Below are 144,179 nucleotides of genomic sequence, written 5' to 3'. Positions count from 1 at the left end.
TACCATAACACACAAGTTCATTTTTAGTCTTTCCTCAGAATCAAAGCGTAAAGGAAATGCAGGATTAAATAGTCCTTGGGGTACTTTTGTTAAATGTGCAGGTCAGTTTTTTTTTATTTTTTTATTAAAAAACAAAACAATGGCTGGACAACACCCACCACCTTAAATGGCACTGTGACATATCTTAAAAAAGAAAAGAAAAGTTTTTTAATACAGTTGAACTCATGTCCTGTGGAGCTTGTTGGCTCAGTCAACTGTACAGTTAATTAATATATTCCCTTCAGTCACAGTGTGTATAACTGTACCATGTTAAGTTTTCATATCAGGGCAACTTCTCGAACTTCACACAAACTGTTTTAAAATTTCTAAAAATGAAATACAAAATCTGTGACCTACAAAGAAAGGGTAATACTTTCAGCAAGCATATTGGCAAAGTAAATAATTGTGCGCACTGGAAAGAAAAACCTCCCTCTGCTGCAGAACGGTGGAATCATCTGATAGAAATGTTAAGATTAGAAGCAATAGGATATGGGAGAAATGTATATCAAAACTAATCCAAATGTGCTGAAACTTGCTCAGGACCATAATAATGTAGCACAGTCTCGGGGTATATGGAGTCTGTTTGTCTGTCCGTCTGTCTATATATATAGGGAACGGCAAGTACAGTTGTGATGACACATTGGTTGACTTTCACCCCTTGAAAGTCTGTGACAAAATACCAGGCAGCTTAGTGAGAAAAAGACTTAATTAGTGAAATTGGAGCTCAGGTGTACTGTGAACCGGTACACATTCCCGTAGTGTGATATTCTGAGCGACGGTGTGAACCGGTACACATTCCCGTAGTGTGATATTCTGAGCGACGGTGTGAACCGGTACACATTCCCGTAGTGTGATATTCTGAACGACGGTGTGGCTTTCTCTTGTTTCAGATGCGCTGAAGCCCTTCTTGGAGCTGCACAGTAACATCCCGGAGGTTGTCTACCTGACAGAAGGAAGCAAGCTTATCATCCCTTGCAGAGTGACTGCGCCTGACATCCCCGTCACGCTAAAGAAGGTAGGTCCCTTATCAACAGCATGTCCTGGAGCTGGAGAACTAAAACCAGTCATCAACTTTACCTGCATCTAGGAATGCAGTTCCAGCTCCTGAGTTTGTGTATGTGTGTGATCTTTATGAGGCTTTGTGATCAGGGGTATTTTATTATTTAATTGTAGTGCATACTGATTCAGAATGCGTACTGTATATTCGTAGTAATGAAGGATTCTAAATAGCATGCTTTCGTTTTGGGGAACATTAGTTTTCGTTTAACTGAACCTGCAGAAATAGGAAAAAATGTTATGATTGAGTGAAGGTACTGTGCTGTAAAAACAACTCATTTTACCAAAGGATTCGAAGTTCGGTAACACTTTTCATTAAGAGCCTCTAATTACTGTGTATTTACATAGTATTTACTTAGTAAAAACATGTGTACTTACACATAATCACAGTGTTATTATGCATAGTTACAATGTACTTAATGTGAACATTGTTTTGCATGATATAATCCTAACCCTAACATTTTGCACAATGGTTAATCTGACCTAAATTATAAAAATGTCATTGGAAATCAACATTGGTTCATTTAAAATGATACAATTTGCAACTTGAATTAAGAACCCATCAATGGATGGAGTGTACAGTACATGCAATCATATGTTGGGAAGGACAAACTTCAGTTGCTTATTCACACTCTAGTCTTGTGCTGCACTGAGGCTGGAAATCAAATGTTTCAGACACGTTTTATTTTGCGGATTGTACAGTGAGTGTTTTATTGTCAGCTTGCGGGTCTGGCCCGTGAATCGCGGGTCACTTTGGTGGTCTGGGATACCATTGAGCAGGATTCAGTCATCATTCCCTAAGTAGTTTGGCTGTTGTTTCAGTTCCGATCTAAGTGAAGAAGGACCTTCCTCTAACAGCACGCCATGGCGCTACTGTCTTCCTGTACCGCCAAGGGAGAAATAATAATAATAACACTTGTGACTGTTCATGAAGTCTTATCAGAGCTGTCTCTCCCCTGGAGCGCCGCAGCGACCTCGAGACTCTGGTAATGGCTTTACTTTTCCTCAGTCTCAAGTACCTTCTGGACTGCCTCCTGGAAAGGTCAGGAAATCTTCGCCTGATCATTTATTTAGCAGACGCCTTCACAAATGGAAGAATGCCAGACTGTCCTTGACACCTTAATGTTCCACAGGAGAAACAATATGTACTGCTGGATAAAACCACTGCTATATAAGAGAATGTGTTGTGTGTAGGGTGTCTCTTATTGTATTAGTGATGTCATCTTGTTGGGTGAGAGGCCCGTGAAGTGAAGCTGTCTGCTCACAATGTGCGAAATTATCTTTCTTAATCTCTGATACAATAAGAGATGCCCTAATTATAAATTATTATACACCATAAAAAAAGAAGATTGTGTTCAGGAACTACTATTGAATAGAAAAGTGTTGCAGTTTTTTTTTTTTGCTTTACAATTGTTCTGTAAGATCTGTGCACAGGATGACAGTAAGGTTAGGCTTAGGGTTAGGGCTAGGGTTAGAGGTAAGGTTAGGCTTAGAGGACCAGCAGAAGAAAATACACATACAAAAAAAGCAGGCAACACCCCAGACAGTCCTTGCATTTGCTTTCTCACACACATTGATTAGCCTAAATCCAAATTGTAATCCAACCATCTACCGAGCTACCAAATGGGTGCTGCTGCTCAGTTAATTGCAGATTATAAAAGAGCAATGTGTGATTAAAATGCAGTTATTACATATACAGTAGAATAAGATTTCTAACTAGGCTGTGACTCAGATTAGTTCAGGATCTCCTGGTTCCACTAGCCCAAATCGCCGTTTCCCGTCCAGTGTGTGCTGCGTTTAATATCTCACTGCAGTCAGGGCAGCTCATTCAGCATCCCTGATTGCTTTTTCATTGTCTTCGTTGAACAGAGGAGGAAAGTAATATAGATGAAGCTGGTAGGAAGCTCTGTTGCCACCGGGGTAAAGCTGGGAATACGCCTCGGTGCGCTTTCTTTCCGAGGTTTGCATGATTGCTCCCGTTTTCCTTCCTTAATTAGACTCAGAGGCTACAGAGGAAGTTTGTTTTAATGAGAGGTGGTGGGGGTGTTTTCAAAGGCCCTGGCTTGCATGTGAGCTGCTGGCTCTGATATCGCTCTTTTGAACAGGGAGCTTTTGGGTCTTTGCTGATGTGTATTCAACAGCAGATGACAGATTTTCCACAAGTCTAAGGCCTTACTGGAACTATACCAGTGGATTGTTTTTAGCTTGGCTTTGCAACAAAATATAGGCTGACAAACATGAATATATCTCAATGTATCTCATCTGAGATGCAACATTCAGCATTTGGCTAGATTCTCAAAGTTCTTTATCCCAAATCATCTGAATCTTTTTCAGAAAGGAAAAACTCATCAATAAAGTTCTCAGAAATATATATATAAATTTAGAATTGTAATCTGTGATTTTTGCCTTTGAAAAGAAAATTATGCTTGTCATGATTTACAACCAGATTCCTTTTTATTTGTAATGAGCCGTCGGTTACATTTATTTGTGAGGGGTCACCAAGTGGCTCACCTGGTAAAAGCACAGCCAGGTGGTGTGCAGGGTGAGTCATACAGCACAGGTTTGCGTCCTGGCTGTGCAGAGTCACCAATCTTCACTGGGGAATCCGAAGGAATCATCTTATTGGCTCTGGCGCTCCCGTGGGTTACAGAGGCAAAACCGACGGACTGTTTCTCCTCCTCACGCTACAGCGAACCCTGCTGGCCAGGCGCCCTGTGAGCTCAGAACGGACACTTGCAGGGCTGGCCTTTGTCCTCCAGAGGCAGGTCGCTCGCTAACATCTGCTCTCGAGCTCCTGGGTGTAGAAGAGGAAGCTGGCTTGGTCATGTGATAGCTAGTGCTATCTACTAGGAGCGAAGATATGTTTATATGTGGGATTCACACAATGAGGTTGAAATGTACTCATTAGACTGTACCTATCGCTAAACTTAGTGCTCCTGTATACCTGGTCATTCAATGATGCATGCTGTACCTTACTTGAATCATTGTTTCCTATTGAGAATACAATGGACCCACCTGTTTCCTCGCATCTCTGTGTTTTGTGTATCTTCAACCATGCCAAGTTCAGAGTACAATCAACAGATCTTATGTCATAATACTGGTGTTACATTAGCTGATCCGCTGTTATGATTATTGGGTACATTTTCCCGTACACACCCCCTTCCCGTAGATCTGCTTAAAGCATTGTTCCACAGGACTGCCTCTTTGATCCTCAGAGAGCTTTGGACACGCGACAGACTATGTGATTCATAGTTACATATAATGCTTAAACCACCCGTTACAGTTCAAACACATTCATAAATTCATAAATTCATAACAAGCTGTTTTCTTCAGTGTCTTAACCGTTTATTCTTAGGTTTGATCCCTTATAAAAGTTTACCATAATAAAATCCTATCAAAGTGTAATAAAGTATGGTGAAAGCATGGCAAGACATAGATAAGCATTGCAAAGACCAGCGAGGTATGGTAAAGTATAATAATGAGCATGGCAAACCAGGGTAAACTCTGGGAAATGCAGAGTATAACTTTTATAAGTGCTGGCGATGGTAATTCATTCATATTAATAGACTTTTAATCAGACACAGAATGCATTCGTTTATAAGTGTTGAGATATCTTGTATATCTTGAATGTACTGTATCTTGCATTCATTCAAATCCAACGACAGAATAACGGGTCAAATGGCACTGTTTAAATTTTGTCACATTGCTAAGCAGATGCAGAGTTTAATATAAGGAGGGTAATTCTCCAGATTCAGCTGTTCGGGTTTAAACATACTTTCTTTTCAATCCAATGTACTTGTTGCATAAACAGAACACCCCATGGATGTCTGTGGAGTGCTGTGGTTATTTCACTCATGAGGCTGGCTGTCCTCCTTCATGGAATAACTACAGTGCTCATTGAATGCTCACGGTGCTTCCTTTGTTCATTGTCAGCTTTCTGTTACGTTGAACCCCTTATTCTTTACTCAGAGGGTGGGGGACACACAGAAATTACAATAATATGATCCAGTGTTGTTTTACAGAACTGAGGATCTGACAAACCTTTTCATTCGTTGTTGCTTCAGTTCCCAGAAGAAAGATTGATCCCCGATGGCAAAAACCTTATCTGGAACAGCAAACACGGATTCATCATCCCTGATCCCACGTACCAGTTTATAGGACTTCTGTCATGCGAGGCCACCTCCAACGGGGTTCTCTACAGCACCAAATATTTAACACACAGACAAGGTTGGTCCATTTGCACGAGAAAGTAATAAATGTAAAGCAGGGGTGGCTAAAGCTGTCCCTTCCACTCCTGGTCTTTATTCCAACCCTGTTCTAAATTGTTTAATAGAACCAACTAAACCTGCATCCAGACCCTGAAGTAGATCATGATGTCATTTTACCTGTTAAACCTGGAGTGGAATTGCCCTCCAGGACCGGGATTGTTAAATGTGTTGTGATTGTTAAATTGTAAATGTGTGGCGGGGGCTCTCATGGTTCTTCATGCTTCTTTAACTTAGCAAATACAATCTTTGACGTGTACCTCAACGCCACTAACCCACTCAAGATGCTGAGGGGAGAGACGCTAGCAATTAACTGCACTGTTACTGCGGAGTGGAATGCCAGGGTCCAGATCACCTGGGACTATCCAGGCAAGGTGAGCATTACACTGGCTTGTTTAATTAGAACCCCAATCCCTCTATTTTAACTAACTGCTATCGGTTTCTGATTTGGAGTAGATCAATTTGAAAATCCATATGTTCTATGCACATAGCCGGATTATAATTTACTTTCCACCTCACGAAGCAACCTTCAGACATACAGGACATTTTTACAGATTCAGCATTTAAATTGCTTTGTTTAGCTCTTAAAATGTCCATGTCACAAAGCAGCCTGCAAATTCATGCATTTATGCATAAATTGATAGCGCTCCACGCCAGTCTTCCCCGAGTAGTATTTAGAAATGTATTGATCACATTACCATTACCCTTCACTCTTGTAACAGTCCCTCCTTGTTTTCTTTAAAGGGAAACAGTTCTGCTCTCATCACCAATAGAATTGATCAGAGCAGCTCCAACATCTTCCACAGTGTCCTGGTCATCAAGCAGCTGAAGGACACTGACAGGGGCGTGTACTCCTGCAATGTGCAGAGCGGCCCTTCCACCAGAGACACAAACACCACCCTCGTTATTTATGGTGCGGGAATAAACTGATATGCTTGTCTTGAAACAGACCTGTTTTTATCTTTCCATTTTTTACCCATGAAAATTAGTTAAACTTAGAAAAAAACATGTAGGAAGGAATTAATTAGATTAGAAAGACGCCAGGATAAAATCTTCTCAGTGTTCTTTCAGAATCATGAGCAAGCCTTCAGTGAAATCTCGCTGTGCTTTATGGGTTACCCGCAGACCAATGTACAGTATGTGTCTTTATTTACTGACGAGTTTAGTGGAAAGCTGTGTGATAAATGTGCAGGGAATCTGACACGCTGTGGTGCACACTGTATACATATCTATTACATGGGGTTGCATAACATCTATAAACATGTTATTAAGTATGCTAAGAACTATTATAGATTATGGTTAGAAAAAATAACAATGTAACTTTTTTGATTTTTTTTTGCGAGAATGTATTATAAGAACAGACATAACAACGGCCTCTAAATGAAAGTGATTCCCATATTATTATGAAAGTGTTTCTCATATTGTAATGAAAGTGTTTCTCATATTGTAATGAAAGTGTTTCTCATATTGTAATGAAAGTGTTTCTCATATTGTAATGAATGTGTTTCTCATATTGTAATGAAAGTGTTTCTCATATTGTAATGAATGTGTTTCTCATATTGTAAAGTGTTTCCCATATTGTAACGTATCCAACATGTTTTGTTTCCTTACTCAGACAAACCCTTCATCAGTGTGAAATACAGACACAGGCCTACAGTGGAGGTGGCTGCTGGTCAGGACTCCTTCAGGCTCTCCATGAAAGTGAAAGCATTCCCCTCCCCGGAGGTTGTGTGGTATGAGACTCGTTTACTGTACACACCACATGGGAGTCACTGTCATTAACCATGTGCTGTACACACCACATGGGAGTCACTGTCATTAACCATGTACTGTACAAACCACATGGGAGACACTGTCATTAACCATGTACTGTACTAACCACATGGGAGTCACTGTCATTAACCATGTACTGTACAAACCACATGGGAGTCACTGTCATTAACCATGTACTGTACTAACCACATGGGAGTCACTGTCATTAATGAACCATGCTCAATCATGTACTGTACAAACCACATGGGAGTCACTGTCATTAACCATGTACTGTACAGACCACATGGGAGTCACTGTCATTAACCATGTACTGTACAGACCACACTGTCGTTAATGAACCATGCTCATGTATTATCTGTGTTATAGTATCTGTATGTAGAACCAGCCTATCAAGATAACTTAAAGCCACAGATTTTATTCAATATTTATTACCATCCATGTGAAGTTGTAATAGGAGTAAATTACATTTACAGATACATAGTGCTGTGGTACCAAAAAAAAAACCATTTATACAGATCAACTACAGTGTTACAGATACAACTCTACTAGTATAGATATATTTTATGCTATGATGTATAAAATATTGAAAGATGTTCTAGCTGAAACATTTCTCTACATCTCTGAGCACCACGCTGTAGGAAGAGTTTTAAAGCGGCTGTTGTTTCCTACAGGCTTAAAGATGGAATGATTGCTGCTGAGAAGTGCGCTCGCTACAAGATTGACGGATACACCTTAATCATCAGAGACGTGTCTGAAGAAGACGCTGGGAGTTACACCCTAAAGCTGGGGATCCAGCAGCACAATCTGTACAGGAACCTGACTGTCTCCCTGGTTGTTAATGGTAAGTAGAGCCTCTGCCCAGCCTAAGCCTTACAGTGATGAACTGTATTGTGATGTTCGTCATTCAAAATGAATGCCACATTCCCACCTTCCACTGGTACTGACTTGAAAGCGGTTTCAAATCAGACTTGTGCGTTTCCATCGGATTGGGATCGAATCGATTTCCATTGGGACTCAAGTCAGCCCAAGTTAGGTTCGCAGGCTGAAAGAACTTGATCTCTTCAACTCATGGAAGCTACTCAATGAGAGTCTGATGTGAAAGGACGCAGGAGCTGCAGAACAAATAATATGTAGACTGTGAATCTATCATACTGTCAGGGAAGAATTGGAGGCTGGCAAATTAATTTGTTAATAGCAACCACACACAAAAAAAGAGACACAAACAGGTTTCTTGGATTGTGGATTGCAGACTGCAGATGAAGCTGGCTGCAGTCCCACTTGGATATTGGAGTGTGATTGGATTAATGGTGCAGGTGGAAATGGGGCATAATTGTAGTGACTGCTCTTTGGACTGTTGCATGCAGAATGTGTTGTACCAGGCTCCACTGCGCTCCTACTGGTTCGCTTTGTGGATGTAATGCAGAGTCATCACTTCAGTGACTGCTAGAAAGAGGAAGGTGCCTTTAAATGACCTGCCACCAGAGTTTGTTGTAGTAGGAGGCAGTTTGTCTCGGATGCAAATGATTAATACCTTGTTTCCGTGCCCCACTCAACACGGGTTGAAACCCTGCTGCCCCTGATACTGCGTTTCCATGTTCACTTAGCTGACGTGCACTGGCTGCCAATCCCAGCTGCCCTGATTTTCTTTTGGACCCTTTCCCAAGGTGGGATGGGTGGAAGTACGTCACAACACTGACCTATCAAGTGATGAGTGGCCGTAAACATTTAATCTAAATCCAGGGTGAGCATGTTTCTCCATGCTTCAATATTCTCGTGGGGTTTTTTATAACAAAAAGTATTGTTAGAAATGTCAGAAGCAGGGGGCTCCGGAGTGGCACAGCCAGTAGAGGCACTCCGCCCGGAGTGCAGTATGCACCCTATAGCTTGGAGATTGCCGAATCGAATCCAGGCTATTCCACTACTGACCGTGGAGTTCCCAGGGGGTGACGCTCAATTGGCCAAGCACTGCCCGGGCGGGGAGGGCTTAGGTCATCTGGGGAATCCTTGGCTCACCGTACGTCAGCGACCTCTGTGGCTGGCCGGGCGCCTGCAGGCCTGCCTGAGTTCAATTCAGAACTGCGTGGGCCTCCGATGCTGCAGTTCTGTAATGGCTTCATGGCGGGCTTGCAGTGCGGAAAAAAGCAAATGGCTGACGGCACACGTTTTGGAGGATGCGGGGGTTGCAGAGGTGAGCCGGGTTGAATAATTGGGTATTCCAAATTTGGAGAAAATCGAGGGTAAAATAATTGGAGATTCCAAATTTAAAAAGAAAAAAAAGAAGAAATCTCGGAAGCAAAGCAATGGCATCTATCCTTTCAGTTTTGTAAACAAATTAATGTTAGCCGCAAGGCTTGCTGGGAAAGAACCGCCAACATCTGTCGAAAACTCGCAATGCATGGAAACTAAGTCGTATCACTCAACTCGGGTAGGCTAGCAATGGGGGTTCAGTAGTAATGCGGGAGAACCCAGATTAGCTCGGATTGGCGGTCAATTGGCGGAAACGAGATATAAGAGACAGGATATCCTGGATTCAAATGTAAGCTCAGCCAATGACTCCCAACCCACTCCTCCACAGCTAGGTAGAAGCAGGACCTCGCTGCTCTAGAATCCATATGAACCCACTTAATTACTATGTCAGCAGTGCTGGTTTTTTATATTGTATGGTATGTGTGCTTCACATTGCAGTGAAGCCCCAGATTGGTGAAAAGGCCGTGTCCTATCAAGACCCTGGCACCTACCCTGTGGGCAGCAAGCAAGCACTGATCTGCACTTCCCATGGCTTTCCACTGCCCAGAATCCAGTGGCTGTGGCACCCGTGCGCTCGGAATAACACGAAGGGACTGTAAGTGCTCTAACTTTGCTGCTCATGTTCCTATTGTTGCCTGGGGTTTTACCACATGACGGCTTTGATGATGCCGTGACTTTGCTGTTCAGAAGAATCCAGTTCAAGTGTAATATTTTTGGCGTCTGTTCTTTTGCTGCTGTCCACGGCGCTTTTGCTAGTGCAGTTGCGAATACGCCCCAGCAAAGAAGTTCCTAAATTGGCAAATCTGAATATCTCTGTGTTTCTACAACAAGAATCCGGGTGTAGAAGAAGAATGCAGAAAAGACGAAACTAAACTGGGAGCTGGACTCTTACAATGCTAGTGTTTTTTTTTTCTCTCCGCAATCTGAAGACAAATATGAGAGCTGGATTTCTTACATGTTTCAGCGAATAGCATTTCTATTACTTTCGGACGCATGTGTACGTGTGTGTACGTGTGGGTACGTGTGTGTGTATGTGTGTGTATGAGCGTATGTGTGTTGCAGTGGCTGGGGAATTTATCAGCATTTCTTATGGATCGCTAGAAGTCCATTCTTGTTCCAGATTTTGTAGAATGTGCTTTTAGCTATGACACTGTGGAGTTATTCATTGTGGTAACAGCTTTCAACCTCACAGACTCATACGAAAAAGCATTCCATTGCACACAGCTCAAAACACTGGCCTCTGTTGTGCAGATGGGGGAAATACTACAGTAGCATTACATTTTAGACATATCTAAGCACTGTAGGGCTCTGAGTCCTCTCATAAACTTGAAACAAGGGTTTCTGGATGAGTGTTATCCAAAATCTAAATATATGTACTCCAAATCATTATTATTATTATTTCTGAAAGGAAATTAAGAAACAGTTTACAAGACCCTAAATTAAATATTCTAGTTGTTCATTGTAGTAACTTTCTTCAAAAAGGAAAACGTGCGACTGATGAATCAGAGTAAAGAGCTTCCAGCCCCTAAATTTAGGGGGAAACAATTGCATACTCATGGTGTTGTTACAGTAAATCACGTGCCAAATGTTTATTTTCTCATGGGAAATAACCCACTGTGTTCATTTAAAAAATGCAAAACTCTGACTCATAGCTGACACAGCGCAGCAGGCTTTTAGAAACTTTTAATGAAGCCGGAAAGCAAGTCATTGAAATACGGTCTGTATACTAGTTACTTTAATGGCTGCACACGCTCATGCAGCCAGACACACACACACACACACACGTACAGTACAATGATATAAAGACAAAAAGATGTGACAGAACACTGGTGCGGCTCCACACTCCTAGACTCATTACTGGGAGAGCCATCAATAAATAGCCTTCTTGAATGAATTCCGCTACGACAGCGGAAACCCATTGCCTAAGTACAACCGTAGCACCTGTCATGTTGCTGTCCCCCTGACTTAAACAAACAGCTACAGTAACCCAAACGAAAGACAACGAATGGGCCATCCAGCACTTGAACACTAAAGCCATGTAATCTCATTCACATTGCCGTCCAACAGGGGACCCAGCTGTCCTAGCAGCACAGTTAACACTAGCCTGCATTTCTCAATTGCGCATGCAACCTTAAGGCTTCTTTTAGCGCCGTTGTTTGTAGCGCTCAAGCTGCTGTAGCCTGACAGTGTGCTGAGGAGCAGGGGAGAGAGCTGCTGGATAGATTGAGGACAGTCAAAAGCAATGGCTGATGATGATGGCCTTGTAGCGAGCAGGCCATGGGAGTTTTCTTATCTCACTCAGGCAGGAGGTGCTGGGAGCTTCCTGTGCGAAATCAGAGCATATGCCGCTTTCCTCTTGTTGTTTGACTTCCTCCCCCACATAAGAAAGTTCCCAGCGCTACGATTGTCTGCTGGTCTTCAAACGTGGCACAATCTACTTCCTTGAGTGCTTGATCTATTCTTGAGACCCCAGCTCTACCCCCTCCTCAGAATCAACGATGCTCGCTCACAGGCACAGCGTATTATTATTCATATTATTTCAAGGCTGAACTTTGTGTGACAGCCATGGCCTTTCGGATGACCCTGCAGAAGCGAGTATTCTGAGTGCTGTACCAGCCACAGCGGGTTAACAGTCAGCCCGGATTTCTCAAGAGGGGGAAGCAGTCCTGAGGCGAGCCTGATTTTCTAATCGTTATACAAATTCCACGGTGTCAGCGAGGATGAAGACAAATTAGATCCCTCGCTCCTGAGCGCTGAAATCAGAAGGAGGATGCTCAGACTTGGACATGTCATTTCCATCTTATCTTTAAGCCAGTGTTTTTTTTCTCCATCCTTTTATGAATTAAAGTGATGTTGACCTGCATGTTTAGGTGAATAGATGAGACACACCGGGCTTTATTCTCCAAGCTACATACTCTAGCAGTGTTTCTGAAGGAAAAAAAGCAATTGTAAAACTAGTAAAGAATAACTAGCTAGAAGCCCCTAAAACTAAATTTGGATTGGTTTATTTTTTATTGGGTGTGTATTTCCTTTCTGAAAATATTGCACTAATGAAGATTTGGAGTAAACAGCTTTGGGAATCTCACCCACAGTTACAATACAGCAGTTATTTGAATATGTATTTTGTGTAGTTTTATTCTGCTTGTTTCTTGGTACTCCTTGTTCATTTTGTCAAATTACATTTATTTTTTAAGATGCTTTACAGACCCTCATTTTGAATGTTGGTGCTTTGATTTCCAATTAACTTGTTTAATATGATCGACCAGTTGTACTTTTACCAAGTGTGGATAATTGTGAAAACAATAACTTCATTTCTAGTGGATGTAAACACTTAGACCAACAAATAAAACGTATTACAGTTAAAGAACATCGGACACAATTTATCTTCACTCCAAAATGCACTTTGCACCATTTTTTCTATATGCTCTATATAACAAACTGACATTTAATTGAGGGACTCAAAACAATGCCTAAGTAGATTGTGATGATTTCTATAACATCAGCAGTTTGATTTTCTGCATTTGGTGTCCAGACCTTGATAAATCTGGCCCAGTGTGTGTTTTTTCCAAATGACTCATTGCTTGCTGTTAATTCATTGTGCAGTCTGTTTTCTCATTGCCAGGCTGTTTAACTTAATGCTTTATATCTCAGATAAGAAGATGCTGTGTATCAGTAGCTAGCACAGCTATTGATTAGGGGTGGAGCGATACATTATGTATCATGAGAAGCAGGCCAAGATACGATATGAATCACGATGCATGCAATTATCCTCATGGGCTAATGCATAATAAGATCAAATGATCATTTGAAGATGGGCTATTTTATTAAAAGACAAACAATGAATGAGATGGAGAGAATAAGTATTCATATCAACTATAAAACACACTTATTCTTCATTCAAAAACCGCTCGGTGAACTACAGTGAGCAATGCTGGGCTTTCAGTCTTGTATCCCAACACAAACGATACATATCTCTATTACAATCCGATATGTCATGTAAAGAAAGGATCACGATTCGTCGATACACAATGAATCGTTACACCCCGAGTATTGATTTCACTGTGTATTGTTTAAGCTGTTTGCTATACGTCATTGTCAGTGTTGCCTTCATGAAGGCATGCTTTGAGCTGTCTCTGAGCTGCTTACAGAAATCCTCAGCGATACCTGCATTAGCGTATTCTTTTTCTCTAATTTAATACCGCTCTGAAACACTCTTTGGTCTTTGCCTACAGTTTGAGGAATGCACTCTTTAAAATATTGTTTGCATTGTAGTGTAATTCTAATGTATTGTTTTTGCCTGTTTGAATGATTGAGTGTGTATACAGTATGTTGCCAACCCTTGGACCTCCTTAAACAAAAAAAAGAAAAAAGATGTAGCAAGTATAAGGGTCAAAGCCAGTCATTTTTTAATATATTAATTTTATAAAGATGTCTTAATTGATAATATATGAGTCCGGTATTTAATACGAATTGTCATACTTATTGACTAAAGTTTATGTAGGAATTGGTTTATTGTCAATTCTGATTCTGATTATTTAGTTTTGTATTTAAGATGAACAGTTGTGTTACTGTGTAGTCTAATCATGTCTTACTGTTTCTAACGATGGCGTTCTGAAATTGAACTATTAAAAAAACAAACTTTTGCACTGATTCTCACCGTGTTGTTTCTTTTTTCTGGTGCTCTTTCAGAAGTGAACCTGCAGGGCATGCATTTCTTGATTGCTGGTAACACTTCACACAAAGCCTCTCTTAATCACACAGTAAAAACACTGTGGTGTGCCCTTACAGCACTATTACAACATGAAGATAGGCAGTGTGGATTTCACAGGAATGCTAAACCCATTTATATCCATGTCATAACTCTGAGTAGCTTAATTAACTCATTTTAAGTCAAGAAGATTAGGTAGCAGGAAGTGACAACATTTGAGGCCTTCCTAAGTGTAAACGGTAACATTTTACATGTCTCTAATTACTATGTATTTACATAGTAGTTACTTAGTTAATACACGTGCACATACACTAGCGGGGTCCCACAAAGCTCTTGTGCTAAATCTTAATTAACACAGGTTAGGAAAGGAAAAACCCAAGTGAAATGACCTAACCACAAAATACATCATTTAACTTAGCGGCTTGGCTAAAAGCTGAGGGAACACAAAGCCACCTTTTCAGGAACAGTGGCTTGAAACCTGGTTCCAGGAGACCTAGTTTGAGACAACTTTGCTGTCAAACCCCAAGTCTCCCCTGGTGTGCCATGCAGTGGCCTGAAACCTAGTCTCCTGAAACCTGAAAAGTTCCAAGCCACAAGGAATGGTGCCAATGATGATTTGGACTAACTGTCTTTGAGAATCTAGCCCTCTGTCATTCTGTATTCTGTATTCTGCATCACAGCAAAACACTGTTTAGCACAATTACACAAATCATGACTCATGAATGAATTTTTCAACTCAACTCAAAAGCTTTCGCCCAGAGAAAGAGAATATAATATCTCTTCTTAGCATGACAGTGGATCCAGATACTCCCTCCTGCAGCACTGGTTGTGTCTCCTGTCCCCACGGTGCACCACTCATTTCAATCAGAGAGATGGCATTGTTGCAGGAGGGAGCATGAACAGGATACACTGCGATGCTCAGAAGAGAAATGAAATGCTTTTCCAACTCTGAAGGTTCCTTTATAACCAACTGAGTGGTCTAGATAGCTGAATATCCACCACAATGTCAAACCTTTGTAACGTTTCTGTAAAGCAAAAAGTAATATCAACTTAACCAGCATATTACAGAATCTAAATCTATAACAGAGCTTCCACAGTCAAAGATTGGACAAACACAGAGAGAGAGAGAGAGAGGGAGAGAGAGAGAGAGAGAGAGAGAGAGAGAGAGAGAGAGAGAGAGAGAGAGAGAGAGAGAGAGAGAGAGAGAGAGCACGATGTGAGGTTTATAGGAGGGTTTTGTCTGCACCCTTACGGTAAACACGGATGACTCAATACAAATCCCAGCGTTTCAAAGCTCTCCCATCCCCAGCTTCACACAGCATTGCATGTCCTGTCGAGAAGGATTTCCCTGCTCTCACCAGAGGTGTAACCAAAATACATGAGCTTTTCCTGGGCTGCGGCTGAGAACCGACTGAACACAGTTGTTTAGGCTGTGAGCCTGTGCTTCTCTAAATAAGCCAGCCGCAGTGTAAATAAGCAATGAGTATCACTGTGAACTTAGAGAGTCCCAACAAGAAGCGCCGTGCATTAAATAACCAGTGGTGTCAGGGCATGGGTCTTGTGATAATAACCAGTGTGGTAGACTGCAGTGTCAGGACAAGGGTCTTGTGATAATAACCAGCGTGGTAGACTGCAGTGTCAGGGCATGGGTCTTGTGATAATAACCAGCATGGTAGACTGCAGTGTCAGGGCAAGGGTCTTGTGATAATAACCAGCGTGGTAGACTGCAGTGTCAGGGCATGGGTCTTGTGATAATAACCAGCATGGTAGACTGCAGTGTCAGGGCAAGGGTCTTGTGATAATAACCAGCGTGGTAGACTGCAGTGTCAGGGCATGGGTCTTGTGATAATAACCAGCGTGGTAGACTGCAGTGTCAGGGCATGGGTCTTGTGATAATAACCAGCGTGGTAGACTGCAGTGTCAGGGCAAGGGTCTTGTGATAATAACCAGCGTGGTAGACTGCAGTGTCAGGGCAAGGGTCTTGTGATAATAACCAGCGTGGTAGACTGCAGTGTCAGGGCATGGGTCTTGTGATAATAACCAGCATGGTAGACTGCAGTGTCAGGGCAAGGGTCTTGTGATAATAACCAGCGTGGTAGACTGCAGTGTCAGGGCAAGGGTCTTGTGATAATAACCAGCGTGGTAGACTGCAGTTTCAGGGCAAGGGTCTTGTGATAATAACCAGCATGGTAGACTGCAGTTTCAGGGCAAGGGTCTTGTGATAATAACCAGCGTGGTAGACTGCAGTGTCAGGGCAAGGGTCTTGTGATAATAACCAGCATGGTAGACTGCAGTGTCAGGGCAAGGGTCTTGTGATAATAACCAGCATGGTAGACTGCAGTGTCAGGGCAAGGGTCTTGTCTAAACTAGAGTCTACTATTCAGCACCTTGGGCAGCATTGCTCATAAAGCCCAGGGATGTAACGTGCACAGTTTGCAATGCAAGCATCACTCAGCTGCCTTCTGATACACTCAAAACTTACACTTGTAATGAACACGGTAAAAGAACGACAAAGAGAATGACAGCGTTTGGAAAGTTATGGGCTGTATCCAATTGTTGCCAATAAAAAAAAAATACAAAAAAATAACATACATAGATCCTGTATAAATTAGATTGAATCCACCTTTAAAAGCAATTGGTACTAGTGGGAGTGTGCTTATTACATTGAAGGGAGCCATTTTGCCACACGGTCCCCACTAAGTTGAAAGTAGAGTGTTAAATTCTTGAACTGTATTCTTTAAAAAAACAAACAAAACAAAACAAAAAAAAACAGCTGGGGCTTGCTTTTGGAATGCGATTCCTCAAGTGTTAGAGATGCAGATTCAGTGAGTGTTTTCAAATCTATAGATAGGGATAACTTTATTTCAGGATGTTTCTGACCTTTCTTTCTTTTTACACAGCTGAAGAAGGGCTGTTATTTGAAACGTCGTGAAATGCATTCTTTAATCATTTAAACCTTTTGTGTACAGCATTCCCCCTTCCCCCAAAAAATGTGCATGTGTGTGTATGTATGTATATATATAGATAGATAGATAGATAGATAGATAGATAGATAGATAGATAGATAGATAGATAGATAGATAGATTATGTATATATATAGATAGATAGATAGATAGAGAGATAGATAGATAGATAGATAGATAGATAGATAGATAGATTATATATATATATATATATATTCTTTTTATATAAAGTGCTCTGTGGTGCCTACATGAAGGGCACTATATAAATGTTAAATTGAATTGTATTGTATTGTATTGTGTTGTATTGCATCATGTTTCTTTCTTGACACTCTCAGGAACCAGCTGTATGTTTCATATTGTTCCATGTGTTTTTCACTACGTGACCACATCTGCATTAAAACAATTTAATTATGTTTCTTTTCTTTTTTCTTTTTCGCATCCTCTATTCTCCAAAGCTGCAAACTGCCACCTTCCACCAAGAGAACCCTTCTGCCAGTGCCTCCGAACTACAACCACACCGGCAACAGGATTCTGAGCATCACTGAGAGGACAGAGGTGTTTGAAGGGAAGAACAAGGTGCGTGTGACACACAACCAACACACCTACCCGTCCTCACTCCTTTAGTGTGCTCAGCCAGTGAGAGGTTCCAACATCACTGTGTCAACCAATCTGAGCGAGCGTCTTAACCACTGTGCAAAAGAGCCGGACTCGTCTGCATTCGTGGTTTTAAGAGCTTTTAATCTCATCTCACCGACAGGGGACAGAATCCGCATCACACAACACTGCCCTTTACACATGCAACCTTTATGTAATGTGTATTTTCACAAAAAAAGGATAACAGGATTTGATTGGTTTTTCTGTTACAATTAGAATGTAGCTGCCACTACTGCAATAAGTTGGCCTGTTGGTCGGCTATAGTCAAAGCAAGGCAGCCAATGAGCAGCCCCCCCTCGAGGCAAAACCTGGAAGGGGCGGAGACACAGAACGAGGTGACATAGAGCAGAGTGTCAGGTACGAATAATTAGCATGTGGTGTTCTCTGATTGGCTGCAAGATCTCTGAGTTCCCTTCCAGAAACAGCAATAAGCCATCATTTGCTATGAATTGAGATTTGTGAAAGAGTGCACGTCGTGCCCCGGCAATGACAGTATTTGCGCAAACCTGATCTTATGATCAAGGCAACAAGGAAACGAGCGTTCATTTATTTCTTTGATGATAAACTGATTAATCAAGTGTTGCAACAACACTTCCTTAAACGTCTGTCTGAATCAGCAATGATCTGTGATTGATCTGATTAGAATACATATCTAAAATCAAGATATTATTATTATTATTATTATTATGATATGAAGCTTTCCCAGAGAATTAGGTGCCCACACCCCCCCAGGAACGTTGCTGTCGTCACCTTTGATTCAGCTGGTCTAAAGAAAGGCGTTGTTCAACACAAGCGCTGCTCAAGAGTTCTGTTTATACCAAAGTTATGAAAACCAACAGCATATTTGTATCTAAATAATGTCAAATGCCAGGGCAGGGCTGTTTGTATTACTGGAATTGAATCACTGACTAATCTCCTTGCTGCATTTCAAGCAGTATACCGGTAAAACAATGTGCTTATCCAGACTACATTTGAATTGAGATCAAGTATTTAAAATGTTGCTAGTGTAACGCGCTGTGTGACACACTGCTGTTACACATTCTGTCCTGGCTCATTTGCACTGTGGTTAAGATGCTCCCTTGCTGTGCGTGGGGTCGCCGGGTCATGCCCAGCCTCCGCTCTGTTACACTAGTAAGAGCTTGAATACTGTTCATGCTTATTTACTTATGTAGCGTTTTTCTTTATAAAACATAAAGAGGCTGTGTGGTCCAGTGGTTAAAGAAAAGGGTTTATAACCAGGAGTTCCCCAGTTCAAATCCCACCTCAGCCACTGACTCATTGTGTGACTCTAAGCAAGTCATTTAACCTCCTTGTGCTCCGTCTTTCGGGTGAGACGTAATTGTAAGTGACTCTGCAACTGATGCATAGTTCACACACCCTAGTCTCTGCAAGTCGCCTTGGATAAATCGTCTGCTAAATAAACAAAAAATAGTTATTTAATAATCCCTTACATGAAGTGCTCTAATTACTGTGTGTTTATAGAGTAGTTACTGAGTCAATACTGTGTACTTACACATAATTACAATGTTATTATGCATAGTTATAAGGTACTTAATGTGTAAATCTTTTTGTAGGATATATGTAAGTACACAATTGTATCAGAAAATGGTTATGGTTAAGGTTATATCATGCAAAAAGATTTACACATTGAGTACACTGTAACTATGCACAATAACATTGTAATTATGTGTAAGGACACATGTATTTATAAGTAACTACTATATAAATACACAGTATTTACAGTACCCATTATTTCTTAAAGAAAAGCCCTGGATAGGATTATTTGGGGATTTTACTAGTTTTGGTGAGGTGTGTTGTTTTAGTTTTGAAGTACACAACACAGGAGTATCAATCCATTTCATTCGGTACAGTAGCCATGACATCTCACCCTTATTTTTCTTGGACCGTATATTCAATAGCTATCTGAACATGGGTGTTGAGCTCCAGCTTTTTTGACACTCATTCAAGGCTTCAGAATGCATGAGGTATCGATTTGTGTTGTTTGGCACAGGAGACTGCTGGTCAATGTGACGGTGAACTGTTATATATATATATATATATATATATATATATATATATATATATATATAGTATCATTTCTCATTTCTGTCATTAATTAAATATTATTAAATGATTAAAGATTTGTCAAAATCCCAGTACATCTCATCCTGTGTACAGCTGTCATTCCGTGCATGGAACACACAGCACAATTCCAAAGTAAAAGAAATAAATGAAATAACACTTTTGCATGTAATAGTACTTCCTGAGTGCAATCTTCATTGTCGCGGGTTACAGTAAGTTAACACGTTATGTGTGGGTGTCTCTTGTTATAGAGGACATCGTTCTGCACGGTATCAAGAAGACATCTTATAAAATAAGAGACACTGTGTGCGCGACGAACCCGTTTCTGATCTTCCTGCTCCCTTGCACTGACCCCATACTACCCTGCTGAGTGCTCTGAGGTAGCGCAGCATGCTTTTTATGGAAGCAGTTCAGCACTATTGTATTGAGAAGTCTTGTTTTTCTGCTGGTGTATTATTGTACCGAGGAGTGATCGGTTCAGTAATACGCTACTCAGCATCATTATGCCAAACAGGAAGTCATCTGTGCACCAGCTAAATGGGCTCACACTGAAATGACTGTTTTCACTGAGTTTCCGGCACAGATGTACTGCATGCAGGATTGTAACTAAAGAAATACAAATAAAACCAAAATAAAACGAGGTAATGGGGACTAATGAGCAGTCCCGTGCTGTAAATACTAACGGGATTACTGCGGTAATTGACCTTGGTTCTAACCACTTTGCTGTGGCTTTTTTTAGCGTGAGTGATATTATCAATGGTCATACTTTTCTTCTGCTGCTCCTTCTGTGATCTGGAGCAGATATTTGAATAGATATTTCAAAGACCGTGTTATAGAAGAAAAAGTTGCTTCCTGGTCCCAAATGACTCAGATTCTGATTGGCTAGTTGCATAGGAAATGATTTGCGACCAGGAAGAAACAGTTCAATTTTTTATTTATATTGTTGTACTTCAAAAAAACTGTTAATCCTGAAAGTGGAAAAAATAAGCAAAAAAAAAAAAAACTAGAGCTCTAGTAAAAGAGCAAAGAAAGTTGATTTTAAAAACAAACTCTAACACAACATATTAGTAAATCTAAAGATGCAAAGTAGAAAATAAAATACAAGATAGAACCCCATCCAATCTAGCAGGTCACCAAGTCACCACTAGCAGTGTGTTTTCAGTACAGAATATTGTATATGCACATGGACCCCCTACAGTTCATACAGAATACTGTATATGCACACGGACCCCCTACAGTTCATACAGAATACTGTATATGCACACGGACCCCCTACAGTTCATACAGAATACTGTATATGCACACAGACCCCCTACAGTTCATACAGAATACTGTATATGCACACGGACCCCCTACAGTTCATACAGAATACTGTATATGCACATGGACCCCCTACAGTTCATACAGAATACTGTATATGCACATGGACCCCCTACAGTTCATACAGAATACTGTATATGCACATGGACCCCCTACAGTTCATAAAGAATACTGTATATGCACACGGACCCCCTACAGTTAATTTAAAACAGCTTTATTAAAATACATAAATGTTTTAGAATGGCACTGGAACTAGGATGCAGATCAAATTATTAGTATACATGCAATGTGTTCTAACAGATCTGGACAGTAATACAGTTAATGATAGTATAATATAGTGGAGCCCTGGGAGTGTTCTTCCTGTGATTTATTCCCCAGTTCACGCCTCTGTTGTGGTAAAGGTGATTCTCTGTTGGCAGTCAGCATTGCAGTTTTGTTTCCCTGCAGTCATGGAAACTCTGAGTCCCGCACGACGTGACTGTTTAGACAGATGGGTGGTGCTCAGCGGCCCGCGTCATGTCCCTGTTGTTTTTTCCACAGACGGTGGGGGTCCTGGTGCTGGCTGAGGCACAGGTTTCTGGGGTCTATCGCTGCTTGGCTACCAACAAGGTGGGGAAGGACAGAAGAAACATCCACTTTATCGTCACAGGTATATGGGTCTGTGTATTCAACTGATCCCTACTGCCCAGATACGAAGCAGCAGTATCCATTTAACTACTCATTCCTGCATTGTTAATATTTGCAGTAACACTTTACATTAAGTATCTCTAATTGCTGTGTATTTACATATGAGTTACTTAGTAAATACATGTGTACTTATACATAATTACAATGTTAATCCCGCCTGTGCTACCACCTATACCTTCAACACCAGTTTTTAGAGAGGCGATTAAAAACCTTTACTGTACTGTTGTACCATACCAGTCTTATTACATTTTGTTCCGAATTAGGAGTGGGACTGATTGGAAAAGCACCTACTGTGAGGCTCAGGGCTGATACAGCACCACTAGGCCGAACGTTCCCATAGCAACAGCTGTTTGCGGTGGAATGATCAGTGCTGGCACGCAGCGCTGCGGAGGGAGGGCGGGTGTGTTAGCTGCTACTCAGGGTGAGACAGGAACCCAACAAGCTTATCTTGCTGGTTTCCCAATGTCGCTAAATGCATTTTATTTTGAGATTCCAAGTGGTGCTTGGCAAAGATAAACACTATCTTCCATCAGGAAGCCAGGCAGCTATTTCCACAGGAAGTTTCAAATAGCTAAAGTAAATAAGACTTACATAATTCTTCCAGTCATGCATCGAACGTTGTCACTATAGGTGAAAACAAAGGCTTTAATAGTGAGGTTACTGTAGTTGTTAACAGTCTGACGTGCTAGGTGAGCCCAGTGTGCAGTTTGTGGACTTTTCTGTTTATTGTTCTTGACCTTTCATGAGATTATAAGCTTTCCTTATAAAAGGTGATGAACATTTTATAATTAAGAAACAATATGTATTTGTTTAGTATTATTTTAACAATGGCAAACTTTGTTGGAGAGAATATAGCAGGGCAATCAGATTGTTGGCTAGGCTTGCCCACTAGACCCTAGCGATCAATAATCAATGCATTGAGAAGACTAGCACAGTATTCAAAACCTATGCACTAAAAAACATGTGCAGAAACGAAATCCTTCAAAAACAATTGAAAACATGAATATAATATATTAGAAAAGGGAGTCTCAAAACTGGACACCAGGGCGAATGATCCATCAATGGATTTTAAATCGAGTCATGGCGAACAATAATCTATAAATCAATGAATTGCTGCATCTCACATTCCTTCCCTTCTGTACTTCTTCACAGAGGTGCCCAATGGGTTCAGCATTGAACTGGAGAGGGTCCCCACTGAAGGGGAAGACCTGAGACTAGCCTGCAAAGCCAACAGGTTCTTATACACCGACCTTGCCTGGACCATGGAGAGTGGGGCTGACAGCGGAGCTAGCCTGGCCCTTCCTAACAGCAGAGAGGAGGTGCAGGGGGAGTACTCAGACACCGTGCTCTTGAAGATGAGGAACGTCTCCCAAGAGCACTCTACCACCTACGTCTGCACAGCGAGACACGGGCGCACTGGGAAAGAGGTGCGCTTGGAGAAGAGGATTGACATTATAGGTGAGGACCTTCTTCACACAGAGTGCTATACATGCATGGAATAGCCTACCAGGTTACCTAGCAGGATCTAAAACAGGTTTAGCAAGCATATTCTTAAACACTGGGGTGTTATGTGTTATGAATGGATATTAACGTTATATCATCTAAATAGAATTTCAGTAGAACATCTTTTAGTTAAATTGCTGGCATTTACTGTGTAACATAGATACAAATCTAATGAGAGGGTTTGCATGCTGTACTGTACAGTACAAGAGGGGCACATCATACATGAGGTGGACGTTATATAAACAATGTACCCCAAGACTGCTCAGCCATGCATTATAGTCCAGTAATTACGGGAGACTTTACATTTCTTTAGCTGCAGTTTTTGAGGTTTATTTAAGCTTGTATACAGTATAGTGCTTATTGACTGTCCACATGTGTACAGTAGCTGTCCCAAGCATGACTTACGACTGATCTTTATAAATGAATACAAGCAAGGGAATGCCAGGAAATGGGACACAGAGGGAATTGTTAGCATATACTACAGCATCGCGGCAGACAAAAATAGCCTGGCTGTTACAGGAATGAGACTGCAGGAGTCTGGTGAACATCCCTGCACTGGGGTGCTGCGCAGACCAGCCTCCTGTTCCTGGGAAAGCAGTGCTGAGGACTTCCTGTCCTGGACCCAGAGCCTGGACCAGCTTTCACATGGGAATGGCTTTTGTGGAGCAGGGAAGAGTGAACAATGGCATTTCCATGCCATGCCAATTTTACAGAGCACTTAAAACGCTGCAAAAACAGTCCGCAAATTAGATACTGTCAGGCCGAATCAATTGTGTGAGAAGGGTTTTTGTTTTGTATTGTTTGTTTCGAACAACAATTGATTTGCAAGCGACGTATTCTTTATCTTACTACCAAGGCAGAGGCTGGATGTGATGCACCTGTTCCCCGACGGAAGAACTCCCTTTGTGGAGAATAATTCTAGCATAACGACACCTTCTCGTGCGAGAGTGTAAGGGTTTATAACCGCTGATCTCCCAGGAGGGTCCAAGCAGGCTTAAGCTATTCAATATCAGACATGCGGGCAGGCTGGTTGGGTGTTAATCCAGGCCAGAAGGCGGCAGATAGAGAGACCAGACACGGATTGCAGGCTCAAACACAGAGCACATTGATTTTAGTAGTCAAATTCTTCAGCCCATGCATAGCCTAGTTCCGTGGTAGTTCCATTTTATAACATACATGTCAGTCAGGTACTTCTATTTTTTAGTCCACTAATTAACTCACATTACGTCTCTGTATGCATCCGAGGCACATCATCTACACAGCTCTCCGCCCTCCTCGGAACCGAGAAATATTACACAGAGTGCAAGCCAGTGAAAGAGTGATATACGTTTCTTAAAGGAACAGCAACCAATTAGTTAAGGATCTTTACACAGTCTCATAACAACAGGAGATGTGAGCCACTTTATTTCACTAACTTCAGCTTTGCTGCTTCACTTGTGTTAACATTTGTATTCCTCGTTTTAAACTCTAAAATATGGAGAATTTTTTTTTAAATTAAGAACCAGTATATTCTACCAAAAATGAACAATAATAATTTAAGATATTAATGAATGCATTTGTTTTATATAGGGATGTATATACTGTAATACAGCAAGTCAATTGTTAGCAGCTGGTCACAGTTTTATAATCCCTGATGCCTGAAGAGGGCAGTCATGACACATTTACACATCGATTCAAATAAAATAAAAAGGGCACTGCCCAGATAAGCACAGGTCATGTCTGAAAGCAATTCATATCCCAGAAAACAAAAACAGAAAGCGAGGAAATGTGGGGCCATATTCACAAACCATTCACCCCCATGCTTATTGAATTGAAAACAAAGCACTGATGTTCCAGAGCTTCAGATCAATAACCCGGCTCTTCATCTGACAGCTCCTACACTATGTGCTCCTTAGTTGTTACTAAAGTTTTGTATGATTTAGCAGTTTTATTTCCGCTTCACAAACATGTTGCACAGTGGCAGATGCTTGATGAATATCTCCCGTAGTGTGCAGTGTAAATAGACAGACACGGACTCTGCACATAGCTGATGCTGACTGTTCCACGTGATGTCATTCCTTTAGCCCAGGAAGCCCCTCTCCTGCTACGGAACCTGAGTGCCCAGCAGGTGAATGTCAGCAGCTCCATCACTCTGACCTGCCTGGCTGAGGGGGTCCCAAACCCACACATCACCTGGTATAAAGACAGCCTGAAACTACAGCAGGGATCAGGTGAGGAGGACGCTCTCTCCAGCTTTCACTGAGACCATGTGGGGAAACCTCAAGTTTCTGATTGTCTGCGTCATGCGGCAGTCTTGATTATGCTGTCATTGAAGGTGAGGGATTATGCTGTCATTGAAGGTGACACTGGCTGCAGTCAGGGGGGAGTCCTCACCAATGGACCTCACTCACTCCTGACCCAGTCCTGTTTTTAAGTCCTGGGGATACTGGCAGCTATAAATAGACCAAGTTAGACTGCATATGAGTTCTACTGTACTGTAATGCATTCCATTAGAATGAGAATAGGAATAAGAAAAAGAAAAAACAGCAGCTAGATCAGCATTTATGATTTGCAGCATTAACTTTAAATGAATCATTGCCTCGATCACTTAGAAACCAGTAACAGTGCAAGTAAACCCAATCCTTGTTTTTCACCACCTTTCATATAGACTAGGGGCCAAGACCTGGGTGTGAATAAGCAATTCATATAGACAATTCAATGTGTTATAGCTAAGATTGCCTTCCACCTATCACAATGCACAGTGATTCCCAGCTACTCCTTATCACCTGTTATATAATTAAAATATCCACAAGGCACCTACTCACAATCCCAAACCGGCAGGCATGCTGTGCTGGGGCAAGGCGTGATTTGAAACTGAAATGCTTTTTCTGCTCAGGCATCATCCTGGCACCGGGTGGCAACCTGACCATCGAGCGGGTCAAAGAGGAGGACGAGGGCGTGTACAAGTGCGAGGCGACCAATCAGAAAGGGTCTGTGGAGAGCTCCGCCTACATCGCCGTCCAAGGTAACCACTGCATGCCAAGGAACAAGACCAGTTTGGCTCTGGATTAATGTTTTTTTTTCTCTTTGTGATTTACTTCTTTTTCCTTTTTACCCTGCTCCTCTCTGACTAAGCTGCTAACCAAAGTGGAGTTCTTGCTCTGGCTGGGAGAGCAGGTAAGTGTCTCATTGACTAATGCATGATTACTGTGCCTAAACCAACGTAGTGTTGTGTAATCCCAGCCTCAGCTGTGGGGCTGAGACCATGAAACAAGTTCCTTTGGTATTGTTTGATTTCTTATGGTTTTAATGGCATGGCACCAGAGTACTGTGCCTAATTTTTTTGGTCATATCATATTATTGAATTGTGGTTTGTCACACTTGAGAATTATTGTATTTCTTGTTCTTATTGTATGACTTATATTGTAACACTTGAATGTATTTGTATTTGCTTGCGATTGTAAGTCGCCCTGGATAAGGGCGTCTGCTAAGAAATAAATAATAATAATAATGAGTAGAGGAAGTCTAAATCTGCAAGAAAATATACAAAGAAACTGCAGACATTTTAATTAGGTATCTGCGGAGTGTTCTGCGAAGCATCTTATGTGTTTAGGATTTGTATTAATAATGGCTTCTAAAAATTTTAATCAAGTAAACATAATCATATCAAACAATGTATGGGTTAAGTTCTTCCAGTTTAATATAGCAAGCATGTTTGACAGTGAAATCTTTAGAAACTGTCAAACCAAAACCTCACATCACATCACATGAGACTTCTTATTGGGCCACATTCTCAAAGCCTCAACTCCAGTCATTAATTAACTCCTACTTTTTGAAGGAGACAAAACATCTGTTGATTTATAAACTGTGAAATGGATACAGCAAAGATAAAGTCATGTGTTTCTTGTTTCTGCTTAGAGCGGTATTTTACCAGGTTTGCTAACAAATGTACTTTTGTCAACCATGCTTCTGAAAAGACTCCTAACGCTTTAAACTGTGCGTCCCACAATTATGTTCAGTTCACTCAAAGATAACGCCTGTAGCTCATGTTGACATTGAGATGTCACAGGCCAGGCTGGTATTAGAGATAAGGCAGGTCTGCTGGGGGCTTCACACTGAGGTGTTGTGGTGTAATCCCTGGCTAGGGTTGTCTCAAGGTTGTCTGGTCTAGAGGCCAGCCCGACCTGTGTGGTGAGGATGAATTATCACGAGACCCACTGTCTGCTGTGAATCCAGCTGCTCAGGAAACAGGTCCCACCAGCAGACCACGTCTGACTGTAAATCTCAAAGACCAGTTCTGTGGTTATTATACCACAGGTAGAGCAGATGAACGCTAAGCGTACCATCTTGAAACTCTCGTTAGCTCGGTTAACAAACAAACAGCATTGAAATTGCTGGAGGACAGTAACCTGCAGATATGGCCAAGAGTTTTGCATCACCTAGAATTTTAGGATTGAGACAAATATGAAAATGCATACAAATCTTTTATTTAACATCATGTAATTAAAGAAACTACTAAATGATATCGCAAAAGTCTGCTGGAAGCCATAATTGTAGTACAGTATTCCATGTTGGATTTCGAAATGTCACATTTTTCAATTTTTGTAAGTATATGTAAAACTACAAAGCGGTATGTAATTCAATATGTTAACGTATCATTATTCAGCAGGTTTCATCCGAATTTATGAAGCAGAATGTGTTCTTTCTATATAGAGGGTGATGCAAAACTTTGGATACACTGTGATTTTAATCCGAGAATGTTATACAGATGCTAATCCGTGAATGTGATTTCAAATAGGTATGGATTACTGGATACAAATGCAAGAGGCTGCCCGTTTGTGCAGTACACTGGTGTGAGTGACCATGGATCAAACATGGGGTGATTGCACAGCACAGCCCCTTTCCAAAAGCAACAAACTAGACACGGGAGCGCTGCCCTTCTTGTTTAACTTAACTTTAACTTAACTTTTTTTTGTTAGGAAGGAAACTGTCTCCCGTTTTTTATTTCCCTCGGAAAAGCGCTGAAACGTTTTCGACAGATAAAAACGCTGGGTTATTTTTGCACCAGCAACGCATGAATGAAAAGAGGGGCTGCTGTTTGTATTCCAACACGTTTGTTATGCTTTGCTGAAGTGTGTTTACACTGCATTGCCAGTGATAATACGAGGGATTGTTTTTGTACTAAACATAGATGTGTAATTGCAGAGCGCTTTGGAGAGTGCAGGAGTTCTGTGTGCAGAGTGTTGCCTTTAGCAAGGCTTCACTTGCAGCTGTCAGCACCTCTATAATGCTAGCCTGCATTGGCTTTCCTTACCAAATGAAATGGCAATGCTGCTGTAAAAAATGGGAATGAATGGGTCTGTTCAGGGGGTCATTGATGGGGCAGCCATTGTGCAAGCTATTGGTAGACTCTTACTACATTTCCGTATTTAGACCACAATGCTATGAAACAATACACACTGCTTCTGGTAACCCATTGCAGTCCAGTGGGGCTATATGTATGTCAGTGTGTAGGACCGCTGTTATTCAAACTCAGTTGCATTGCCATGTCTGCTGTTAATGCTCGGTTCTGCTTATGTGTTTTGCTCATGGTTTCTTCCAGGTGATGCTTTGAGATTCTGTAATGTTAGAGTTATTGCTCGGTGGTCGTGTTTTTCTGAGAGGGTTGGCAACAGTGCATAAACCACTTGAATGAAATGCACAGCATTTCTATAACTCATAAGATGTGTATGAGAACTCCTGAGATATATGAATAGTGTGTTTGTAACCAATGGGTCTTCTGTGTCAGAAACAGCTGTGTGTCAAATGTGTTTTTAAAATGGTCATGAATAAATCCATGCAGTAAATACAGTGTGTGTATAATTAAATAAGTGATGAATACAATCCAATGGGGACTGTTGAATTAGTCTGAACAGTGGCAGCTCGAAATCCCACACCCTTGAAACATTACATTTGAACCAAATCTGTAGTTTTACTTACTTTTCAAGACAAACAACAGAACACTGAACAGACTAGATCATTTTGGTCCGAATCCCCTTTTTATGATTTACAGCTGCACACTGTTTCAGCTCAGTAGACCCCAATGGACTATTTACTCCAAATAGTCGCTGGTGCAATTTTGTTATGAAAGGAAAAACAGCTCACATTACAATCCTCATGCAAATCCGAAACCACTTAAGTAAATACTCTGAGGTGTTTATTATGTCTAGTTTGATCACTTTCTTGGGCAGGTTTTTCCATTTGAATCATGCCGATCTGGAGTATAGAGCTGTGAGAATCTTGCTCATTACCATATAAACACTCCAGTGCTGAGTGGAGGCGTGCATGTTCTTGTTATCATGTTTTAAGCTGTGTTCCTCTGTCTCTCCTGGTGTTCCTCAGACTCTGCAGAGAAGTCCAATATGGAGCTGATAGCGCTGAGCTGCTCCTGTGTGGTCGCCACACTCTTCTGGCTGTTCCTGACTCTCTTTATCCGCAAGCTGAAACGGGTGAGCGCCGCTCAGGGCTGTTATTATTATTATTATTATTATTATTATTATTATTATTATTATTATTATTATTATTATTATTATTATCATCATTATTATTATTATTATTATTATTATTATTATTATTAACAATCATTTATAATGTATTCATTTATTATTATTACTATCATTATGATTATTTATTAATTTATTAATGTATAATTTATTTATTAATGTATTTAATAATAAAGTATTTTATTTATTTATTTACAATTAATGATGATATTAATAATAACTAATTTAGTTTAGGTTAAACCAGACATCGTCGGCACTTTGCACCAACAATAACCCAATAACCGACAGAAGTGGTAAAAATGCCATTGCTGTCATGTCTGAGGTGCAGTTGAGAAGTGATTGAAGTCCTCCTCATGCTGAACACCAGCATTAGGCGTTTGGATATTGGACCATATTTGAACACCCAGTGGTGCGTTACTGCTTTCTTAAGACTACTTTATAGAGATACAACTTAATATGCTTAACTTAAAGTTAACCTTATCCATTTCTCCAGAGTTAACTATACAAAATATTTCAGCTATTCGTTATCATATATAGTAAAAAGCAAGCTGGACCAGTATGTGTGGATATGTAAACCAGCGACCCCACACACCACAAGCGAGCATCTTAACCACTATGCAAAAGAGCCGGGCTCGTCTGCATTCGTGGTGTTAGAGCTTTTAACCTCCTCTCATCTCACCGAGAGAGGAGAGAGAATCTGTAACGGCACTGCATCACACAGCACTGCCCGTTACACATGTAGCAAGGAGGTACTGTTCAGTGTGATATCTCCTTTAGTTATTTTAATACTGACCACAGCAGATCTTTGTGTTCCAAGGCCATGGAAGCAATCGCCCATGTAAGGGTTTTGTCGTGGGAAGGCCATTTTAAAAAGGCTGTGCACTTCAGTACTGTATGCAGTGCCATCAGCCCTTACTGTAGATAAACAACTACGTCTTGAATCGCTGCTGATTCTTTTAAAACCTTGATGTGACCCAAGGGATTATTCAATGGAATACAACACTTATTTGAATTTATTTATAACGCAGAGTAAGAGAAAGAGAACGCTGCCAAGTTTAGTTGAGTGACCTTCCTGAGGGCGGACCAGAGCGGTGCTTGTGCGTGTCAACAAGAATCTGAAAGAACTTTAAAAAAAAACAAAAAAAACACATTTAATTGATAGCTCTTCTTGATAAACAAACCTGAAAGCGAAAGTGTCGAGACTAGTGTAAACACAAGTCTGGCAGGCTAAGCAAGGGGCCGCTGATGAAGGATGCAACTCATCATACAAAGACAACACCCTGGGAATTTGGTGAGCCCCCAGTGAACCCAGAGGTTTACTTCAGGGGCAATGGCTGATGTCCTATTTGCACTGGACATTGATTGAAAGAATACCTGATCTTCTTAACATAGCTGAATGGTGTTTTTGTTCTCCAGCCCAGTTCTGCGGAGGTGAAGCTGGACTACCTGTCGATCATCATGGATCCAGGTGAGGTGCCCCTGGACGAGCAGTGTGAGAGGCTGCCCTACGACGCCAGCAAGTGGGAGTTCCCACGAGACAGACTCAAGCTAGGTACCATGCGTGACCCCTCCCACTCCCCCACTGCTCAATGCAGAGACAACGGCTGAGGCGACTTCCCATAAGAGGCACTGCTGTGATACCAGCGATTTGTGTTTTTTAAAACATCCTCCCCACCACCACCAAACTGAATATAACCAACTGCCTTTATCTCTGCTCCACCTGGGGGCTTTAAATAGCAAGCTGAGGAGTTTAAAAAGACTGCAGAATCTCAGAAAATGTATCCAATCACAGCAGTGCCTCAGTTGAAACCACACCCTCGTCCCTCCCCCAGGTCCATTCCTCTGATGGGAACTTACCTCAACCTAGAGCTTTCCTGCAATCTCTCAAAAGAGAAAAAAAGTTAGACGCCTAATTGAAATTGTTTTATGTGCTGTTATTTCATGTATTTATTTATTTATTCATGTAATTTAAAAGGGTCACTTTGGGGGTTATAAATGATTATGATTATGATTATTTTAAACAGTAGATTGTAGATTTTATATAACCATGTATAGCAGAGCCCTAAACTACAGCGTTGACTTTTTTTTTAAATGACCCTCAATCTCCCTCTTCCTTCTAGGATTATAAAAAGATTTCCTATAAGCATCCACTCTGCCCCCAACCTGACATGTGATCTGCAATATAAAGGGTTGTAAAAATTCTCAAAGCAAAGCCAGTCTCAGTTTGGACATCTCAACACTTGTTTTTGATTCTTTTTCCAGACTGTCTTGTAAGAGCAGGTCTGCGGTGTCTCTTTGTGTCGCCTCTTCGGTTTCTTTTCTTCTTTTCATCAGGGCAGCTGCCTGAGCAGTGCAGCAAACAGCACACAGGTGCAGCAAGCAGACCAGTCTTACAAGTGTGTGCATGACAAGCTGGAGTTTCAACAAGTTTCAATAGATAGCTTCTTCACTTAACCCTTTCATGTATGGGGACAGATACAAAAAAAAACCTCTAGTCCTTATATGGGGATGTGTGGAAGATGCAAACGTACGATGACCTCATATGAGGATGCCATTTTTTCCCCATATAAAGCAATGGAAAAAATGGGGGTGGGGGGGGGGGAATCAATTAAAAATGTAATTAATAAGGGCCTAAAACAACAATAGCGGTTCACATTTCTATAGTGCTTACAAACACATTTTCCTCTATTTTCAATATTTCGTGCATGAAAGGGTTAATCAGATTATATTAACGTGGGATGGATTCGTACTGTAGTAGCGCCGCATCGTGCAGTTCAAATATAAGACAGTATCACAGTTACCTGAACCAATGTCTTCTTCTTCTTTAGATTCACTTTGCATAATATTTTCTGTTTCAGTCATGTCACATCCTGGTGACATTTGAACAGAGAGGCCTCAATCTGTGTACGAGAAACCCCATTTAAAAAGAGGAAAAGCAGCTACAGTACGTGTGGTTACAGAACCCTCAGTTCCGTGCACAAGGTTGTAGGTTGTCCGTATCGCAGAGATACTTCCTGATTGTTTTGGCTTGAGTTTTGTATTTATATACAGTCATGTGACAAATGCATTAGAACACCTCCCCATCGCTTATGTATTTTGGATTTGTTGTGTATATGAAAGCATACCACTGGAACTGAAAATCTGGGAAAATTGTCAACATGGGCAAATTAGTGTCTAATTTATGATGACTTTAATAAGCCATTGATCTCCCTCTCCAGGAAAGTCCCTGGGCCGCGGTGCTTTTGGGAAGGTGGTGCAGGCAGCAGCGTTCGGCATCAAGAAATCATCTACCTGCAGGACTGTGGCTGTCAAAATGCTCAAAGGTACCCCATGCTGCTCTGCAGTCAGACTGCACTCCCCACAGAGCTGCGGATCGATGGTATAACGCCTCTCCCCTCCACTGCATCACGCTGCTCTGCACTCTCCCCTCCACTGCATCACGCTGCTCTGCACTCTCTCCTCCACTGCATCACGCTGCTCTGCACTCTCCCCTCCACTGCATCATGCTGCTCTGCACTCTCCCCTCCACTGCATCACGCTGCTCTGCACTCTCCCCTCCACTGCATCGCGCTGCTCTGCACTCTGCCCTCCACTGCATCACGCTGCTCTGCACTCTCCCCTCCACTGCATCACGCTGCTCTGCACTCTCCCCTCCACTGCATCACGCTGCTCTGCACTCTCCCCTCCACTGCATCACGCTGCTCTGCACTCTCCCCTCCACTGCATCGCGCTGCTCTGCACTCTCCCCTCCACTGCATCACGCTGCTCTCCACTCTCCCCTCCACTGCATCACGCTGCTCTGCACTCTCCCCTCCACTGCATCACGCTGCTCTGCACTCTCCCATCCACTGCATCACGCTGCTCTGCACTCTCCCCTCCACTGCATCACGCTGCTCTCCACTCTCCCCTCCACTGCATCACGCTGCTCTCCACTCTCCCCTCCACTGCATCACGCTGCTCTGCTCTCGCCCGCTTCTCTGTCCGCTATGGTTTGGCAGCTGTCCTCCTACTCCTTTTTCTTTGGTAGTGTCTGATTTCCTCCTACAGTTCAAGGAAATAGCCGTCTTACCAGCAGAGGTTGATAAAGCAATTCCAAAGTGTGATACAGGGTGTATCATACCCAGATTCCACTCATCAACGGAAGCGATTCTGACATTTCTGAATTATTATTATTATTATTATTATTATTATTATTATTATTATTATTATTATTATTATTATTATTATTATTCACCCCATCCTCTCTGCTTTGCTAATCGCATGTTGTTGTTATTTTCCACCAGAGGGCGCTACAGCCAGCGAGTACAAAGCCTTGATGACAGAGCTGAAGATCCTGAGCCACATTGGACACCACCTCAATGTGGTGAATCTGCTGGGAGCCTGCACCAAGTATGGAGGTGAGGGACCAGCGCTCCACACAGAAAGCAAGGGCACTTGAACATGTTAACACAATGAAGCATTGGTTTAATTGTGCTATAGTATACATATGGACCTCCCCTAATAAACACATACATATATACATACCTACATACATACATACACACAAAGCTAATGGAGGCATGTCACACTGCACTACACTTTGCTCCCTTTAAGACTGCTAGTGCTTCTGTCTTTACCCCGTCCAGAATTCGACGCAGTAACATGCGGGTTGGTGCCTGTTTATTCTAGATGGTTGGTTCTGGTCCGACAACTATGTAAAAAATGATTGGCAGTCAAGGGGTTAAAATACAGTCATTTCTGTCTCCCCCACAAGGCCCTCTGATGGTGATCGTGGAGTACTGCAAGTACGGAAACCTCTCCAACTACCTCAAGAGCAAGAGAGACGTGTTTGTGCAGCACAAGGTAATGAGCAGTGTAGCACCTCCACTGTGCAAAGCAAGCCTGCCTGTGTTCCGTTACAGTGTCTGATAGCGGCTCTCGTTTCATTAGGGACTGCTCCCTGTCACACAGACCCCTCCCGGAGCCTTTTCATGATTCCCTTACAAAATGCAATAAACAGCAGTACAGCTGTAGCTAACTGCAGTATAATGCAGTGGACACAGAAACCTTCCAATGCAATACAATGTACTGGTTTGCAAGTTTGGTTTATAAAAAAATATGTATTTGCTCTATATATGACAACACATATAGTCTGGGCCAGCATTCCAGGTGATGAAACCTGGGACCTGAAGGCTAAATGAGATATCAGATCACGTCTTGAGCTCTGTGAATGGACATGTGAATGTGGCTCTGACTGCTACGGCCCCTGGAGTTCTCGATGTGTTTCTCCTTGCAGGACTGGGCCCTGCAGACCGAGCCGATGAAGGAAGATGCACCGGCAGCAGGAGCTCAGAAGCAGCGCCTGGCCAGCATGACAAGCAGCGAGAGCTTGGCCAGCTCGGGCTTTGAGGAAGACAAAACCCTGAGCGACATCGGAGAGGAAGAGGAGGGTAGGTATGGGTTCCTTCCTGCCGCTTCAGAGCTGGAGGTATTTTTAATCCATCTCGTGGATCTCTGCACTCCTTCCTGATTATCAATCTTACAAACATCCGTGGGAGACTATAATGGGAAAAATATGCAGCGTGGCGGAGCACGTATGTAGACATAGCACCGATAGTGGTACGTGATATCACTGGGTTTGCATTGCTATGGTATGATCAAAATCTCACGTACAGGAACTTTGTGAGCTATTTAAAGAAGCGCTTTCTTTTATATATATATATAAAATAAAATATACTTTTGATATCCGTGAATTTGTTAAAGCCTGCTTTGGTTCCTATGAAAGTTTGATGAACTTCTGTATTTATTTTTATTCTAAAAACAAACTTTTTAAGTAAGTCTTTAAATGAGTTAAATGTTCTTTAAGCAGCCTAAGTGAAAAGATAAGGTTTTGTGAATCAGGCCAGCTATCCTGCTGGTAGAGTTCCTCTGCATTGCAAGCATGCTGGTATTATTATTTAACATGGTGTTACTGTGTATAACTTATACACATGGATAATTAGTGTGTGGGAACCACAAACAACAGTCATGTCTTGGAATCTGAGATAGCAATGCAAAACACAACACTGGAAAAGAGCTTCATTTTAAAATCCTATTCAAAAAACCATCCACACTGGACTGGAGCCACACTACAAGAAAATGATAGGATTGAGGAAAACCGCGTTTTAAATACAGTACATGACTCACACAGAATTGTGTGCTAAGTACCTGCAGTGAATATTACTGCACTGCAGCATAATGTGCGGTTAATTAACCTGTATTGTGAAGTGTATCGCCTCTTATTTATTTGATTTTTGTATTATTTTGTTTTTTTTTTGCAGATGCTGATTCCTTCTACAATAAAGCGATTGCGATGGAGGATCTCATTTCCTACAGCTTCCAAGTAGCGCGGGGCATGGAGTTCCTGGCATCCCGAAAGGTCAGGGTGCGGACTGTAGAGAAGTAGATGTGCTAAGCACTGTGAAGACCAGTATGCTGTGTGGCAGTACAGTCTGCAAATACAGATACAAAGCACAGGAGTTTACTTCTATTGGTCATTGAAAAAACATGTCACTTTTGCACAGAGCACAATATGTCACCATCTGAAAGAATAACGAGGTATGGTAAAGAATATTAATAAACATGGCAAACCAGGGTAAACTATGAGAAATGCAGAGTAGAACCATGGAAAAGCATGGGGGTGAACTGCACAAACACTGTAGCAAACTTTTATAAGGGTTACCCACTATAATCCTGGATGACTCACAGACATTTTTTGCTGGAACAGTTAGTAAGCATTGAAAATAATGATCTTTGCAGAAACAACTAGAAAGAATCATTCAGATCACGTAAGGGATATGAAACCGGAGAGTTATGAAATGGTAAGAACATCAGGTGGCTGGGTGGAGTGTGTTTCAGTCTGCTCAGAGTCGCACAGCGAAGCCCTGTCTACTAATGCCCTGGCCGGGATGTTTAGGCTACACCTTCGGATTCCAGAGGACATCTTCTCTGTTGTTTTCAAAGGCTGGGCCTGAGGAACTAGCACAGACTTCCTATACTCCTCAGCACACTTCCCTCACTGAAATTCACAATGAGCTTTTTCTTTGTTTCACATTGTCAGACAAACTGTGTAAATAGTGATATCAGGAATTAAAAGAGCTCCATTCTGATTGAGCCGTGATGCGTGTGTGTGTTTCTACAGTGCATCCACAGAGACTTGGCAGCAAGGAACATCCTTTTATCTGAGAACAATGTGGTCAAGATCTGCGACTTTGGCCTGGCTAGAGACATTTATAAGGATCCTGATTATGTCAGAAAAGGAGATGTAAGTCCAGGTTTGGTGTTTCATATCTTTTTTTGTTTGTTTTACTTCGTGCCAGAACTGGACATCAAAAGGTCTGGGATGCTCATAATTACAGAGAAGTGTACCAGGTTTGGACAGGCTGCATAGATAATGGAGGCTGATTTCCAAAACTTGAAGTACAAATGTCGGAAGCTTAGCTGAAAATGGAAAGCTAACATAATCGTATTAATGATGCCACTGACCACTAGGGGTGTGCAGAAACTCGGAATTGCCTTTTATCGGCAGGTATTCAATAAATCCATTCATTAATGTGTTGATTTCAAAACAAGAAGAGCTGTCCTTCCCTCACCTTTACAATTGAGTACCAATCAATGGTAATTACCCTCTGCAGTGAGTGTTGTAAAAGCCGACTGGAAGCGAATTCTCCTCTCATCCGGGGCGCTGACATGTTTACTGGTGTGCAGAGGCCGTAAACTGACTTTTCATTGGATGAGAGGAACTTATTCTTCTAATCTGCTTTTAAAACACTCAATAATACACATTTATTTGCTCAGTGGCTGGATGAAAAACAGATACAAAATCACTTTAAAGCGAGCTTAACCTGGAGCTGTGCTCGAAGTCTGCTAGTTGCTACAGACACAATCAAAGAACAAAGGTTCTTAGAGAAAATAAATAGATGCCTAATTACTGCACAGTAACGCTGTTGTTTGTGCTGCCAGCTATTCTGATAAGTGAAATTAGCTCTGATAATAATATGAAGGGCCTGTGTACCAGATTAGCGAGGGCTCTTTGTGGTCTGTCACCATCTCTGATGCACTATACATTTTTAGCTTATTTACTAGATATGAATCATTCAACTGTGCCTGCTATTTTCAGCAGTGCAGCACGGAAATCGTGCTTTTAAAAATATCTGTCAAGCTATGAATCATACTGATCCATTATTGCTACTAAACCCTCCATGATTGTTGAACTGGACAGCAAACTATTTTCTGATTGAGGGTTTAAGAGTACGTAGCGAGGTTCTGAAAAATATAGTGTTGCGTGTCCCCAAGTGTTGCTACAACTGTTTACTGTACAGACATTTTTTAAAAGAGCTTCGAAACAGACTTTAAAGTTCCAAGTGTAAAAAGTTGTCAGGATGCTAACAATGAAAAAAGCAATGACAGGTACGTTATTTAAACAGTTGTATGAACATTTGGGGACGTGGAACGCTGTATTTGAACAGTTGTATGAACACATGGGGACGTGGAACACAGTTGTATGAACACATGGGGACGTGGAACAAAGTTGTATGAACACATGGGGACGTGGAACACAGTTGTATGAATACATGGGGACGTGGAACACAGTTGTATGAACAAATGGGGACGTGGAACACAGTTGTATGAACACAAGGGGATGTGGAACACAGTTGTATGAACACATGGGGACGTGGAACGTCTTTAATTTGCAGTCCATTTATTAAGTGCGCTGTTTAAAATGTATTTTTTTCCACAGTCAAACGGGTTTAAATTTGAGCACATTCTAAGTGGCACAGTCAATGAAAGTCATTGCAAAGCCAGTGGGTTTGATTTGGGCACATTCTAAGTGGCACAGTCAATGAAAGTCATTGCAAAGCCAGTGGGTTTGATTTGGGCACATTCTAAGTGGCACAGTCAATGAAAGTCATTGCAAAGCCAGTAGGTTTGATTTGGGCACATTCTAAGTGGCACAGTCAATGAAAGTCATTGCAAAGCCAGTAGGTTTGATTTGGGCACATTCTAAGTGGCACAGTCAATGAAAGTCATTGCAAAGCCAGTGGGTTTGATTTGGGCACATTCTAAGTGGCACAGTCAATGAAAGTCATTGCAAAGCCAGTGGGTTTGATTTGGGCACATTCTAAGTGGCACAGTCAATGAAAGTCATTGCAAAGCCAGTGGGTTTGATTTGGGCACATTCTAAGTGGCACAGTCAATGAAAGTCATTGCAAAGCCAGTGGGTTTGATTTGGGCACATTCTAAGTGGCACAGTCAGAAAGTCGTTGCTAAAGCCAGTGGGTTTCTTCTACTCTCTACAGGCCAGGCTTCCTCTGAAGTGGATGGCCCTGGAATCCGTTTTTGACAAGCTCTACACGACTCAGAGTGATGTGTGGTCCTATGGAGTGCTGCTGTGGGAGATCTTCTCTTTAGGTCAGTACAGAACGTTTGAGAGCAGCAGCGGGAGGTCGCTGGGTGTGCAGCATGACCGTTCCTCTTATCAGATTGACCTCTGACTGGCCGCTGCTGCTTGTGCACTGACCCATCCATGTTATTGTGTTTAGGAGCTTCTCCGTATCCTGGCGTCCAGATCGATGAAGATTTCTGCCGCAGACTCAAAGAAGGGACAAGAATGCGAGCTCCGGAGTATGCAACACCAGAAATGTAAGCCCAGCACAGTACACATAGCATACTGGGACACTGCTGATGTGAAGTGATTGTGATCTAATCTGACGGCTCCCGGTGATTGGTATTAGTGATATCTGTGAGTGCATGTGACCCAGTCTGGGTTTCCTCTCCGGGGTCAGGGGTCTGTGTAACAAGCTGAGTTTCACCGCACTCCAGAAAGACCAGCTTCTAACCTCGTTGGGTGGATCTTGAGTGTCCTTGGATGCAGAGCTGTTTGCTGTTTTTTAATTCTCTGTACTCTCTCTCTCTCTCCCTATCTATCTATCTATCTATCTACCTATCTATCTATCTATCTATCTATCTATCTATATATATATATATATATATATATATATATATAGAGAGAGAGAGAGAGAGAGAGAGAGAGAGAGAGAGAGAGAGAGAGAGAGAGAGAGAGAGAGAGAGAGAGAGATGTGAGGTTTATAGGAGGGTTTTGTCTGCACCCTTACGGTAAACACTGTATAGCACAGGTTTGAAGTCTGTATATCTGTATATAAGTCAATTTTCCTTGAGACTGTATATATATATATACAAATAGTGGTACATCAATTGTTATCAATTTACTACCAATGCAGAATGACTGTGTGTGTGGCACAAACGTTTTTCATGTGGATTGCAAAAACTTGCTCTGGGGTAAACCCCCAGACATGCTGTTCCACAGCCAGCGTATAAAAACAATATTTATATATACAGGTAGATATAATAATGCCTCAAACAAAACAGAATACAAAATAAGAAACACAAGAAGTAAGTGATGAGATAGTAATGTTTACAATGTGTTTGGCCGCTGTGCTGAAACCGGCTGAAACACAGGTGGGAGGCTAGCTGTGGGGATGTGTGAAAAACAAACAAATAAGATGTCATTCATTTCCCTATTTTTAGCTTGGGCAGCTGATGCTGTGGTAACATGCTGCCCATGAAACTTCATGCAAAGGAAGCTAGCTGCTGTAGCTGTGAAAGGGGAAGTCACAATAGCTGCATGGCTAATTGGACCTTGAATATGTAGAATGTGTGTTTAATCGGCAAAACCTTTTCTTACAAATGGCAGTTCCACCCTACTGTCTGTGTTTAGAAAACTGATATACCTTACTGTACAGGCACTCCTGTAGTCCCTGAAGGTTTTAGGTGAAATCCTGTGTATTGGACAATGCGAGTCCCTGTTCACATTGTAAATTGCGTAATTTTATTTAAATATAGATGCTCAGAAACCCTATCCTGTGAAGGAGTAAATTACAAAAAAAAGAACAATAAAACCTTGCACAATGGAGGTTTGAGAGAGTAGCTCATACCCAAACGACAGTGAACAGTGGTAACCCTACCTCCATATTGACTCCGATTATCAAATTCAGACTAACTAACGTCAAGAAACACAGAGTAACACTATTTAATCTCATTAGTAAGAAGGTACCTTACTGGTCCTGGTTTCTTTGCTCTCCTGGTTGTTTGAATGTGTGAGTTCTTTAACGTCGCACTGCCTTTCTCTCCCTGTAGTCTGCACACTGAACACACAAGTTATTTCCCACCAGCAAAAAAAAAAAAAAAGGATCTGCCCAAGACTCTCTGGACAGCCAGCTTGTTATCCTTTTGATCAGCTTAGTGTGCTTTCCTATAGCTTTCAAAAACATGATATCATCACCCGAATAGATGAGTCCCCTGTACCAAATATCAGGGTAATGCATTTTAACAAGACCAATATTTATTTACATATTTGTTCTTATCCAGTTTTTTTGGTCTGAGAAAGATGACTGTACATTGAATTTTATTTCGTGAAATTTAGCAAAGACATACCTCATTGGTTTTTGCATACAAACCTTAGAATTATTATTTTTTTTAAATATATAAATTTGTCTGCTTTCTTTAGCCTTCTATGGCATACAGGGAAAAAAAGTAATATGGTGACCTTTCAAATTTATAGCTTTAAAACATTTCTTTACATCTATTCTTTGAAACAAATGCATGTCTTCTGGAAAAATATGAAGATATAATTAATTACATACAGTAAAAAGCCGGACCCACATCAGATCTGGATTGCAGGGCAGGGTGAAAGCACACTGGCAGAGGGGTAGAATGGGGTAGCTGTCCCTCTCCCTCTCCCCTTCCCCTCTCTGTCACCTCCCCCCTCCCCTCCCCTCCCCTCCCCTCTCCCTCTCCCCCTCCCTCTCATCTCCCCTCTCCCTCTCCCTCTCCTCTACCCTACTGTTCTATGAGTTAACTTGTCACAATAAAACCACTTCCATCTATATTGACTGTTTTGTTTGAAATCATACTTCTGCTACTGATGTTGCGCTGTGACACTGTTGTGCCTGTTGAACGATACATGAAACAAAGTTACTATTGAAAACAAAAGAAAACACTTAGTAGAAACTGATATACCTTGGACAGTATGGCACAGCGCAGGGCTTCGGTCTCTCAGATTGTCCCTGAATGTTACAGAAATGTGTCGTGTGTTTGGGAATTTTGTGTTAAATAGGATAACAAGCTGAGAAACCAGCCATCCACCACAACTAACATGGAATACATGATTACAGATTGCAGATGATTACAGCCTGTTGCTTTTGGTCCCTGCAGTTATGGACCATGCTGTCGTGCTGGGAGAGTGACCCTGATTACAGCCTGTTGCTTTTGCTTCCTGCAGTTATAAGACCATGCTGTCGTGCTGGGAGAGTGACCCGAAGGAACGGCCGACCTTTTCTGAGCTTGTGGAGCGGCTGGGGGATCTGCTTCAAGCCAATGTGCAGCAGGTATGCCAGCTCTGATGACACAGTCCGCAGCAACACTTTTCATGAAGCACTTGCTGAGCTCCAGAGTGCACACAGTTTGGAGCAGTTGTGTGAGATATGAGAAGCAGAACGGAAACACACCCTTCGAAAATAACATCTTCTTAATGCCACTAGCGCTCTTAACAAAGTTGTGAACTAGTCATTCTTAAAATGAGTATTTTTCTTTTTTAAGGTTGGTGTTTTTTTTGTTTCTAATCTATCTCTCAGCATGTACGATTGCACATGAAAAAAAAAGATTTGTAACCTGAATTTCCATTTACCTGGGTTAATAACGAATAAACACGTAAACTTTGTACCCGGTGCATGCTCTTTATAATTCAATCCCACTGCATGTGTTAGTGTAGCATGTCAAATTCCCTTTGCTATACTTTATAATGCATAGAAGTCTTTGCAAGGTAAATTCTCATACCCCATTAGAGTTCACATAAACAGTTAAAATGTCTAAAGATTCAATTTAAACAGTTTAGATCTTAAAACTCATACTCATCAGTTTCCCATTAATACACGGCAGGTATATCAACGCAGGGAGGCCACAAGTTTTATAAAAGTGTGATACTGAATCTGGAGTTTGACAAACTCTTTTAACGATTCCATTAACACAAGACTGTGTCCTCCTTGCAGGATGGAAAAGACTACATTCCCCTAAATACCCTCCTGACATCGAGCAGCCCCGCTGCCTGCTCCAGCTCCTCATCCTCACACTGCTCTGTGGAGGAAGAGGCTCAGGACTCGGGCTCCACGTTCAGCTATGAGTGCTCAGGGGGCTTTGGGTATGTGCTGAGAGGCATTACAGCTCAAAGGCAATGGGATAGATAAGGGAAGGGATGCATTAGCTACACTAGACCTCCTGGCTTGCTAGTTGAAGTCCCAGTCTGAGTCATTCTCCGAGAGTTAAAGAAAACCCCAGAAAGCATGTCAAATGAATGTGAAGCATTAGCGCTAAAGGAATGCAGGTATGTTCTGTATTTATCTAATGATAGCAAGCTTCAGTGTGAATAAGAAGACACTGAACTGGCAGCTGTTTGAATACTCCTTGCTTATCTTACATTGTTTTTAGCATTAGTAAAATAATTGTGAACCGTTGCAGGTCCTGGCTTTCTTTGGTGTGTTTTTCTTTTTTCTACAGTAGATATTAAAAGACGTACTCATCAGGTTCCCATTAATACATTCCAGATACATGAACACACGGAGGGCACAGGAGTTTAACACATTCGAAGAGCTCTCGCTGAGGGACAGAGCGCTCCCTCATGTAAGTACAGTACAGGGCTGTATCCAGCGAGCTCAAGCAGGACTATATCAAGGGGATTCATTAAAGATACTGTCATAGAGCTTCATACCGCAGTTTGATGTTATCAGGAGCCTATCTGATAAATCAGTTTTTTCCAATCAACTCCTATTTGTTGAAAGAGGTCAAAACTTGAACCAGACAACTAAGTGATATATTTCAAGTTCTCTTCAGTGTGTTTTGTATCTCATTTTGTAACATGTTTTTTTGGAGGCAATGCTTTGAGAATATGGCCCGTAATGCTACAAACCAATCTGCACCCGTTTAATCACTATGCATGGAGAACGTAGCGCTCTGAGTCAGCACAGTTCAGTTAAATCTAAACCAATCTGCACCTGTTTAATCACTATGCATGGAGAATGGAGCTCTGTGTGTCAGCTCAGTTCAGTTAAACCTCTCTTGTTTGTGTTGCCCGTCTCTTCATGTTCCCCTGCAGCACTGACCCGCTGTTCCTCTTGTCTTTTAAAAGCAGGATTACCAGACGGACAGTGGGATGGTCCTGGCCTCTGAAGAGTTCAAGTGCCTGATGTGGAGCAGAGGCAAACCAAGACACTCCTCCTCCCATTCCTTTGGGTAGGTGTGTGTGGCCAAACACACCCTCTGTGCTAAACACCTGCCCTGAGTGCTGTGCAGGAGAGACCAGAGTGCCAGAGTGGCACAGTCTGGAATATACAGTACTGCTATATTGGCATAATCTGGACTATACTGCATTGCTGACGTAGTAGCAGGGAGGTTAAAGCCATTGCAGTCTATTACTATACATTGAGAGAGAAATACATCACATCAAAACAAACCATAATCCATTCCAATAGTCAGACTATAATAAAAACAGCAATGAATTGATTTTAAATTTGCATCCCCAGATTTGATCTATTGTTCTTCAACTGGGGTCCAAATAGCTACCAACTGATCTTCTTTGTTACTAATTCAGAGAGTCAATCTTTGTGTAATTGGATATTTCAGCTGATGTATCCCCCAGTTCGGAGGTAGGCTTGTCTGACAGTTTCTGATCTGTGTTCTAATGCAATGTGGAAAGCTATCCTGCCTGGACCTTGTGAAAGCACACACACACGCTGTCCTGTACGTGCCAGGGGTCCTGAGACCTCTGCGCCCGTGTTGTTTGGTTGCTCGTTGATATCACTTGGCACACTTGGATTGCATTCACAGGAAGCTCCTTAGAGTGCACATTGAGATCCTTCCAAGCTGCTGGCCTGTGTAAACACAGTTCAATTGATAAACACGTTACCCTGCTATCAGAACGACACTCAACCTGTTCCATTAACCCTGACCCATTTGAGCTTGTCAGAGCAGCACATTGTTCAGGGTGTTTAATGACGGCGGGACGTGAGCATAATTACAAATCCTTCCTGCCCCCCCCCCCCCCCCCTCCTGAGATGGGATGATTCGGTTAGAAAATCTAAAATAACTAGCCTTCATCACTGGCAGAGTTCATTTTAATGCATACGCTGATTAACAGGGTAAAAAAAAAAAAGCTTTCAGGGAAGCCTTTACTCCAGCTTATCAGCAGCATGTTTTCATAAAGGCATGCTGTGAAACTGCAGCCCCTCTGAAAGAGTTACAGTAGTGTGCAAATGTATTTGAAAACCTCAAGATTTGTCATTGATATCCTTAATATACCTACCTGCATAAAAACCTCTGGGTGTGACAATTTCAGTTTCCGGTCAGTAATCGATGATATAGAAGCAATAGGCACTCGTATGAAAATGTTAGACAACTTTGTGCTTTAATTAGGCATCTTCAACAACTTCTAAAAAGTTTCGTGACTTTTAACATGTGTGGCTCTGTGTTCTTTTTCTATTTTAAATGAACTGCATGTGTGGCTTCTTAAAGCCATCAATTAAATTAGGCAATCACTCATTTGACAATTTTGACAATTTTCCGGGAGTTTCAGTTCCAGTGGTTTCAATTCCTATGCACAACAAATCAAAACCACAGAAGCAATGGGGTGTTGTAACACATGTGCACACTGCTGAACTGCAGAAGCAATGGGGTGTTATTATTATTATTATTATTATTTTTTATGACGCCCTTATCCAGGGCGACTTACAATTGTTACAAGATATCACATTATTTTTACATACAATTACCCATTTATACAGTTGGGTTATTACTGGAGCAATCTAGGTAAAGTACCTTGCTCAAGGGTACAGCAGCAGTGTCCCCACCGGGGATTGAACCCACGACCCTCCGGTCAAGAGTCCAGAGCCCTAACCACTACTCCACACTGCTGTGTTGTAATACATGTGCACACTGCTGAACTGCAGAAGCAATGGGGTGTTGTAATACATGTGCACACTGCTGAACTGCAGAAGCAATGGGGTGTTGTAATACATGTGCACACTGCTGAACTACAGTAGCAATGGGGTGTTGTAATACATGTGCACACTGCTGAACTGCAGAAGCAATGGGGTGTTGTAATACATGTGCACACTGCTGAACTGCAGAAGCAATGGGGTGTTGTAATACATGTGCACACTGCTGAACTGCAGAAGCAATGGGGTGTTGTAATGAATGTGATGTATCTGGGTGTAGCACTTCATTAATAAGCAGTGCTTTTAGAACATCTCTCAGCCATGCTTTATTTGCTGTTCCATTATTGAGTAATAACAGAATGGCTGGCCTCCCTAGGAAACTGCAGCGTGTGTCTGTTGTACTAAAGGGATTGCATCATTTTGTTTTGCAGATTGAAAGCCGCAAGCAAACGCAAGGAGCCCGTTCAGTCAAACACGTACATCAGCAGCTGTGCTCTCAGGGAGCAGGACTGTGGAGCAGCCTCCTGCAGCAGCTCCATGCAGGAACCCTGCTGCTCCCCACCCCCCGATTACAACGCAGCAGTCTCCTTCTTCCCACCACTATAAGACCTTTTTTATTTCCCTTTTTATAAACATGTATTTCTAAGGTATGTGTTTTACTAACGCCGGCTTCCGGGACCACTTACTGACTGGAGCAGCTCCTTTTCATACTGCACTTTCTTTAAGGGTTAGAGAACATCGCCTCGCTCTCCTGGTGTTGTTGCTTTGCTGTGCAGTCTTGCATTCTTGTTGGCACAGTATTCTCTAGTCAAAGCCAGCGCAGTTCTGGATTTCTCTGCTGATTTCTTTATGTCATTTCAGCTTAGCAGTGACTTAGGGGTCACAGCATGTTACTGGGGAATCAGCGAGTTGATTAATGACAGTAAAGGAGCTGTTGAAGGACAGATTCTCTGAGCAGCTTTTTTTATAACATAATATCTCCAGCTGTGGGTTCTAAACTGGGTCTTTGTGAACACTGAGCAGGCAGTGCTGGCAGAGTTGAAAGGTCACATTGTCATATGTTTTTTAATGGAATGAGGGAAGGGTGTTCATTAACCCGTAAACTAGTAAAGGAAATTAAAAATGTTATTTGATTTGAAGCTACTTACTCATTATTACTGGCCTCCCTTTTTAATGTGTTGAAAATCTGTTAGTTCTTTGGCTTAAAAAAAAAAAAAATCAATTAGTCTTTGCAAAGAACCAAGTGTGTTCAAAACAAGGTAAGGGGAGGATAAGGGGCAGTGGATGTGAACCCCTTTGGTACACGAGGAATTAAGCAGTGGTTCAAACGCTTTCTTAAAGTACAGGGTGATTAGAAAGTAAGTTTACCACATCAATGCACCATATCATTGAGTGGTAAGCTTACTTTCTAATCACCCTGTCCATTGTCAATGAAACTGGTTTGTAGGTTTGCTGTTTAGTAGGCATGGCTCAGCCTTGACTAATTTATATATATATATATATATATATATATATATTCAAATTACAACTGCAGTACAGCTACTAAGTATTCAATTATCTGCGCTTAATAATTTTTTATATTTTTATACAAGAAATAAAAGTGATGTGCTGTTAGGGCAGATTATAACTCAATAGCTATTTTACCTTTAAGTTGATAATATCAGTATTATTGTGTATAGGAACAAGATTATTTAATTTTTTTAAACTGTATTTAATAATAAAACTTGTACAGAGACTTTGGAACTCACCCATGTGTTACCTCTATTCTCGCATGTATATACGAGTAACGGCTGCATACTTAGTTGCCCACGGAAGTAATGTCACTGCAGCAAAAACGGCATGTGCAAAAATAAACTGAGGACAGAGGCACATCCGTGCCACAGCTCTGAATATATCAATAGAGCTGATCAGTAAATACCATGAAGTGGGCGCATCATACATGGGATCAGTCAACTACCTTTAGCAGATGCTGGGTATGTAACATCAATGCGCCACATCGGTCACTTTTGTTTGTAATGGTAACTGTTTTGTAGAAGAAATATTCATGGAAGCAGTAACAAACTACAGGGCGTCCAGTCACGCTGTAAAGCCCAGAGTGTATTTCATTATAAATCACTTGAGAAATCATCCTCCGGTAAGGGGCTGTCAGAACTCCAGAACCTCTTTTCTGTGTAGATGTTATCACGTGCACAGAGCGACATGTTTCACTCATAGAATTCCAGGACCTCTATTTTTCTGTATAGAGTTATCACGCTCACAGAACATGTTTCATTCATAGAATTCCAGAACCTTTTTTCTGTGTAGAGATGTTCACGCCCACAGAACATGTTTCATTCATAGAATTCCAGAACCTTTTTTCTGTGTAGAGATGTTCACGCCCACAGAACATGTTTCATTCATAGAATTCCATAACCTTTTTTCTGTGTAGAGATGTTCACGCCCACAGAACATGTTTCATTCATAGCAGTTCCCGAGCACACTCTTCATTTTTGTGATTGATGAGGAGTTATTACATCATGTGTACAGGGTGTCTTTATATGTTTTATAGCAGAAATCATTTTGAATGATTTGAACAGCCAGACACCGCACAAGTGATGTATTAATTATAGTATGACCGGACACCATGGAGTGTGCTATTGATCTTATAATATGGCAGAAGAAACACTAGGGGCTCAATCCTATTGCACGGTCATATAAGGAATATGCGATGGGATGTTGCTTGCCACTCCACGCCGTTTTATAAATAGACATTACATACACACACAAACTGTTTTAATTGTTTTCTGGAAAACAAAAACGGATCCATTGCCAGATATAATCTAAGATGACGGTATAACAAAATTATGTTTTGACAAAAGTCTAAATGGGGAATCTTTCACCTCACTAAAACAGGGAATAAGGAATTGTTATTTTAAAGCTGGGACTCAAAAAAGGAAAAAGTGGAACTTGCAAGTATGTTATTGCTGTATTGCACTCAATATTCATTTGTACATAAAATATTTACATATTGAGAACTGGAAACTTTTTAAAATGTATTAGTATTTTTTATCCTTGTAAACAGGAATATGCTAAAAATAAAATTGTATAATTCATAAATGTACTACCAATTAAATGTATATAATAAAATATTTCCATATACCAAGTGCATTGTGTGCCGCATTAATTCATATTTATCTGTCAATTAGTAATGCTGATAATGCAAACCCCCTACACTCCTAACATGCAATGTGATTCCTCTCATTTACCGAAGCATGGCAAGCAGTACCTGAGACAGGTGTTTCTGCTAATTCCTCTGCTGTTGAAAATGTACCCGTTCCTGCCGGGTCATGCTGAGATATGTGGATGTCCTGTGTGTGGGTGTGTGGGCTGGGAGGCATGTCATGAATCTGAGTGGACCGAGATGTCTTGAAATCACTCGTGCTATGAAATGTCCCTAATTTAAACAATAGAACTGCGGGAAACATCTGGGAAATATGGTGCAAGACCAACAGCACACTTAATAAGAATTGCAGTTGTAAAGGAATAAAAGCTGTGCCACAAATCACATTAACGTACACCTTTCAAGGCATAGTGGCTCTTCCCAAAATAAAAAGATCCTTAAGACAGCCAGAATGAGAGCAGAGACTGTACCAATAATATCTGAGGAAGAAATACACACATATGGACACCACAGTGATAGCCAGAGTAAAAGTGTTGGTATTCTTTATTAAAATACTGCTGTACACACAAATATTGCAAAGGTGGAGACGTCAAAACATGGGGGGGGGGGGGGGGGGGTGTAGGTCATGATAGAAATTGAACAGCCTGGTAGTTTTGGGGAGACTGTTTGCCATCGACTTCTTTAGTCAGTGAAACAAAGGCAAGGCAAGGATGAACACACTTGGGTTTCTTAAACAATTATTTACAAGAAAGGTGGGCATTCAGCGACTTTAGGTTGTAGCAAAAGAATACGGAGACAAAATATTTTACAGGAGACAAAACCTATCCATTTTTTTTTTTTTTTTTTGAAATCCTCAACACATTCAAGAATAAAATAACACTAATGTGTATCAATGTACACTGCTTAACTTTACCTGGACTAAGTTAGAGGTGCCCTGTACGATCAGTTGTATAATGTTTATTTTCTATGCAGGACTTTAAAAGGATGGATTTCTTTCTTTTCTCTCTCTCTCCATTACCCCAACCATCAAAAGTTAGGAGCTTACCGATCTTCATGAGGTGACTAACAAAGATGGGATCTGGTTATATCAGGAGACTAGCTTTCCAACTAGAGATCTCAGAATTACAAGGAGATTCCCAACTCTCACCATAAGCTAAACCTGGCCTGCAACATGTTTAAAAAGGAGAAGAACCACCAAACAAAAATAATACTACCCATTATACTGGAACATGAAGAAATAGCTGCACATGTAAAAACACAACCTGAGCTTTCCACATTAAGTTAGCAGATTTTCACAGCCCAAAAAATGACAACTTGACATGACTCCAGTTGTCATTTGCTAACGTTTTACCTTTAGCATTTGATTTGTATAGAGTAAAAAATAAATTAAACCCAGAGTGGTGTTTAATGTGATGTGAGAATACCAAGATACATCAGACTGCTCTAATGAGGAATTCTGCTCACCAAACATCCTTCTGCAATAGACATCTAAATGTGCATCAGAACCTCAATCAGTATACAAGAGCATTAGAGTATTGAGGGTGTGTAATTCGGAAATGTTTATTCCCTATTTTTACCTCTGTCCTTGCTTCTGTGAAAAATAATAATGATGCTTCTGAAAATATTGGTCCACAAAGCTATTTGTCTGAACAGGCTTGATGCCCAAATACAATGATCCCCGTTAATGTTTTTTAAAAATGAAAATATGAAAATGAACCTCTTGTCTGCATATAAAATAAGCATATCTTGCTTTTTTGAGAATACCACTTTTTTTTTGTTTTGTTTTCTTTTTATATAAAATAATAACAATGTGATTTGTCAAAAACATACAAAAAGACAGCTGCTCTTCTGCCAAATAAAAGGAGCTAGTGATACAAATCTGGTTTGCTTGTTTTACTTTTTAAAAACACTTTCTCTCTCCCTCTCCTCAAAGTCCAAAATAAAAAAAAGTGATTAAGTTTAGTCCCAAATAAAAATCTGTCTTTTATTCCAAACAGCAAAGTTCCACATTTTTTAATATTCAAGAACCAGTGCTACCAAAAGCAAACCTGACCACAGCTTCTCAAATGCAAAGTACAGAAAAAAAACAAAAAACTACATGTCAAAGTCATTTTAAAGCTTATTAAAAAAAACAAATAGCACAGAAACTTTAAAAACCTGTTTGAAAATAGATTAAAACGCCAACGTTTTAACATCGATCGAAGTGCTGTACGGCAGCCTGTCCTCCTCTCAATTTCCGTTCTTTTGAGTTCTATAGTAAAGCACACAGTGCCGTGAAAAACATTCAGTGCTGGGAAAAAAAAGTTACAACCTAAAAGATGTCTGTCTCCTTCCCCCCCCCCCCCCCCCCGCCCCGCCCCGCATATCTTGTTTCATCCTTGTAAAATCTGGCAGTCTTAATTCCTGGGAACATTGTTTTGTGTCCATTTTATTTAGCAGAATTTCCGAATTTCATAGGAAAGCCACATAATGCACACAATTCTACACATGATCAACATAGCTCAAGCAAAACTGATTGCCAGAACTGTGTTTCAGGTGGGACCCCTTAGCTATGAAGTCAGCGAAGAGACATTTGGGGTAAAAGCAGTTACTGCGAAGGCACAACAGACCTTAATATCTTTCCAAATCCAGACGATGTCAATTCAAAAACCTTGGTGATGCCAGGTGGCTGCTTTGTGTTGTGCATCCCCTTGCCAGCGTACTTGTCTTTGAATCCAGTGTAAAATACCCTAATAAAGCTGCGGTTTCAAACAATAAAAAAAAAAAAAACATTGTCTCGATTTATGGGAATACTCACATATACCGGACAAAATATTTAAAAAGGCGTTGGTGCTTATATTCAACTAATAATAATAATTATACAGGGTCAGCCTGTTGTCCCATGTACAACTTCGATGCAAAGGAAAAAAAAGATCCAACCTCTAGTTCATTCATAGCACACACACCACATGATTTCACTGAAGATACTGGTTCGGTTTCCAACCTGGCTGCGTACGAAATTAAGCATCTATGTCCAGCCAAACGTGAGTCCTACATTTGTCTTTTTTGTTTTTGTTTTTTTTAAATGTTTTGCCAAAACAGTACATCCTTGGAATTAAATGCCTGGTCCTTGATGTACTTTTGGGTGGAAATAATGTAGCTGTTAAGTTACCTCTCCAGTTCAAAATATTTTTATACAAATTGGCAGAAATGATCCTCCTCCCTTGAAGGATAAAGATTTTCTGTAATTGTGAAAAAAAAGGAGCATCATTCATCAGATTTTGTTCCCCCAATCTAAAAGAGTCTTCACAGCTAGAATGTTCATAATTGCAGCTGCGGGTTCTAGTTATGTACGGGGGGTGGGGGGGGGGGGGTTGAATAAAATAAAAAAATAAAGTCAATCTTCCTTCACAAAACAGTGTACCTGACTGAAGTGCAAGCAGCATTGCTCATCCCCAACCCTGTTTGCGTTTTGTTGTTTTTTTTAAATGAAAGGAGATGACTTGTTCAGTTGTAGTGCAATTTGCTATGTTTGTTTCTTTTTTTTTTTTTTTTTTAGTTTCTTGGTGTGTTCCAGCACGATTCCAGCAAATACTACAACTGACCGTTCGCGGCTGCCTGGAGTTCTTGAAAGGTACTCTCAAAGCACCGCTTCAAATCGGCATATGTTACCACTAGGATGCTTTTCTCATCTCGGGAAACCAGGCTGATTTTTTCTGGCACGCCAGAATCTAACTGCAACAGGAAAAAAAAAAAAAGAGTAAAAAAACTAAGACGAAAAAAACCTTTAGGTTATAAATGCAAAGCGACAAAATAGTATCACAAAATCAAAGGCACATTTTCACCCCCCTCCCCCCCCCCCCTCCCAGCCTAGACGCAAACAAATTGACAGCATTTTCATCCTTCAACCACAGGTAGGCCAAAATAAAAATCTTACACGTCTGAGAAAAGACAGTGTGCAGTATTGCAAACCCTTCAAGTTCAGGAGTCATTACAGACCTGTCACTGAACAGTTTTTAGCTTGCTGTGTGAAAACTCGCCTTGGTGTGAACTGCAGCTCTGAAGCCGTAACGTTCATAGCGATGGCATTGTTCTGACCACGGGTCAGTCTGGATTGCCAGGGTCTGGATTATCAAGTCCAATGCATTTCCCTTTCTTCCTGCTCCCCAAACAGGTATGTGTCAGTCCAGCTGGAACCGGCTCCCACTCCCCCATTCCAAATATGAAAGCATTGCCGAGATGCATTTTAAAAATCTGTACCCAATGCAACTCTATCAGGAGCATTTTACAAACGCCGAGTCTGACCAATTACTGTTTAAGAGGAACACTATTACTCTGGACTTCAAGGAACGGCAAACTGCTGCTTTAGCTTCACACATCTCCCTCACCCCCAAACTCACCCACCATAAAACTCAGATTCCCCATTGCTAATGTGTGTGTGTGTGCGTTACCTTGTTCAGACAGGACACAATGTGACTGAGGTCAATCCAGGGCGTTCCAGCTTCTGTCACCTGATGGAACAGGTGATCTCTGAAGAGTTTGAGCAGGTATCGGTCTCCTGTCTCAGACCACGTTGGATCTTTTTGGAACCTGCCCAAACCAAGCATGTTGTATAAAAATCTGTAGTTCCGGCACCACATTTGCTATTACAGACTACATAAATTCTACCATTTCACCAGTGCACTGAGCTACTGAAGTAACACTGATCAATATTTAATAATTAACTGGTGCAAGTCCTGTCTAAGATCCATTCCTCCATTAAGATTGCATGGTTCTAAGCAACAGTGGTATCACAATGTAATGCAATGAAAATCAAGTGGGATAAGCCATGTCATATAGTTTGTTCAATATAAGCTGAACTAAGCCTTCGAACCGTCCACTTTAAATTTACTATCAGGGGTAAATATGGGGGGGATTTTAAATAGTTGTTTATTAACATTCTTAGATTAACACATGAACATTAGACTCTTGTCCCTTTAAGCAAGAAAGAACCTGCTGAATGTAAACATATTCAGGCTTTTTAAAGTCTTACTCTGGCCTCTCATTGATTGTTCCCAATTTAGCCAGCAGCCTAAAAAGCCTCCCATTCTGCACCTCCTGTAAAAACACACAGAGAGAAACAGTTTACTACAGGCAGACCGCTTTGCAGGAACACTAAACGCTTGCCCCGAGCGCCATGCATCAGAAGAGGAGTTTAAAAACAAAACAAAAAACAGAAGCAAACCTTTTTTTGTGTGTGTGTGTGTGTGTGTGTGTGTGTGTGAAATTCCCACTGCAACAGTAATTGTACAAATGAAATAGCAGGATCAGGCGTGTGCTTTCAAGCAGAGTTAGAAAATGCACAAAGCAATCCTCAGTGATCACAAAGCAACATAAAAAGCTTGTTTTCTTTTTAATCTTGATTCACACCTCTGCAGTGTGTTTATTCATTTCTGGCTCTGCTGAAGTCTTAAACTTCACTGTTAGGAGCTTGCGATATAAAAACAGAACTTAGATTCACCTACACGGTGTTTTCACTTCCCTCTCCAGATGTTTACTACATGTTGAACAGTAAAACACCACAGTACTTCTCACAGGTAGTATTATTGTGAACCCCCGTGCTGTTTGGGGTCCCAGAAACATATTTGTTTTTCAAAAAACTGATTTACCATTTACTTATTGTTAGGACTGTAGTCCTCAAGGCTGTGCTTTTGGGCAAATTTGTGTCTGTAAAAACTGGAGTGCTGTGCCCGCAATGTCAGTTGATAATATCTGGTATACTGCAATAGCGATGTACTGGTAGGGGGCCCAAGGTCATTACAATCTACAGTACTGCTCGGTGCTTTCAACCTCTAGTTTTGTGCAATTTGTTAAATCTGTATTTGTATGTTCGTTCAATATATCCCATTTTGGAATAAGTAGCAAGTCAAATTAAAAAATAACTTCATAAAAAAATGATCATGCCCTCAATACAAATTGCCAGTGGTTAAAAAAAACACCTTTGAAAACCACTGTGTTAGAATGTGACAATGTTTGATTTAAAGAGTTTTGACTTCCTAAAGAATGTGTTAAATATTAAAGGTTTCCACCCATACTGGCAAACCAGTGCAAGAGTTATTTAGAAACGTTACCTTTGCGAGATCTTCTTCGATAACGTCATTTCGCATCTGTGAAGCATCCAGCTGGGTATAAAATCTTGCGCCAATCATTGGCATGATGTCATTTACACTGCGCAATCGGTTCTGTTCGGTCAGCAGATACCTTGCGGGTAAAAACACATGCCAGTTCAACACTACAGGCTACAATCTCAAAGCTAAAAAAACAAAAACACCTTGAGACTATTTACGAGCCTCTGCATCAAAACGTCACAATATGTACTTGTGGTCTGTCAGCTGGTTTGGGTCTGTTTCTCATGCGTTGCTGCCATGCTATAGCAGGGCACCTATAAAGGATCGCCCCTCTCAATACAACAAGAACTGCAGGGCTGCCACAGCTGATTATTGGTATGCTAACCGTATTGACCAACTCAATAAAAAAAAAAACATAATTCTGTTAATTGCAAACAGTGCGACTTCGCACTGGAAATAACTACACCACAGCACATGCCACACTATCAGTGTGCATACTACTACAGTGTCACATTTCTCAGCTCTGTCACCTCCTCCACTAAAGTTCTTTTTAAAATTCCTGGAATTAAGAACGGTATTGGTACCAAGAATCTCAATAAGAATCTGTAGTTGAACATTTTCTTACAGGGGTGTGCATTACACCAGTGGCATGATTGGGTTTGTTTTTGTCAACTTTCACTTGAACTTCTTTTTTTTATTATTACAAAAATGACATGACTGAGCAACCTTTATATATTCAATTTGATATTGAATACATATATTTATAAAACTTAAATGTCGTGCATAATTGCTATTTTTTATCAAAGCATACGCGTATTGACCAACTCAGTAAAAAAAAAAAACATAATTCCATTAAATGCAAACAGTGCGACTTGGCACTGGAAGGTTAGTAGTATAAACAACAAGTCTATAAACACTCAGTCCCCTAAACTACAGTAACAGACCCCTATAGTTCTAGTAGAATAAGCAAGTCCACTTACAGAATAAGGTTCTTTAGGTCTGAAGAATAGTTTATTGACACCAGCTCCATGGCCTTCTGTAAATTCTCTCTTTGGATTCCTGCCAAAGAGTTACAAGCTAAAGCCAAAACAACCTTTCCTAAGGAGATCAGATCTGCTTGCTGATAGGACAGGGAAAAAGAGAAATTAATACATCAATATATAAATACAATCATTTAAAATAATGTTTTAGTACTAGCCAAATCTCTTTTCATGTTATTCCAATTACTAACCTTCTAGATAGCTAGATAGATATATATATCTAGGAGATCGACAGTTAGATACATACATATACACACACACACACAGTACTATGTTACCTTCAGTGGATGGACATCTCATTTTAATGATCAGTGTGTTACCCAGATTACACACAGTAAATGTAACTGAAAGACATTCTATTTTCCCACTTGGGGTACCAACAGATTAGATAATACAATTTCTCGTGTTTCAGAAGAGCTCTCAAGGAATACATCTCTATTATAAACCCTCTATGTATGTACGCACGCATGCACACACTTTCACACAAGGTTTACTTTAAGACACGTAATACAGTACATTTACAAAGTAAAAACAAAAGAGGCCACTTTCATTAAAAGAGAAGTTTCAAGCAACATGCTTCCATCTAAACAGTTTCCATATTAAGCACACATTGGAAAGATTTTTTCTTTTTGTTTTGTTTCACATTTAAATAATCAATTTGATGGAATGAGATTTACCTGGTATTGAGCCATCAAAGCCAATGGATTGGTTTGGCTGTTGTCAAATGTTAAGACATCAAATATTCCAACACAATTTACACGTAACCTTGCAGGGGAAAAGCAGATTAAGAAAAGCATCATTGATTAAGAAAAAAATTGTCTCGTATCTTTAAAATTACCAGGAAATTTTTTTAGAAATGTGTGTATATATATATATATATATATATATATATATATATATATATATATATATATATATATATTTTTTTTAAACAAATTGTAATTAAGGACTTGCCACTAGAGGGAATCTGTATTGCAAGGATTACAATAACCAAGCCCAGTGCAGTTAAACTTCACCGTTGACTTTCCTTAGGAACTTCATCTCACATAATTAAATTTTAATTAAGCTAAAATCTGCCACTCAAGTATTTTGCTTGCAAGTCACATTAATACAAGAAATAAAACAAATCCTTCTAAAAGGTGCATCTGTCATTACTCAACAGGTTCCAACAAAGAACCCCAGTTTATGCACTAGAAGATGATGGACGTATTCACTTTTGTTTGTACTCTCCTGAAAAACACTGAATACAAAAGAATCCTACTTCTTATCGGGGACGTCCACTTCCGGCAGAATGAGGGATTCGCTCTGTCGGCAGGTCTCAAAAGACCCAGGTTTTCATTAACCACGATGTACCTTGTTCAAGACTAGAGCAACGTTCAGAGAAAGGCACCGGCCGAAACATCTGCTGTGCACTTGACATCAATTCCAACGGTTTTGCATTAGAATTCCGACAGATCGTTTTGAAGTTATGGAAGATCAGTGTTTGATCGGGGAGGGATGGAAATAAGACTCCTATTGCACAGCAGTTTCACTATGAGCTCGTTTAGCCAGAGTGTACAGGTAACAAGCTGACATGTAAGTTATTAAACTCATAGTAAAACCAGGAAAGGATCAAACTGCTATGCAATGCAATGCACGTTTCCATCCCCGTTGGGGGTCTGTGAAGCCGGCCTCACCTGGTTTTCCCTGTGATGAGAATCTTGGTGGGGTCCATGACCCGGCAGGCCAGGCCAGCGGTGTGAATGCTCCGAAGTGCTGAGCTGAGCTGGACAATGTACGCCCAGATAAGAGACTCGGGAAGCAGCCCCGCATGCTGACGAGGAAGAGGCCCATCATGCTGACCTGCTGGTTAGAAAACACAACGCCTTCGTTATAACAGGGCATTTCATTGCAGTGCAGGGGACATCAAGTCACTGTTATTTATTTATCAAACATGCAAAACCAGTTAAGGATAAAAAGATGCACAGCAGCCACACTGCTGAAAAGAAACTTACCAGACGAGAAGTAGACAAACCTTTGTGAAAGTCTGACACAGAAACACAAGTGTATTACATTGTTTATTTATATAGTATTTTTTTTTTATATAGTTATGGATGAACAAAACAACCAGTGGAGGAATACTTAGTAAAACTAAAACCAACACATACCATTTTTGGACAAACTTTATTACTTTCTCAATGTCTTTAATGAAACACTCAGGAAAGATTGTTTTTCTTATTACTACATATTGTATTTCTGTAATATTACCTTATCTCCTATGATAGCGTGTCTAAACAGTTGTGGATAACCGCCCTCTAATATAACAATGAAAAGAACCAGGAAATGTGCTATACTAAGAAACAATAGGAGGGCATTCAAACAGGTGTTTGACACAAACACAGACACTTTGGCTTTCTGGTCGTCTGGTGAAACCTTACCACATCCCCCTTCACACAGAATACTGGGAGCATGAGCTCCCAACGATGTAGCAAATGAAAACCAAAACGCAACCACATGTGTCAGAGAGGGGTGAGGGGTCCTGAGCGCCCAGCCACAGAATCTCATCTCACTCATTTACAAACCCCCTGGCACCACCTGGATGCTCAAGTTTTGTTTCCCCTTTTCTTTTCCACATTGTGTTATCGGCCCCCCATCACATTTTCCCACTATACCATCACCATGTTTAGTTTCAACCAAGGTTTCCTCTTTCACTTGTAATAATAAAAAAAAAAAGTTCAAGTGAAAGTTGACAACTAAAAAACAAACCCAATCATAATACGTGCATGGTTTATACAAAACTAAATATAAATGTATGACGTGTTTACATTTACACGGTACATGTGAACCTATGCTTCACCAACCCCAGAAAAAACAACTCAAAATATTAATTGTCAAAGGAAGCTATATATGAACTACAACACAGTTGGTGAATATTTTTATCTAGTGATAGATTTATTGGCATAGCAGTAAAGCACATGAAAACAAGCAAAATCTATATATTAACAGAAAAAAATATATATATATATATATATATATATATATATATATATATATATATATATATATATATATATATATATATATATAACTGTCAACACTATTAAATAGCCACATACGACTGGTATTGAAAACTATTGGCTATTTCAGAGACCCGGGTTAGCCCTAATCTTGGGCTACCTTTCCTAAATTCATTGCATGTAGTCCAGGACTATTGCTAAATCAGCCGACCGTATTTGTGTGGTGAATGAAATTATACATTTAAAGAAAACGGTTTTGTTCATGTCGTGTGGTATTCGGTGGCGTACTCACAACTCTAATTGAGGAACAAAGCATCAAGTTTTATGCATTAATACATTTTCCATTCACCAGATTTAAAATGTGATTTTGACTTACCCCACTTCCTTTTAGTGAAATACGAATCCGCACTGGGGTCATTAAAATGCCTGCTAAACATGGTCTCTGCGCCAGCGTGAAAGTCATAGGCAAACACAAGAGCTGTTGATAAAAGATAACACCAACAATAATTCTTCACTTTTAATAACGGTCTTGCAGAACTTGGGAGTACTAGTAACATTTATCAAGTCCTTTTGATAATATTCCTTTTTTTATAATTAAATTCAGTTAAAACATTCTTTGCCTTAAACCAAGTTAAATAAAAAAAAAAACAGATATGAAAACAAGGAAACCTTAGCTCTTAGCTCTCAATCATTTGAACAAAGAGCCTTTGCATAGTTACTTTATCTACATGAAAGAGCAATGCATATTTAAATTGCAAACGTGTCAGTAATCGAATTGAAAAGCAGCTGGCACTTACAGTGTTCTCCAAACGCCTTAGTGGTGAAAACCTCCCGCAGAGTTACAAAGTTGGAATGCTGGATTTTCTTCCACATGTCGACCAACACCATACACTTTGTGTTAACAAGTCGGAAACCTGCAGACAGAATGCCCTTTTAGAACAGACAGGCTGCCCGTCTAGTAGTTAGTGCACCTACTAAGGGGAAGGAATGCCTCACAATACCGACATGACTTAAGCAAAACAGATGTTTTATTTAGTCGCATTTTCTTGTGTTTAACTACGGTATGACGAATTTGCTTTCTGGGCAACAGTTTGCACAAAGACTGTAGGCATTTGCAAAATGTATTTGATGTTCAAAAAAAAAACTGAAATGTATTGCAGAGGGGAGTGTTAAAATCCAGATGCATGTGGGAATGAATGCAGAATAAACCCCAGGCACACGTTTCTCACAACCTGCATTGAGGATTCTTAAGCAAGCATAGCAAATAACGAGCCAAGGACAACAAAATACATAATATATAAATACAAAGTAATATTCTGAAAAAGTAGATGGCATATAAAGTTTCCATTTAAGATGCAATGTGCTTGGAAGATTCCAAATTCACTCACCATGTATCCTACGAAGGCAGTACGGAAGATCATCTTTGCTATTCACAGCTTTGTAACATGACGTAACGTAACTGAAGTTGCTCGTTTTCTGCAGGCGGTTGGGGGGCGGCAGGGACTCGAGAGGGAAAAGGCTGTGATAGTTGTCCACCTCTGTTGGAACTCCTGAACAAAAGATTAATTAAAAAAAAAAAAAAAAACTGTTGATCAAGTTGTTCCCACCAGTTTTGTTTTTTTTAATAGCTGAATATTTTAAAAAAATAAAAACCTGACAGCACTCTCCCCTTAAATCTTGATGTATTTATTCTACTATAGTGTTGATTTACCTCCCCAAGGTAGGCTATAAACTGTAACCACACCAAACTTCACAAACAAAAGCACAAACCCACCTATAAAAGATCCTTCATTTTTCTAATATTCACTTCCTAAAACGTTTTCCACAACGCCACCTCTTCTATGGAGTTTCCAATAACTGTTTCTGTGACTGTCATTCAACGATGGAGTCCAATTAACTTCTAAAAATCAGTGATTTAGGAGCCACTCATTAATTAGTACTCAATATTGTGTAGATTGTTAATGAAGTAAAATGGAATTGTTTCCTTTGCAATGAACATTTTTGTTTTTAAATTAATACCGGACGACAAAGTGTGTTAAATAGGACTCCTATTGCACAGCAGATTCATCCATTCCACGTTATACTACAATCTTGATTAGCCAGTGTACAGGTAAACAAGCGCAGGTCTGTCTTATTAAACTCATAGAAAAAATAGGAATTGAACAATCTGCTATGCAACAGGAGTCTCATTCTCATCCCAGCACCCCTAATGCCAACTCTGTCAACCTTTCTTTAACTCTTACTAAAGGTTATTAACACCTATAACTCAGGCACAGAACAGGGCAGGGAAGTGAGCAAGCTAGTGTGGAAAGACAAGCTGAGGAAAGAAGCCTTCTCACATATTATCAAATCAGAGAGTAGGGTGTGGATTGCTTTACAAATGGTTGAAAAGACATCTGCTGACTGCCATGGAGTGGCTAACAGCTACAGACCTAAATACACAACACTACAGAGAACCTAAAGAGAATGCTTAAAACCTTATTGTGTTATAGATAACATGTCTTAATGCAGCAATGGCAAAACAGGAAGCTTTAGTAAAAAAAAAAGGTCCTGAAAACTTCTGTTTTCAACTTATGTTAGTCACATAAAAAGGAATCCATGCGTTTTAATCTTTCATCTCGTGGACCAACACCGCCCACAAAAAGATCAAATGAATACAAATTGGAAAAAAAACACCTACCAGGGTTTTCAGATTGGTCAATTTGTGCCATTGTTATTAAATGCCTGTTGATTAATTCCTACGCGAGAAAAAAGAAAAATAAGATCGTCAAACATACAGTATTCTCAAAGAGACGTGCAAAATATACATTCCTCTCCTCAAAATGTGAATTCCTCCATATGCCAGTACAGTGAAGAAAAAAGCCAAGGATATTCAACGGCATGTCTTCTCTAAAACAGACAATATGATTTTACTGTACTGTCATTTTATGCAGCTGTTTATTTGCAATTACACATCTACATACTTTAATACACCCTCATTTAACTTGACATTGTTTCATTAGCATCATGAATTCAAACCATTCTTCACAATATTGATTCAAAGCTTACCTGACGGAGCTCGTCAGACATGAAAAAGGAAGGTGCATTTGCTTTCGGTTGCATGTAAGCAACATGAGGTGCTGTTGGAGGGTATACATGGTACTGTGGGAAAACCTAAAAGGAAACGATACACTAAGTCATTGAAAGGGCACGTTATTTAAAACAAAAACAAAGAAAATACCAATATGTAAAAAAGCAGCATGGCCTGTATCACAGATATGACCAGAGATTAAAACAATACCATAATGGAAATTGGCTGAAAGAGTCATAGAATACAGCTGTGTACCAAATGTGAAGAAACTCATCTCAAACTGTGCCTGGACCTCCAAATGTGAAGAATCTCATCTCAAACTGTGCCTGGACCTCCAAATGTGAAGAATCTTATCTCAAACTGTGTCTGGACTTCCTAAGTCAATTGGCAGTGTAAAAGTTTGTGGACTTTTGTGACGCAGTGCCCCCATTACAAAATGTCACCCACAAGCAACAGTGGAACACATCCGAAGTTGAATCTAACTGTACAGAAAGCCTCCTAAACCTACCATTCCAGCTAAGGGAGCTGGAGTTGTATCCGTGTAGAAGTAGGTAGTTCCTCCCACAGTTTCCTTCTGGATGATCTGCGATGCTGGATCAGAGCCTGGGTTCGAGGCACTAGTAGGCACCATGTAGTTGGCTGGGTTTGGCGTGTGACTCCGCCTCCGGGGGGCAGGGGACGTGTGAGGAGTAGTTTTCGGCGAATGCAGGGGAGACGACCCAGCAGACAGAGACATGCCTACAGGTGGAGCAATGTTAAAATCAGCAATGGTAAAAACAGGATGAGTTCAACACTGCACACCCAGACAAGTCTAGGGAAGGATCCACTCAAATAGTTTTTAAACAAAGTCATTTTTGGCTTTTCAAGGACCCTCCCAATTAGCTATAATCTTAACGTAATGTGATCTTAGGTATGGTAGTGCAAACGCAGTGTGTGAAACCAGCTGTTAGTGATGAAACAGTTAACTAACTTTAGATTTCAGTTCTTCATCATGGATCAAACTATGACCCCCCCCCCCCAAAAAAAAAAAAAACAGCTTCCTGGATAGAGCTGTCGATGCATAAATTATACATCGAACATATGTTTGTGGTGCACCCATCTGTAAACGTAACTATTTCAACAATGCAGACTACACAGATCTAGTTAAGAAAACTGGAGTGCTCTGCAGTTCAGCAGCATAGGAAGGCTCCATTGTAAGCTATATAGAGCAATATAGCAGAGCAGCAATAAATCTATTTTATGCATATCCATATAGGACTTATTTTTTAGTACAAGACTCACTACGATAATCACTTTGGAGGGGTAATGCTGATTATTAGATAAACATATATAAAACACTACCTTTCAATATATATTTTAATTATTGAAACCAAATGAAAAGCAAAATACTCGATTACTATGTAAATAAAATGTTAGTGCACGGAACAGAAAGTGGAATAATGAAAACGCCTTCTCAGGTTACTATGACTGTACTTGTCACGCTGCTTGTATTTTTAGAAGGTGCAGAAGCTAAACACAGAGCTGCACTTTGTTTAAGGTAAAGAGTGCTGCCCATCTGCTGAACGGAAGTATTCCCCTGGGGGTTTCAATGGCAAGGTTTACCAATTTAATATTTTAAAACTGTCCTTGGGACTCATGAAATAGTAAGGCAAACTGTATGATTATTTCTAATTATCCAATGGAAGAAACCCATCCTAGAAGTAGCCAAATGTTGGCATTTCATATGATAAATGGTATCAGACACACAGAAACAAGTAGTGAAAATATACTGAAAAAAGGTTAATGGTGTTTCTGATGTAGCTCCAGTTAGCACAGCTGCCACCAAACTTGGCAGCAATAGAGAGCCGAAAAAACCCAGAAATATACACCTGTCCCTAGAGAAGGGGGAGGGAGAGGCTCTACCGCCAATAAGAAGTCGTCAGCGGCCAATTCTCCTTTTCATCATTTAGAGAAGCAGTTAAAAAGAAAGAAAAAACACAAACAAACTTTCACTTCTTGGATAAAGTTTTCATCTCTAAAAAGGTCAAGAAAGAAGCATGATTTTTTTTTTTTGTTCTGTGTTGCAGAAGTAAAAGTTAACCAGTTAACCCTGTGGCAATTCTTTCCCTCTCAATCTATGCTACAAAAATCCCCCTGTTTCAATAAAATCTTCTATCCATCCTAACTGCCTGCCAACATGCCAGGGTGTATATACTGAACTGCAAGTGAAAGCACCCCAGTTAACATGGAATTCATTTCAGTTCTTGCAACGCTCTACAAACTGAGATTTGGTTACGCAACTATCCTGTTTTTACATTCAGATAAAACACCAATGTGGCGTTTACAGCACATTCACTGGCACAGACGAGCACCTTACTACAAGGGTTCAAAATGACATGGAAAGAATACAAAAAAAACAAGTCGTTGGAAAAGTGAAATGGACGGGCTTACCTGGACCTAAAGCTGCCGCAGACGTGCTCCCCATGGACGGGTGTGAGAACAAGGCTGTGGAAAAGGCAGGCATATTGGACTGGGACACATTGCTCATCCTTGGCGTTGATACTCCTTTAGGGATGAATTCACTGGCTGCTGGATTTGGTGCCTGTCATTGAAACACAATAAGAACTTCCTGTTAAATCTATTGGGATTAAGGCTTTGCCTTTTTAGGTATACATATAGAACTCATTTTTATATTTTACGACAAAAAAAATAAATAACCGCAATAATTCACTCACGTTTAGAGGAGCGTATTTGTCTTAAATCAACTAAGGTTTTTCACTGAAACATGATAAATTATTAAAAATTGCACCTCAAGTTTCAGAAGCTTTGCCCCTTAACGTGCTAACTTTCAGTGTATTGTTCGCTTGAGATCGGCTCAATTCTCAAGGACCTATGCCTAACTTGCTTACAGTGAATCAGAAATACCTTTAGTGATCTTTCAATTCATAAGTCTTTCAAATGCTTGATAAAACATGAGTCCCCAGGGTCAATTACAGCTTACCAAGTTTAGTTCACTTGATGCGTCTAACTAGTGGATTAAGCAGGTTTAGTCCACTTGATTGGACTAAAGTTAGCACGCCTTCTAATCCTGATTGCAGCGTGCCAGAAGTTAATCACCACAGGTAGATCATCTGTTAAATGAGACTAAACAAGACCCTGATTGCAGCGTACCGAAACAGATTCGTGATGATCCTGTTCAAGTGGATTAACCTAGTACTGCGAACGATAAGACTGACTTAGTACCCTTGCTCATCCTGAGCACTTCCTGCTTAAAATGCTTTGCAGAGACAGCTGCATGTATCCCCTGAAATGACAAATACAGCTGAAAACTTTTCACGTTCGGGCAATCATATCCGTGAAAATAGAGTACCGCACAATAAGGTAATATGCAGGGTGATTAGAAAGTAAGTTTACCACATCAACACATCATTTCATTGATGTGGTAAGCTTACTTTCTAATCACCCTGTATATAGGCCCTACACTTAAACTTTTTATGCGTGTACCTTTGATAACGTTTTCAGTTCAATGCAATAAAATGTTAGTGAATATGCTTTAACTATAAACAACGAATTGTCTTATCACACGATTAAACTGTTCTGTACCTATGCAGCAATGTAGTCATCTTAAAATGCAAATATGATCTGCCAGTTTGAAATGTGCACAAAAAGACATGACATTAGATTTATTTTGACTTAAATATGTTTGCATGAATCACACTGGTGTAATACAAATGTGTCTATCTTTTTGTACTTTGTTTCTTTATACATTTATCTGACACTATATTCCACATATCAAATTAGTAAAGAAGGGTTTATACAGCTATGGCCAAAAGTTTTGCATCACCTAGAATTTTAGGATTGAAGACAGAATTTTGATTTTACTTATCATGTAATCAAAGAAACAACAAAATAATATCGCAAAAGTCTAACGGAAGCCATAACCAAACAGCATTACCCCTTCAAAAAGTGCAGTATTTCATGTTAGATTTCAAAATGCCAATTATTATTATTTTCTTTTTTGTCAGTTTTTGGTTAGGCACATAGAAAACTACAAAGCTGTATGTAATTTAATATATGAACGTAACATTATTCAGCAGGTTTCATTCAACTTTATAAAGCAAAATGAGTTAATTCTATAGGGTGATGCAAAACTTTTGGCCACAGCTGTATGTTAGTGCTCAAAAAATCGGTCTAGCTTGCTCCACTTGTTTCGATCAGTTAAACCAGTTACCGGGATCATCTGCTTGGTACACTGCAATCAGGATTAAGTTAGTACAGATGTGCAGGATTTTTTAGGCCCTGTCCAACTATGCATTTAAACCGTATTGGTTGCCTTTAAACCGTCTTAAAAGTGCTAAATACGGTCTACACTGTGCAGCGTTTAATACCGTACTCGAGACCACTTCAGGGGTAGTCTCAAGTCCGGTAGTGTGGGTTGTGAGAAGTGTGGACGCTGTAATACCAAATTACATTTTTTGTGTATCTTCCAATATCCCAAAATGCTTTCCGTTATGTTTTGGCACGCAGACATTACAAGTAACAGCACTCAGAACAGGCGTCTGAAGGAGCTGAGAATGACTGTCAATACTGCTGCAGGGGTGTGCAATTGTTTTTTTAAAAACTTCTTGTCCAAGGGACAAAATGCTAAAAAAATCTACTTGTACTTCTTAAAAATCTACTTGCCCCTCCCCATCGCACAAAACAGACAAAAAAGTAGAATATAACTTGTAGGATTTTGCTTTTATTAAACAATGAACACAATCGATTAATCAATCAATGTTTGACCTGCCCTGGATGCATAAAGTACAGCGGTTTGTCCTGAAGCTGAAGGTCATGTTATGCTAAACAGGTGGAATGGGTTAAAGGATTGCTTTCTAAACTACATTACCCAGAAGCACAGCGATGACGCTTGTTTAATACGTTTTAGTTTCCTATATGGCCATTGGATAAAGAGAAATCATTTTGTTTTGTGGGCGTTTCAGTGGGAGACCGAGGGTACTCTGTGAAGAGTCGAGTCAGAATTCAGAGAAGGTAGCAGTTCAGTAACAGTGCAATGCTGTGGAGTCATTTCAAAGTTGTATTAAAAATAATGAAGTCAATCTGTAGCTTAACAAACCTACTGCCAACCACCCGATTAAGTAGCTTTTAAAAAAATAAATACATTGCTAAATGGTTGCATGTAAAATTGTTTAAATAAGCTGTATCTGGTAGTTCGTGTACAAGTATATCAAAGCCACCTACCTTCCTCCTTTGAGACAAATTCAGTGCAGCAAAGTCATTGAACAATGAAGAAGCAGGTGAATTTATCGGATCTGAAAAAAAACAGAGATACATTCTTCTAGTTCTCCAGTACTAGAGTTTGCTTTCACGTGAAGTATGGTTGCTGTCTCCGTCCAGACAAAGACACTTGGACTCAATCACATAACACGTAGGGAAAGACTTGCCTTAAAGACACTTCAGAATTGTATATTGCAAGCGGAAACACAAAAGACACAGTATTTTAACAACCTTACCATGGGGGGAGTAACTCTTGACACTGTCATTCAGCAGGCTTGGAGAGCTGCTGCTACTTGTCATTCTCTTTAAGAAAAGAAAAAAAAAACATAAAATGAAAGAATAATAATAATAATAATAATAATAATAATAATAATAATATCTTCATGAGATTGACACTATTTTAAAATGGCTCCAAGCAGAATGTAAAAGCAGATCAATCAAATTCCTCAAAGAATGTTATTTTTTATGAAATATTTGTTTAGAACTTAAAAGGCATAGTGCTAGCAAATCAAATTCCTGTAAATCTTACCCGCTATGTTATGCCATCTCGCCCCACATTTTCATATATTAAAAGACGCACACTTCATAGTAAAGCATATTTTAGGACGATCTGTACTTATGTTTGAGTACAGATCCAAAACTCCCAATTGTTCAGTCCCTCACAAAGTACCATTCCTCCCTCACTTGTGGACTGTTGTTGCATTGCCAGTCTGAATAATCAGACATCCTCACTAGATTATCAGTACACCCTTCTGATATGGTGCGATCATGACTTACCTGCATCATGGAATATTTCGGCTCTGCAGGACTTCCAAATCCATTTACTCCTATAAAGCTGCTGCTAAAATACGAATTCGTCAGACTGGCTTCTGCTAAAGCGCCCCCGTCCATTCCAGGAACTACATTGAAAAGTATAAATGTTACACTTTTTAGATTGACTAGATAATTCAATTGTTGTGCATTTTAAGATACCCTGAACACCAGCCTCTTCTGGGACATTACTACAGCATTACAACCACAGCCTCTTTAGCAGACCAAAATATAAATTGCCAATCAGCAGACAGTCATTGTATGCATTATAGCTTTATGAATACACTAGTCATGGCTTAATACACCTAGCATCCTGAATACAGTAGAATATATTCAGATTACTTCTAGTCATAAAATGTCTTGACATTTCATATATAGAATATGAAAATGCTAATCAAAGTAATATAATATTAACATGTCCAAGTAAATGTACTGTACAATAACTGTTCCTACAAGACCAGATAAGGGACATGACTGACAGGGGCTGTCTGAACTCAGCTGTAAATTTCACTCAATGCAGAAGAGACAGATTTACTTTAATTTTGTAATTTATCAATACAGTAAATTATCTGATCTTTGATCAACCGTACTGTCTAATCAACCGAACGCACCTCTAATCACATGATGAATTTTGTGTGGCGTATTACGCACACAGCTTCTGCTAATAAAGCGGCTATGAGATTTAGCTCAAAAAAGTACCAGCAGACTGAGGCAAATGAAAGTTACAGAATTTTTCAGACCACCAAAACCTTACATGGAGCATTGTGTGCTTTAAATTGTTGTAGTTAAGCAAATTAAGAGTTACCTCATTCTTGATTTTTCTTCTATTTCATCAGTAAGGGCTGGAGATCCTGTCTATGTTATTGAGCAGCTACGAAATTTTATTAATTTCAATTACACGTTTACACAATTACACGTGCATTTGTATGACTGACTACGTTAAAGAAGAAAGATTTGGCGACGTTAGTGTTTTGTAACTGAACTGTATCCCGTTAAGACCGCCCACGCAGCCTTTGACAGGCTGCACCAAATGTCAGTTTATCAGCCAAGAGGATTATTGGTTGTTAGTTGTGTTGAAAATTAATTATATCCTGCGATTACTTAGTAAAGCCCAGCCACACAGCATTTGACAGGCTGCACAAAATGTGACAATAAGCGGGTTTGTAAGATGATATTAAGAGAGGTAATTTCACAATGTTAACTTTATTCTATACATTATTAAAGGTGCAGTAATTGTTATTACTACCTGTTTGATTGCCAATACAAATCAATTAAACGAACTAGTATCGGTCCCAATTAGTTCTGATAATTGACTCTATTGTATATCTTGGTTTTCTCAACATTTTGCTGATGTAGCATCTAGGACAGGGGTCTCCCACCCTGGTCCTGGAGAGCCCCTATCCAGTAGGTTTTAGAGGGGTCTTTACATCATCAGTGGCTAAAGATCTGGAATACCTGTTAATCTTGACTAATTAAGCCAATAATTGGTTCAATTAAGTAACAGAGACTGGTTGGAACGAAAACCAGCAGCCACAGTAGCTCTCCAGGACCAGGGTTGGAGACCCCTGATCTAGTATGTATTTTCACATATTCAATTACAGCAGGGGTGGGCAATTCCGGTCCTGGAGGGCCGGTGTCCCTTCTGGCTTTTGTTCCAACTGTGCTCTAAATTACTTAATTAGACCAATAATTGGTAATAATTGGTCCAATTAAGTAATTTAGTGCAAAGTTGGAACAAAAGCCAGGAGGGACACCGGCCCTCCAGGACCGGAATTGCCCACCCCTGAATTACAGTATTTGAATCTTGTGAATTGCTTGAAGCACACCAAAGTACAGTAACATGTGCAGTTGTGGTTATAAACGTGCTACTTCACATAGAATTCCACACTGCAAGTGAAACCTGAGCATTCAGTAAAGTTTTGGTTCTGTACACAGTTGAGTATAGCATGAGTACACACTAGTGACACAGTTCAGAAAATCCACTCCCATATGAAATGGCATTTTACATCTCAACCAGGTCCTAAACATGTATTTTAAGTTATTAAAAAAAGGTGTGTCCATTAGATATTGTCTCTTGCCATTTTCCTGCAAGTCACAGGTACATCACATATGGATTGGAGTAATATCGCCCATAATTAAACTGATTTACTAGCCTAATCTCTTGATTAGGCAAAGACAACATCAGTAGCTTGTTTTATTTCTTCAACTTGTACATTATTTGAAGGCCAGTTTGCAGACTGGATTATAGACTGCAGACGCAGCCTTGGTTAGATACTGGAACTAAATTAGTTTTACAAACTGATTGCACTGTGCAGATGTAAATGTGGCATAAGTTACATTTCTGGCTGAATGGCCTCCTCTTGTTTGTAAATTTTGTTGTGCTCTTATTGGAGGGGGATGAAGTCTGCGCGCAAGTTCAGAGAGTGTAGCAATCGTTTTATCACATTTCTGAGAACAAGCAGCACTTTAATAAAATACCAGGTTCAATAAATGTGTTTTAGAGAACATAGAGGGTCAGCATTGATACTTACCAACAAAAAAAAAAAAAAATGGGAAATATTATTGATTGACAAAACATTTGCTGAAAGACATCTTCCAGCAGTCACAGACCAGGGTAAAGGTTACAAAAGACACTGATTTTCCATTTTAGTATTTGTCACTTTCCATTTCATTTTCACAGTAAAACTGCAGACAGCCCACCTGGATTACCAACGGCTTGGCAGGTTTAACTTTCACCATTTGTAAAATGACGAACAGGAATCAGAAACAAACGCAATTCTTGTCCTTTGTATAATGGGAGGCGTAGTCGATATTGGAGGTGGTGTTGTGAATCATCACAGAGCTGTTCAATCCAGATCACATATTCCAGTGTGCACAACTTGTGATTTCACAATCATGTAAAGCCATCTCCCAAGCTCTTGCCCAGAAACCAGACTGACAGCAGAGGAGTTTCAGCCAAGTGCACACAAAAACAACCAGTGCAGGCACATACAGAGGGTGCTCCCAATCCCAGAACAAGCTCAAAGTTAGAGTGAAACACATACACTTCTACAGGAGGCTAGGAGTGCAACATCAAAGAGTCTGTTGTAGATCAGTGCACAATCAATACAGTTCACAATGTGGAGTGTGACAGACATGCGGGTAAATTAAAGTGTTAAATTAAATGTAGAATTTAAATGTCAGTAATATTTAACATATCAGATACTGTACTTTATAGAACACAGACTGTATCCACTTCAGAGGAGCAACAATCTATTTGGTTAAAAACACTGGCCAATAGTGAAATTAAATGTTTTTTGAAAGACGACCGAAAAAAAAACCCCAATGATTTCAAATTTTGCGGCAATCGTGAACCTACTGAAATAAAACCTTTGTATCACTGGACGTATGGCAGTCACTACAGTTAGATTTTCTAGTTTTATTACAAAAACAATTACACACAACAATACCATCGCAGCATGGCTGTGACTAGCTGTGAGGACACTGTGATCGTGTGTCTGTGGTTGTTTTTTTGCATCTTCAATGCTGATGCTCGTGTGCAGATTACGGTAAAGTACAAAAGACTCCTTCATTTTCTCTGTTGGTTTGCTGTGTAACAGATGTGGAGGTTGAATAGTAAATACCAAGCAGTCTCATAAATACTGCAGCTATAGCTTGAAACCTCCGTCTGACCTCGGCAGAATGTCAGCTCTGGTTATGACGCTGCATTGCACGCAGCATCACAACACCTGTATAGCAGAGATGTTTTCATATTTCATGTGTAGTGCACAATCAACATACACTGCAGGGATGGAAATAGATATGACTCCTAACACTACAGCAGTATTCTGAAAAAGGCACCAGCGGAAACATTTGTTGTCCACTTCACTTAGCTTCTAAACAGTTTTGCCATAATTCTGATCGAGCATTTTGAAGTTATGGAAGATTAGTGCTAGAAAAAAAGACACCTATCGCACAGCATTTTCACCCATTCCAGGTTTTACTATGAGCCTGCTGAGCCCCAGTGTACAGGTAACAAGCTAAGGTGTGTCTTATTAAACTCATTGTATAACCAGTAACGATTCAAACTGCTATGCAATGGGAGTCTTGTTTTCATTCCTATAAAAGCAGGCGTCTCCAATCCTGGTGCTGGAGGGCCGGTGTCCCTCCTGTTTTTTGTTGTAACTGTACACCAAATTAATTAACTGGACTAATTAAGCTTCTAATAAGCACCTAATTGGTCCAATTAAGTAACTTCGGGAACAGTTTTAACAAAAACTAGACACGACTTATGAAATGTTTCAGTTACTATCATGTATAAAGCATGTTTTCTGGAATACCGTGATGACAAGCAGTCAACACTGTGCCAGACAAGTTAAGTGTGTGTGTCAAGAAAACTAAGCCTGTGTTGAGTGGCACTTACTGTACTACCGCTCTCACGTGTTGGTCGATAGTCAATTCCCGACTCCCCCGTACACACACCTGCACGAGTTTACTGTTGTTGTGTGCATGCAAAAGCGGAGCCAAGTACGCCGCGCTTTCAAAAAGTTACAGAAACACACCTTTCTGTAAACTGACGTTTGCGCAATTTGAATGCCTCTTACTGTACACCGTAACAAAATACAGCATTACAACTCCATTAAGCGACACGGTAATTAAAATTAAGCATTTAATAATACATTAAGTGAAGGCAGATCTTATGTGGCATCTGGATCCGATTCTCTCAGGATTTTATTTACAAACAGCCTTCTAATTCACAAAGCCGATGCAGTGCTCCATTCCACAAACGAAGTTACTTGGTACTATAGTGTTATAATTTTACGGTATTCCACTGTGAAATCTGCATGGCAGCCAAACCCCTTTTCATATTAAGATGCTGCTCAGATACGAAAGTGTCAGAATGGCTTCAGGAAATAACGCGCTCCCGTCCATTCCAACTTCATGTATCGTCACTAAGTTCAGGACAGTTAAACTAAACACGTTACCAACGCTATAACACGAGACGTGGGTATACGGTACACGTACTTTATTAGTAGTATTTAAAAATAAATAAAGAAAATAACAAAACAAACCGCCAAATTCAAAGGAGTCTAGGAAGTGGTACCTGTGATACAGCATGAAGAAAGAGCAGGCCTAAACCGGAGCCTCGGCCTCCATTTCTGCATAGCTGGAGGCCGGGGGAAGCGGATGCAACGACCAGTCGAGATAAGAAAAACCAGGTTTAGGCCTCTACTACGAGTTCAATTCAAACCGCGTTTGAATGAAATTAAACCCCACAATATACTCACTGGCGAGTAGCTGCCCCTCCAGCCCCACGCCAGCCGCCCCGAGGGGTTCGATCTTTTTCGTACCCCCTCCACCTCCTGCCCCCGCTGTTCCGGCTCCTGCGTGGGGATACCCCGCCGCCGCACCAACAGCTGGCCCGACCATGGAGAGGGGGACGGGGCTGCCGCTAGCGTGATGCGCCAGGCCTGCCATGGACGGCTCCTCGTGCAAAAACTGACACTCGTCTCCATAAAAACAAGTCTTATCCTTGGCGTAATATCGGCAGTACTTCAGCTTCACACCGGGAATACAGATACCCCCGAGCGGAGCTGCTGAAGCTGGGAGTCCGCTGTTCATGGCACCGCTGCTGCCGCCGCCGCCGCCGGAAGATCCGCAAACATAGAGAGAAGCCCCCCAACCTGCTCCCAAAACCGAGTATTTCAAAGATTTACTGGTTTTTTAAAAATAAATAAATAAATAAATAAATAAAAGTAAAGAATTTAAAAAAGCGGGGTGTGCTGTTTTGTGTTCAGTGGTTCCCCAGTTTTGTTCTTAAAGCGCTCCACAGAAGGAAGTTTCTTTCACTTCAGCGTTTCGTGGGGTTTCTTGTTTTGTTTTGCTTTTTTTTTTCTTCTTCTGCTTCTCTTCCCTTGGAGCCACTTTGCTGAGCATGATCAGACCGCTGCATTATGGGTAGATAAGCAATCCAACCAAAACAACTGCGCTGGGAGAGGGAGGGAGACTCTCGATAGCTGTGTCACACACGCACTCACACTGCAGAGGGAACAGGGATGGAGAGCGCAACATAACATAGAGTGTTGTTGTATTCCCACAGCGTCCTCTGGCATTTTATCCGTGCTGTTTTGTTATTTAACGGGGAATGGCCTCATAACTCTTTATGACGTCAGACTGAAGCTTTGTGATGTTATCATACTACCCCAGGGCCAAACAGAATCAAAGTGCATCCCGAGTCCAGCACACAGGGTGTATTTCAGGTCAATGTGACAGGGCCCTGGTCTCTTTACGGATTTACTCAAACACACTGAGCTACATTGTTTGCTAATTAATTACCCGTCCCCAAAATAACAAACCACACTGTAAAACATAACTTTTTGTGTAGTTGCCAGACTGAAAAGTAATAAGCTGGTATGTCTAATCAAGGGTGGTGATTTTATTGTAGTGTCCTCCAAACCTCAGAATAAATAAATACTGCTTTGTGGTGGCTAATTATAGTAACAAATTTGAGCTTACTATATATATATATATATATATATATATATATATATATATATATATATATATATATATATATATATATATATATATATCTTTAAACAATCCATCAAACATCCCTAGCATTTTGTCAAAACGTTCATCTGCTTGGCATGGTTTCTTTTTTCATAGTTGTTCCTCAACATTAATTGGATGGTGTGACTGATGAAGAGCCAGTACTGGGTCCAAGCTTAAATAAGTCGTTTCAAGTGCCATTTTATTTTTCTATTACTTTTTAAAAATGTTGAATTATATAGCATTCTAAGTGGGTCTGTCAGGCGAACTCAAAGTGCTGTGACAAGGGACCTTTCAGCTCTGCTGGTCGCGCCTACGAACAGCATGCACAAAACTAACGGCCTTGAAGTGAGTGCAGTGTACACGCATTTGTTTCTGAAAGGAATACATTCATTAGCAGCAAAAAAAAAAAAAAAAAAACAGCGCAAAACCATAACTTGTTTTTTGTCTGCAATTTGTATTGTTTCTTGTGGGTTTATTATATTAATACCTAAGCTTTTTTGTGTGTTTGTTTGTTTTGAAATGGAGACAAACGTTGCACTTGCTTCAAATATTTATTGAGGTTAACATATACATTTGTGTAAAATAAAATGGAAAATAGGGTCACTAGTACTCATTGTTAGTCAGACCAGTCATGCATTTTTTGTGTTCCCTGAAAGAAGCACTTACCTCTCCAAGTTTTTGTAACTGTACCAACAGGAGGCTATGTGGTCCAGTGGTCAAAGAAAAGGGCTTGTAACCACGAGGTTCCCGGTTCAAATCCCACCTCAGCCACTGACTCATTGTGTGACCCTGAGCAAGTCACTTAACCTCCCCTTGTGCTCTGTCTTTCGGGTGAGACGTAAGTGACTCTGCAGCTGATGCATAGTTCACACACCCTAGTCTCTGTAAGTCGCCTTGGATAAAGGCGTCTGCTAAATAAACTAATGATAATGAAAGGGCCATTTGGGGGATTTAGTTTGATGACTTGTGCAGTCTCTCTACTAATTTGAAGTACTGCAGGACCTTGCTTGTTTTGAGCGATGTGAGGGCCTATACCTTTAATTCCAGTGCTAGCCAACCCAAACAATCTGTCATATCACTTTGAAATGAAATGCAACTCTTTTCTGTGACAAAGGTCATGGAGTACTGGGTGTCTATTGGGAAGAGGCTTGTTTCACCTTTCAGAGCTGAAATAAATGCATTATAAGAATTCACTGGTGTTATACACTGGTCAACAGACACTGTTGGCTTACCAGTTTGTTTACATGTCCTAAGACCATTTTAGCTGTTTCCTCCCTCCTTGGAGCTTTCTGTTCCCTCTGTTACTCTGTGAACACCCCCCCCCCCCCCAGCTACCCGCAGCTATGGGGGGGCTTGGATACCTGGAAACTGCCATAGTTCAGGGAAGCACAATAAAAATGTCAAAAAGGTGAAAAAGGAGCTTTTTTATATTGATAACATTTTACATATCAAGTAGAAATTACATCTAATATTTTTTTTTACATGGATTCATGAGGTAACAACATCCTTTCTTAGATAAGAAAAAATAAACACGTTTTGTACCAGTATGTTTAATTCTTTCCACAAATATACATGCAGGTGAATCTGCCATAGCTTACTGTAGTTATTCTTGAACTTATGGTGTGTACGTGAAATATCATTATTCTTATAACCTAATATTTTTGCATTCACAAAACCCGTCAAGTTAGTCTGCCATACCAGTGCTGGTCCTGCTTAGGTCATAAAGAATGCGTTACTTTAAATACAGTCGCCTTTACCGTAGATCAGTGTAAAAGGAAGTCTTTTTTAAACTATTTTTGTGCTACACCCCCCTTTTGCTTCTCGGAATCCTACCTTTAATCTGATTGGTTCTGAACATGCGCTTACGTAGTCTACAAGCTGTTAATAAAGTCAAATAACTGTTCATGCATACGAGGTGTATGTGTATCTTTTGTGAGCGACCTCGTCTAGGAATTGCACGATGTGATGTATTGGTGAAATTTAAAATGGAAAGGACTGGGAGTATGCTTTTGCTGTTTGGTAAGTGAAATACATATCTATCCATTTTATGAGTTACATTATAGGCAGTCACTATATAATTATAACTGTGTATACAGATGCAATGTGTTTTTAGTTACAGCACAGAATTTGAATTTTTCGTTTTCTTCGTTTATTATCGTTTATTAAAAAGTGGACCGCGAATGTATTATTATTATTATTATTATTATTATTATTATTATTATTATTATTATTATTATTATTATTATTGCGTAAACATCCCATATGACAGTACTGTGGGTTTACAGTCCACAGTCTTCCAGCAGCTACAGAACGGCGGGTTCAAAGTTTTGCTCACGGGTGAGCCGGAGAAAGACAACAGCTGTCAGTAACCTCCAGTCGGTATCTCCGAGTCTGAATCTTTAAACTGAGACGGATGTCAGTGGTATTTTTATTGGCACTAACTTACGGGAGCTGATTTCGCTGTTGATCTCAATAGAACTACACTTTTCAATCTTAATTCTCTACATTTAAGGCCAATGAAATGTCACAATGTATTTTTCTGTAGCACGTATGTTAAACCAGTGGCAGCAGTCTCTCAGTTGCGTGTCACAGACCCCGATTAGTCAGTGGCGGCGTTTGCCCCACGGTGGCCCCCCATGCAAAGCCCCTATTCCCTGTACCAGTAATACTACGATACCATGACTTTCAAACACAGCAACAACGACACCATTACATGTATTGCATTTTACTACATCAATCACAAAAAACAGAGATGGTATTCTGAGCTGCCCTGGTACAGAGATGGTATTCTGAGCTGCCCTGATACAGAGATGGTATTCTGAGCTGGCGTCAGTGTAGATGTAGTTTTTCTGAGCCCTCATGGCATCAGAGATGTTCATTTCTGAGCTGGTCTCAGTGTCGATGTTTCTCTTCTGAGCTTGTCTCAGTGTAGATGTTTCTCTTCTGAGCTGGTCTCAGTGTACATGTTTTTCTTCTGAGCTGGTCTCAGTGTAGATGTTTCTCTTCTGAGCTGGTCTTAGTGTAGATGTTTCTCTTCTGAGTTGGCTCAGTGTAGATGTTTCTCTTCTGAGCTGGTCTCAGTGTCTATGTTTTTCTTCTGAGCTGGTCTCAGTGTAGATGTTTCTCTTCTGAGCTGGTCTCAGTGTACATGTTTCTCTTCTGAGCTGGTCTCAGTGTAGATGTTTCTCTTCTGAGCTGGTCTCAGTGTGAAGATATTTCTCTTCTGCGCTGGTCTTAGTGTAGATGTTTCTCTTCTGAGTTGGCTCAGTGTAGATGTTTCTCTTCTGAGCTGGTCTCAGTGTAGATGTTTCTCTTCTGAGCTGGTCTCAGTGCAGATGTAGTTTTTTGAACAAAGAAATTATTTTGTACAGTACAGATATACAGCTACCTTATGTAATTTTCTTGACCAAATTTGGTCTTATTTCCCTAACGCGATGCGTGGTGTGAGACAAAGCACATTAACAGTTAACATCTGTGTTCCTTCTTGACTTCACCAAGTTCAGCAGAAACCCAGATAACAAGAAGTTACACTTCAGCATTAATCATGAATGGCTATCATTGAGGAGGCACAGACCTACGAAATCTTGTAAGATTCCAGGCAGTTCAGCAAAAATAATTAACAACTGTTAAAAACAATGGTGTGATCAACCTCCCAAGGCCATGGCTGTACTCTGAGTCCTGAAAACCCAATGTTAACAGGCATGAGTGCAGTTCAGACTACTCGTTCCATTCGTATAGTGTGTTATTATTTCTTACAGTGTGGTAACCAAAGCAAACGACCAAGGAGACACCGGGATGATACTGAGAAAGATAAGAGCAGGGCAGCTTTACCAGGGTACAGCTGAGCCAGGAAGGCTGTGGGTGTTGTATCGAAAGCTGTTGTGATATTTCGTTAGACCGAAGATTGCAGGGTGTGTCCGCTTCCCGTTACTAATGCTTCGTTAAGTATTAATGACACTGTCGTTTAGTTATGCAATAGGACTCTGGTTAGAGTGCAGTACTGTCAGTTAGTTGACTGTGTCGAGAAGTTAATAGCCGATTTAAGTAATGCCCTCTAATCTAGTTTTACTGCGATTACAAACCTGTAAACAACACCTTTAGTTAAAGGCAGATGTTTTACTGGTGCTAAGCCAGCTGGTTCCGCTGCTACCAGTAGCTGCACAAAACAAGTTATTTATATAAGCACCCATTAAACTTCAGCCCCGATGTTAATAGCAGCAGTAATGGGCTACATTCTCAGCTATTTATTCCACATTTTCAAACAAACAAGAAACAACTTAATACTTAATTCAAGCCCTTGACCTAAAAGTCTTAGGCGTTTATTTCAGGTTTGGTAACTTCATTCGGTGAGTTCTCCTTTCTGAAAAAAAAGTTGCCAATGATGAATTGGAGTAAACAGCTTTGTGAATTTAGCCCAGACATCTTTTAAATGATCTCATTTGCTTTTAAGAGGTGTTTTGTTTTTTCCAACAGAAACTATTTCTTTTGGCCATTCTTTGTAGTGTGGTGTCCAAGAACATTCTGAGGAAGAAAGCCACTCGTTTCTTCTCAGGTTTTGCTGCCGTGTGGATTTTTTAATTCTTATTCTTATTCTAGTCTTGTTCGTATTATTGAACTAAATATTAGCTGAATGTATATATTTACAGTAGTATGCAAATTTATCAGAACACCCCATTGCTTCTTTACTTTTCATTTGCTGTGCATATGAAATCAAAACACTGTAACTGAAAATCTTGGAAAATTGTGAAAATAGGCAAATTAGTGATTGTCTAATGCAGTGGTTCCCAAACTGTGGGTCACGACCCACTGGTGGGTCGCAAGAGGGATCAGGGTGGGTCGCGGAACCAAACAAAGTAAAACATAAACATATTTTTAGTTTGAAATTAATCAGAAAATAATTACTCGAAATATTTTTAATCTGAGAAAACAAAACAGACAAAAGATCACTACTCGACAAATACATTAGAAATTAATTACAACTATGTAGTCCCCCACCACACAAAAGCTGTGGTTTATTTCTTAGAAAAAAGCAGCAAACTATGGAAATTGCATGTTCCTTTTCAATAGTGTGTCAACATAATTTTAAAAGGTTTACAAAACTTGAAAATGCCGCTGATTTTGTCACTCAAGGTTGTTTTAAAAAAAATCTATTTTTGTCTGCTTGTTAGTTTTTTTTGTTTTTTTTTTTGCAGCCAACACATTTACAGAACATCGAAACATTTTTTAAGATTGTTTCAATAGCGACTTAAGTTTCAATTGTTTGAATGTCGTTTGACCTTTGACGTAGCGCAAGTACTTCCAAGGTTAGCTCAGTTTAATAGAACATAAGAAATAAATAGCTGTATGAGAAAATGCAGTGAAAACGAGCGTCCATATTTAGCTGGAAACGAGGTATTCTCAGCGCAGTAATACGCTTTTAGTTTTGGTTTGAAGGCAGCAGGAGCATAGCCTGTTTTTGTTTTTTTATTTTTTTGTATTTGCTTGACAGACGCCCTTATGCACGGCGACTTACAGAGGTAACAAGTTATTACAATAAGCAATACAGCTTTTTTTCTGTTTGCACTTTTTTGTAAAATGAAATTATTGTGCAGAGTGTGTTTGTTTCTGTAGGTTGTATACGCATATTTGCTTTGTGTTTGTAGTGTATACTGTCCCTGACCACATTCCGGCGCCTCCTTAAGACTCACCTCTTCAAAGAGCACCTGTAGAACTCCTCTGTTTGTATCCTGGGACACTATCACCCTTCATGTAAATGTGCTTTATTTTGCTCTTATCAGCCCCTATTTTACTGCATTTAATCCTGTACTTCAGAATACTGTAATCTGCCAAGTTTTTAACCTGTAGTACTTTGTATTTAATCACATCCTGATGTAACTATCACTATTTAATCATATCCTGATGTAACTATCACTATTACCTGCTGTATTATTGAATTGTGGTTTGTCACACTTGTACTTTACTTGAACAAAAGTTATCGTATTTCTTGCTCTTATTGTATTACTTGTATTGTAACGCTTGAAATGTTTTTGCTTACGATTGTAAGTCGCCCTGGATAAGGGCGTCTGCTAAGAAATAAATAAATAATAATAATAATAATAATAATAATAATAATAATAATAATAATAATAATAATAATAACTACTGTTAAAATATAAACAGCTAAAAATGTTCGCCTTGCTTCACTCGGCACCGTACATTTTCAGTCTTGGCTGCTTTGCTCTGCTCCCATCCCTGTGAATAAATGCCAGACGATGTAACATTGCAGCTCGCTGAACGGCGTGGTAAAAGACTCACGTTCACTATTCAAACTGATGAAAGCGACGACGTGTGCACAGCTCGTGGTTTTCCGTGCGGCATCATGAGTTTATGGAAGATTTTTTTCAAAGCCTCCGAAACGGAAAAACGTGGCCATAATAATTATAGGTCGCCGTTTTGACTAAACATTTCAAGTTATTTAAAAAACGAACATTGTTTTACCCAAAGTGCAGTTGTGTGTGTTGTATTTCTATCGGTTATCCTCAGCAGTGAAACACAAGGGTGTGCCTGGCAGCACCAGCAGGAAAGCAGAGTGAGTGGATGCAGTATGCAGACGAAGCGCGTTTTACAGACACACGTGTTGTATTTGTGCTGGTAGCTTTTCTGTTTTACTTGATAAAATGTAGCAAGTTACTACAGTTACTATTATAATAATTATTTTCTGTCTATCATTTTGTGTAAATAGGTGATTTTTAAACCTTTATTCTTACTTTATATTGCTGCACTTTCTTGGTTGGTACTGTATGTATATGCTTTTACACACTATCTCACGGCATGGATCCCAGAAATGATCTGGCTACTCAGGTGAGTCGTGAGTTGGGAAAGTTTGGAAACCTCGGATCTAATGTAATTGATGAGTTTAATAGGCCACACATGCAATTAGTTTAATTTAGTAAGAGGAAAGGAACGTGTAGCCATACATGGTAACATGAATGAGACTTTTTAGAAGTTGTTTAAGATGTCTCGTTAAAGCACAAAGTGGTCTCACATTTTCACACGAGTGCCTGTTGTTTCTATATCACCGATTACTGACCGAAATTCTCACACCCAGAGGTTTTCATGCAGGCTAGGTATCTAAAGGATATAAATGACAAATCTTGAGGTGTTCAAATAAATGTGTATACGAGCTATATAAAATGTGTTTGTGTGTGTGTGTGTGTAGATAGATAGATAGATAGATAGATAGATAGATAGATAGATAGATAGATAGATAGATATAGTTCCGTCTGTTGATTTGCTCATGTTTCTCACAAGTGGCATGCGTCATGTCCTAAGGTGTAAGTAAAACACAGATACACAAGTTCTTCTTAGAATCAGGTGGCCAGGCCTGCGGAAGAAGCAGTCTAGTAGGTAGAGATGATGCAATAAACGATTAATTGATTATTGGTTTGCCTCTATTAAACATTAATTGATTGATTACTCGCACTGGTGCACTATTTGGAGCATCACATATTGCTTTTATATTGCTAGCACAAGAGTCCACACTAGTTTTGTTTCTTGCTGTTGTATAGTAAAGTGTTCTCAACGCATTGTCCATTGTCACCCGTCCCATATTCCACGAGGACATTTCTTTATTTTCTTTCACAAGACGGTCACTGAGGAGATATTAAACAAGCAGTCTTAGTTCATTCAACAGCCAGCTGCTTCCCCTATTGACCCATAAGACACTGCTGGTGTAAAATGACCTAGGAAGAGAGGCATGGGAACTGATAACTTCCTTTAACCTGATGTAGCACCATGTTTATTATAACATGTGTGTCTTTCAAAACTGCACATTTCAGACCTATGTGGCCAAAGCAGGTTTATGGAGTTATTTTGTTGGCTGCAATCACTTTAAGTGGAGATCCTGAAGCCTCTCTGGCTGGTTCAGTACCCTGGACAGCAACCACAGAGGACACTTGTTAGTTGGCATTGTGCAACCCTTTGGTCTGTGTCTGTCTGCCTGCTGTTCGGAAGAGGAGAGACTCGATGGGACGCTCTTAACAAGGTAATTGACAGTAAGTGGTGCTCATCCTCTGCAATTGCATTTAAAAAGTATTTATCGGCAGGTATTAAATCAAAACACCCCATGTTTATGAATGTGTTGATTTCAAAACAAGAAAAGCTGACCTTTCCTCACCTTTGCAATCAATGGCACACATCTAATTGACTGCTTGCATGTGGCATGCAGGAATATCAACTGCAGGAATATCAACTGGCTCCCCATTAAACCTTGAGACAGACCTGCCCTGTGACAGTCAAGTCAGATATTACAGTTCCTTGGAAACTGGTACAAATAAAAAGGCACAGATATAAAGGGGTTTGTAATAGTCAACAACAAGGATGCAACAATTCTCATTTTTAAAACAGGAAATAAACAACCCAAACTGTTCATTTAAGGTGGTGGTCCGCAATGTGTTCACATGGGTACATTGGTGCCCACAAGACCAGTGCTGTGCCCGCGATGGCAGATGACTTAATCCGGAATGCAGGTGTCATTTTAATCCGATGAGAAAAAAACTCAAATGTGCTGGTGGCCAGAAAACCTTTTGAGAACCACTAACCATTAACAGCCCTAATAACAATTTCATGTGGAAAGCGTCGGGAGTTTCATTCACGGTGTCTGTAATGGTTTCATGTCTGGATAAGCTGTTTTCCTCTTGAGAAGTTACCTAGTTGTTGAAAAAAACATTTCTTAAAACAGTGCTTAAAATTTAGTGAATTACGACAAACTTTTCACTTGCTTCAAAACCAGGCCTCGTAACCCTTGTGACTGTCTGCTCTGAGTCTTGTTAACAAGCAGATGTATTGAATTCATTTCCCTTCTAACTGATGCACTTTGTATACAGCTGCAGCCTCTTTGTCAATGTTAATCGAAGTGGAGGGGATACAAACAGTGCCACAGACAGCATGCTTTTTGACTTTACACACCAAGAGAGACTCAAACGAGGAAAAGTCAAGCCCGCAACGACAGGTAAGCGCTCTCAATGAAGTCACTGCTACCCGATTCATTGCATCTGTTCAATTAGTTTAAAATGACCATGTTGGACATTATGAGGTATAAAGTGACCTGAACTTGATATGTTTTGATAAGCAGACTGCCAGTAGTGAAGGAGGAACAGAGAGCATTCGCTGTCCGGATATTCAACCATCAGACATGGAGAATAGCACCACGCCACAGGAAGAGGAACTAGCCATCCTGGAAGTGGATCTTTTTGACCGGATTGAGATACAAACAGTAATGAACGTCTCTGAAAATGCAAGCTGTCTTTGGGAACACGACAATATCACAAGGCACTGCACTGTAGACAAAGACAGGTACTTGACAGTTCTTTAAAACATGTTCTTTAAAGGTGAGGGAAGTACAGCTTATCTTTTGAAATCAACACATGAATGATACTTCTTAAAGGCAGTTCCGAGTAGGAGTACCAGCACACCCCTAGTTATCAAACCAACACTGTATACCTGTACAGTCTAGTTTTCCAGTGTAGTATTCATTTGAAACACATCCAGTAGTGCGCACATTTATTAGAACACCTCAAAATGTGTCATTCAGATCCTTTAGATAGTTTGACAATTTTCCAAGATCTTCAGTTCCAGTGGTTTGTTTTCATATGCACAACAAAGCAACAGAAGCAATGGGGTGTTCCAATACATTTGCACACTGCTGCATCATACTAAAAAGGAATGTAAGTATGTTTTCATCTTCCCTTGCAGGAAAACCTACTCCTTTCTGATTTCCCAAGCTAAGGAATGCCATGCTGGAATGCACCAGCTTTCTTTCCAGTCCAGCAGCGTTAGCTATTCCATGAGGTTTGCAGTCCGTGTCAGAAGTAAGTATCTGATCAGTGCGGAAACTCTACCAGCTTTTGACAAAACAAATTAATGAGGGGAGAGAAACTCAAGTACTCAAAACCAGTATTTCATAAATATTTATTAATACAAAATTCTGATCACGTGTTTAATAAATCATATTCAGTTTAACTTCCTAGACCATGGCTGCTTTTTGTGTTATTATATACTTATTTTAGTTGCTTCAGAGTTTCTACAGCTTCAATGAATTGAACAAAAAAAAAATCCTGTTTTTTCACTCTGGAAATCTGGTAACCCTAAAAGTGACCCAAAAGTGAATTCCGCTTTGTCATTTGTACAGACCCCCTCAGCTACAATACAACTTGAGCTTCTTCTTTACCTGCTTGTTTTTGAACGGATCTACTTTCTGTCTCCACAGCTCCTCCAACAGCTCCGGTACTGAGAGTATTGCACAGAGAAATGCTTGGGTTCCCTTGTAAGGTCCAGTGCTCTTCTGAAAGCTACCCGGAACCAAAGATTGAGTGGATTCTGTGCCAGGAATCAAGGGAGAGGTATGAAAGAACCCAACTATCTACATTTCATTTGTATGTAAAGGAAAGAGTGATTAAGTTCATGTAGTTTAATGAAACATGCCCTGGGAATCCATTGTAGTTTTACTTACAGCACTGCTGTCGCTCGACTGGCTAATAAAGAAATGACTGAACAGACAACACCAGGGATGAACATACTTGGTGGTTTTAGTATTGCATGCAGTGTTAGCATTGAAAGTTGCATGCATGGGTTTTGTCCTGATAACAGTGGCGAGGGTGTGTTTCTGTTTTTTCACACTTTCTATAGTTAAACTGGTAAAAAGGTTTTTTGCTGCTACAGATTAGCTGTCTGTTTTTAACACAGAGGTACCCTTGATTTGAAAGTTATAACCCTCAGATTAATGTTCCTTGGTGTGAGAGTCAGTCCTCTGAGGCTGTAATACATTGGACTTGGAAATTGTAGCAACATGAATAAAACAAATGGTGAACTTTGACATGACATCTTCACAGGGCTGACTCTTTATATGATCGTTATATGTCTCTGTGGAAAATCTATTGAATGTCTGAGTAAGGCTGCGGCTGCATTCATACTGTGCTTTGATATTCCAGTTGTTTGAAGCTGGATGGGAAAATCATAAGCCCCTTGGAGACTGCTGATACTTATGGAGTCCGTAAGAAAGTCAGTTGGGTCTGGGGATCGGATTTATTTCAGTACAATGACATACGGTGCTGTGCTGAGAACTCTGCTGGCAAAGAGTGCTCCCAGCTTCATTCCTTTGGTAAGCGTGCTAGCATTTGTGTTAACATGAATTACGTTAAAAGAAATGTACTCGAAAGTGTGAAATATAATTTCAAATTACGCAATGAGAAATAAACATCCTAACAACACTTGAACGGCCGGGTTCACATTCCCGATTATCACTGATCTTGGACTAACTCGTGTTATTTTAGTAATCCAAGACTAGTGCTAATCGGGGTCTGTGAAACCAGCTGTAAATGAAATGCCTGCTGTGGTTATTTCTAGTTTTGTTACGTTAGCGGGTGTTTTTCTCCTTTTGAAAAAATTGAAAATTAGGCTTTGTTAAAAAAAAAAAAGTTACATTCTGAAATATCCCATTTGTCTTATCTAATGTCTTTTCTTGTTGTACAGTCATCACATCGTGGTAGTATTAGTAGACCACAGCATTGTCAGCAATGGCAATATCAATGGCAATAGGCTACAATGGATTTATATGCTCCTGATACCGTACTATGGTACTGTAATGAATCAACAGTGTGTATTGGATCATAGCACTGCAATACCTACATTGGTACCATTCTACCAGTGCCACAAACCATTGTATCGTCTGCAAAGCTCTGTGTAATTTGAAGCTATATTTGAATGTTTTATGCAATGACTTTATAGTGAATCCTTCCCAATTGTAAGGGTAATGTTACTTTACATTGCTGATTCAGAATCAGAATACACTGCTATTATTCAACCAGACTAAATATTTCAATTCAATTCAATTCCTTTTTATTTATATATCACCTTCACATGTCGGTTACAACAGAATACAAGTATGCAGTATCAAGAAGTAGAAAAAAATGCAAAATAACAGTAAATAACAATAATATCAATAATAATAACAATAAAACAAACAAACAAAACAATGGAAGAAAACAAGAAATGACTGAGAATGATAGAAACAACACAAAGATCACTAAAATAAGCAAATCAAATAGATACAAACAATTATATTTGCAAGTCAGGTTAAAGAGGCTCAATTATAAAAGTAAGTCTTTAGTCTTGACAGATGCAGTTTCTCTAATAGAAAAGTTCCACAATCTGGGGGCATTATAAGTAAACGCACAGTCTCCTCTCCTTAATTCAATTCAATGTATTTTATTTAAATAGCCATCTTTCGTTTGCTTTGTGTTTTTCCCAGAACTCCCTTCCAGGACAAAGCCAGAGGTTGCTGATACAAACGTAATTCTTAAAGTTGAAGAAGCTTTTCTGTTACGATTTAGTGTTCCAGATACTGATGGGCCTGTGGAATTATCCTGGACTCCGGCTAATGCAACGAAACAAACAATGGTAAAAAAAAAAAGCTTTTGATAATACTGTTACATATGAATGATAAAGGTGTTGCTGTTCATTCTGATTGGGGATTTCTTATGATTGAACTAGGTACCGTTTGAGAAGGAACGGGCACATATAAACAAAGTTCCGTTTGACATAGTTTACATGTTCCTTGATGCTGTGAAAAAAGAAGATACTGGCACTTATTCTTGCACTTCAAAGACCAGGACAAAATCTGTACAACTTTCAGTTGTTGGTGAGTGAAAATTTCAAAATACATTGCTAGTGGGTCTTATTTCAAGACACACACGTGTACTATATCTTACCTAAATGAGCTCATCAGGGAAGCCTCTAATCGTTTAATAATTCACATAACAGTGGATTTCTTAATTGTGTCTGCAAGTGGCTCCCCTGGTAAAGGCATGACCGCGTGGTGTGCAGGGTGAGTCACAGTCAGGGGAGCACAGGTTTGCATCCTTCCAGGGACAAGTTTCCAATCTCCACTGGTGATTCCCATGAGTTAGGGATGCAGTGTGTTTGGGACTGTTTCTCATCACGCTACTGCAGCCCCCTCGACAGGCCAGGCCCAAGCGGACACCTGCAGGGCTGGTCTTTGTCCTCCAGGGGGCTGTAGCGTGTTGACATCCTCTGTGGAGCTCCTGGGGGTAAAGAGGTGATTGGCTTGGCGGTGGGATCAGAGGACGCCCACTTCAGTTCTCCTGGACTGTGGTGGGGAGTTCAGGAGAACCTGGACCTTCTAAAAAGGGGTAAAATATAATAATAATAATAATAATAATAATAATAATAATAATAATAATAATAATAATAAAGACTGCTACCCCCATGAATGCAGTACCACTCCTGGAAGTCGCAGTTGACATCCAGTACGTTATTTTGGTTATTTGGACATTTTGTTGGGAAGGGTTGCAGGATAAGACTGAAAAGAAACTCAACGAGGCATGAGCCAGACCCTCTGTCTAATTTGCCAAAAGGAATACGGAATGTGATCACTGAAATGTTTGTTTGCTTGTCTAGAACAGGGATTCATCAGTCTCACGCACGCGGATACAGTCCGTCACATTGTTGAAGGGGAGACGGTGTGCTTTACAATGGAGTTGTTTGCATACCCCCCCGTCCGCTGCAGGTGGAGTTCTCAACAGGAGCCACATCCATGTGTGGCTAAAGGAAGCAGGTACTACTCAGCTTAATCACTTCTGTGTTGTGTTTTGTATTCAGGAAGTGAGAATGAGGCTGGAGACAGGTGGCAGTGCGCTGATGGGAAGTAGTGTAATTGGTGATCTGATTAGCCTCACTTTTACAATCGATAGCCCCTTTCTGGGAAATGAGCCTTGTTTTTGGAATCCTGTTTCTGTAAGTTCTCTGAATCTGTCTCGTCAAAGTCTGTGGCAGGCCACTTTTTATTTCAAATAATAAAGAATTGAGACACCATAACAAACAGAGTGCCACGTCCAGCAGCCGTGACTCCCTGACTGTAGCCCATGATTCATGGTTATTCCTTTATGATAAACTACAAATGATACCATGACAGCTGGTTGGAAATAACTCAAACGAACTCTGAATTTAAATAAAACACCAGCAGGGTAAATGTGGAGTTGCATACTGTCAGATCTGTTGCTGCTTGTATGATTGAAGTAGATCCTTGTCTCTGAAAGAATGCTCTTGATAGACAGGGTATAGGGAGTCATTCACATAAATGCAGCTGCAGAGCAATGACAACGAGATTACAATAACAACATTAGAATCGCAGCTAATACTGCAGTGCAGGGATGGACACTTAAATGCATGGATTATTATTATTATTATTTTTAATTGACAGCTTGCTCTCAAATTAATTTTCAGTATTATATTTTGCACATTTTAGCAGTTACAGGAGGACCTATAAATTCTGTGACCATCATCAGACTCCAGGGAAATATGACTTTTACGCTGACAATAAGGACTCCCATATGAACCGATCCATGCGGCTCTATAAGAAAGGTAGAGTAAAGAACAGACTGGTAAACACCATTGCTTGGTTTTTTAAACCACAAAGACTTGGCTGCAGCTGACCCTGCTGTGTTTTGTTAACATGATTCCTGCAGAGAAACCTCGCCTGAGCTTGAAGCCTGAATTTGAGGGGAAGGTGCAGTGTATTGGAGAAGGGTACCCTGCACCAGAGATGACCTGGTGGAAATGTGGATTCAGTGACAAGTAAGTCATGACCAACGAGAGCGAGAACGAGAGCGAGAACGATGGGACACGACTGTTATCTCTGCAGTTTTTAGGAAAACAAAACAAAAGTTGAATCAGACTGTAATGTTTTTAAAATAGTATTTTACTAAACGTTTAACCACCAAAAAAAAAAAAATGTCCTGTTTTATGTGGATCTTGATTTATTACCATATTTCTTCAAAAAGTTGCATCATTTACAATATCAGCACGTATTGTAAAACACAGTAATGGAAACCTGAGTGTGAAAATCATTGTAATATTAGAATAAAAGCACATACATGAAATAATAAGATGACTATACATCATAAAGCAAGTCTATTTACACATAGAACATGTGTCTGATATTGAAATGTCCATTTACACAGAAGGGTTAAACATTTCATCAATTAAATGCAAATTTACAGCCTGAGGGAACACAAAGCCACTTTCTCAGGAACAGTGGTTTGAAACCTGTTTGAGACCGGGAGATCTAGTTTGAGGAGACTTTGCTGTATCAAACCCCAAGTCTCCTCTGGTGTGCCCTGAAGCCTAGTCTCCTGAAACCAAGTTCCAAAACCATAAAATGGCGTCGTGTTCCCTCAGCTTTATAGAGCTACTTGATCCTCCTATGAAAGATATCAGATATCTTAGTTAATGCAATCTTCTAATTCTTGTTTCATTTTATATATTATTTTTCTGTTTCAGTCATCACTTCCTGGTGATTATAACTCAGAAGTGATTATAATGATCATATGATTATAACTCAGAAGTGAAAAATACCCCTGTGCCCTCAATAGAGCTCTCAACATGTCCTCTGTTACACCAGAGTGTAACCGCTAACCTGTCCCCCTGCAATTGAACCGCTCATTACACCTGCCCCAAGCAATAGGAAGAATAGGATTCCACCAGCTGGTCACAGGCTTTGCATTTTTCTTTTTTTGTATTGGCTGCCCTCTAGTGTTCATATATTGTATTACCAACCCCCCCCCCACACATATTTTTTACTTCTTTTTTTAAACACAGTCGACTCATATGCTCTGTTAGATATTGTTTTATTGTATTGCATTGGTTACAAAATGAATGGTTTTGTGTTCCTGCATTCTTTCCATTCAGTTGTAACGCTGAAGCTTCTTGGAAGAAACTCACCGAGAAACCCAAGGTTCAGGTATCGGAGGGGGACAGATTCGGACACAAAGTAGAATTACACATACTGAATGTGACCCAAGTGAATGGAGAATTTCATATACGGTGCTGTGCAAACAATACTGAGGGCTGGGACTGTGAGCAGAACCCCCTTAAACTGGCAGGTGAGTGTGCATATTGTGATACGCATCCTATCAGAACCTGCATATCGTGATACGCATCCTATCAGAACCTGCATATCGTGATACGCATCCTATCAGAACCTGCATATCGTGATACGCATCCTATCAGAACCTGCATATCGTGATACGCATCCTATCAGAACCTGCATATCATGATACGCATCCTATCAGAACCTGCATATCGTGATACGCATCCTATCAGAACCTGCATATCGTGATACGCATCCTATCAGAACCTGCATATCGTGATACGCATCCTATCAGAACCTGCATATCGTGATACGCATCCTATCAGAACCTGCATATCGTGATACGCATCCTATCAGAACCTGCATATCGTGATACGCATCCTATCAGAACCTGCATATCGTGATACGCATCCTATCAGAACCTGCATATCGTGATACGCATCCTATCAGAACCTGCATATCGTGATACGCATCCTATCAGAACCTGCATATCGTGATACGCATCCTATCAGAACCTGCATATCGTGATACGCATCCTATCAGAACCTGCATATCATGATACTCATCCTATCAGAACCTGCATATCGTGATACGCATCCTATCAGAACCTGCATATCGTGATACGCATCCTATCAGAACCTGCATATCGTGATACGCATCCTATCAGAACCTGCATATCGTGATACACATCCTATCAGAACCTGCATATCGTGATACGCATCCTATCAGAACCTGCATATCGTGATACGCATCCTATCAGAACCTGCATATCGTGATACGCATCCTATCAGAACCTGCATATCGTGATACATATCGTACTGGGAGTCTGCATATCATGATGCATATCGCATTAGGGCCTGCATATCATGATATGTATCGTCTTGTGACATTCGTGTATTGATACACCCCTACTGGTGAAGCATGAACTCTTCACACAGCTTTACAGGAATACTTTATACCAGCTGCTATTGAACGTCTTACCTGTTTAATATGTTGTTATATGTGTGCTGGGGGACGCAGCTGGCAAGCTAGCTGTTTAGTTTAGTTTTTGGTTGTTTGGTGGGTGCTGTGTTTTATTCCCATGTCTCTCTGTGTTCACAGTGTCCGCTCCTAAGCCCCATGTGAGTGACCAGTCTTTGTACTATGCAGCCCTGGGGTTCTGTGTACCTGCGCTCGTGTGCATAGTGTGTTTAACGTACTACAACCACAAGAAGGTAAAGCTTTATTTTTTACTTGATTTTAAATAGTTGGGGTGTCCCAATACTCGCACTCGTAACAGCCTTTAAGAAGTATTTATCGGCAGGTATTCAGTAAATCTGTTCATTAACATGTTGATTTCAAAACAAGAAAAGCTGTCCTTCCCTCGCCTTTACAATTGCATATCAATGCATGGCAATTGACTTCCATGTTGAGTGTTTTAAAAGCTGATTGGAAGTGAATTTTCCTCTCATCCAGGGCGTGACATTTTACAGCCATACCAAGGCTGTAAACTGACAATATCAGCACACCCCTATAAAAGAATCTAAACTCTCACTGTCATTTTAAAATTCCTACTAATCATTTACCATTGTTTCCCCCGTCTCTTTCCCTCTGTCTTCCGTTTATCTAAAGAAACCGAAATATGAGAGCCAGTTGAAAATGGTCCAGTTGTTAGGACCCTCAGACAACGACTACATATACATTGATTTCAGTCACGTTGAGTATGATCAGAAATGGGAGTTCCCCAGAGAAAACTTGGAAATCGGTAAGAAGATCAGCCATTTGAAAAGATCTAATATGAACCTCTAGTGATAGCTTGTCTGTTGAAATTAAAAAGCTCTATTCAGCCCTGTGATTGGGTGTAACTCACGATGCAAGGAGATTCCGGGTGCACTGATAGGCTGCATCCGTCATGCATGCCCAACTTCATGCAATCATATCAGAGCTGGCTGTAAAAAACACAAGCAGATTGTACAATCAATTTGATCAGCTTTTAGAAATGGAAATCGCAAACCCACGGGATGAGCCTAACTTAGCATATTCATCGCAGGCCTGTGCAGCTCTAACATCTGATTCGCTTGAGCATGAGCTGCTCAGAATGTGCTCTGCAAGAACGCAGCCAGTATGTGCGGCTGTGTTCATGGCTATTAGAGTACCCTGGTTTAAAAGTGAAAATCCTGTGTCTCATGCAGTGCCAGTGGGATTGAGTGAGGATGGTTCTGCACAACTAAGCTACGCTACACGTGATACTTTACATCATCACCCAGGCTGATTGTGGGGAAGTGAAGCAGGGAAGCATATCAATGTGGCACAGGCTTCTGTGCACAATGCTTCACCTATGGGCTTCAGAGCACAATGCTTCACCTATGGGCTTCAGAGCACAATGCTTCACCTATGGGCTTCAGAGCACAATGCTTCACCTATGGGCTTCAGTGCACAATGCTTCACCTGTGGGCTTCAGTGCACAATGCTTCACCTGTGGGCTTCAGTGCACAATGCTTCACCTATGGGCTTCAGAGCACAATGCTTCACCTGTGGGCTTCAGAGCACAATGCTTCACCTATGGGCTTCAGAGCACAATGCTTCACCTATGGGCTTCAGTGCACAATGCTTCACCTATGGGCTTCAGAGCACAATGCTTCACCTATGGGCTTCAGTGCACAATGCTTCACCTATGGGCTTCAGTGCATGATGCTTCACCTATGGGCTTCAGTGCACAGTGAACGCTAATATGCTCGATCCCCAGCATTCTCTTCTATGGTAATTTTATAAGAAAGGCAAATAATATACAACTGTTACTACTACTAACAAGCATGTGGTATGACTGAGTGTGCACAAAATCCTGGTCCTTTTTGCAAAAGAGCCTAAAAAAAGAAGACACAAAACATAGCTGTAATTGCCGGCACCTCCCCCTGTACAATACAATTGTGGAGTGATCTAAAGTAACCCTGTTCTGTGCTGCTCAGGTAAAGAGCTTGGCTCCGGAGCCTTTGGGAAGGTGGTGGAGGCTACAGCCTACGGAATCAGCAAGACAGGCGTCTCGGAGCAAGTGGCTGTCAAAATGCTCAAAGGTAAATGAACACATTAGATACAGATGTGTAATGCAAACAGGCTTTTAAAAGCAGATCCACTTCTTTACAATGTCAATGGCAGCCCTGCCTGAACTCACATTGAAAAGTCGCCTGTTCCCCTCAAGGTCTGCTTTAGATTCTCCTGCTTCCACTGCCTCTACAACGAAGGAAACTGTGAAGAAGCTCAACGAGCGCAGCAACGCAGATTTCAGACCCCAAAGAGAAACCTGTACAATTCGTTACACTTTGATAACTTTGCATCCTGCCTTTGTGTACCTGACCTGTCATCATTTTATAATGCTACCCTTAAACGTTAATAACAGTAACTTCAGTCTTGCGTTTCTACTCCATGTCCTGATCCAGCTACTTTATATGTGCTTTCCCATTCACAAGGTGCACTTGTGTCTCTATCTTCAGAAGTCTAGTTGTGATGCAATCTGGTATATTCTGTAGTGCACATGATGCTCACAAGCTTAGCAGAATCAACGTGTCTTCTGCTTGGCTTCAATCTGTTCTTTAAATGTTGTGAACTTGTTTTGTGTGCTGAAGCCAATCAATAACATGGCCGTGTTGTTTGTCTACAGCCTTCTGCAGGTCCAAGTCAGCCCTTTTTTCAATGTGTTGCCTCCTGCTCTCTGAGCTACACAACATGGATACATTTCAGATGGGTATTTATAACCAAATGCATGAGTTATCATGTGTATCTACAGAGTGCAGATGTATTACAGCACCCCATTGCTTCTGTTGTTGTGCATATGAAATCTAATCACTGCAACTGAAAATCTTGGAAAGTTGTCAAAACAGGTAAATTAGTGGTGGTTTAATGTAATTGATGACTTTAATAGGCCACACTTGCAATTCATTTAAAATATTAAGAGAAAAGGAACACAGAGCCACAAATGGTTAAATGCATGAGACTTTTTAGAAGTTGTTTAAGATGCCTAATTAAAGCACAAAGCGGTCAAACATTTTCACACGAGTGCCTATTGTTTCTATATCACTGATTACTGACTGTAAATTCTCACCCCCAGTGGTTTTCATGCAGGTAGGTATATAAAGGATATAAATGAGGTGTTTTGAGGTGTTCTAATACATTTGCACACTACTGTATATGTACTGTGATCTTAGCTGTTTGTGCATGATTCAAATTCCTTTTTCCCTTCACTTTAAGTCCAATTCCATCAGCTTTTAAACACTTCATGCAGCTTATCCCTTGCAAGAATTTACTATGGTAAAAGCAAAGTGTAATAAAGCACAGCGAAAGCATGGTACAGCAAAGGTAAGCATTGTAAAGCCCAGAGAGGTATGGTACAGCATAATAAAAAACATGGCAAACTATGGTAAACCCATGGGGAAAGCGTGGGAAAACTGCTAAATAACGAGAACATTTACATGGTTAACCTTTTAGAATGCATGTACGGTATAGGTTGAAACTGAAATAGCATGTTATACTTTTAAAGTAGCAAGCTAAATGTATTCTGTATTAGAAATGATTTATTGGGGGTTGGTCTAGTGAGATGCAGGCACAGCGTTCTCAGGGACATGCTGAATTTAATGGCGTAACTCTCGCTTACAATGATGAAAATGAGCACCGTACTCAAGCTGGATTTAAACAGCTCATTCACAGACCACAGCACAGTGCTTTCACCACCTGCATTGAACACAGTGCAATCCCAAAACCACATGGAATTCCACTGCCCTGGAAACTCCACATTCTGTTCTGTGTTCTATTTGCATGTGATTCTGATGCGGGCTTGTCAAACACAGTCCGGCCCCGTTTCCACTACACTGACACACAGACCCACAGGGAATGGGGCTTTTGGACTCACGCTGGTTTGCTTTTCACTCTGACGCAGAGAAATTCCAGCCTTCTGAAAAGGAAGCTTTGATGTCTGAGCTCAAGATGATGACGCATATCGGGACCCATGAAAACATTGTGAACCTGCTGGGGGCGTGCACTGTGACGGGTAAGAAAGACCTTTATACAGGGGTCCATCGTGCCCTGCGCCTGGCAGGCTCCCATTTGAACTAGCTGAGAGGAAGCGAAATCAAGAGATTATTTAACCCTAACCTTAGCCCCTTTTTGAAAATTAGACCAATTTTTGGAATGTAGCCCCGTTTTTTGGAAATTTGCCCCGTTTTTGTAAAAGTAAACTTAATCTTAACAATAACAATATTTTCAGAGCAAAGGAGAAAAAAAAAAAGTTGCTGATTTTTCAAAACTAGAACCGAACAACGTAAGTATTGCTATTCATACCCTTATAAGAACTACATAGCTGTTTTCTTCTCAGTTTTGTATCATTTGCATGGAATTTTCTCTTTTTAAAAAACAGGAGTTCATTAAAGACTGGAGTAAACACTTTGAAAATATGCCCCGTAACGTCAGTCTCAGCTATGTTACATCCCTGATCTTTTGCTATGTAGAGCAGGGCTGTCCAATCCCAGTCCTGACTTCAGAGTCTGGATGGAGCTTCAGTTAAACAATTTAGAACAGGGTTGGAACAAAGACCAGGACTGGAAGGACCAACTTTGAACACCCCTTGTGTAGCTGTTTTATGAGTAGTTTGGAAAGAAACACATGTTATTTTTGTTATTAATAATGTAGTTAGAGGCTAACTCGACTGGGAATGAGGCCTTCTCATCCTATACTGCCAAACTGGCAATAAAGTGTATGTGGCTTCCTGTGTGAGGAAACTAAACTAGCCGCATTTAAATCAAACAATCCCAACGTAACTAACTCTTTACTAGAGTTGATTTTCTTCTCAGTAAGCGTCTGTTGAAGTGCTCCATGTGTTTTGCTGTTCTTGTTCCGTTGCAGGTCCAGTGTACTTGATCTTTCAGTACTGTCCATATGGTGACCTTCTCAATTACCTGAGGATCAACAGGGAACAATTTCACAAGACGCTGACCGACGTCTTCACTCAGAATCATTTCAGCTTGTATCACAATTTTCAGCCGGACCACACTTTCAGGTACAGCTGCCAGATTCACCTCATCAGTCCTCTTTTTTTCTTTAAGCCCGCACTCTCTTTGCAAACAAACCACACGTTCTCTTTTCCCCCAAACTCCAGGGATGGAAGTTTTACACACAGCGGATCGTACGTCCCGATGCACAGGATTAGAGACACTGCATCTACCGAAGAGTCTGATATACTCCTCAGTGCCAGTGACCCTGCACACTGTGCTTGCCATGGTGAGGGCTGCTTGCTTATTTGATTGCTACTGGCTTCAAAGGTTTTAGAAGCAGGGGTATTAGCCCCCCACTCTGCCTCTTTTTCTTGCAGAGGAGTGTGATTCCAACTATCAAAACACCAGGAAGAATCTGGATGAAGAATTGCATGTGCTCACCTTCGAGGACCTCCTGAGCTTCTCCTATCAAGTCGCTAAAGGGATGGAGTTCCTGACTGAAAGAAACGTAGGTCATCTTATTTCAATATGAGCACCCCTTGGTCCAGGGATCAAATGAACCAGTGTACTAGAGGCTGGGGGTTCTAGGGTCCCCGAGTGGCAGCCCTGGTAAAAGCACGGCCGTGTGGTGTGCAGGGCAAGTCGTACAGTTAGGGGAGCGCAGGTTTGCTGGTTGTGCAAGGTTGCCAGTCTTCGCTGGGGATTCAGGAAGGAGCTTCGCATTGGCCTTGGCACTTCCAAAGGTCAGGGAGGCAAACCCGGCAGGGACTGTTTCCCCTCATTGCGCTACCGGTCAGGCATCTAGTGAGCTGAGCGGACACCTGCAGGGCTGGCCTTTCTCCTCCACAGGCTGGGGGTTAAGTGGAGTAGCTATACTGCATTATTGTTCCATGGGCCTGCATACATCCAGTGCTATAAACCCAACAGCTTTTATCTAACACTTTCAGTGACGAGGGGCCTGTTTCCATTGTGTTTTTCAGTGTATTCACAGAGATCTCGCAGCAAGAAACGTGCTGGTGACCCACGAGAAGGTGGTGAAGATCGGAGACTTTGGATTGGCCAGAGACATCATGAATGATTCCAATTACATCGTCAAGGGCAACGTAAGTTTGTAGTCATTGACAGTAAATATTGTTGAACTTGTGTCAAGTCTCTAGCGTTAAGAAGGCATTAGCCAAAACGCTGGTCTACTTAACTCAGGTATTTTTATATTGTAATATTTTTATATTGTAATATTATAATATTTTCATATTTTATATTTTCATATTTTTATATTTTCATATTTTCTCTACACCGCGAAACTAACTGTCTGCCATCTTCCTTGCATTCCCGTGTTTTGTTTTTTTGTTTTTTTAGTTTTGCTTCCTGGTCTTGAGAAATCATGTGATATTGTGACCTTTCAACTCTCCTGACTCCATCTGCTTCTATACTATACCATGAAACTATTTAACCATGTAAATAGTTATTTAACCCCTTAAATAGAGGCGTGTCTAGCTATGATTCTTTATTAACTTGCCTCACAACGACAGCTTCAAGCCCACATGCGAAGCGCTCCTGTGTTATTAACGGGGTAAGCTATTGATTCCCTGATGTTAAGTATTGCCCTGTTTCTGACACACAGGCTCGGCTGCCTGTTAAGTGGATGTCTCCTGAGAGCTTGTTTGAAGGCCTGTACACTGTTCAGAGCGATGTCTGGTCTTATGGGATACTGCTGTGGGAAATATTCTCTCTTGGTAAACTATTATGTTTGTGTTTTTTAACAATTAACTGTAAAGTTTGAAACCCTTAAATGGTAAACTATAGCATTGATTTTGACATAAAAAGTCTCATCATTTACAGTATCCTGATGCGTTTTAAACCACAGTAATGAAATACTGAATGTGAAAATGACTGTACATTTTTAAATAAATACAAAAGCAGAATGTAAATATGACTTAATAAATACTAAATCAATGTTTGACTTGTGTCTCAGGTTTGAACACTGATTCTGTTCAATTCAGAGTTTCATCCGTAATAACAATGAATGCCTGTGCTATTCTAACCTTAACTCCGATTCTCATCTAGGTGTTAATCCGTACCCTGGGATTCAGGTAGATCAAAGCTTCTACAAGCTCATTCAGAATGGATTTAAAATGGAGCAGCCGTATTATTCCACAGAGAGTGTGTAAGTCTCCCCACAGTCCAGCTTCCCATTGCTTCTATCTCTGGCTGCAGATAACACTGCTGCATACTGGAACTTACTGTAAAGAGATGTAGATCTCGCTCTCAGAATGTCAGTGACAAAGGGTTCTAAACATTTACACCACATCTATTTAGCAGATTAAACACGTCGCCATCAGCTTTTCATCTGTTTGTTATTTACAGTGCCTTGCGAAAGTATTCGGCCCCCTTGAACTTTTCGACCTTTTGCCACATTTCAGGCTTCAAACATAAAGATATGAAACTGTAATTTATTGTGAAGAATCAACAACAAGTGGGACACAATCATGAAGTGGAACGAAATTTATTGGATATTTCAAACTTTTTTAACAAATAAAAAACGGAAAAATTGGGCGTGCAAAATTATTCAGCCCCTTTACTTTCAGTGCAGCAAACTCTCTCCAGAAGTTCAGTGAGGATCTCTGAATGATCCAATGTTGACCTAAATGACTAATGATGATAAATAGAATCCACCTGTGTGTAATCAATTCTCCGTATAAATGCACCTGCACTGTGATAGTCTCAGAGGTCCGTTTAAAGCGCAGAGAGCATCATGAAGAACAAGGAACACACCAGGCAGGTCCGAGATACTGTTGTGGAGAAGTTTAAAGCCGGATTTGGATACAAAAAGATTTCCCAAGCTTTAAACATCCCAAGGAGCACTGTGCAAGCGATAATATTGAAATGGAAGGAGTATCAGACCACTGCAAATCTACCAAGACCTGGCCGTCCCTAAACTTTCAGCTCATACAAGGAGAAGACTGATCAGAGATGCAGCCAAGAGGCCCATGATCACTCTGGATGAACTGCAGAGATCTACAGCTGAGGTGGGAGACTCTGTCCATAGGACAACAATCAGTCGTATACTGCACAAATCTGGCCTTTATGGAAGAGTGGTAAGAAGAAAGCCATTTCTTAAAGATATCCATAAAAAGTGTCGTTTACAGTTTGCCACAAGCCACCTCGGAGACACACCAAACATGTGGAAGAAGGTGCTCTGGTCAGATGAAACCAAAATCGAACTTTTTGGCAACAATGCAAAACGTTATGTTTGGCGTAAAAGCAACACAGCTCATCACCCTGAACACACCATCCCCACTGTCAAACATGGTGGTGGCAGCATCATGGTTTGGGCCTGCTTTTCTTCAGCAGGGACAGGGAAGATGGTTAAAATTGATGGGAAGATGGATGGAGCCAAATACAGGACCATTCTGGAAGAAAACCTGATGGAGTCTGCAAAAGACCTGAGACTGGGACGGAGATTTGTCTTCCAACAAGACAATGATCCAAAACATAAAGCAAAATCTACAATGGAATGGTTCACAAATAAACATATCCAGGTGTTAGAATGGCCAAGTCAAAGTCCAGACCTGAATCCAATCGAGAATCTGTGGAAAGAACTGAAAACTGCTGTTCACAAATGCTCTCCATCCAACCTCACTGAGCTCGAGCTGTTTTGCAAGGAGGAATGGGCAAAAATTTCAGTCTCTCGATGTGCAAAACTGATAGAGACATACCCCAAGCGACTTACAGCTGTAATCGCAGCAAAAGGTGGCGCTACAAAGTATTAACTTAAGGGGGCTGAATAATTTTGCACGCCCAATTTTTCAGTTTTTTATTTGTTAAAAAAGTTTGAAATATCCAATAAATTTCGTTCCACTTCATGATTGTGTCCCACTTGTTGTTGATTCTTCACAAAAAATTACAGTTTCATATCTTTATGTTTGAAGCCTGAAATGTGGCAAAAGGTCGCAAAGTTCAAGGGGGCCGAATACTTTCGCAAGGCACTGTAATGTATTTATAAGTGTTTGGTGGTTACTTCTAATCAATTTGACAGTGTATTATCTCTTGTGCTCTTTGTATGACAGACCGACTCGCTTTGCTCTAGGGCCTGACCCTTAATAAACTGACATCATGTGCATGCTCTGTGATTCAATAGGGCTGTTTCCACGGAAATGATTATTAACCAGGGGCACTAACTAATGTCACGTACAGAGATTTTAAAGACTAAATAATAATAAACACACAACTAAACTATCCTCCTGATCCTGACTCATCAAATCAAGATGTTAATATGCAGAAAGTGGCGACAGTTGGACGATTCGATTTTTTCTGCTGTTTTAATATGACATTCCCTTCACTGATCATGCCAATGTGCTCCTCTGTAAACAGCTACCAGGTGATGCAGTCTTGTTGGACCCTGGACGCTAGGAAAAGACCTGGTTTCTCCCAGATTGTTTCCTTCATGGAGAGTCAGCTGTCTGATGCAGAAGCAGCGGTAGGTGCATCAGAAATCTCTCTGCATCTCTTCTGCACTGATTCATGAAAATGAAATCTCTCTGCATCTCTTCTGCACTGATTCATGAAAATGAAATCTCTCTGCATCTCTTCTGCACTGATTCATGAAAATGAAATCTCTCTGCATCTCTTCTGCACTGATTCATGAAAATGAAATCTCTCTGCATCTCTTCTGCACTGATTCATGGAAATGAAATCTCTCTGCATCTCTTCTGTACTGATTCATGAAAATGAAATCTCTCTGCATCTCTTCTGCACTGATTCATGAAAATGAAATCTCTCTGCATCTCTTCTGCACTGATTCATGAAAATGAAATCTCTCTGCATCTCTTCTGCACTGATTCATGAAAATGAAATCTCTCTGCATCTCTTCTGCACTGATTCATGAAAATGAAATCTCTCTGCATCTCTTCTGTACTGATTCATGAAAATGAAATCTCTCTGCATCTCATCTGCACTGATTCATGAAAATGAAATCTCTCTGCATCTCTTCTGTACTGATTCATGAAAATGAAATCTCTCTGCATCTCTTCTGTACTGATTCATGAAAATGAAATCTGCATCTCTTCTGCACTGATTCATGAAAATGAAATCTCTCTGCATCTCTTCTGTACTGATTCATGAAAATGAAATCTCTCTGCATCTCTTCTGTACTGATTCATGAAAATGAAATCTCTCTGCATCTCTTCTGCACTGATTCATGAAAATGAAATCTCTCTGCATCTCTTCTGTACTGATTCGTGAAAATGAAATCTCTCTGCATCTCTTCTGCACTGATTCGTGAAAATGAAATCTCTCTGCATCTCATCTGCACTGATTCGTGAAAATGAAATCTCTCTGCATCTCTTCTGCACTGATTCATGAAAATGAAATCTCTCTGCATCTCTTCTGCACTGATTCGTGAAAATGAAATCTCTCTGCATCTTTTCTGCACTGATTCGTGAAAATGAAATCTCTCTGCATCTCTTCTGCACTGATTCGTGAAAATGAAATCTCTCTGCATCTCTTCTGCACTGATTCGTGAAAATGAAATCTCTCTGCATCTCTTCTGCACTGATTCGTGAAAATGAAATCTCTCTGCATCTCTTCTGCACTGATTCGTGAAAATGAAATCTCTCTGCATCTCTTCTGCACTGATTCGTGAAAATGAAATCTCTCTGCATCTCTTCTGCACTGATTCGTGAAAATGAAATCTCTCTGCATCTCTTCTCCACTGATTCGTGAAAATGAAATCTCTCTGCATCTCTTCTGCACTGATTCGTGAAAATGAAATCTCTCTGCATCTCTTCTGTACTGATTCGTGAAAATGAAATCTCTCTGCATCTCTTCTGCACTGATTCGTGAAAATGAAATCTCTCTGCATCTCTTCTGTACTGATTCATGAAAATGAAATCTCTCTGCATCTCTTCTGCACTGATTCATGAAAATGAAATCTCTCTGCATCTCTTCTGCACTGATTCATGAAAATGAAATCTCACTGCATCTCTTCTGCACTGATTCATGAAAATGAAATCTCTCTGCATCTCTTCTGCACTGATTCATGAAAATGAAATCTCTCTGCATCTCTTCTGCACTGATTCATGAAAATGAAATCTCTCTGCATCTCTTCTGTACTGATTCATGAAAATGAAATCTCTCTGCATCTCTTCTGCACTGATTCATGAAAATGCATAATGTAACAGGACAGAGTCTGGGCGCAAACCGGCGACTGCAAGCGATCTCTAACAGAGATGTAAGGTAACAGTGTACACCTAATAAACTAATACATTAATACGTTGTGTGTCTCTTATTATATATAATTAATAAAACACATTGAAATAAGGTCTGTAGTAGAGCAGGACTGTGAGTTTTATGGATCAGACCCCTTTCGGTATATATAACCAACATAAAGCAGTGCAGTTCTCTTTATCAGCACATTGGCTGAGATCCCTCTTTCTTCTCTTCAGCTTTATCAAACCCCCCCAAGGAAAGACAGACTCAGATCCAGCTCTGATTACAAGAACGCACCAGCCAACTGCAGCACAGAGGAGGAAGCCCTGTAAACCAAAGGGACCGGCGAGACAGTGACAGAGCTGGGGGATAGCGAATGAAGAGCCTGCTCTTTTGTGGGAGCCTCCATCCACATCCACTCTCAGCTCCCTCATAACAGAAGGGGACCCCTCTGGGACAAATCCTACTTTCCCAAATCAATCCTTCTCACATTCGTCACAGAAATGACACAGCCTTGTGAAGTTCACAACTATTTCAAAGTTTAGATTATAAAAAAAGATTAAAGAAAGAATACCAAGGGAGGGGTGAAAAGAGTAATGACGTGGGGTGTGGAATCGATTTCACATGTTTAGAGACCACTCCACGTGACACATATATGTCAGAATTTTAAACATACCGTTAAATATTTTACGGTAATTTACAGTCAAATTGTGTTAGCTTAAGATGTGACATTATTTATTTTTAGTTTTGTTTTAAACACAGAAAAGAGGAATGATGTTTGCTGCAACCCTAACCCAATTTTCTTTTAAGGTAAACGGAAGTAGATTCAGTGGTCCTGGATTAAATCAAAATGATGGCACAGCAACAGTCATTCTATGTACAGCTATGGTGGTGCTATAAAGTTTGATTTAATTCAGCTAGAAACAGCGTATTCAAACAGCATTCATCTACAGCAGTAATGCATTCAGTTAAAAAAACAGGATGCTAAGCTTTTGTTCAGTTTACAGATATTGCATGTCATTTAATTAGATTGATTGATTACATACTGCCAGCTATAAGCTATTTGCACATGCTCAGATGTAGAAAGCATTGGAGAAACAGACTCTCTTTTTTCACTTCGGTGAATGCATTACAGCATTGTATAGTTTTTTTAACCCAGTAATACCCAAGCATTTCTGAAGAGATGAAAAGCCACTACATGTATGTAACTGAATTCCATTTCTTGTATGAAACACAATTCCTGTCCGGCAACACATAATTCTGCATATGAATAATTCAGGCTTGTGAGGCTGGATTTAAAAATAATAACATAGAGGGGTGGGTAAGCATTGGATCACATGAGATACAGAAATGAGCATCACAGGGTTAAAGCCATAATAAACACAACACAGAGGAAGGCTTTTGTAGTATTGAAGACATACAGAAAACGAAAACAGCTGTAACATTGAATTGATATTTTTTAAATTTTATTTCATAACATTATTATTATGCAATCGTTTCATGCAATAGTAACAGTCTTCATTAACAGCCAGCTTGTACTAAATATCACAATTGTATCATTTGTTTAAAAAATGCATTTAAGTTATTTGCTTTACACATTTCAACTATTTTAAAGGTTTTATTAAAAACCATTAGGCTGCCGTTAGAACAAGCATGTCCTTGACATTCATGGAAACTAGAAGCGTCGGTAACATGTTCCTTTGATATACAGCATGGCCTGTTCATTGCAATCGGAGAAGCTGTTCTCATGACATATTTAAAGATGTAAGCCTGACATACAGAGAGCCAGACAGCCTCCGCAGACCTCCAGATTATAATGGACTAAATAATGTGTTCTAAAGAATGTCCTCAGATACTTCCATCACAATTCTCCGGTTGATATGCAAAACTCCAAAATAACGTACAGAGAGACAGTGGGACAGACAGACCAACAGACTCCAAATACCCCGAGATCATGATACATTATACAACTTGAGCTAAACAAGGTCCTTGGAAAGTTTCAAACTCCCAGACATAGGAGGGCGTCCCTCAAACCACTGCATTAGAAAAAGAGGTATAAGCTTGGGTTACAATTATAAAAGCCCTTTTACGTTAGTAAGTATGTGTTGCCTTTTGAAATCAATTGTAAATAGAGTTGTGTTGCCCTTTATATATATATATATATATATATATATATATATATATATATATATATATATATATATATATATATATATATATATATTTGTTATTAACTTGTCAGTAAAAAAAATAAGCCTCTATGTGCATGTGTTTGAATGGATGCTTTCTGATGGGGTTCATTAAATTTCGGTCTGCCCGGTTATTTGAATAGCAGCCATGGGGCCATTGTGACTCTTTTAAAACACTTACAGTAGAGTCATGCAATCCACGAGACTCTAATAAATCCACTCTGTTTTTCTGTAGTGTGTAGTCTCTTGTATGAGATTACCGTGCATTGTATTGGAAGGAACACAGGCGCACTCTCCTACAGCTCTGACCTAAACTGTCTGCACCACGCTATAGAATTAACACATTTTGCTTCATAAAGTCGAATTAAACCTGCTGAATATTGTTACATTAACATTGAATTGCATACCGCTTTGTAGTTTCCCATATACTTAACAAAAAAAATGATAAAAAATGGAAAAATGTGACATTTCCAAATCTAACATAAACATTGTACTACTATTATGGCTATTATGACTTTTGCGATGTCATTTAGTAGTTTCTTTGATTACATGATGTTAAAAATAAAGATCTAAATGATGTTCACACACACACACACACACACACACACACACACACACACACACACACACACACACACACACATATATATATATTGCTTTAAAGAAAATACAGGATCCACTGCCAGAAGTCTTGTTCTGTTTTATATTCCGTTTTTAAACTGTTTTACTGTCATGTATTTAAATCAATTGTCAAACTATTTCAAACATATTAATTCAACGGTGCAGTTTGTTTTTATTGTTAATATGTATCAGTATTGTTGTTATTATTATTGTTATTGATGCTATTATTGTTACGTACTTTTTGTAATCAATCATTAATACTTTTTATTTTTTATTTTAATCTACTCCATCTATGCGCAGTGTGTGGTTATGCCTGGACACTGCTGGGTAGACAGCGTGGGCAGAACGTTCTGTAAGACTTTCCATTGCACCGATAGGAACAGACTCAGTCCATGTATAGGAGAGATGCATTTACTGTGGTCCATTAAGCCTTCTCGCGCAATAGATTAACGATACAGACTCGCTATTCTCACCTGACCAGCATTGCAGACAAATGCTACCAGAACCGATAATGGTGTTTAAATAACGACACTGTCAGCTGCATAAACACGCAACAGAACCGGATGTCCCGGTTATTGTGGGGTTAAAGGCAGCGTGAAGAGCCAGCCTCCTGCTAATCACGATCGAAATACTATACTGTACTCTCTGCCTGGAACCCGCTTTGTTTACTTATGAGTTCAGAGCAAGGACCTGGGGGTCTGTTTGAAAAACCAGCCGCTGAACCTTTGTGTTATTCTGTACTTCGATCTCATTGTCAACAGTATCTGCTCATTGTACCGTATCTGCTGGGTACAGTGTGCAGCATGGATGTGCAGACCGTGAATTCTATGACTTGTGAAGAGTTTGTGTGTGTTTTTGGGAATGTTGTTGAGAGATGTCCTCTGATCGCCGCTGCGCTGTGGTCCCGGAGACCCTTCTCAAGCACTCTGGAGCTGGAAAATGGATTCAATGAATTTATTGATAGCCTGTCGATCGAAGGTAAAATTGTTTTTTTTTTAAATACGTATAAACACTCCGTCGCTTATTTCCAGATTGTTTTGTGCCTTTAAAATATCGGCCGCAAAACCGTAATGAATTCCGGCTGAACCCCACAGGAATAACACCTGAATATCTTCTGCACGTCCTGTCCGAGTTGTGATGTAATTCACTGCCCCGCTCACCCCTACGGGTAATTGAATCCACGTGAATTCAGAACTCAGTGACGTGTGGGCGATATGCAGGTGTTATTCCTGAGGGATTCCGACCGAATTACTGAAGAATGTGTTGCTAGTTTTTGGGGAACATTCGTTTGGTGTTTGTTTGAAGTGATTCAGCTTTTGTTTTTAGTGTAAGGTTCTGACTCCTTGCTTCACTGTATGCGTGTGTGTGTGTGTGTTGTGAAGCTACTCGACCATTGCCCAATACAAAGTTAACTTTCAAAAGAATGTAGGTTAAACTATTACTTGAGGCGTGATTCGTGAAGAGGCGTGATCACGACCGCACCCAACTTCAATCTGCCTGCTGTAACCGGGGGGTGGGGTTGAGCCGTATGCATGGTTTGTCAAAATTATTTCAAAACTAACACGAAGGCTGCGCACGTTTGAGATTTAATTTTTTTCTATCAGTGTATAAAACAATAAGATGTGCAACAAATAGGTTTTTGATTCACAATTAACTGCACAACACATTTTGCAGATGACATTCAAAAGCAACTGTTTTACATGTTTACTTTAAATGACTGTCGTTTTTTTTTTCTATCTGCAGCTTCATTTATTGGAAATGTAGCCAAACTGGAACGGCAGCATTGTTTTGTATATAATTGGGCGTTTTTCTGCTTTAATTCAAAGACGGGATGATTAGCCTTCATATGTAACATTTGAGTTGCTTTTCTAGGGATCAAGTCATTTTGTTTATTAATGTAACACATAAATAAACACCCTTCTCCCTTAGATTTCCTCCCGTGTTTTCGCAGCATCGGATATTGAGATTCCTTCTTAAAAGCAATACAGTATGTGCAAGCCTAGATCGTTACAATGTGCACTGTTGTAAAGCGTCTCCGGAAAGCTCTGAAACTGCCCAGGCGTTGCACTTGCGTGTGTGTAACGCTAGATGTCAGTGTTGTATAACTTTCGAATCGTTTTGCTGCTTGGTATTTCTTGTGTGTTTCAGTTTCGCAATCCAAACTCTCCAAAGTATTAACTCTCAAAGTAGGGGAATATGCTAATATGAATACAGCTAAAACCTAAATTATTCAGAATCCATGATAATGCTTCTCAAAACTCTAAGTAAATAGTGAAATACGAATTACTCTCTGTTCTTAGTATTATGGGTTATTTTAATAGCTAGAGCAGTTTTTATAAAATATAAAACTATATTCAAAATATGTTTTTTGCTGTTATTTTGAACATATTTATTTTACAGGACACACTACAGTTGATGTATTTAAGTATAAGAACGTGTTTAGAATACAAAGGCATTTTTTTCCAGTGTACAGAACCAGGGTTTTCTCAGGGACAGTTATTGTAATAAAGAATGTTTCATCATTCTGGGTGAGAATGGGTTCACAGTTAAACTAAAGGGTTCTAGAAGCATGGGCTGATGCACAATGCAGTGATTCTTTTAGAGTGGTTCTAGAACTCAAAAAACCAGGAAGCTACCAAATAATTCTACGAGTCACTGAATAGGTTTGATGTGTTTGTCTAAACAATGTGCAGATATGTGCCTCACATCCCTGTGTGTGCATGCTTAATATCTGAAATATTGTTTGACCCTGTTTTTTTTTTTAAATGGGTAATTATTGACCAATGATTATAGACAGGCAGGCAGGCAGACAGACAAACAGACAGATAGATAGATAGATAGATAGATAGATAGATAGATAGATAGATAGATAGATAGATAGATAGATAATATTATTACATTAGGTTTATTTCAGTTGATTTGTTTAATATTTAAAATAGGATTACAATATATATATTTTAATATATAAAACACATATAAAGTGTTGAATACATGTTCATACATTTGTTCTTACATACATTTCCATAGAGTTTATTCATATGGACATTTTATCACCTATAGTCAACCTCGGCGCTTCCAGTATGTCTGTATGTTTATGAAATCAATATAAAATGTTAGCCTACAGATTTGACATGACATATGTCTATATTTCTCACTGTAATGTTTATTTTGGTAACACTAAGAACTGGAAGCCACTTTTTCAGGAACAGTGGCTTGAAACCTGGTTCCAGGAGACCGGGAGATTTGAAGCCTCTTTGCTGTATCAACCCCAAGTCTTCCCCTGGTGTGCCGTGCAGCGGTCTCCTGAAACCAAGCGTTCCCTCAGCTCTAGCCTCTCAAACAACTGAAATAAACACTATGTGTTTAAAACGTGTTGCATACGAGCTACGTTTCATTCTTAAACAATGAGTATTTTGCAGTGCTGTCCTTCACTTTGTTGATATAATGCATGTCTATATGATGCCATTCCCGCAGGTAAAGAGGGTATACTGAGGTGTCACCCGGATTTAGCAGGAAGGGAGCTGCTTGCGGGCACACTCACAGTGGAGTCCCGAGGAGAGCAAGGCCAGGCCGGGTTGACCTCGCTGAGCTCCGCGGACGCGCTCCGGATGAATCAGCTGAACTCGCAGTACAAGAAACAGTTCGGGTTCCCCTTCGTCATCTGTGCCAGGATGAGTGACAAGGACAGGATCATCCAGCAACTGGAAAGCAGGGTCCGGAACCAACAGCTCCAGGAGCTGCACTGCGGCATAGCAGAGGTTAAAAGCATCTGCCGCCTCAGACTGCAGGACATTTATAACAGAGCTGCGAAATCCACCAAACTGTAAAAAAACAAATCTAGAGCCAAGGCCAAGTAACAATTCATTCATGAACGCTTTCGGCGGAGCAGAACGTTCAGATGGAAAGTGTGCTTTTAAGACTTGTTACAAATAAACTGCAGAAAAAGGTCGTGGTTTTCTATTTTGTTTATGACGTATGAAATGTGTTTCTGGCTTTAAGTGTGTGTGTGTGTGTGGGGGGGGGGGGGGGCGTGTATGTGTGTGTCTGTTCCGTTTTGTTTTGTTGTGTTTTAAATAAGGGAGCTCATTAAAAACACGAATAAACAGTTTAAACAAAAGCAGATCACCGCTTGAAACATAAATGTGTTAGATGATGCTGTGTATTGTTCACTATTGGAGTTGAAATACGTTTATTATATTTATATTTATATATAATATATAGTTTATTATGATTCTCTTTGTTATTTTTCAAGGGTTACGTGGCGTTTATGTGAAGCAGAAATAATAAAGCAATCACATTGGATTTTATTGCCTCATAAAACTAGGTTCAAGTTTTAAAACGTTCTTTGTGGGTAAGGCATGGGCTTGCAGCATATTCCACATTTAGCTAGTTTACATTTTCATTGAATAAAACACCGACTATAATAATAATAATAATAATAATAATAATAATAATAATAATAATAATAATAATAATAATAATAATGATTTGGGCGAGGTAGAGCACAGTTGTTTCCATGGTTTTGATATGAAAGGGGATTCCCGTTTGATCACATTTGCTAACTTGAAACGGTTCTGTTTTGATTGTGTCTTCTTCACTGCGTTGAAGCAGCAGTAACTCCCATAGCAGGTCCAGCTCGTCTCGTTCAAATGCAGTGACGAGCTGGCTGTCTTCATATAGTCATATATTCATCCAAATCACCATTAGCGCAATGTATTCCTCAGAAAGGAGAAAGTTACTAGACCATAACCGTCTAAGGTTGTTCATTCGTTTCTTTTTCGTTTTTGGTGAACTGAAATGGCTTATTATTATTATTATTATTATTATTATTATTATTATTATTATTAGTAGTAGTAGTAGTAGTAGTAGTTTTATTTATATTAGTAGTAGTACTGTAGTACTGTAGTAGTAGTTTTAACATCAGCATAGTCTTTATTTTATTTTTTTGAACGGTGTCACCTTATGACGGTTGTATAGTATACGCATTGGTCCACGTGTTTTATTTAGTTTGTTGTGTGCTTTAGTTCTAAACAGAAGAAAAGCCTACAAATAGATGCTTATCTGTCAAATGTAAACATCGTGATGTTTATTATAGTGACCCGTTTTAGAGTATCTAAAATGCTGCGTTTTAAAGCGACTGCTCACAGTAACAATTCAAACTAGATCATTTTAAAAACAGATGCGACGATTTGTACAATTTCACACATGGGCCTACATTTCTTGTCAATGTCTGGCGGTATACACGCTGTAAGAAGACGTGTATCTCTTGTAACCCCTTGTGTTTGAATTCCTGCACGAATTAAGTAACCAAAGGTCATCAAAGACACATTTAAACGGCTCCAAAGAAATGTTGTGAAGCAACTAATAAATACATAGTAATCATATGCAGAATCATTTTCAGAAACTGACCATTTAAAATCTAACGACATTTTTCAACAGTGCTGTTAGGCCATCCTGGATAAACGAGTTGCACAGTTATACTGCTACTACTAAAACTACTACTACTACGACTACTACTACTACTACTACTACTACTAATACTACTACTACTACTACTACTACTACTACTACTAATACTACTACTACTACTACTACTACTAATAATAATAATAATAATAATAATAATAATAATAATAATAATAATAATAATAATAATAATAATAATAATAATGCCATTCTTCATAATAATACTACATTTGTCAATGAACGATAAAGATTTATAATGTAATCCTTGGGAGTCTGACAACACTGAGCCAACCCCATTAGGAGCCTGCATGCTTGAGTGGTTACACACCGACTTTACACCCGCACCTGCTTCCTTGTGTCTCCTCGTTTATTTATGACCTGCTTCTCTACCGTGTATCGACAGCACTGGCGCCGCGCTCTCTTACACAAATAAAACGCTTCCTGGAATAATCCGAACGAGCACATTGGAACCTGTCTGTGTGCTCAAAGTGCATCGCATCGCAAAGGCAGGAGGAAGCACGGGAGCAATACAAGCGCAATATCTACAAGTGCGCGCTTATCTTTTTAAATGCAAATCTTTTAAAATGCAAATCCTTTTGAGGTGTGGGGGGAGTTAGATTAATAAACTGACGTCACCGGCCGTTGCTGCGCTCTCACTAATAGCACCTTTGTAAACAATCCTTCATCATGTGGGATCCAGTCAATTTGCCCTGATCATCAGAAGAAGAGAGTACTTGAAACGGGTCATAAAGGAAACAAAATAGGACCCTAATGGACTAAAAAAGACCCTTCCTTGTGTGTTTCCTAATAGTATGCGTATTGCGCCATCCCCGTTGCCGCCATGTACGTAAGCTACCTTTTGGATAAAGAAGCAAGCATGTACCCGAGTTCTGTTAGGCATTCTGGACTGAATCTTGGTGCTCAGAATTTTGTCAGCCCGCCACAGTACCCGGATTACGGGACCTATCACGTCCCAGGAGTGAATTTGGACAGTGCTACACAGCCGGCAGTCTCCTGGCATTCCCCGTATGGACCACCCCGCGAGGAATGGAGTGCGTACGCGCCCGTGCCAACAAACGGGGCGCATTCCATCAATGCGTCAGCGGGGACGCTTCCATACTCCGCGGCCGATTATAACCCCGTCCAGCATTCGGGTGGCGGGGTTATCCATGCCCTCAACACCAGCGCAGCTGAACACCAAGCCCCCAGCAGTCCGAGGCGCTCTTACGAATGGATAAAGAAGACCCCCCAGCCAGTCATCACCGGTCCAGGTAAAAAAAGAGGCTTGTGTGTTTGTTTTATATTTAATGGCCGATCTGATGTCAATTTGTCAACATTGCAACGCTGGCATCCGAGATGAATTTACTTTCTCATTTTCACCAGAAAACACACAGAAAGTGACTTATTCTGCTATTTGATATATATATATATATATATATATATATATATATATATATATATATATATATATATATATATATATATATATATACACACATACACACATACACACAAAATGACGTTTTCCACAATATCACAAGTTCAATATTAGCAGCAATCTTTCCCAGTGTTAAACTATTTATTTTATGTTTCATTATTATTATTATTATTATTATTATTATTATTATTATTATTATTATTATTATTATTATTAGTTACAACTGGCAGACAGGGTTACATGCATTACTTTGGAGAATGTGAAATTGTTTCAAAATCCAGCTGAGGGTAGGACGCTGTAAATAACAAAGCATTAATAATAACATCTAATTGTCTGGAAATAAAGACTACAGTTACTGCAGTCCGACTCGAGTGTTCCTCTTAGCATATCCGCTTTCTGTCATCCTCGCGTTCCCCTCATTGCAGCTCTGAAATCTAACCTGAAGTGACACTGCTCTGTGGCAGTGGTCTTTAAACGGGACAGTATACTCGTATACACTACAGTATAACCCATTTCACCTATATAAATCACAGCAGGTTGTAGTTTGACAAACGCTGTGTCAATGACTTATTTACCTGCTGTAACTCAATATGTTGACAGGAACACATTGCCGATTTGATTTGTATTTATTCCCCTGCATTCAAACCCTTGCAATGACCATTTAGGTATCGCCAAAAATGAGGCCCGCAAACTGACAATTGAACGCATTCTAGAATTGTTCTGATCAGTTCTAGAATGGATCAGATATTCCCGACGCTATCCGGAAATGCGCTGGACATACGACATACGAAGATGTCCAGCGATGTCCTGATTTCGATACGTTAGGAATTCGTATTTGGCTCAGGGGGAGATATGACACGGGATTGACTGGTCAGTAATTACGGAATGCCTATTATTATTATTATTATTATTATTATTATTATTATTATTATTATTATTATTATTATTATTATTAATTTTTTAGCAGACGCCCTTATCCAGGGCGACTTACAATTGTTACAAGATATCACATTATACATTATTTCACATTATACAGATATCACATTATTTTACATACAATTACCCATTTATACAGTTGGGTTTTTACTGGAGCAATCTAGGTAAAGTACCTTGCTCAAGGGTACAACAGCAGTGTCCCCCACTGGGGATTGAACCCACAATCCTCCAGTCAAGAGTCCAGAGCCCTAACCACTACTCCACACTGCTGCCCTATTATACTTCCCTTTGACAGCACATGTGTAGCGATAATTCCGACACTAGAAAAAGTTACAGAAAAGCAAAGCCCAGTGCCAATGCATTTATACTCAATTTGTTTGTAGTTTCAGAAAAGTCTACACTTTCCAGTGGTGGTGTGCACGCTCAAATGATCAGACATAGCTGTTTCTTAATTTGCGCGCAACATCTAATATAATTTAGGCTTCGAATAATATTACATATATTTGTAAAGCATTGTAATCGCTGTATAAATGTATCCCATAAAAATAAAAAGGAGACAAAAAACGGTGTGTGTTCATTTGTTGCTGTATTATCTTTGACGAATATAGAGCTATATTATTGAAGTATTAAAGTGACGCCGTGTCCGGGCGCCGGAGTCAGTTGTCATGTAAATGTCACCTCAGCTCACGGACAAGCCTGGAGCCTTGCTCCTGCATAACCTCGTCTTTCACAGATCCGCCAGCGAGCCTTGCTTTGATATCATCCTTCACTGTCCATTCACAGACCACAAAAGGGGGGAGCAATTCACAATGCATGTGGAAGTTTGACAGCGTTGTCTCCACATGTAGGTTCTAGCGAGTTGTATCAGGTTCCCAGGCATGTCGTTTAGATGCAGCCTTAGCAGCCTTCAGACATAGCTGTTTTATATATAACACACACTCTCTCTCTCTCTCACACACACACACAGTATACGTAATCTCTCAAAAACTATTTATATGTTTAATCGTTATAGCTGATAAACGTTACAAACAGAAATCACAACAATCTGCCATTTAACCTATTGATTTATGGTTTAGTGATAGGTCTATTTTATTTTATCTCAGCAAAACACACAGCAAGACTGGATTGGCTAATATCACGAGCAGTTCTATTGGAATTCAATTTACTTCGACCTGATTTCTTAATTTCATTATGTTGGCGGGTTTGGGGGATGAAAGACCTCGCCGCGGTTTACTTAGCAGTGGCAAATCAAACAGAATAGGACTGCTTATTACAGCTCTGAGCCGTGTTCCGCCGATAAGATCATCTTGTAATGCATTGTTTCAGGTCGTGTTAGCCGTTCAGCTGACCCGTGGCTTTGTCTCTGATCACACATGTATCTCAGTGGGGGTCTTTTGTTTTAGTTTGTTGGTAGTTTACCTGAACAAAGTGACCTACGGCCGGTAAATCAGCGTCGCGCTCGTTGTGATCTTTCCCATACAGAACCGCACAGGCCGGCTTGTATAAACTATTTTATGAACGGGGTTAGGGGGTCCGTATTAAAGTCGACAGATACAAGTTAAAAGAGGGCATTCACTCCGCCGCTTCTTTAGTCTTTCATGTTTATTTAAACAATCACGCGTAATATCAAGCCAGTGTTTTCATTCAGGGCCGGGGTAGCTCTATACAGGCGTGCGTGAAACCAGAAAACACTGTCATGGTAGCACACACTGTCAAACCAGATATTTAAGAATACTCGTAAATCGCATGAAGAAAGTTGTAAACGCGTTCCAGTTTGTTTTAGACTATGGACTGGCGCAGGAGCTTTGTGTTTATTTCTTAAACATGTCGTCTACAGTGCGGGTTATATTCGCATCTTATATTCAAGCAGCTAATCGGTTTATTAAACTATCTCATTTATCACAGCACTTGACCCGAATGGTAACACATTTTAAATATCATATAAACCCCTTAAAACCTATGTACTATCACAATACATACTGTAATGTTATATATATATATATATATATATATATATATATATATATATATATATATATATACTTTAGATTTTAATTATAATTAATAAAATAGCAATTGTATAATGGAGTTATTTGGTTACATCTGTAGTATGTATAGACTGTTGCTGGAGTCATTCATTCGATTAGATTACTGGTCGTTGTTTAATTTATTTTATAGTATTGTATGGTCTTAGTCATATTGAATGCTATTTATAATAACCCTCTGTAGATTAAAAATGTTTTATTGTGTTCCTTTAGTTAGCAATAAGTATGTCTTAAAATAGACAGATATTAAAAAAACACACACATTGGTTTGGATATAAACGGACCACCTCAGAAATACATTTTATTAACCATAACAGATTCTACAATTACAACTATTAGCCTATACATGGTGCATTTCCTGTATTCTAATTCAGTTGTGCGTGTTTGTGTGTGTTTGTGTGTGTGTGTGTGTGTGTGTGTGTGTGTGTGTGTGTGTGTGTGTCTCTGTGTGTGTTTCTTCTCGTAGGTAAAACTAGAACAAAGGACAAGTACCGCGTTGTTTATACAGACCACCAGAGGCTGGAACTGGAGAAAGAATTCCACTACAGTCGGTACATAACGATTCGACGGAAAGCGGAGATCTCAGGTACCCTGGGACTGACTGAAAGACAGGTACGCCAAATATATCCGGCCCTATTCAACAGACGTGATCCTCAATAAAAGAAGCAGGGTGACCCGCTGTTTGCTTGAAAACGGGAAAGTTTCACGTGTTTAATAACAGAACATATTTTCAAAGCGTTTCCAGCGTTCTTTAATGAACTCCTGTTTTTGAAAGGAGAAAACATCATGTTAATGTTACCAAATGAGAAAAAAACAAAACGCACTGAGAGTGCTTAAGAGGATTTGAAATATATAACTTAGCTGTTTGTTTCTAGTTTTGTAAAATGAGCTGGTGTTTTAACTCTTTAAAAAATAGGAGTTAATTCAAGACTGGAGTAAACGCTTTGGAACGGTTTTAGTGGCTGTTTTAATCGTTTTAGACGGTACAATATGAGAGAAACTCACCGGTGCTACCGAAATAAAAAGAACATTGTAACAGCATGCCAATACAAACACGTTTCTGTTATCTGGTGCAGATATATCTACCATTATTATACACGTGTTCTTTCTTAACAAGCAATACCATTTACAGGTGTACAGCCCTGCCCTTCTGTTTTTAATGTGCAATATTTATTTTTCAGATAGCTGCTGATCTATGTAATAGGCGATATATATATATATATATATATATATATATATATATATATATATATATATATATATAGACACACACACACACACGCACACACACACACACACACACACATTGAGGGTCATAGGCCCTAGTGACTGCACTTGTCTTTTTTTCCAGTGGTGTTGAGTGAAACGCTTCCATGTGATGGGAGGCGCTAGGCAGATGTGAATTGTATTGCATTGCATTGCAGTACGAAAACAGCACCAGTGGGATTGGTGTACACGTGGCTTTAATTGAAACTGGTTTCTGTTTTAATTTCCTTTCAGGTGAAAATCTGGTTTCAGAACAGAAGAGCCAAAGAAAGAAAGCTAACCAGGAAAAAAAATCAGTCTGAACCCGGCTCAGTTCACAGCGGTTCCGACGGCCGCCCCAGTCCCCAGCCTGCATTGGAACCCGCGCCTCTGCCGCACCATGCGGGGATTCGCTGCCCCAGCGCCGCGGTGTTATCAGCGCTAGTACCGCAGTGAAATAATGCACCTGAAATACAAATCGAGCGCGGGTTTTATCGATGGCGTCCGTACAATCGAGGTATTTTGAAGAAGAAAAAAAACTGTGAAAAGGCTATTTGCTGAGACACTTTTTAAAGAGAGAGATATATCGTCTAAATTTGCAGAGCTGGTAAATGTAAATGGTAAGACGCTCCTAGAATGAACCCATTCTTACGAACAGCACTCCACGAACACCTACGAAGACTTTCTGTTTACAGGACTGAACGAAATCTAACCGATTTGGGGAGTTCTCAAGGACGGATATTCTATAAATGTCAGAAATATTACTGTTTGTCTGTTTGTCTTTGATCCTTTGTGTACATCTACGCAGTCGGTCTACATCTTGTCAATACAATTATTATTCGTTGATTCTCAGGGAAGTGGAAATATTATTTGTAATGTAGATCATTTTTTAAATTGTTTTTAAGTGGACACGCTTTGGCTACATCCTACATTCTGCTTCATGAGAAATAACACATCGCTACAGGACGGCGAACGAGGACGCCCCTTTACCCGAGGCGCTGCGAAAACTTCAGCCATGCAGCTGTGCTTTCTCTCGAATCCGTACTGGTAAACCTACACAGTGGACCTCTAAAAGCTTAAGCATTACACACAAAGATTACGCAACAGATTGTTAACACATCTCAGTGTTAAGAATTGAATTGTTTTAAACTAGACACTCAAAAACACACATGGTGAAAGCGTCATTTCAATCCAATTGCAGCGCATATGAATTCATTGTAATATATTACATACTCCAGCAGTGTGTTTAAAGATATTGACCGCACTCAATCAGTTTGCTTTTCTTTTTTGATGATACGTTGTCTTATTGCTCACGGTCTCACAGCAAATCGTCATTAGCGCAGTCTTATTCTGAAAGGAATAAACACACATTACAAGGACCTGTCTTTATTGGGCGAGTTTTAATTCCTTTTTGAACAAATAAATCGCGCTAAGAGCTTTGAGCACCGAGCCATTTCTTCACCTGTGGTTTCCTTTGCCTATTGTACATTATGAGCAGGCCCAGTCTGTATTTGATACCGCTTGTGAGATTGAGGCTTCATTCCTACCAATGTGCTTTTAGCCTTACAGTGGAGAACGTGGACATGGCCTTTAATAAAACGGACATTTCTGGAGTTCCGTTATGAAAATCGTGAAAATGCTTGCACTGTGTGTATATACGCTGTACTGTACGGTTTTATATTTAGAAAAAAACAACAACAAACAAATGCATACACATTACAGTATGTATTAGAACACCTCAAGATGTGTCATTGATATCCTTTATATACCCACCTGCATGAAAACCTCTGGGTGTGAGAATTTCAATTACCGTTCAGTATTCAGTGATATAGAAACAATAGGCACTCATGTGTGAAAATGTTAGACCACTTTGTACTTTAATTAGGCATCTTAATAAACTTCTAAAAAAAGTCTCATGCTTTTTACCATGTGTGGCTCTGTGTTCATTTTATTTTACTATTGTAAATTAATTGCATTAAAGTCATTAATTAAATCAGACAATTACTAATTTGCCTATTTTGACAATTTTCCAAGATTTCCAGTTACATTGTTTGATTTCATAAGCACAACAAATCAAAACAATAGAAGCATACATACATACATACATACATACATACATACATACATACATACATACATACATACATACATACATACACATACATACATACATACATACATACATACATACATACATACATACATACATACATACATACATACATACTTACAATTTTTTTATTTTTCTTTCTTTTATCCTAATGATTAACACTCATCGCAGTGTAAATGATAGGTTGTGTTTTATTGAATAAGATTAATGTTTGGTTCTTAAACACTGTATTCATATCATATGTATGTAGACACCGCAGTCGATTTAGGGACAGGATACTCACTTTATAGTAAAAGTAATTAAACAATTTTGTGAATTTGGTAATAATACTATTGTGTTAGAATAGCCGGTACACACACCTCCTTTCAAACACACACGAACACGCACACGCACACGCACACGCACACGCACACGCACACACACACACACACACACACACACACACACACACACACACACACACACAGAAAGCGCTCTTACGATACTGTCATTCAGTGCAATAGCCGAGTGATAATTCACCCTATCACTGCGGAGTCAAGTCCTGCGGTTGCTAGGGGTTGCTGTGAAACCTGGCCAATAAAATCCTTGAGTGGTTGACCGTGAGAGGGATATGTTTGTTCTGTGGCTAAAAACGGTTCAAAAGTCAGCATTGTTGTATAGCAGAATTCGATATATACAAGGATCGTCAGCAAGGTCGGGAAGGGTAACAAGACCATCTGGACTCCTCAACAAATTACTTACATGCACACACACGCACACGCACGCACGCACGCACACACGCACGCACACACAGAGTGCAAATGTATTACAACACCCCATTGCAACTGAAAATATTGGAAAGTTAGTGATTGTCTAATTTAATCGAGTGCTTTAATAAGCAACTCATTTAAAATAGTAAGAGAAAAGGAACACTTTGCCACACATGGTAAAATGAATGAGACTTTATATAGAAGTTATTTAAAATGCCTAATGAAATCACAAAGTGAGAAATAAATACATATATAGATTAATAAATAAATAAATAGATAGGCTAAATAAATAAAAAAAATGCATATATAGATACATAAATAAATAAATACAAATATATATTAATTAATTAATTAATTAATTCATTCATTCATTAATAAATAGATACATAAATAAATCAATAACTATGAATGAATACAGTGTAAAATACCCGGAATTCAGACTCAAGTATAATGCAATACTGCCCTTAACCTCTTCTCCATTTTCTCACGAGATAAGACATACTTCTTGTTAAATGTAGCAAGCTAAATCGATTCTGCTGTCTGTCTCGGAAACATAAAAGGTTCGTAATCAAAAATGAAAAGGAGACTATCCACAAACCAGATGCGTTTTACAGTCTGGTGAAACCGGCAACTGGAAACAGTCTAAGACCAGATCTGATTCCAGGTAATTCAAAATGAAAACGGAAGGACTGTGCTTCCTCAACCGCCAGCATTCCCCAGCGCATCACACAAAGGTCAGGTCTTTAAAGCAGGCTTCATTTACATGCAGATTTGCGATTATTATTGACCTGTCACTGTTAATAATCGAACCCGAGTCAGGTTGTTGCTGATACAGTTTCAAAGGACCTGGGGCTGCGCATGCTTGCTGTTCTTTCATTTCTCTAGATGGCAGTGTTGTATAAAGTGGATCGATATTCTGCGGCTGTGAAACCTTCCGAAAACGAGAGTTCAGTTAAACAGCTCAACACATCCATTCAGACTCACGTCCGTTTAGATCATATACACGGCTTTGTTCTGTATTACACCGCCGGGGCGGGCTTCACAAAGCACTGCTGCTAGAAACCTTAGTCTTATTGTACCTGTTCAAAAAAAACTATTTTAAGATAGAAGAGCGAGGCGTATAGTAAAAATCCACTCCTCAGGTGTATATGATTAAAGGATAGATGTGTTGTTTTCTTTCTTTCTTGTAAGCACGCTCCCATGCGTGCAGATTTGTTTAAAGTGCAGTTCACATGTGCTGCCACAAGGGGCCACGTTTCGACAGTAATTTGCTCCCATGGAATTGGTTTTCAGTGTGGTTTAATAACATGCACAATATCATCAATGCCTGCGTCAGCTCTTAAAGGCATGGGGTTATTGTCAATCCAGTATGAAACTCAGGCATTGTAGAAGAAGACCATTTTGGTATACATTGAAATCAATTGAAAACACCTATACTTATGTGTATGCTGAAAATTCGTCCTGGGTTCAATCCCAGGTGGGGGACACTGCTGCTGTACCCTTGAGCAGGTACTTTACCTAGATTGCTCCAGTAAAAACCCAACTGTATAAATGGGTAATTATATGTAAAAATAATGTGATATCTGTATAATGTGAAATAATGTGATATCTTGTAACAATTGTAAGTCACCCTGGATAAGGGCGTCTGCTAAGAAATAAATAATAATGATAAGAGAGGCAGGCTTTGGCTAGGTTATATCAGTGACATGAAGTCAGTGACACATTCTCACCAGTCCAGTGGTAACAACCGTATCGGATGTTGTTGACACAATGTGAGAATTTCTATAAAATTAATCAAAACGTCTTCGTCATTGCATTTCGTGTTGGGTTCCCATGAAAGAGCTTCCGGGCTACAGCACAACGCTTTATTTTAAAGAGATGTTTGATGGGGAACCTTTTTAAGACTGGACTTGCTTACTTTCATCTTTCCCAAAGGGTCCTTATGGTGTTAGAATAAACTTTTATTTTACATCAAAGGGCCGTTGTTATATAACTGAACAGAGTTCTGGATTCGATACCATTATAGAACCATTAGGGGTTCCAGAATTAGACGCTTCATATTTGAACGTTCTATTGTGCCACTGGTTCTAATGATTCTATATAGAACGCCCACAGGAACCTTCTAGTATGCTTGTTTTTTAAATGTTCAGAAAGTATAAAATTGTGTGGAAATTGTCGACCACATTTCATGTTTTAATGCGGTCAATATGTAACACGAAGACCCATGTCTTAATAATTGCTGTAATAACTGTATATTTGACCTAAAGACCAGAGTCTCACATTTGATATTTTTAGGAAACCTCATAACAATATTGTTATTAGCAAGTGTTTTCAGAAATAAAAATACAGACACAAAATAATTACCAAACCAGAAACAAACAACTAACACATTTAATGTAAGGGCTTGTAAGTAGTCTGAAGCTGAGGGAACACGAAGCCTCTTGTGGATTGGAACTTGGTTTCAGGAGACTCGGTTTTCAGTCCAAAGTTGCCTCAGAATAGGTCTCCCGGTCTCCTGGAACAGGTTTCAAACACTGTTCCTGAAAAGTGGCAGTGTTCCCTCAGCTTTACTCTGTTTTTGTTTGTATTGAATTTGGTGTTACAATTCGGAATAAATCGCTTATAGAATCTATATAATAATTCGGTTCTATTAGATCATATGATTCCATTTAGAACCCATTACATGGAATACAAGTGTTGTATTGAATACAACCCCGGGTACCAGGGGAAGACTCTAGAACGCCTCTGTTCTAAAAACAATAGTCATGTTCGTGTGTCAGAAATTGGAACACTTTATAAATGGTAAACGCTTTATCATTAGACACTATCAGCCTGGTTTCCCAAAGGGGCAGAGGGAAAAACAGGGCGCAAAACACCTTTGCGACTCCAGACAAGTTGCAAACTGTATTTTCAAAAGTCGTAGAAGTCAGTGCAGGCGCAATGGAATTGTAGGCTTTGCACTTTTTTGAAAACACACTCGCAATACAGCTTGTTAAGCAATTGAAATGCATAATTGGTTCTATTTTGCAAATAACGCTTTATTTTAAAACAGTGCAAAACACCAAAATAGCGCTGACAGGGCTACTGAGCTGTGATAACTGTGACCGCTGACAGGACGACTGAACTGTGATCTACAAAGGAGGATATCCAAGCGCTTCCGATTCTCCGACTGCATCACGAGAGGGAAGGGACGAGGAAAACACGACCCTGCCGTAAACCCAGAATAGTTCGTCCCCGTCAGACATTTCTAGATCTAACTCTACAACCAGTTATGCGTAGATACAGATCGGATATAGGCGCTATAACAGAGCTGTGTGATCTGCTTAAGCTTGATTTAGAATCACAAACAGCCCGCAGTCACGCTATGCCTGTACCTGTAAAGGTTACAGTAGCCCTTCATTTCCATGCAACAGGTGCCATTCAGACAACACCTGGGGACAGATCAGGCATCTGACAGTCTTCCATGTCAAAGATACTGACTGATGTCGCACTTTTCCGTGGGGCAAGGGTGTACACCATTTCCAATTGGGGATGTGGAACAAAATAGAACCCAACACAAATATTATCAGTTATCTGGCTTCCCAAACGTGCTCGGTGTACTAGATTGCACACATGTTGCAATATCCCCAGATTCAAGGAATGAAGACATCATCATTCTTTAACTGTGCAAGTTTAATGTGAACAGCGCTTTGTTTAGAAAATTCGATCAGGGGTTTATAAGTGGAGGCTGGCTAATGTTAGAATATATCAAACACATAATTAACATATGACCATTCGAAAACACATGTAACAAACGCACATTAATGTTTAACATTTTTATTATGATTTTTCACAAACATACAGAAACATTCAGAGATTGCATGTAAAGAATATGAATATTAATATTGCATCAGAGAATACATTGTGATATTGAAATAAATTAAGGATTGTTTTATTTTCTATAGGCACGCTGTATTATTATTATTATTATTATTATTATTATTATTATTATTATTATTATTATTATTATTATTTAGCAGTGGCTCCTGAGCTTTTGTCGAAAAGAACATTTTGATGTGCTAAAATATCATCGAGCAAAAGCTCAACTTGGGTGCTAAGAATGTATTTTTCCTTTCTTTTTTCCAATTGTTGCGACTACATGTGCGCTGCCTCGTTGTTTTCCAGTTGAATGGAAGTCCAGACTATTGCAATGTGACTAATTGGCTTGTTAGTGAACCTGAAAATCAATTGTCGTTTCAATTAAAGCAGTCGTAAGCAGGAGTCGCAAAGGGCGTTGCGAGTCGGAGAAATTAACCTGCCCCTGTTGAAAATCGAGTCGCATAATTAGGTAGCAAAAAAACTCACAGTGCAAATGCATTGAGAGCTCGATATTCTCTGTAGAACTGCGCCTTCTGAAAATCAGGCTGTATATAGCATTCCTCGTGTAGTCACAAAGTCTACAGGACTCTCTAACTACGTGCATAAACCTTCATAACTACCCTGGAAAGCGATGTAGCATGCATGCAAGTATTCACAACATGCTGTCATTACCTTTGTTACAAACCAAATGTAGTGTAATTGATAATTCAGCATTTCAAGTGCACGTCTGAACTCGTAGCCATCAACACTTCTAGTGCATTTAACCAGATCTGTAGAGATGAATTTAAAGAATTATACTGGCAGGTTAGGAATCGATCAAATAAAATGATGTTGATATGAAATGGATCCCCACATTTCTTTATTACAATCACTTAGTACTGCAATGTGATGAGAGATCCACACAGTAACTCATATACATCCCTAGTATTATACAGACAGTCATACGCGATACATAAACACGTGACTGACGAGTGAAACAGACACAGACAGTAAGGCTTGTTGTATATTCCTGTACAGTTATAATAACTCAATGGTTTTAAAGGTTGTAAAGGGTGTGCAATGCACAATCAGCAACATTGTTTAAAAAAACTACCAGGAATCATGTTATACTTCGTGATTCACAACGTTTGAAAATAAATACACATTTCCTCAATTCACAGTGTTTTTTAAACAACAAATACTACAAAGGCAATTGCATTATTATTATTATTATTATTATTATTATTATTATTATTATTATTATTATTATTATTATTATTATTATTATACTTTATAATGCAGGTGATATTTCAGCCTCCTTGGATTATATATATATAAATTTGGATGTACACAAGACGTTTCGGGAAATAAATCCATACTTCAGCTGTGAAGCAAGAAAAGTAATCACGCCATTATATATCGTTCTACAGTAACCTTGGCAGTCTCTAAATCCAGTAATCCACATTAATGCGCGTAATAGTAATAATACTCATAATAATGATGATAATTCATTGTTTTCTAGTGCAAAAGTATCAAAGCCTCACTGCTATGTTTCTTTGGTAAACGCACGCTAGAACGCAGTCTTCTCCACCATGCAGAAAGCAGACGGTAAAAACACGGGGAAAGGCGGCGGCGTTGACCGCGTGGGGGGAACCAGTCCAAAGAAACTAGGAGATCCTCGTGAACCAGAACACAAATCAAGCACTTTTCTGGGAAGTTTGTCCTTCTAAAAGCTCCCTGAACATCATCCCCTCCAATAAAAATGCTTCATTTACTTTCCGTTTCTGAGGATTACGTTTAGTTCTGAAAGGGGTGTTAATGTTACCACACGGGTTCCGCTTTAACTGAATCTCGCCGTCTCTTTTTCAGCACTCTTCCGGGTACAGTAATATAATACATGTTTGATTTCCAGCTGTCCATCGTGATTATCATCATGCGGGGGTTCTTAACGCGGACCCCTGGGTGATGCTGGTCTGCGGAGAAGACGCGACGCTGGCGGTGACCAATTCCCTGGTCTGCAGAGTCGAAGCGCCGCAGAGCTCGTCCTTCAAATCCCCGGAGGAGACGGAGGAGTCCTGCTCTGGGTCACCGTTCCTCGTCCTCTTTTTGTCTTCTTCTTTTTTCCATTTCATCCTCCGGTTCTGGAACCAGATCTTTATGTGTCTCTCGGTCAGGTTGAGCATCACCGCCAGTTCCACTCTCCGTGGTCGGGATATGTATTTGTTGAAGAGAAACTCTTTCTCTAATTCTAGAAGCTGGGCTCTCGTGTACGCGGTTCTTGTGCGCTTGTTTTCCTCCTGCTCCGCCATGTACGACCCACCTGTGGAAAACACAGACAGCAGAGCTTTGAAATGAAATAAAGCATTCAAATCAGGGTTCACATCCGTTAGCTTCACAACCATTTCTAATATGTATGTATTTGATGTGGCTTAGGCTCTATTCATACTGCTTCTATTCACACTGCTTGGGCAGCAGTGTGGAGTAGTGGTTAGGGTTCAATCCCAGGTGGGGGACACTGCTGCTGTACCCTTGAGCAAGGTACTTCACCTAGATTGCTCCAGTAAAAACCCAACTGTATAAATGGGTAATTGTATGTAAAAAATAATGTGATATCTTGTAATAATTGTAAGTCGCCCTGGATAAGGGTGTCTGCTAAGAAATAAATAATAATAATAATAATGACAGCACAGGAGGCTCAGCTTGCATATATAGTATTACCAAGAATGTAAGGGAGAGGGAGGAAGAAATCCATACCAAAGTAGTATATTTAATCGATTCGTGTAAACTACAATACTTTGGCAGAACTATACAATAATTATCATAGGATTTCAATAAAGGTTAGTGTAAAAACACAAGTGAGTACATAAGAAAATGCACGAACGAGAAGAGGTCACTAATGTTCACCCGCTAATGTATGCACTGGATGAATTGGTGTCGCCCTGCATATATAGATGGGACTGGAATGTAACTGGATTTTCCTGGAGCAGCCATCATTGGTTCGGATTTGAGATTCCCCAGTAAGTATTTTTAACATTGTGGAAAAACGCATAAAAACTGATTACGCGTGCAATAGTGTGAATATAGGTCATGGACGCCAAAACAGGAAATAGCTACAATCAAAACTCTTTCATCTCAATACAAACAAAACAAACCAAATCCAATAATGAAATGTATGTAAATTATTATTTATTATTATTATTATTATAGCACATCGGAGAATGATACCATATCGATTGGCAGGTTAGAATGCATTTGACAAAAGCCCTTAATTGAACCCACAACCCATACTGTAAATAAAGTGTTTACGAATTAAATAGCAATTCTAGGGGTTTTGCTCGTATTTTGTACAGCCTGATGAGCTGTGTCTTGGTAAAGATTTGTTTTCTGTGTATCTCAAATACAGCCTATTGCCTTTATGATCTGTTCCATTCCATTTCTGTTTAGTTGTTGAACATTTGGTTCTCCGGCGCAGTAAATGTCTCTTGTGTCAAACCTCCGGAGAGAGGATATTTCGCGTGAGACAAAAATCGAATATCCATGACGTGTAAACTGCGTCATTTCTAGTTATTGACAGGTTCAATTCGCATAGAAGACACAGCTCAGTAGGCCCGGGAGCACAAACAGGTAGCATCGCGATAGCGAGTTTTAGATCATGAAAGTTGAATTGTATTAGTCATGTGTTAGGCTAATCTTATCGGTTACTCTCACTCTCAGTAAATATAGGGATATCGCCACAGCAGCGTCGTTTCACACGGGCGCAACGGTTTGAAAGCAGAATTAAAACCTGCTGTGTATTTAAAACGGGTTTTACCAAAAATATCGCCCTACAGAAGTCTGCCAGAGGCTGGTCTCAACTTCCAAAGACTACATTACTCTTTCTTTATAATTATAAAATTATATATCAACACAGCGGGCATTTAATTTAAGGCAGTTTGTTTTAATCTTTTGAAAACATTGAATAATTTAGTGTCTTGGATTAATGCTTGGTCTAGGTAAAAGCGGCTAAGATCAATAGCAATCCAGACTGGTTAATACTGTAATATACAGAGAGCGTTCAGAAGTTCAACGTATACGTGTATCTATCACACGCGTTTCGGAGTAGCTGAGTACTGTGCATTATACCGATGTCGTGACCGCTGTATTTACACTGCACTCCCGCGCATGGATAGGCTGCTGCAGTCGATTGAAGGGCTTGAAACGGCACTGGTAAAGCACTCGATTTCCTTGAGAGACACATTCACTAACAGTTAGCACTGGGACAAGCTTGCACCCGTTAAATGAGCTTTAAATGCAAAAGTCCATACCGGCGTCAATATGACAAAAACAAAAACAGACATCGCTTTGAGTTATTTTGGATACAAATGGAACAAATTCATTTTATTGAATTGTCTACCATTTTTTAATAATAATAATCATAATAATAATCATTTTGCGTTTTAGATTCTGCAGCCTCGGGTTCTGCTGGCTGGGTCGCACAGCCCGGTCTGCTCGAGGAGCAGTTCCACGCGGTGAGACGTGGCGGAGCCACGCAGGCAGCTCGGACAAAAGTTCTGTATCACCTACACTTTTTTTTTTTTTTTGGATTGAGACAAAAAAAAGATTCTTTAGATGTTTTATTTAACATCATCTAATTAAATAAACTACAGAACGATACTTATACTAATAGTAGTATTTCATGTTGGATTTCGAAATGTCATATTTTAAAATTGCTGTCAGTTTTTCGTTAATTATGGAAAACTACAAAGCGGTATGTAATTCAATATGTTAACATAGCATTATTCAGCAGGTTTCACACGACTCTATATAGGGAGATACAAACCTTTTGGCCATAGCTGTAGTGCTAATTCACAGTATTCTAGGTAAATTACAACTGTACATGTAACACTGGCAAAATGCAACACGCGTAGCCTCGACTTACGATGGTTTGGACTGTATAGCGACATGTCTATATATTTGACCTATAATATTAATGTTGTAGTTTATTACATATGATATAAGTACCGCTTGGAACTTTCTGCCTGTATGAAAAATCATCCCAACAATGCACAAACAGCATCCCCAAATCACTGCCAGCCGATGAGAGAACAGAACCGGAACTACACGCCTACGCGGCGCCATATCCTCATCGAACAAGCTGACCGTGTCCCAGTCTGTCCAAGTCTGTCCGCCTCACGGAATGCAGCCTTAAGTAAGGGAGGGTAGAACCCCAGTATTAAAAAAACGACATGCTGATCTGGTATATTCATTTAAATGTGTTCACAGAATGATGTTTTGTAATGTATTTGCACTGTGGGCTAAGTTAAGATGCAGAGATGTGTGTGTGTGTGTGTTTATAGAAATGTTTTCATATAACTCCATAACATTAATTTAAAAACCCAATTGATACCTATATGATTATACGTTTTGTGACTAATTTGAAGCTATTAATATGTTTAAATACGAACTAAATCGAGGTATTAATCACATTGATTAATCTTGTTACATCATTGATTATTAAAATGTTTGGATATCGATTACTGTCTTGTTCGCGTCTTAAAATAACGTTAATATGGTTTGTTGGAAAATAAAAAGGCTCTTTTTTTGACCGGTTCGGATTTTGCTGCCGATGTATTTATTTTCAAAAGGTTTCCTTTCGGTTGCGCTGTATTGCACCAGGGCCCAGTAAGTCCTAGCGTCGGCACTGATTTACAGAAACTTTAATCAATTTTAGCGCCATATTAAAAAAACGAAAGAGGTCAGTGGAAAAGATCAAGAGGGAATGCAATCACTTCTCAGCACAGTTCTCAAATTATTTTGAAATAGAACCCTGGACTGTTCAAAGACGTTTTGTGTTCTAGAATCCCTCAGTCTAGTTTAGCATGTTATTTCGTCATGTGCTCAAGGCGGGCATCGTTCCAACATAGACTTGTTACACTATTAAAATGCATTCGTTTATTTACGCATATAAAATGTATTGCTGTGTGTTGCTATTATTTCACATTTTCGCAGCTGTTAATACGATGCTTGTATTATTTTGTTTAGGGATATTAGCGCTTTATACACACAAAAATGACAAACAGGATGTGTATTCATATCGAATAATCTATTACATTTGCATTGTAGTTAACGAATTCGTCAAACACGACTTGACAGCCTGCAGTTACTTAACAAACTATCCTTTTATCAAGCGAACTGTCGAAATATTCACAAGCTGCTCCACTACCTGGGGAAACAGGTGTCCAAACCGTGCCATGCTTTAGAGAGGACGAATACAATCACACCGAGTATATCACAACACCCTGTACCATGTATCGCAGGAGTTATTCTCGAAAATTAAAGGCATTCACATTGGCTTGAATATTCCGACAGTTTCACCGTGTGTGTAACTCAGCATTTAAACACTGGAAGGAGAAGAAAAATAATATCCCTATAACTATTGCATAATGTTTGTTGTGATACCTTATGCACAATAAACAGTAGAATACAAACTCATTTAATTTTTTTTTTTTTTTACAAAAGCACCACATTGAACCGCAGTGCCCCATACAGAACCCTACATATGGTTCGAAGAGTTCCATATAGAACGCCCGCAGGAACCCTCTTTTGGAATCCACGCGCTCCACAGTACTCAATAATGGAAATGATTTTGAATAACGAGGAAGGACTAGAAGTGTTTCACGATATTTATTTCACATTGTGGTTACCCTTTTCTTAATAAATGGCAGCAAATCCACATGAATCAGTAAATCAGTAAATTAAAACTGTTAATTGATGATTGGCCTTTACCGAAACTATTAGGCCTACCGAGAAATGTATTTTGTCATTCTAAACTATATATAGGCCTGTAGTATTGAAGTGTCCTTCGTAAAACGCGGTTTAGCTTGCTTTATATTTTTAAGACGATCATTTTTGTTGCATTTAACCCAAAATAATTTGCATTCATATATTCCAAATATATGAAAAAATCTGTTTTCTTGAAAAATGTACATTTTAATTTAAATGCAGTTTACAGAATTCTTCCAATCTTTGACAAGCATTTCATTCATGAAGACATACCTGTGTCTTGTTGTACTGCAACACATATTTCAATAGTTATGTTTTCTCTTTATGTAAAGAAAGCAGTGTTGTTTCTACAGATGGTAAAAATCTAGAATATAATAATTTGCTTCAACTCGCCTCCCAGTTTGTCAGCGCCTACCTCCTCAAGACAGTGTAAAAGCATACAATCACGACTAAATAAAATGGTGGCAGCAGCGGACAAACCAATGGGTTTTGCCAATTTGCGCTTCTGACGATTAATTGCTACAGCACAGAAGGCGACAGAGACAACAGACCCCACAGCACCTCAGGCTGGAATCCGGTTTGTTCTACTCTGCAATATATTTTCCCTGAGATGTAACCTTTGTTGCCAGCAACCAGGTGCTTCTCTTCCAACCAGCCTGTTCTCTGTGAGCAGCAGGTAATGTGAAGAAAAATCCCTTTCTCCAAGACAACGTATTGTGGAGTTAAACATGGTTTACTTGAAATATTTATATTCAGATGATATGCTGCATACAAGGAGAGAAACAGACACCCTTGGCCCTACATACAGACCCATTCTGTTTCTAAACTGCTCTATAACATACCCCAAGAATAAGCAATGCAATAAATGAAATACTTTCAATATTATATTATATTGTTATCCCACATACAAAAAGTGCCAGATCTAAATACAGCTGCCCTCAAACATCTAAACCTGATACATCAAGATTTTGCCACCATTTCCACCATGTATTTAATGATTTTAAAAGATACTTTCCAGCTAGATACCATTTTAATATATTATATATTAGATAGATAGATAGATAGATAGATAGATAGATAGATAGTTATTATTATTATTTTTATTATTATTATTATTATTATTATTATTATTATTATTATTATTATTATTATTATTTATTTCTTAGCAGACGCCCTTATCCAGGGCGACTTACAATCGTAAGCAAATACATTTCAAGTGTTACAATACAAGTAATACAATGAGAGCAAGAAATACAATAACTTTTGTTCAAGTGTGACAAACCACAATTCAATAGATAGATAGATAGATAGATAGATAGATAGATAGACAGATAGAGTTCCATGATAAACACTTGATTAAATGCAGAACAAGATTAGGTTATAAACGTATATATTACAGCGCTATTGAAACCTGAATAATAATAATAATAATAATAATAATAATAATAATAATAATAATAATAATAATAATAATAATAATAATAATAATAATGTTTGTTTTAACGTTACCAGTAATAATGTTTATTTGTATTTATACACTGGGCATATCATATGTGTGTGTGTGTGCGTGCGTGCGTGCGTGTGTGTATGTGCGTGTGTGTATGTGCGTGCGTGTGTGTGTCTGTGTATGTGTGTGCGTCAGTTTGTGTGCGCGCGTGTGTGTGTCAGTGTTTGTGTGTGTGTGTCAGTGTCAGTGTGTGCGCGCGTGTGTGTGTGTGTCAGTGTGTGTGCGTGCTCCTGCTTCGTTTTCTAGCAGACGGCGTTGCAGTAGAGCAGGTTCCTGATTTTTCGCCGTGTAGATCCTTGTTTTCAATCACGCGTGCCTTGCTGCTGCTCCTTATTATCGATTACAACATATCATTAAATTACACATACAAAATGGAATGCCTCATCTAACAAGTTCATGCTTTTTGTTGGGGGGTATTTCAAATGCCCGTAAGTGTACTGCACATAGATTGCATGTTCCGGCGCTCTGCTTAGCGACTCCATGTTTAAAACGTGTTGGGTACAGCTACACTGTAAGGGGAATTGAGCTTGTAGATATATCTAAGGGGCCATGTATCCTACATGTTGAAATTGGGTTTCTAATGTCGTTTCCTCGGACAGTCGCCATTTCACATTGAAAACAGTTCAGATACACCATTGCTTGTAGGCCTTTCGATCTTCTAGAAAGCACTGTACGATAGCACTGTACGATATAGTGGGGTCAATATATACTGTTAAATACTATACTAATGACTGAGTGACTTTCAGCAGACTACAGCAGATTATAACAACCGGCTTGTTTTTTGGGGAACAGCAGTGGACCCAGAACCCACTGTGGTAGCATATATATATATATATATATATATATATATATATATATATATATATATATATATATATATATATTATAGATATATATATATATATATACTAGGCCTACGTGCCTTTCTACATGCAGCCTTGAATTGAATTATAAGAATTATACTACTCGTTTGCAGCTACCAACAACAGCAGCAACAGCAGCAGCAGCAGCAGCATTAGTCGTCGTCGTAGTAGTAGTAGTAGTAGTAGTAGTCCTAATATAGTTATTTATGGATATATATTTATGGGTCTATTGTAATTTAAAAGGCAATATAACGGAGCGTTAGGTATCTGACAGAATAACAGAATTGTACAGTATAAAACTTCCTGGAAACGAGTACACTACAGTATGGAACAGTAATATAATTGAACAAAAATGCGTTTTGATAGTTTTATACTTTGCGCGCCATTCAAAACACAATGCAATAGTTGTCTAGAAAACGCACAGAAATAACCGAGGTGACGTTTGTGTAGTTTCGTGTTAAAAGCTTGAATTTATGCATTTTGCAACTGACTGAACATAAGTGTTAATAAAATATTTATTAGAGGCGTTTGTAAAAGAGTGGAATATGCAACACAGGATTAGGAAGTAAACCGATAGACTATAATAGAGTGCTATTGAAACCTGAATGCTACTACTGCTACTGCTACTGCTACTGCTACTGCTACTGCTACTGCTACTACTACTACTAATAATAATAATAATAATAGTTTGCTAACCCTACCATCTATGATTTTTAAATGGTAAGTTGAACTCATGTTTAAAACTTTGAACACCCAAAGTTTCACTCTCACTGTGATATCCTTTACCTGGCCATTGTCCTTTCCAGGTGTGGGCGTGCGATTTCGTGGATTTCATCCAGGGGAACGGCAGCTGGACCCTGCTGCGCTCATCGAGTAGTGCCATCTCCGCCACGTCCCCGAATCCCATCACCTGCTGGTGGTTAAGGTGGTGATGCTGAGACGCGTGGTGATGAAGGTGGGAGACGCCGGGGTCCTCGGGAATTAGCGGTATTTCATAAGCAGAAATGTCCGGAGGGCTGCCCTGCTCTACACCACCCAGGGCCGGTGTGGAGAAAGAAGCCAGTTGCTGCCGCCCCATGTACAGACACTGCGGTGGGCTGTGGTTATAGTCCTGGCTCTGCGTTCTCTGAAAAGCGCACGAATCCTTGTAAAGCTGAGCGGAGGCATAATAGTGCTGTTCACTGTTCATGACTGGAGGGGTCTGGCTCAGAGGGCAACATAAAAACTACCCAAGCTCTGAGAGTAATGCTGAGTGTACTTGCCAAGACTACCTGGATTGTAGTTTGTGCAGGTCTAGCAATGGGTTCGCGTAGGCGTGTCTACACAATCACGTGACCCAAAGGTCGACAACCTATAGGTTTGCCTTTTCAAAGATAAAATCACAAGGCAAACTTCACGCGGTTGGCTGTGTTTTTGTTCCACTTTGTGCAGATTGATAATAATGGAAAATTGTCCGAGTGCCAATCAATTCCTTTGGCAAACCCTAACGTTCACACGTGGAGCATTGAGCTACACCTATCATGTGTCAAAAAGGGTTAATTCAAGGCTAACACAGGAGGGGAGGCAGGGGTTCTGGTGAGAGCGTATCGCTCCAGAAATCCTTTAGTTAAAAACTTTAATCTCGGATACCAGACACCAGCCTTGCTCTGTCAGTTGTACTATTGACATTCTTATCAACTCTTTATTCACAAAGGCCTAGGACCACTGATTACAAATAAACACAAACATAAAGTAAAAAAGGCTGATTCTACTCCCAGATAGATAGGCTTCTGTTTTCCACAAGCACGCAATACAAGTACTACTTAGTATTCCATTGTTGTTAAACACATGGAAACATATTTAAACTTTTAAGCACCAAGTTTCGGAGTTTTATTCATTGCTCTGTTTGTTTTTGCAGTTTCGCCCACGTTAAAAGCTCAAGAAAGACAAACACATACCTTTTTGAAAAACGTAGTGAATATTCTTTAAACACTATTGCCACGGCAGTTTCCAGAAAAATAAACCCTAAAGGTCTTGCTTGGTGTGAATCACTGGCGTTTTGTATACAGGGCGGGTCTGTGTCATTTGCATGGGTTATATTATTACCCTCAGACACAGCATCTAAAACCCTAACATTATTGTAACTAACACAACACACTTTCCTTTACTGAGACCTGTGGGAAATGAACCTGCGTCTCATATGAGTCGCGAAAAGTGAAATGTCTCAGGATTCGCAGTTTTGAAATATTTACCTTTCATGCAGGCAATTGCACCATTTACCCTGATTGGTAAATATCAGGCCGCTATCAATACAGCGACCGATAGTGAACGCATCGATTTCCCAAGGGTGTATTCTCTCGAATTCTCACCAGCATGGATGAAATATGTGTTGACCTTTAGCGATAACCAGCCAGAAGTTGGAGGTGGTTGACTAGGTGACGAGGATATGAGGAGGCGGGGAGCTACCGCAAAGGACAAAGATCCTTTTACCTGCGCTCGCTGAGGCTTTCTCACTGAAGCAGGGCTGTTTGCTTTGCACTCTGGGGCTAATTGTACATTTCTGCAAATTTGTACCATTAAAATGCTTCATTTAATCCCATTTAGGTTTTCTAGGTCGGTGCCAAAAAAAAAAAGAAAAAAAAGAAAAAGCAACGCTCTAATGAGGACGTAGTATGCTGTTCTCGTTTTAGTCAAAAGTCTTCGAGTTTGGATGGAAATTATTGTATAAGGGTAAATCGGGAATAGGATTACTCAAACCACTAATTTATTGAATCTAGTTCGATTTATGTCAAGACTAATAAAACAACGTCGTTTCTCAGAGCGTGTTTGTAATATGAATAACAAATAAATACCGGGCTTTTTAAATTAGTTTTAGATCACAGTAGTGCTTCGTTGGATGGCATATATTATTTTTTTAATGTTACCAATGAAATATAAAATATTCCTCGAATCAACACGTGAAGGTCAATGTTTTTCCTGCAGTTTGCATAAATCCCAGCCCTTCAATCCCATTAAGGTTTCGATGTGCTTCCGCTATGATTCCATTGCCCTTACCCGCATCATGAACCGGAGCGCTGGGCATCTTTACTCTGTGTAATCCATTAGGCAATTACTTTCTCGAGCCATTTAACTGCGTCTCTTATGGATAAATCAACACACAGGGCTGTAAACCAATTACAGCTTCGGCTGTGAAAAAGTATTTTATTATCGTGAATTACTGATAGAGCAGTCCTACTTAACGAGAAAACTGCAAGTAAGCGAGACAGACGCCTCTTAGACGCCCCAAAAAACACGCAGCAAGTACAGCGTGTTGCTCCCTTCCATTGCTATTCAAAATGATTTTATATCAGAGATTTTGAACGTTAAATCTCATACTACGAATAATAATAATAATAATAATAATAATAATAATAATAATAATAATAATAATAATAATAATAATAATAATAATAATCTGTCAAGCCTTGTTAAGATTAAATATGTTTTAGATATGAGGAAACATTCATTTTGCATTTAAACATGAAATAACAGCCTACCCTTTTCAACCCCTGGCCTGTGTTTTTATTTTAAGACTCAATACGCCTGAGAGGAATACAATCCTTGTTGTATAGAATATATAAATAAAAAGAAAAAAAAGTATTTGCAATATATTATTGTTCTAAGTTGCTTCTTATTAAAACGTTTGAATTCCGTAGAAATGATAAAGTACAAAACTGAATTCAGCTTGCTTAAAACGTTGCAATTGTACAGTATAATCATATAAAACTGAAGGTTACAGTTACTCAAGTTCCACATATAACACACAGAACTGCTCCGGGGGGTTAAAATGCATTAGTTAATTTTTTTTATTTTTTATTTTTTTTAATCAAACGTGGTTCTTCATTTAATATACTTACAGAAAACGTACACAAGAAGCAATTTCCGTTTAACGATGTATTTGATCACGCCAATCGTATTTGCATGAGAGGTTTAAAAAGATAATTCAACGAATCTTTCAATCAGGATACGGCATAATGGAGCCCCTATGGTGGCAATAAAATCCAAGCTAATGTATTCCACTCAACTTGGTCCATTTGATGTCGCTTAATGGTATTTATATTTGTCAATTGTTTTAAAATTAAGGGAACGGTTTGCAGCAAATGCATTTACACGGTACAGAGCCCATCCATTCGAAACGCACATGCGATTAAACAAGGGCTTCTTAAAAGCAAAGGCTAAATCCGCTTTATCGCTAACCCGAATTTAACGAGCGCGTGCTAAGAGCAACCATATTCGTGCAGTTTGTAATACTTAACGATGTGATTTGTTGCCTTTGTTCTCGGAAGGAAGTAATTAAGGCTTTTTCCCAACTTAATTGCACGATAGACGCAGGTTGCATTGTGCATGTTTTATAGTTATTCGCTGTTTTGCACTGCAGGAGGAAGGCTCAGTACGAACACATATACCTGTGTATATAGTGTGCACATTTATTAGAAAACACCTCAATATCCTTTATATTATATATATACCTCTGGGTGTGAGAATTTACATTTTCGGTCAGTAATCATAAAAACAATAGTCAGTCATGTGTGAAAATGTTAGACCACTTTATGCTTTAATAAGGCATCGAAACGCCTTCTAAAAAGTCTCCTGCATTTTACCATATGTGGCTGTTTTCCTGTTCACTTACTATTTTAAATTAATTGCAGGTGTGGCCTATTAAAGTCATCAATGAAATCAGACAATCGCTAATTTACCTGTTTTGACAATTTTCAGAGTTTTTCAGTTACACAGTAGTTCGATTTCATGCGCAAAATATCTAAACCAGAAGCAATGGGGTGTTTCAATACATGTGCACGCGACTGTATACTGTCCAGAAGTGGGACTGATTACAGTCCTGTCAACCTTTAGATCCCAAACAACGCGTTTAAACTTCAGATGACATCTATAGCTATTGAGAACATTAGACTGCTGGCATTCCTGTGTCCTCCAAATTCAGTAAGCGCAATAATAGCAATGCACACAGTCAAATAATGTTTCTTTACTCTAAAATCTAAGCAAACAAATTGCTGTTTTTTAACTGCATTTTTTTCTTCTCTTTACTTTGTATTATTACATTAGAAAAATAGTACAACGTTTTTCTAGCCATTAGCATGACCCAACAACGTTATATACTTCGCGGTTTCTATCAGATTAAAAGCACGTTACATTATTCAATGACATCAACGTATTATCACGCAACAGACATATTTAAATATGGTTCTTCGTATTATTATTATTATTATTATTATTATTATTATTATTATTATTATTATTATTATTATTATTATTATTATTATTATTATTATTGCGCATTTAGTGTTTCAGTATTGTTTTCTTATATAAATCAATTTGCAATTGAATTAACATTTGAGAATACAACACATACATTTTCATGCAGTAATCCAAGTTTCTCTTGGCGCGTATACATACATAATACAGATATGTTGCCGAGAAACTTTTCTGTTTTTGGTGTAATTTCCTTTTACAATTAAAAAAAACACACAAAAACAACAACATTATAATCCATATAATGGACCAGAAACGTAAAGAGTAGCCATATGATTTGATATCCTAGTCTTTCGTCTTTCTGTTCACTTTCATACATTGCAATTATACCTGAAATAGTAACGCGAGTCTGTGTAATTAGTTTAGAATTATGCCAATGTTCTCTTTCTCTGGAAAGAACATGACTATCAGATCAGCACATGCAAAAGCAGGCGCCCTAAACATTTAAGGACTATAAATACTTTTTATGGACTGTTTTTTTTTTTTTTTTTTAAAGAAAGTTTCTAAGCATCTATTGTATTACACAGTGCTTTTAAATATAAAGTCAACGTCTAAATTTCTCAATTTTGTTATAAACTGTAAAGATTCCTGAAAATAGTCTAAAAAAATGTTTATTATTATTATTATTATTATTATTATTATTATTATTATTATTATTATTATTATTATTAGCGCTGCTAGCCTAACGTACAGTGTGAGGAGCACATGTAACACATTTTACAGTTATAAAGTTTTCCCCAGCTGATGTCAACAGAGATAATAGAAAGTAAAAACATACAGTCAAACCTGCTCATGCGACCACCTTTATTTAGCGACCACCTGGTCTAAGTGACCACTTTAAATTCCTCCCAATGATATGTGTGCTTTTATTCAACGCGACCAGCGACCACCATTCTCTTACCCAGCAAAACACTCAAACCTGTATTAAGCACCCTTACACAGGGCTAGCATTCATTACTTTCACAGAATAATTCGTTTTGTAAATGCATTATCTAAATGAATGTTTTTAAATTACATACAGTAGTTTATAGTGAGGCACTAAAATCAAAGAAAAAAAAAATCAAAACATTCAATATTTATAGTAACATAACATGCTCCAGAATTGTGGGTTTGAAATATGACGTTTAGTTTTTGGTGTTAAGGTTTCCATTTAGAATTTAAGGTAATGACATGGTTTTAGCTGCCCTGTATCAATTAAACTATACATAATGCACATACTGTAGCCATGAATCTGAAAAGATCCCTTGTTTACAAATGTAAAGAACTTTATCAAAGCAACACAACGCCGTGCGCGACCTAGCAGAGTGTATAATCAGGTGTTTAATAACCAAACATAAACCCATTGTCGCATTTATATACTTTACACTTCAATGTGTTTCTTTCACACGATAATCTGTCTGACGATTATATATTTATTTATTTCTTAGCAGACGCCCTTATCCAGGGCGACTTACAATTGTTACAAGATATCACATTATACATTATTTCACATTATACAGATATCACATTATTTTTACATACAATTACCCATTTACACAGTTGGGTTTTTACTGGAGCAATCTAGGTAAAGTACCTTGCTCAAGGGTACAACAGCAGTGTCCCCCCACTGGGGATTGAACCCACAACCCTCCGGTCAAGAGTCCGGAGCCCTAACCACTACTCCACACTGCTGGATTAAACCAGTAACGTGTGCTTAGTTGTTCCTTAACATGTATGTTTAGTTCTTAAACACTCGGTTTGTAGTGCTGCTGACCGCCTTAAATAACAAACCGATGACCTAGCAATGTGCGCAGGGCTGTTGACTACTAACTACACTGTCTGAACGCTTACCGTGCAATGTCCATTGCATTTGAAGGGGGTCTTCAGTATTGTGGTTCTTCCTTACGGTCGGGAAGATGGGTCGTTTAAAAATAAATGCATGCTTATTACACCGACAGCAACCCCAGCTATAAAAACCAGAGCCGGGTCCAGAGGAATGATATTCTGTTTACATACAATCTGCCATTAACTGAAGTATTCTATACTAAACACTACAATACTGCAGGGTCGTAACTACTATGTTTTCTATGATTTACTGCACAGAATATATTGCTGCAAAATGCATTGTTTCTATGCGGTAAATGCAGCAGGTGATGGCATATTCTGCAGGGTTTACCGCGGTTACTAGCTATAATTTACAGCAGTATACTGCTATAAACGGCTATGAATGGCAATTTACTAATTCTGTTTTGGTTATAGTGTGCTGAAATGTTACTGTATATTAATGGATAACTTTCACAGAATGATCTGGAACATAAATTCAAATATTCTTATCTCGTCTTAGCTTCCTTATGTGGTCCATAAGCTGTCGTATTTTGGGGTCAAGTAAATCTAATAATACAAAAATATCGACCTCACATGGTGGTCTTCATAATTGTAAGAGACACCAGTAAGTAACCGCCGCAGATTGAGCGGGTGTTTTGTATTGCCATGTTTGAACAGTGCTTTAACTCTATCAATCGAACAAGGCATGATTTATTATTCATCAGTTTTCCTTTATAAAACTGACAAAGCCCCACTCTGATAAAAACTGATACGTGTCAAAATAAAGTGAAATGTGATAAAAGTTGCTTGCCAAGTGGCGACAGCTTGCTACCTGAGCAAACAAATCCAAGAAGCAGGCTCACCCTGGAATGTTAATGGAGTTTTGATGGATGTAATATAGCTTTCCGGAAGACGCAAGAAAAACGGAAGTCTCGGTTTACTTTCCTGTGACTCAGAGAATACTCAGGTAGGCTTGCTCCACGCCGTAGCCTATAGATTGAAAATATTGCACATCTGTAAAAGCGAAACACGCTCCTTTTAATTGTTTTAATTGCTACCACAGTGACCTGAATATCAGAACATAACGTTTGTTCGCAAACTGGAGCGGTTTTATTTTATTTGTATATCTATTTATTTACTGCTTTATTTATGTGGTTGTTTAGAATTAAGCTTGTCGTTTGGATTTAATTGGCCTGTGTAAGCTATATTTGTACAAAATAGTAAAAAAAATATTATGAATAAAATCAACAATTTGTTGTATGTGCGATTATTCCGTGTCATATAGGGGTGACCGGGGACAGTTATACATTTTTTTTTTACCTTTCTCTCCATTACGCACAGATGATTTGAGTTAGTCTGACCAGACTGATACAAACAGCTTACATCTGTCCTCTACCAATCATCATAGTTATCCTGTTTTAAGAGCTGATATACATACATACTTTAAGGTGTCCCATGTTACAATTGACCCCATGGCCTGAACAAAAGTTATTGTATTTCTTGCTCTTATTGTATTACTTGTATTGTAACACTTGAAATGTATTTGCTTGCGATTGTAAGTCGCCCTGGATAAGGGTGTCTGCTAAGAAATAAATAATAATAATAAATAATAATGGCCAGGGTCAGCTGTAACATTCTGTGAAGAATAATTAAATAAATAACACCACCTTTAATTTAACTCAAGAATCGAATGTTTTATTGAATAAATCAAGTTTCACATGAAGCAAATATGTTTGTTTGTATTTAACTCAAAAACTGAATATCTTTATTTAAAAATAAAAATGTTCACATTCAAGGCAATTCTTTTTTGTTGTCCTACTTTTAAAACTTTTTAACATCCCTAAAATTATAGGCCTTATCAAGCAGGAATATGTCACTCTGTCACAGTTGTGATATATGAACATTTAGTTTCCTTCAGTGCAAGATTTATGTGCCCAAATATAGTTCAGCTAATGGTGTGGGGTCAATTGTAACATGTGTTACAACTGGCCCCAACCCGGTGAGCCATTACTAGACCTCATGTTGCAGCAAGAAACAACATAACTAAGAGCAATCCATTGTGTCAGTTATAAGAACAGAGATCCGGGATGAGAATGCTAAAAGCCTGGATCCATAAACTGGGTAACACAGGTATATATCACAAAAAGAAACCTGGGGAAAAAATGCACTCTACTAGGACAAAAATTGATTTTTGTAGATCCAATCTCAGGGCTTTGGCACAGAGCTGAACTGAGCATGTGCAGAGTGAGTGCTGGCACTCTAGCTTGCTTCTGATTGGAGAAATTCAAGGTGTTGCATCCGTCCCATGTTACAACTGTCCCCAGTCTCCCCTACTGTATATGAGAGATATGGGCTATGGGAAAGCCTCTAGTACGTAAGTACTGGTCTGTTGCGCGTGTCACCCGACCCGTTCTAGAATGTGAGTGTGGGATTGTGAAGCTCTTATCAGACGAGCAAAAATGACAGCAACAACACTCTTGAGCTCGTGTGCTGACAAAGGAAGCTTTTGTTTCATAGTTATTGACCAGCGAATCCCATAAATTATACCACAATTACTCCTGAACCAAATGATAATTCCTAAATGGGTGAGCCATGTTCTGCACGATTGCAGACTGGGCTGGGTAATTCCAGAGCCATTCTAGATATGGGTTCACTTCTGCATGTGTGCGCAATATACATCCACAACTAAGCCTGGATAGGATGCACGCACGTGGACGTTGTTGTGGACATTGGGGGAGTGTTTTAAAGCACATTGCCCAAAGGCATATATATCAACTGGTAATGTCAAGTGATTTCTGAGCTTCTATTTAATACCATTAATTTGTATCTTGCATTCTTGTCCATATAAAGTCAGTAGTCTCATGCAGATCGTTTACTGCCCCGCTGTGCACATTTTAACACAGCAGAGCAGCACAGAGCGCTTATGTGATTGGTCTGATTGAGCTCTCCTCCAGAACAAGCGGGTGATGACATCCAGTTGAGGGTCGAGTCTGTTGTCTGGGTGAATACAGCACTCTCATTTAAACAACTGAACAAACAGCTGCTTCAATCTGGGCTGCTTGTTGCTCTCACAGGCAAAAAACACTGAGCAGCAATCAGAACAAATTGAAGCATCAGCAGCTCATCTGATTGGAGTGTCTGAATGATGAAGGTACAACAGCCCAGTCAACCCCACTGATCCTCACCCAGATGCTATGGAGGAGCGCGCCGTCCACTAATCAGGCTGTCCAACACTACCTGTGGGCATGCTGTTGAAACTGAATGTGATTTTTTTTTTTTTTACATTTCAACAGTTGCTATTAAAAGTGAATAATATGTTGCATAATAAGCTGCTGTCGCCTCCACCACATGTAGCGTTTCTATTCATCCCTGTGCAGTCCCGGGATTATTATCCTTAATACAGGTTTACCACCTGATTTTGCATTGCGGTATTGCACTTTACTATGCTTTTACACGCTAAGCTATCCATGTTTTCTTACTATGCATGTACATTACCATTCACAGAGCTTTTACGAAGGTATACCATCGAAACGCCATCCGACCATTTGCAAAGCCCGCAGTTAAGTATGTAAAGCATGTAAATGCTGAAACACGTTTTTAAAGATGTTAAATAGAATATGTGTTTACAGTGCGCAGTGTAAGTATAATGCAATAAAATACCCCTTATTACTCCGATTATAATCTTTGCACCAGTTCTTTGTGTGGTGCCCCCATTTCATTGGGAAGTATTTTCATTTTATCGCCGTGGTAGCATCTGTCTTTGTTTTACTGCCCGTTATCATTCTGTTTATCTGTAGTCTCAATCTGGACGCTTTTTTTGCAATGCTCGCTGTTGGTTGTACATGGAACTGAAGCTTCAGGATATTTTTACAGTTTATATGTTATAGCTGGAAAGTGGTGTACAAAAACAGAAAAGCTTCATAAAGCGGACTAAAACAATGTGATGTAATCAGGAAGCGAATCCAGCAACAGGTTATCAAATATTGATGGAGCAGCTCTGTTGTCTTCCTGTAGGAGGCGCTGCACATTGAAGAGATGCTTTATCAGATGATTTAAGCGTGTCAATAAGGTTGTCATGGCGCTCTCTCTCTCTCTCTCTCTCTCTCTCTCTCTCTCTCTCTCTCTCTCTCTCTCTCTCTCTCCAATGTTCTGTAATGCAGCCACACCAGTTGGTCAGTTTCCCATTTAAAGGACACATCCTGAATTAAGACTGACAATCGCAGTGCTATATTCCCTGAACATCCAGCTGACCTGTTGTTAACCGTGTCCAAATATAACCGTGTGGTTTCTTCTGAACCCCTGTTGTGATTTCTTGTATTCTATATTCTAAAGGACCATTTGATCCAAAAGAACCCTAATTTGGGGTCCCAGAGTCAATGTTTCATCTATGCGGGTTTCATAAAGAAGCATTGGCTTGTGGAACCCCTGGTCGTTCTAGTT

At 39.7% G+C, this 144,179-nt stretch overlaps 6 protein-coding genes across 13 annotated transcripts in view; 4 read left to right on the top strand and 2 right to left on the bottom strand.

Moving 5' to 3' along the window:
* Positions 1-48,984, top strand: part of LOC117407053 (vascular endothelial growth factor receptor 1-like) — a 59,598-nt gene extending 10,614 nt beyond the window's left edge. Inside the window, exons 4-31 of one of the 3 annotated variants that reach the window (XM_059030709.1) lie at positions 930-1,054; positions 5,160-5,322; positions 5,598-5,734; positions 6,105-6,273; positions 6,976-7,093; positions 7,805-7,974; positions 9,819-9,975; positions 17,508-17,628; positions 21,649-21,757; positions 22,948-23,253; positions 25,362-25,508; positions 26,174-26,302; positions 26,413-26,454; positions 29,659-29,765; positions 31,236-31,371; positions 33,038-33,142; positions 34,103-34,216; positions 34,573-34,661; positions 35,095-35,248; positions 36,119-36,216; positions 36,979-37,101; positions 39,137-39,248; positions 39,380-39,479; positions 42,139-42,244; positions 42,905-43,053; positions 43,457-43,532; positions 44,041-44,141; positions 46,273-48,984. In XM_059030709.1, the coding sequence (XP_058886692.1) occupies positions 930-1,054; positions 5,160-5,322; positions 5,598-5,734; positions 6,105-6,273; positions 6,976-7,093; positions 7,805-7,974; positions 9,819-9,975; positions 17,508-17,628; positions 21,649-21,757; positions 22,948-23,253; positions 25,362-25,508; positions 26,174-26,302; positions 26,413-26,454; positions 29,659-29,765; positions 31,236-31,371; positions 33,038-33,142; positions 34,103-34,216; positions 34,573-34,661; positions 35,095-35,248; positions 36,119-36,216; positions 36,979-37,101; positions 39,137-39,248; positions 39,380-39,479; positions 42,139-42,244; positions 42,905-43,053; positions 43,457-43,532; positions 44,041-44,141; positions 46,273-46,447 (3,638 nt within the window). In that variant the 3' untranslated portion in view covers positions 46,448-48,984. Of the gene's footprint in view, positions 1-929; positions 1,055-5,159; positions 5,323-5,597; positions 5,735-6,104; positions 6,274-6,975; positions 7,094-7,804; positions 7,975-9,818; positions 9,976-17,507; positions 17,629-21,648; positions 21,758-22,947; positions 23,254-25,361; positions 25,509-26,173; positions 26,303-26,412; positions 26,455-29,658; positions 29,766-31,235; positions 31,372-33,037; positions 33,143-34,102; positions 34,217-34,572; positions 34,662-35,094; positions 35,249-36,118; positions 36,217-36,978; positions 37,102-39,136; positions 39,249-39,379; positions 39,480-42,138; positions 42,245-42,904; positions 43,054-43,456; positions 43,533-44,037; positions 44,142-46,272 lie in introns of all 3 variants that reach the window. The other 2 variants (XM_059030708.1, XM_059030710.1) reach the window with 2 other exon arrangements.
* Positions 48,985-49,851: 867 nt separating this feature from the next.
* On the bottom strand, positions 49,852-74,309 carry LOC117405767 (PAN2-PAN3 deadenylation complex subunit Pan3). 2 transcript variants are annotated; one of them, XM_059030711.1, is made up of 18 exons: positions 73,527-74,309; positions 68,227-68,348; positions 67,686-67,752; positions 67,414-67,484; positions 64,624-64,774; positions 62,702-62,931; positions 62,172-62,276; positions 61,804-61,861; positions 60,512-60,673; positions 59,921-60,037; positions 59,500-59,601; positions 57,804-57,972; positions 56,805-56,892; positions 56,068-56,207; positions 55,091-55,220; positions 54,013-54,077; positions 53,432-53,570; positions 49,852-52,715 (listed from the first exon to the last, which is right to left on the bottom strand). In XM_059030711.1, exons 1-18 carry the CDS (start codon positions 73,858-73,860, stop codon positions 52,575-52,577), a joined length of 2,391 nt encoding a protein of 796 aa, XP_058886694.1. In that variant the 5' UTR covers positions 73,861-74,309; the 3' UTR covers positions 49,852-52,574. The 2 variants fall into 2 exon arrangements, with proteins under 2 accessions (XP_058886694.1, XP_058886695.1); XM_059030712.1 differs by having other exon boundaries at positions 57,804-57,969; positions 73,527-74,308.
* Positions 74,310-76,719: 2,410 nt separating this feature from the next.
* LOC117407344 (receptor-type tyrosine-protein kinase FLT3-like) lies at positions 76,720-104,783 on the top strand. 5 transcript variants are annotated; one of them, XM_059030703.1, is made up of 25 exons: positions 76,720-76,812; positions 83,658-83,782; positions 83,906-84,126; positions 84,526-84,641; positions 85,040-85,172; positions 85,761-85,930; positions 87,080-87,228; positions 87,322-87,469; positions 88,249-88,405; positions 89,096-89,211; positions 89,316-89,424; positions 90,538-90,731; positions 91,820-91,932; positions 92,330-92,462; positions 93,664-93,768; positions 94,353-94,436; positions 95,625-95,735; positions 96,587-96,740; positions 96,840-96,961; positions 97,053-97,183; positions 97,656-97,778; positions 98,297-98,408; positions 98,740-98,839; positions 101,047-101,152; positions 103,119-104,783. In XM_059030703.1, the coding sequence occupies exons 1-25, from the start codon at positions 76,779-76,781 to the stop codon at positions 103,212-103,214; spliced, it is 3,162 nt and encodes a 1,053-aa protein (XP_058886686.1). In that variant the 5' UTR covers positions 76,720-76,778; the 3' UTR covers positions 103,215-104,783. The 5 variants fall into 5 exon arrangements, with proteins under 5 accessions (XP_058886686.1, XP_058886685.1, XP_058886690.1 ...); XM_059030702.1 differs by having other exon boundaries at positions 83,903-84,126; XM_059030705.1 differs by lacking the exon at positions 76,720-76,812 and adding an exon at positions 79,991-80,309 and having other exon boundaries at positions 83,903-84,126.
* Positions 104,784-106,300: 1,517 nt separating this feature from the next.
* On the top strand, positions 106,301-109,693 carry LOC131738023 (2-oxo-4-hydroxy-4-carboxy-5-ureidoimidazoline decarboxylase-like). Its single transcript, XM_059030701.1, has 2 exons — positions 106,301-106,670; positions 109,167-109,693. Exons 1-2 carry the CDS (start codon positions 106,364-106,366, stop codon positions 109,517-109,519), a joined length of 660 nt encoding a protein of 219 aa, XP_058886684.1. The 5' UTR covers positions 106,301-106,363; the 3' UTR covers positions 109,520-109,693.
* A 1,881-nt stretch (positions 109,694-111,574) lies between these two features.
* Positions 111,575-118,750, top strand: LOC117406327 (homeobox protein CDX-2-like). The gene is made up of 3 exons (XM_059030700.1): positions 111,575-112,429; positions 116,044-116,189; positions 117,078-118,750. The coding sequence occupies exons 1-3, from the start codon at positions 112,000-112,002 to the stop codon at positions 117,276-117,278; spliced, it is 777 nt and encodes a 258-aa protein (XP_058886683.1). The 5' UTR covers positions 111,575-111,999; the 3' UTR covers positions 117,279-118,750.
* A 6,132-nt stretch (positions 118,751-124,882) lies between these two features.
* Positions 124,883-133,923, bottom strand: LOC117972671 (pancreas/duodenum homeobox protein 1-like). The gene is made up of 2 exons (XM_034922525.2): positions 133,437-133,923; positions 124,883-125,838 (listed from the first exon to the last, which is right to left on the bottom strand). The coding sequence occupies exons 1-2, from the start codon at positions 133,837-133,839 to the stop codon at positions 125,450-125,452; spliced, it is 792 nt and encodes a 263-aa protein (XP_034778416.2). The 5' UTR covers positions 133,840-133,923; the 3' UTR covers positions 124,883-125,449.
* Positions 133,924-144,179: the final 10,256 nt, after the last annotated feature.

This window comes from Acipenser ruthenus, chromosome 9 (assembly GCF_902713425.1).
Source record: "Acipenser ruthenus chromosome 9, fAciRut3.2 maternal haplotype, whole genome shotgun sequence".
Taxonomy (NCBI): Eukaryota; Metazoa; Chordata; class Actinopteri; order Acipenseriformes; family Acipenseridae; genus Acipenser; species Acipenser ruthenus.
The sequence above is the reverse complement of the archived record's forward strand: the minus strand, read 5'-3'. Positions and strand labels throughout refer to the sequence as shown.

Coding starts and splice junctions, on each gene's coding strand:
- LOC117972671 (XM_034922525.2), bottom strand. CDS start 133,839: ATGAACAGTGAACAGCACTATTATGCCTCCGCTCAGCTTTACAAGGAT. Junction 125,839..133,436: donor CTGGAAAGGACAATGGCCAG/GTAAAGGATATC, acceptor TGTTTTCCACAG/GTGGGTCGTACATGGCGGAG.
- LOC117407344 (XM_059030702.1), top strand. CDS start 76,779: ATGGAAAGGACTGGGAGTATGCTTTTGCTGTTTG. Junction 76,813..83,657: donor GAGTATGCTTTTGCTGTTTG/GTAAGTGAAATA, acceptor CTTTGTATACAG/CTGCAGCCTCTTTGTCAATG. Junction 98,840..101,046: donor TATTATTCCACAGAGAGTGT/GTAAGTCTCCCC, acceptor CTCTGTAAACAG/CTACCAGGTGATGCAGTCTT.
- LOC117406327 (XM_059030700.1), top strand. CDS start 112,000: ATGTACGTAAGCTACCTTTTGGATAAAGAAGCAAGCATGTACCCGAGT. Junction 112,430..116,043: donor GCCAGTCATCACCGGTCCAG/GTAAAAAAAGAG, acceptor TTCTTCTCGTAG/GTAAAACTAGAACAAAGGAC. Junction 116,190..117,077: donor TGGGACTGACTGAAAGACAG/GTACGCCAAATA, acceptor ATTTCCTTTCAG/GTGAAAATCTGGTTTCAGAA.
- LOC117405767 (XM_059030711.1), bottom strand. CDS start 73,860: ATGAACAGCGGACTCCCAGCTTCAGCAGCTCCGCTCGGGGGTATCTGT. Junction 60,674..61,803: donor TGACCAATCTGAAAACCCTG/GTAGGTGTTTTT, acceptor TCTTTTGTTCAG/GAGTTCCAACAGAGGTGGAC. Junction 55,221..56,067: donor GACCTAAAGAACCTTATTCT/GTAAGTGGACTT, acceptor TTTACCCGCAAG/GTATCTGCTGACCGAACAGA.
- LOC131738023 (XM_059030701.1), top strand. CDS start 106,364: ATGAGTTCAGAGCAAGGACCTGGGGGTCTGTTTGAAAAACCAGCCGCT. Junction 106,671..109,166: donor TGATAGCCTGTCGATCGAAG/GTAAAATTGTTT, acceptor CCATTCCCGCAG/GTAAAGAGGGTATACTGAGG.